Below are 101,147 nucleotides of genomic sequence, written 5' to 3'. Positions count from 1 at the left end.
GATAAGGAAAAGCCAGGGAACCTGACATCGGTGGTGGGCAGGTTATTGGAGTGAAACCCGAGAGACAGGATTTACACATATTTGGAAAGGCAAGGACTGATTAGGGATAGTCGGCATAGCTTTATGCATGGGAAATCATGTCTCCCAAACTTGATTGAGTGCTTTGAAGAAGTAACAAAGAAGATTGATGAGGGCAGAGCAATGGACGTGATCTATATGGACTTCAGTAAGGTGTTTGACAAGGTTCCCCAAGGGAGACTGGTTAGCAAGGTTAGATCTTATGGAATGCAGAGAGAACTAACCATTTGGATACAGAACTGGCTCAAAAGGTAGAAGGTAGTGGTGGAGAGTTGTTTTTCAGTTGCCTTGTGGCACTCCACTGGCTTATGACCAGTGGAGTGCCACAAGGATCAGTGCAAGGTCCACTACTTTCTGTATTTTTTATGCAAATGACTTGGATGTGAACATAAATGTATAGTTAGTAGGTTTGCTGATGACACCAAAATTGGAGGTGTAGTGAACAACGAGGAAGGTTACCTCAGATTACAATGGGATCTTGATCAGATGTGCCAATGGGCTGAAGGGTGGCAGATGGAGTTTAATTTCGATGAATGCAAGGTGCTACATTTTGGAAAAACAAATCCGAGCAGCACATCTACACTTAATGGTAAGGTTCTAGGGAGTGTTGTTGAACAAAGAGACCTTGGAGTGCAGGTTCACAGTTCCTTGAAAGTGGAGTTGCAGATAGATAGGATAGTGAAGGTGGTGTTTGGTATACTTTCCTTTATTGGTCAGAGTATTGAGTATAGGATTTGAGAGGTCATGTTGTGGCTGTACAGGAGAATGTTTAGGACCCTTTTGGAATAAGTGTACAATTCCGGCATCCTTCCTCTTGGAAGGATGTTGTGAAACTTGAAAGGGTTCAGAAAAGATTTACAAGGATGTTGCCAGGGTTGGAGGATTTGAGCTATAGGGAGAGGTTGACTAGGCTGAGGCTGTTCTCCCTGGAGTGGAGGCAGCTGAGGGGTGACCTGAGAGGTTTATAAAATCATGAAAATCACGGATAGGGCGAACAGCCAAGGTCTTTTACCCCCCCCCCGAAATGGAGGAGTCCAAAACTAGAAGGTATAAGTTTAAGATGAGAGGGGGAAAGATTTAAAAGGGAACTAAGGGGCAACGTTTTCACGCAGAAGGTAGAGCGGGTGTGGAATGAGCAGCCAGAGGTAGTGGTGGAGGTGGGTACAATTACAATATTTAAAAGGTGTCCAGATGAATAGTTCGGATTTAGAGGAATATGGAGCAAATGCTGGAACTTGGGACTGGGCCAGATTGGAACATCTGGTCGGCATGGATGAGTTGAACTGAAGTGTCTGTTTCTGTGCGGTGTGACTATAAGTCTATAACGGCTATGACCGAAACGAGACCTTTTTACTGATAATCTTCCTGCTGGATTTTTTTCGTGCACCCAGTTTCAGTCGATTTCTAGTGGGGAAAATTGGCATATGTTCTGTATCGTGGAAATTCTGAAAACTAAAAATAAATAATTCTCCCTGTGAATGGTATAATCCACACCCCGTGATGTGAATGGTACAATACTCCCCGCCCCTTTTCCTCCTCCACACCCCTCCACCTTCGAATGATGCAATCGTCTCCCTCTGAATGGTATAATCCTTTACTCCCCCACAGCCATGAAGGGTACAATCCTCCAAAGTCTCAATGGTACGATCCTTTCTACACCACCCCGAATGAATGGTACAATCCTCCCCCTGAGCTGGGATTCCCCAATCCCTTTCTGTTTCACATTTCCGAAGCCTTTCCCATTTTGAGAACAGTCTCTGTTTCTGGTCTTCCCACCAAAGTGCATAACCTCAGACTTTACCACATTGTATTGCATCTGCCCCTTCTCTGACCATTCTCCTGGCCTGTCTAAGCATTCTCAGCATGGACCCCTTTGGAACTCCAAAGACCCCTTTATGCCAACTCTCTGCCTTCTGCCAGTCAGCCAATCCTCTATCCGTGCCAGTACTTGCTCCTACACCAGGGACTCTTATCTTATTTAGCAGCCTCCTGCACAGCCCCTTGTCAAAGGCCTTCTGGAAATCCAAATCGCTCACGTCCACTGGCTCTCCCTTTGTCTAACTTACTCATTACCTGCACAAAGAATCCTAATAGATTTGTCAGACATGACCTCCTGTTGTCAAAGCCATGCAGACTCGGTCCTGTTTTACCATGCACCTCCACATACTTCCCACTCTCACCCTCCATAAAACCTGTTAAGTTTACCCATTTTTACCATAAATACGTTGTTCTGCTCTTAATGAATTCAAGTTTAAAGATTTCATATTATGTATGTACACTACCTTTGCCCCTCATAATATTTTATCCTTCTAAAGAAGACCTTCAAAAGAGATTAGCACAAGGTATGAAACTGACTGTGACTGCATCAAGTAAAGGAGTTAGTAAGAATGAGAAAGGAGTGGCTAAATATCTAAACCTACCCATGCAACGATCAAGAAGGCACAACAACACTTTTTCTTCCTCAAGATGCTCAAGAAATTCGGCATGTCCATAATGACACTCACCAACATTTACAGATGCACAACAGAAAGCATTGAATCTGGGTGCATCATGTCCTGCTACGGCAACTGCTCTGCCCAGGACCGGAAGAAACTACAGAAGGTGGTGTGCACAGCACAGTCCATCACGGAAGCCAACCTCCCACTCATGTAATCCATCTGCACTTCTCGTTGTCGTGGAAAGGCTACCAACCTCAAAGACCCCTCCCACCCCGGGAATGATCTCCTGCACCATCTTCTGTCAGGCAGAAGATACAGAAGCTTGAACACATGTACCAACAGGTTCAAGAATAGCTTCTTCCCTGCCATTATTAGACTGCTGAATGGAGCTCTCCAATTTGAAATTTAATGTTGACCTTGCTTCTGCGCACCTCCTGTGCAGCTGTAACCCTGTACGCCTCACTCTGTCTAAGTGCAGTATGACCTGCATGTCCTTGTTTGCTCGGATCTGACTGTACTGCTGATAAAACAACATTTTTGACTCTACTTAGGTACATAGCACAGTACAGGCCCTTCGGCACTCGATGCAGTACCGGCCCTTTATCCTACTCTAAGATCAGACTGACCTACATACCATTTATTGTACTAACTTTCATGTGCTTATCCAAGAGTCGATTAAATGTCCCTAATGTATCTGACTCTACTACCACTGTTGACAGTGCATTTCACACAGCCACCACTATCCGAGTAGAGAACCTACTCTGACATCTCCCCGAAACCTTCCTCCAATTACCTTAAAATTATGCCGAGAGTGTGGTGCTGGAAAACCATAGCAGGTCAGGCAGCAGCCAAGGAGCAGGAGAATTGACGTTTTGGGCATAAGCCCTTCATCAGGACCGAGGCTTGTGGTCGGGGGTGCTGAGAGATAAATGGGAAGAGGGTGGGGTTGGGGGCAAGGTGGCTGAGAATGCCATAGGTAGATGAAGGTAGGTGTGTGTGTGTGTGTTTGTGAGAGGTGGGGGTTGGGGGGGTGGCAAGATGATAGTTCGGAGGGGGTTATGGTGCAGATAGATAGGAAAAAATGATGGACAGGTCAGAAGGGACAGCGCCAAGTTGGAGGCTTGGGACTGGGATAAAGTGGGGGAGGTGAGGAAACTGTTGAAATCCACATTTGTCCTGTGTGGTTGCAGGGTCGCAAGGCAGAGTATGAGGTGTTCCTCCTCCAGGCATCAGGTAGTAACGGTTTGGCAATGGATAGGTTGGAGAAGTGGGTGGAGCTGATAGATTGAAAAGTTGATGGACAGGTCAAGATGGCGTGCTGAGTTGAAGGCATGGGACTGGGATAAAGTGGGGGGGGGGGGTGGAAAATGATGTCTAGCATCTGCAGTCCTCATTCTCTCCTCAAAATTATAGACATTTATAAGGGGCATGGATAGGGTGAATACCCAAGGTCTTTCCCCAAAGTCCAGTACTAAAGGGGCATAGGTTGAAGGTGAGTGGGGAAAGGGACCTGAGGGGCAACATTTTCACACAGAGGGTGGTGCGTGTATGGAATGAACTGCCAGAAGTGGTAGAGGCTGGTACAATTACAACACTTAAAAGGCATCTGGATGGGGATACGAATAGGAAGGGTACAGATGAACATAGGCCAAATGCTGGCAAATGGGTCACCAGATTCATTTAAGGTATGGACTGAACGGTTTGTTTCAGGCTCTACAACTCTATAACTATGTCTACATAGTTGGAAACCAATTTCACAAAATGAGGAATAGGTCATTCACCCCTTACAGCCTGTCCTGAGCTGTGGCCTAACTGCACATATTCCAGTGCAAGTTTCAGAAAGATTTCAGCAGCTCTTTTAAAAAATTGAAATGCGTTTAGACTTCAATGATGTTTCTGAATATATCATTTTAGCTAATCTCAATTTTAAAGATAAGAGTCTCGAGTGAACACAGCCCACACCTCCCAGTGCAGCCAGTAACCTTTACAATGTTGATGAAACGATGCAGTACCTGTACTCCTTAAACATTTACAATTTCTAACGATACTGGCTACTCATTCACTGCTCCATCTGATACACGACATTAGAAACTTAGTGCAGGAGGCTGGAAGAAATGAGCAGCTTTAAAACTAAAAAACCATCTGGAGCTCAAAGCTTTCAATGAGAGTCTGAGTCCAGCAGTAAGTTCAGGTAATCTTTATTGTGACCCAGCTTTGTTACAGCTTCAGATCCCCCCCAGCAAAAAGATGTAGAGAAAGTAGCTGCTTTTTAAACAGCTCAAGGTCAAAGCGCACACACTCCCCCTCCCCACCTCACTTTCTTTACTATCGGTCAGCACAGAGTTGTCCCTTTGTAATTGGATCCTTGGTACAGCCTTAACCCGTGGGGCCGGGAACGGGGGCAGTGTGGAGTGAAACAGACTGCTGTGGGTCTGGAGTCACGTGTAGGCCAAACCGGGTAAAGGATGCAGCTGGGACGACTGAGTGAATCCTTTCCCACAATGGCAGTTTCCTTCCCGAAAAAGGGCGTGAGTGAATCAGACTGGGGTTTTCTCTCTCCCCGCCCCCCCAGAAAATGGTTTCATCGTTAGATTCTGACCATATTCCAATTCCGCTATCTGCCGCGGTGGTATTCAAACCCAACAGATCCCAGAACTGGGTTAATAGTCCAGTCGATAACTGCACTCGGCAGTCGCTTTGTCAGTCCCCCTGCGATAGCACGTGAAGTCGCTGGTGGCTCTGGAGGTGGGAGGAGCGGGTGAAAGCCTTCCCACACTCAGGGCAGCTGAAGGGCCTCTCCCCTGTGTGGACTCGCCGGTGGGTCAGCAGGGAGGAGGAATCGCTGAAGGCCTTCCCACATTCGGAACATTTGAAGGGCTTCTCCCCCGTGTGGACCCGCTGGTGTCTCAGCAGGGAGTAGGAATAGCTGAAGGCCTTCCCACACTTGGGACAGCAGAAGGGCCTCTCCCCCGTGTGGACCTGCTGGTGGGTCAGCAAATTGGAGGAACGGCTGAAGGCCTTCCCGCACTCGGGGCAGCTGAAGGGGGTCTCCCCCGTGTGGACCCGCTGGTGCCTCAGCAGGGTGGAGGAATCGCTGAAGGTCTTCCCACACTCGGGACAGCTGAAGGGCCTCTCCCCCGTATGGACTCGCCGGTGGGTCAGTAGGGAGGATGAATCGCTGAAGGCCTTCCCACACTCGGGACAGCTGAAGGGCCTCTCCCCCATGTGGATCCGCTGGTGCCTAAGCAGGGCAGAGACCTGGGTAAAGCCCTTCCCACACTTGGGACAGGAAAACGGCCTCTCCCCGGTGTGGATGCGCCGATGAATCTCCAGGTCAGACGGAGTACGGAAGCCTTTCCCACAGTTACCACACTTCCACGGTTTCTCCATGTCCGAAGCTTCGGCCACAAGCAAATGCATGTTCTGCCCCTCACTGCTGTGAATTCCTCTTTCCAGGCTGTATAAGAGTTTCAGGCTCCACACTCAGTGCGCAGCAACAGTAGGGTCTCTCATCCAGTCCCACTGATAATGAAAATGTACTGAAATAGGAACCAAAAAGCTTTGCTCCTTCTCACAGAATTGTAATAAAAAATCGTGGCTGTCCCAATCGATTGAGAGACTGTCAGATATTGACGTGAAAGTGAGGACCGCAGATGGGGGAGAGTCAGTGTTGAAAAGTGCGGCGCTGGAAAAGCACAGTAGGTCATGCAGCATCCAAGGAGCAGGAGAGTCAACATTTCGGGCATAAGCCCTTCATCTGTTCATTTTGAAACTTCTGTCTTCGGATCTTCAAATACTCTGGAAAAAGAGATTACAAAAGTCATCGCTGTCAGTGCAGGGTAGAAATTCAGAACAAGCTATTCTACTTTCTGTGCAGCATTCTTTTCTTTTGTTATTCCACAAAATTGAAAGCAACTTCCTTCTCTCTCTCTCTCTCTCTCTCCCCCTCACCCCTCTGTTCTCACTCCGCTCTAAGTAATTCTCCTGAAGGTGCTGATTCAGGATCAGAACAGCAAAAACGTCAAGACTTACATATTGGATAACTCCACCTGAAAGTTAATATCTTTCACAACATTGGGATACTGAGAGTGAGCAGGTCTGATTTTGGGAAGCAAAACAAAATGTGTCAATTCAGGATGAATCAGGAATACAGCTTGAGGAATAACCAGACACGTCAAGGTATTAACACAGACACCAGAGAGAAACTGAACAGAAGAGACGTGGCAAACTTTAGTAGAAAGCCAGAGTCGTTAAGATATACCGCACAGTAACAGACCTTCTGGTCCAATTCGTCTATGCTGACCAGATATTGTAAATCAATTTAGTCCCATTTGTCAGCACTTGGCCCATATCCCTTGGCCAATCCACCCTACTTTGCACATCCTGGACACTATGTGTAAGTTAGCATGGCTAACCCACACAAACCTGCACCTCCTTGGGCACGATGGGTACTTTAACACGGCCAATCCACCCTCACCTGCACATCCCTGGGCACTATGCATAATTTAGCATGATCAATCCACCCTAACCTGGGCAAAGTTAAAAATTACACAAACGCGCGTTATAGTCCAACAGGTTTATTTGGAAGAACAATCGTTCGGAGCACTGCTCCTTCATCAGGTGGTTGTGGAGAATAAGACCATAAGGCACAGAATTTATGGAAAGACATTTGTGGCCTGCCATGGAAATGATATATTGAACAAATCTGGATTGTTAAGTCTTTCATCTTTTAGAATGGATTGCAGGGATCATTAATATGTAAATCCCAGAATTTCCTGCAAGGCACCCTCTCAAGATAACATAAGGCTTTACAACAAAAGGTGGCATCTCAGCTCAGACAATGCACTAAAGGTATGAGGTCAGAGTTTGCCTGTATCTCAGTCTTGAGTCAGACTGTTTCTATTTCCAAAGCAGGAATTTATAAAATATTATCTGGATTGACTGCCTGCATGAACTGCCGAGTCTCATCCACCAGCTGAAATGACTGGATAGGAAGGGCTTGATCCCCACAGTGCAATGAATTCCCACTTTCCACCAAAATCCCAAATGTCCACGCTCACTCAGTTGCTCTCTCACAAATCAAATATTTCATTGTAACTTCTTCTGCTCCCAGTAAGGGCAAAAAAATCTTTGAAAGTTGCTCTGAAAGTCCAGTCTTCACAACCACACTTCTGCTTTCACCGAAGACAATTAGTCATACAGCACGGAAACAGACCCTTTGGTCAAATTCGTCTGTGCCAAACAGATATCCGAAATTAATCTAGTCCCATTTGCCAGCATGTGGCTCTTATGGTTCTAAACCATTCCTATTCATGTACCCAGCCAGATGCATTTTAAAGATAATTGTACCAGCCTCACCACTTCCTCTGGCAGCTCGTTCCATACATGCACAACCCTCTGCGTGAAAAAGTTGCCCCTCAGGGCCCTTTTAAATCATTCCCCTCTCACCTCAAACATATGCCCTCTAGTTTTGGACTCTCCTACCTTGGGGAAAAGACCTTGGATATTCACCCTATCCATGCTCGTTATAAACCTCTATATGGCTGCCCCTCAGCCTCCGATTCTCCAGGGTACTTCAAACCCTCCAAGTCTAGCAACATCCTCGCAAATCTTTTCCGAACCCTCTCAAAGTTTCACAAGTTATTTCCGAAAGCAGGGAGACCAGCACTGGATGCACTATTCCAAAAGTCGCCTTACCAATGTACAGCCACAACATGATCTCCCAATGCCTATACTCAATACGCTGACCAATAAAGGAAAGCATACCAAACACCACCACCACTATCCTGTCTACCTGCGACTCCACTTTCAAGGAGCTATGAACCTGCACTCCAAGGTCTCTTTGTTCTGCAACACTCCCCTTCACTGTGCCAGTCCTGCCTGGATTGCTTGACCAAAATGCAAAACCTAATTTCTCTAAATTAAACTCCATCTGCCACTCCTTGGCCCATTGGACCATCTGATCAATTCTAATTTATAGTGAATTCTGCTTCCTCTCATTCTCTCGAAGCTGAAAATCTCCATCCCACACACTCTCCCTCCCTTCTCACTTTGTAGAACCTAATCCCTGCTGTATCTCATCCTGAAGGGTCTGGTTCATGCTGTTTAACAGGCCCACACTCAGGGGAGATCTAATTGAAACATACAGAATACTGAACGGCCTGGACAGAGTGGATGTTGGGAAGATCTTTCCATTGGGAGGAGAGACTCGGGCTCGAGGCACAGTCTTAGAGTAAAGGGAAGACCCTTTACATTGGAGGTAAGGAGAAACGTCTTCAGCCAGAGAGTAATGAATCTATGGAATTAACTGCCACAGAAGGCTGTGGAGGCCAGGTCACTGAGGATATGTAAGACTGAGATAGATAGGTTCTTGAGTATCAAGGGGATCGAGGGTTACGGGGAAAAAGCAGGAGAACGCGGATAAGAAACTTAACAGCCACGATTGAATGGTATGAGCAAACCCAATGGGCTGAATGGCCTAATTGCTGTTCCTATATCTGATGGTCTCTTGCTGTCCTGGACACAAACTGTATGAATCCAAGTAAGATTCTGTTAATCCATTTTTTAAGATTAGAATCAGTCTAACCGTTGTGGTACAGACAGCCTCACACAGGGAAACTCACACCTTCAATACGTTATCTGGGACAACATGATACCAATTGGGAATGTAACTTTTAAAAAAGGTTTTGCTATTTACATATGAAAGAACTAAAACCAACATGGTTATTCTAAAAGAGGAGAGACTTAACAACAATCCAGGTCTTTTTCAATATATAATTTCAGTTACATCCCACTGTAAACTTTTGCTATAAATTCAGTGTCTTACAATGGTATTCTTCACAACCACCCGATGAAGGAGCAGCAATCTGAAAGCTAGTGCTTCCAAATAAACCTGTTGGACCATAATCCTGTGTTTTTGATTTTTAACTTTGGACACAGAGCGTGAGAATTGGGAGCAGGAGTTGGTCATTTGGTCTTTGGAGCCTGAACCAGCATTGAACAGACCATAACTGGATATGAATCTTCCTACATCTCGGTGGATAGGCTGGGACTTTCTTCACTGGAGCACAGGAGGTTGAGAAGTGACCTTATAGAGGTTTATAAAATCATGAGAAGTATACATGAGGTGAATGGCAGGTGTCATTTCCCTCAGGTGGGGGTTTCAGGATTAGGCAGCAAATTTTGAAAGGAGAGAGGAGAAAGGTTTTGAAAAGACTTGAGGCAGTTTTTTTTTTTAAATACAGTAGTTCACGTGTGGAATGAATGTCCAGAGGAAGTGATGTTACTTTCAAAAGACATTTGGTTAATTACATGAATAGGAAAGGTTCGGAGGGATATGGGCCAAACACAGGTAGGTGGGACTAGATTAGTTTGTGAATATATTCAACGTGGTCTAGTTGGACTGAATGGTCTGTTTTTTTTGCTGTATGACTGTAACTGTTCTGTACTTGTCTTAAAAACATTTTCTTGCTTTCTCCCATAAACATCCACTTTATTGTTGCTCAAAACTCAGATGAACTCAGCCTTGAATATATTCAATGACCACTAACTGCAGGAAGGCATCCACAATTCTGAACACAATTCCTCTTGCTAATATACCACTTGCCTTGCTGATTGCTTGCTGCACCTGTCTGACAACTGGCAGTGACTGGTGTAGAAAGACACTGAGCCCCCTTTCTACATCCACATATCATTCCCTATTCCCTTGTGCCTGAAACATCGACTGTCCTGCCCCTCAGATGCTGTCTGACCTGCTGTGCTTTTCCAGCGCCACACTTACTGACTCTAATCACCAGTATCTGCAGATCTCACTTTCTCCACATCTCAGTATATCACCATTTAAATAATACACTTCCTTTCTGCTCTTTTTCACAACTTCACATTGTTGTACTCTTTTTCTCATGTTTTCCAATTGTGGTCTTCTCTACATTGCGGAGACTGAGGATAAACTTGGGAACGGTTTGCTGAGCATCGCAGGCAGGTCCACAGTCACTGCCCACTTTAATTTCCCTTCCCCCTCCCTTTCTGAAAAGATTATCTTAGGCTTTCTCCATTACCACAATGAACCAAACAGCAAATTGGAGGAACAACACCTCATCTTCCGCCTGGGCAGCCTATAGCCTAGAGGACTCAACATTGAGTACTCCAATCTCAAATAACCTCACTTCCCATTCTCCCCCCCCCCCCCCCAAACGACTCCCTTCTCAGCTCCTCCCCCTCATCACTCATGAACCAGATTTATTCCTCCCATTCACCAACCAGGTCAGACCTTTCACCTATCCCCAATTCACCACCCTGCCCCAAGGACACTCTTTATCTGCACCTATCCCCAATCCTGAAGAAGGGTTACCCCTGAAACGTCGACTTCTCCACCTCCTGATGCTACCTGGCTTGTTCTTCCAGTCTCCTGCCTGTCTATTTTGCCAATTGCGACACAGACGTGGAGCAACGTTTCCAGAGTCTGTCCACCCCGATTCACTGCCTTTCCTTTCAGTTGCTGCAAGTCAACAACTGAAGCCCTGAATGAAAAAAAAAGAAATGGAAAAGGTGGTGAGAGAAGAGAGTGCCGTACTCACAGATGTTGGACAGAGGAAGGAGATTGCAGTCTGGGGTGAAGCTCAATCTTCATTCAGAGAAACAGGAGCAGCAGCAGCAGCTTCAGAAACTCAGGGTCCAACTTCCGCATTCAGACAATGGGGTGGCTCTGATTGGCAGGAGGACTAGACTCTTTCCGGTCCTCCTGTACTTCCTATTGGTCAATCAAAAGAAGATCGCGCGCCTTTTTGTGCGGACTGCGATGATCATACCCAGTGTTTTTGCTGACACCCGGCGAGCATGCGCATGACGTTGCTGACACCGGCAAACATGCGCTGTATGCTCTATCGGGATGCTGGTGTTCCTGACAGATTTTAAGTGTCCAAATGCCAATAGGAAAAAAAGGGGTCGAGCCACAATATGTTTTCCCCGTGGTTCTACATTTTATTGCTTTTGCATTTTGTCTCGCTGCTCAACCTTTGTACGTCTTTTCCCCTTGTTGAGAGAGTCTCCCCGTGAGCTGACTGTGGGCAGCGCTTTAACCAGTTACACAGACTGAAGAAACATTACACTATTCGCAGGAGGGAGTGACTGTACACGTTTCCTGAGTGTGATCACACTTTCAATTGTTCATCGGAAACACAGAGCCAAAAAGTCACCAGAACTGCGGAGAAGTTGTGGAAATGTGGGGACTGAGGGAAGGGATTCCATTCCCTGTGGGCACTGGAGATTCATCAGCTCAGTTGCAGTACGGAGAGGCCGTTCTTCAAAAAATTATTACAACATTATTTCCCATTGACAAAAACACATTCAGGCTGCCTGATTACCTTGAACTTATACAAGTGCCCTGTCATAATATCTTTGATAATAGCTTTGAACATTTTCCCCATTACATATGTTAAGTTAAATGGTCTGCAGTTTCCTGTTCTCGGTCTCCCTTTTTGAAGAAAGGATTTTTCCAATCTAAAGAAACCATCCCTGAAACTAATGAGGTTTGGAAAATTAAAACCAATACATTAACTATTACGGGGAGAATGCGGGTAAGTAGAGTTGAAATGCCCATCAGCCATGATTGAATGGCAGAGTGGACTCGATGGGCTGAATGGCCTTACTTCCACTCCTATGTCTTATGGTCTTATTTCACTCGCTAATTTCTCTTTAAGAGTCCAGGATGAATTCCTTCAAATACCCGGGACTTATCAGCTCGTAGTTCCAACAGTTTACTCAGTACTAATTCCTTGGTGATTGTAATTTTCTTCAGTTCCTCCCTCCCTTTCAATTCCTGATTTACAGCTAGTTCCAGGGTGTTACTTGTATCCTCTCTAGTGAAGTCAGATTCAAACTCTTTTCAATTCATGTGCCATCTCTTTATCCTCCGTTACTGAATCCCCAGACTCATTTTTGTTAACTTTTTTTTAAGAAAAGCTGACAAAACTTTCCAACCTGTTTTTATAATTTGTTTAGCTAACTTTCTAACCGTAATTGCCGTGCTACTGCCTGCATTATTTCTGATATTTTGCCACAGCTCCCAACTCTAGCATCAACTTGTCTGCGTATTCTATTGAACTGACCTTGATCAAGTGTTGCAAAACACACAAGGGCAAATCTTTCCTCTCCAGAAAGTCTTAGTACTTAACATGATAACATTCACTTTGAAATATTGTTCATCCAAATTTTACCAAGCACATACTACAGATTCAACATCCCACAATGACACCCAGTTTTGTTATGATCTTTAATTCTGAAGAGAAATTTGAATACCCAATGATTAACTGGAAGAACTCTTCATTAAGTTTTCACATTTTTAAACAAATAAAAATTACCAATTAACTGGAGTCTTGATAGTTCATTCACTTTCTGGGAATAGTCCAAGGATGCAACATCTCTCTAGGATTCACTTGAATCCTTCTCAGGAATACAAGTATTCCTGGTAATTGTATGTGGGAAAAGATCTGCCACCCTGGCAACCCACAATAGGCCCACAAAAGCAAAATTGGCCAAACTGTACCAAAACACCCAGAATGTCTTAGCAGGGACCAAGCAGGCTGACAAGTGAAACTAGACAGCACTTGCAGACAAGGGAATACCTGTACAGCTCAAGTACCCACTAACAATGACAGAGTACCACAGCTATCACAAGGCCCTGAGGGCAGTTTCACAACCCAGCAAGACCAAAGCCACACAAAGAACAGGTCAGACAGAGAGGCACCAGCAAGAGCATTGCTCCCAGGACAGGACAATGGAAGCACCTCACCGCTTCAGAGGAGACATTAGCACCTACCTGCGAAGACGAATGGAAGCTCCTGATCCATCGATACTGTCAGAATGTTGCTTTGTGTAGAGAATTAGGACATTCCTCTGATAACTGTTTTGCGATTAGCATCATTGTAACTAGATTACTCCATTTCCAGCAGCAACATTTCACTGCCACCCAGAGAATTGGCTATGAGGTTGCTTTACTATCCAAAGCCATCATGTCCCTACAATGTGCCCCTGCCCTAAACCCCACCACCCTGCTTCCACTCACTCTGACCACTATTACGGATGAACACAACTGTTTAGACCTTGTCCAGCAGGTCGCTGCCCCATGCCCTGACCTCTCTGAAACACCTCTAGACAACTCTGACCTCATATTCTACACATATGGCTCATCCTTCAGACCCTCAGACCACTGCACACTGGCAGGATATGCCCTCGGCACTCCTTTCATAGTTCTAGAGTCAGCTGCACTGCCAAATGGCACATCTGCACAAGCTGCAGAGCTGTTTGCACTCACTAGGGCTTGTGTCATTGCTAAAGGACACACAGCAAACATTTATCCTGACTCCAGATATGCCTTCGGAGTCATCCACGATTTTGGCACATTCTGGAAACAGAGAGGCTTCATCACGTCAGCAGGGAGGCCACTACAACACGCTACGCTGATTTCTAATCTCCTGGAAGCAGCCCTGTTACCCTCAGCCCCAGCAATTATCAAATCCCGTGCCCATACCTCAGCCACTGACCCGGTCACCCTCGGGAATGCCTCAGCTGACACAGCAGCCCAGAGGTTGCACTGCACCCCACCATCTACATCCTGCAGGCTCCCATATTCCCTGACCCCATGGAGGCTGTGCAAGCTACCCAAGAAACTGCTCCACAGCAGGAAAAGGACAGTTGGGCCTGCACTGGGGCCACACAATCTCCTTCCCTCAACCTGCTAATACACCCTGATGGCCACATCATTTGCCCAAGTGCCCACCTACACACACTGGCCCTAGCAGCCCACAGCATTGGCCATACAGGCAAGAGGGGCATGATACACACTGTAACGCAGTCCTGGTATGGACCAGGATTCACTGCCGCTGCCCAAGTCCTGCTGTCACAGTGCCTCATCTGCCTGCAGAACAATGCAGGGAAGCCAGTTGTCAAGTACCTGCCAGTTCCTGAGGGGCCTTTCAGCCTCTTACAGATTGACTTCACACACAAATACAGGGTTACAAGTACATCCTGGTCATCAGAGACATGTTCTCCGAGTGGATGGAAGCATTTCCCACAAGAAAGGATGATGCATGTATGGTAGTAAAATGCCTCCTAAAGGATGTCATCCCAGATTTGGAGTTCCCAGCAGCATAGAGACGGAGAGGGGGACTCACTCACGGCTTAGCTCGTGACCGGCATTAGCGAGGCACAAGGGATACCACAGCGACACCCCATCCCCAACCAACGCGTCGTCAGGCATAGTCGAGCAGATGAATGGCATCCTGAAGACCACACTAACTAAAACCACCCAGAAAACAGGACTGACCTGGTCAGACACCTTGCCACTTGCCCTCTATGCTACACATACGCAGCCAAACTGAACAGCTGTGCTCACCGCTTTTCAAGTACTTATGGGGCAGCCTATGCCCACTGCCACCAGACCCCTGACACTCACCACAGACACAGCCCTGCTTCTGACACAAGAGGCCCCACTAGAGTATGTCCAGGCCCTTAGCAGGAGCATTAGTGTTCACACAACCAGGTCAGGGCTGCATTGCCCACACCCCAATCATTGCCCATTCATCTGTTCTGACCTGGGGACTATGTCATGATCAAATCACGAGAAAAAGATTCTCTCTCCCCTCGGTGGAAAGGTCTGTACCTGATCCTGATGACAATCCGGACTGCTGTGAAACCGGAAGGATGGCTCGAATGGACACATACCACCCGCTCCAAGAGGGCTCCACAACCTCTGAACAGGGACCACACAGAGGAAGGCACCACTCCGAACACAGAGGATGAATCCAGCTGCTCGCGGCAGCCATCACCATCTGATCTGTCTGACCATCACACTGTGGCTTGCTGGTAAACAGGCCCAAGGGGCAGCACATTTCATAATCCACTGTGATTTGCAGGCCAACACCTTCCTCAAAATGGCTCATGGGTATGCGATTTAATCAAACCCGCTGCTGGGTCTGCACTAGGTCCCTGTCCACTCTCACGGGGGGTATTTCCTTAGCCTCAATCCCCTTAAATATCTCTGACATGGCGGAATGGTGCCTGGAGCCAGACAGGTCCCCTGAAGTTACCACACTCAAAATACCACCATCAATGACCAAATATGGGGGTAACAGTCCAGCCCGCTGGAGGTCTGCAGGTTACCACGTGGAAAAATATAAAGGGTGCTTTTACCCGGCCTACAACCTCTCCCATGAGCCCCCAGCCCTGACCATTGCTGACACTAACACACACGGGCCACCTGCAGGTTCCATCTGTTTGAAACACACACAGCCATCTGGATGGGAGGCTGACTAGAGCCGGTGCACTGACTCCCTGCTCCTAACTCCCGCAGCACGCCGATCCACTGCAGAAGGCAGCATTTTAAACCGACAGGTCCTCAACAAGATCACCCAGAATACCACCTTCCTCACCAGCTGGACAGGGACCCAGACACTCCATCTCCAGACCAACAATGGCACCTATTTTATCTGTGGCCACAAAGCCTACTGCTGTCCTGGACAGGGAGCTACAATGTTGGGTATGCGGTACCATTAATTTATCACTCCCAGTCCCCTCCCTTCCCAAAGCCCATGCCAGGCAGCAGACGACCCCTCGCTGCCATTGAAGCAGCTCTCTACCTGATGTCACCCCACTCTGCAACTTTACAGTTACAGGTAGAAGCCCACAAACTCGCTGTCACAGTACAGGAGGTGGCAAACTCCACAGCAGACGTATTCGCCCAGCTGAATGTGGAGGCTGTTGCCATCTGTACTGTGACTCTGCAGAACACGATAGCCCTGGACTACCTACTCGCTGTGAAAGAGGGCACGCGCAGAGCCTGACTGCAGGGACTGATAGCCCTCATCACTATCATTGCCAGGCTTAGAGTGCTAGCCATGGCTATCCGACTGTGCTGTTCACGCCTACGTACAATTCTGTTACCCTCTGTCCCCCTCACCACTCAGCTAGCACAGATCCACTGGGAGAACATCCCTGCCCCTAAAATAGCCTCTCCTGGACCAGACTCGGACACAGAGAGCTATCTGTCTGATACTGAGACCCCCACCTGACAATCCCCCTGGCTCCGGCTACATTGCCCCTTCTCATCCCTCCCCTGAGCAAAACAAAAAGAAAAGGGGGGGAAATTGTGGAAAAAGATCTGCCACTCTGCCAACCCACAATAGGCCCACAAAAGCAAAATTGGCCAAACTGTACCTAAAATACCCAGAATGCCCATGCAGGCTCGCAAGCCAAACCTGACAGCACACGGACAAAGGAATGCACTTCAACCTCACTACAATGACAGAGCACCACAGGTATCTCAAAGCCCCAAGGACAGTTTCACAACCCAACAATACCAAAGCCACACAAAGAGCAGGTCAGACAGAGAGGCACCAGCAAGGACTTGCTTCCAGAACAAGAAATGGAAGCACCTCACCACTTCAGAGGAGAAGTTAACACCTACCTGTGAAGAGGAATGGAACCATCGATAGTCAGGATGTTACACTGTGTGAAGGAACAGGACATTCATCTGATAACTGTTTTCCAATTAGCATCCTTGTAACTAGATTACTCCATTTCCAGATACATTGTATATTCCCCATTTCTTAATCAGCCTTATCGTACAGCATTATTATAAAAACTGGTCTCATCCTCAGCTCTTAGAAGAGAAATTCTGATCTACCTGTACAGACTGTCAATTCTGTGTCAGCCTAGTCAGGTTCTCTTCCAGTGACATTGCTTGTAATAAAGTGTTTGTCAATTTCACTTTGAACCGCGCTTTGTGATCTCTAACTTATTGGGCAAATTTCTCCGACATGCTATAACAGGGCGACCAGAACTGTACTCAGTACTCTGAAAGTGGTCTTACCAACATGATGTTCCAACTCCGATACACAACGCTGTAAACAATGAAGGCAAGTGTAATGAACGCCTCTTAACCACCCTGTCTACCAATGATGCAACTTTCATAGAACAATGTACCTGAAACCCACCATGTCTCTGTTCTACAACGCAACCCAGGGCCCTATCATTAACTATACAAATCCTGCCCTTCCTTGTTTTAGCAAAATGCAACCCCTCGCTTTTATCCATACCTCTCTCATACACATGCTCTCTCTGAGACACTCACACTCTCTCACAGGCTTCTCCTCCATCACACTCACGCTTCAAGCATGCACACACGCAAACAGACACACGCGCTCTCATGCACACACACTCTCTCATGCACACACAGGTCTATGGGGTGAATTTGCATTTGCAGATACATTCAATTTTGATCAAAAAGCAAACAACCTGCAGGCAGTTGATACATGTAATATTTGTAAATTCCTACTTTGGAAATAGAACCAGTCTGATTCAAGATTGGGATACAGACAGACTCAAACCTCACACATTTCATTATTGTCTGAACTGAGATGAAACCTATTTATATAAAACCATAAGTAATCTCGAGAATCTGACTTCAAAGACTTTCTGGAATTTACACATTAATGAACTAAAATTTGCAATCTATTCTAAAAGACAAAAGACTTCACAATAATCTAGGTTTGTTCAATATATCCGATCATTTGCACTATACTGTGATCTTTTGCTATAAACTCTGCCTTATGATCCTGTTCCACAGCTTTCTGATGACGGAGCAGCGCTCCGAAAGCTAGTGGTTCCAAATAAAGCACTATAGCCTGATGTGTGATTTTTTTTTTAACTTGATCCAACCCAGTCCATCTCTGGCTCCTCCACATCATTTCTAGTGAAGGCAGCCCACACCTCCTGGTACTGCCAGTAAACCTTACAATGCTGATGAAATGACGCAGTACCTGCACACATGAAAAATTTACAATTTTTAATGATACTAGCTACTCATTCACTGCTCCATCTGATACATGACATTGGAAACTTAGCGCAGGAGGCTGAAAGAAATGAGCAGCTTTAAAACAAAAACCTCTTGGAGCTCAAAGCTTTCAATGAAAGTCTGAACCCGGCAGTAAGTTCAGGTAACCTTTATCAAGACCCAACTTTGTTCCCACTTCAGATCCCCCCAGCAAAAAGGCGTAGAAAAAGTAGCTTATTTTTTTAAAAACAGCTCAAGGTCAAAGAGTACACAGTCCCCCCACCCTCCACTTTCTTTACTATTAGTCACCACCAAGTTGTCCCTTTGTAATTGGATCCTTGGTACAGCCTTAACCCATAGGAAGTATTGCCTCACTCAGCAATTTCAACCCAGACCCTGCAGCCAAGTAAGTTTCTCCCTGTTCATTTCTGCAGGTGGGGGAGTCAACCACACTGCTCTGGGTCTGGAGTCACATGTAGGCCACCCGGGTAAAGGATGCAGCTGGGACAACTGAGTGAATCCTTTCCTGCAACGGCTGTTTCCTTTCCTAAAAAGGGCATGAGTGATTCAGATGGGGGATCTCACGCCCCCGCCCCCACCCCCAAAAATGGTTTCATCGTTAGATTCCGAACTCCAGACTTCTGACCGAATTCCAATTCCGCCATCTGCCACAACGGGATTCAAACCCAGGAGTCCAGTCGATAATGGGACTCTGCCATTGCTCTTTCAATCCCCCTGCCATGGAATGTGAACTCGCTGGTGCCTCTGCAGGTGGGAAGAGCGGGTGAATCCCTTCCCACACTGAGAGCAGGTGAATGGCCACTCCCCAGTGTGGACCCGCTGGTGGGCCAGCAGGGTGGAGGCCTGTGTAAAGCCCTTCCCACACTCAGGGCAGCTGAAGGGTCTCTCCCCAGTGTGGACCCGCTGGTGCTTCAGTCCGTCGGATGAATTGCTGAAGGCTTTCCCGCACTCGGGGCAGGTGAAGGGCCTCTCCCCGGTGTGGACCCGCCGGTGGGTCAGCAAGGTGGAGGCATGGGTAATGCCCTTCCCGCATTTGGGGCAGCTGAAGGGCTTCTCTCCAGTGTGGACCCGCTGGTGCTTCAGTCTGTCGGAGGAATTGCTAAATACCTTCCCACACTCAGGGCAGCTGAAGGGCCTCTCCCCCGTGTGGCCCCGCTGATGCCTTAGCAGGCCTGAGGAATTGCTAAAGGCCTTCCTGCACTTGGTGCAAAGGAACGGCCTCTCCCCGGTGTGGACCTGTCGGTGGGTCAGCAGACTGGAGGCCTGGGTAAAGCCCTTCCTGCATTTGGGACAGCTGAAGGGCCTCTCCCCCGTGTGGACCCGTTGGTGCTTCAACAGGTCAGAGGAATTGCTGAAGGCCTTACCGCACTCTGTGCAGGGGAACGGCCTCTCCCCGGTGTGAGTGCGCCGTTGAGTCTCCAGGGCAGACGGGAAATGGAAACTTTTCCCACAGTCACCACCCTTACATGGTTTCTCTACGGGGCGGGATCGCTCAGGTTTTCCCATGGCCAAACCTACGCACAAAAATGTGTAGAGCCCCTCCCTGCCGTGAATCCCTCTTTCCAGGCTGTATAACTATTTCTGGGTCCACACTCAGTGCACTGCAACAGTACGGTCTCTCATCCAGTCCCACTGATTCTGAAAACATACAGAAACAGGAACTAAAAAGCTTTGCTCCTTCTCACAGAATCACAGTCGAAAATTGTTGCGTTCCCAATGGATTGAGTGACTGTCAGACATTGACATCAAAGTGAGGACTGCAGACACTGGACACTCAGTGTCGAAAAGTGCGGTGCTGGAAAAGCGCAGCAGGTCAGGCAGCATCCGAGGAGCAGGAGAGTCGATGTTTCAAGCATAAGCCCTTCATCTGTTGATTTTGAAACTTCTGTCTTCAGATCTTCAAAAAGTCTGTGAAAAGAGATTACAAAAATCATCACTGTCAGTGCAGGGTAGAAATTCAGAACAAGCAACTCTACTTTCTGCAGAACGTTCTTTTCTTTTGTTACTCCACAAAATTGAAAGCATCATCCCACTCTCTCTCTTCTCTCCCCCTCTGTTCTCACTCCGCGCTAATTCTCCTGAAGGTGCTGATTCAGGATCTTACAGGGGCAGAAAAGCAAAAATGTCAAGTCTGACATCTCTCTGAATTTTGGATAACTCCACCTGAAAGTTAATATCTTTCCCAACATTGGAATACTGCTGAGACTGAACAGGTCTGATTTTGGGAAACAAATACTGTGTCAATTCAGGGTGAACCTGCAATGCAGCTTCTTGACGAACAATGAGACATGAAATGGTTAACATCCCCAGGAAGGGGGAGAAAAGGAGACATCAAGGTATTGACACCGACACCAGAGAGAAAGTTAACATGCCGATCAGGTATCCAGAAACAATCTAGGCCCGTTTGCCAGCACTTGGCCCATTTTCCTTTCACCCCTTCCTATTCATATACCCATCCAGATCCCTTTTAAATGTTGTGATTGTACCAGCCTCCACCATTTCCTCTGGCAGCTCATTCCTTACACACACCGCCCTCTGAATGAAAAAGTTGCCCCTTACGTCCCTTTTAAACCTTCCCTTCCCCACCCCACCTGCCCACCCTGAACCTATTACCCTTACATTCTCGAGTATCCCATCTCAAGGAAAAGACCTTGACTATTTACCCCATCCATGCCTCTCATGACTTTATCAACTTCATCCTCCAGCGCGCAAGGGGAAACAGCCCCAGTCTGCTTGGCCTCTCCCTTTCACTCAAACCCTCCAACCCTGGCAACATCCTTGTAAATCTTTTCTGAAGCCTTTCAAGTTTCACAACATCCTTCTGATAGGAGGGAGACCAGAACTGCACACAACCTTCCAAAAGTGGCTATGGTTCTGCCTAACAATGGCAATTTAATTCCAAAATATTAATTTCTTCATGAGAAGGGAATAATTGGCAATGTAGCTGTAAGAGGCCTCTTGCGGAAGAGTGAAGAACTGAGTGAGAGAACTTTCCATTAAAATGGAGAGGAACAGAGGTGATTCTGAGACTGGGGACTTAAATCTAAAGCAAGGAAATTACAATGGCAGCGGCACAAACAGGCCACAACAAATGAAGGAACATTTTTGAAAGAAATGACAAACATTTAAAGAGCACCTGGAGGAACTGCAACAGTTGTCCATTCCTGTCTGAAAAAAATAAAACACAGAAGGTGACATAGCCACGGCTCACAAGGGACATGATGGATAGGACTAGATCCAAAGGAGTGGCGTACAAATTGGCTAAAAATAAAGTAGCAGATCTGAAGACTGGGAGCAGTTCAGGTTTCAACAAAAGGATTGGTCAAAAGGGGAAAATGGGGTATGTGAAGAGGAAAATAAAATTAGAGAAAACAATAACAATGAGAACAGGCAAAGTTCTCATGTGGAACAAAGAGATGGCAGACCAATTAACCACATATGTTGCTTCTATCAAAACACAGGTAACATCCCATGTTGGGGAACACATGGTCCAATGAGAGCAGAACTGAAGGAAATGAGCAGTTGTGGGGAAGTGGTGTTGGGGAAACTGATGGGATTAAAAGTTTACAAATCCCTGTGCTGGTAACCCACACCCCAAACTATGGTCTGAGGTCATGCAATTGGAAAATCTTGGGCTGATCTTAGCAGAACTGTTTAATGGTAAGGTCCTATGGAGTGTTACTGAACAAAGTGACCTTGGAGTGCAGGTTCATCGCTCCTTGAAAGTAGAGTCAAAGATAGATAGGATAGTGAAGAAGGTGTTTGGTATGCTTTCCTTCATCGGTCAGAGTATTGAATACAGGAGTTGGGAGGTCACGTTGCAGCTGTACAGGACATTGGTTAGGTCACTTTTGAAATACTGTATGCAATTCTGGTCTCCTTCCTATCAGAAGGATGTATGAACCTTGAAAGGATTCAGAAAAGATTTACAAAGATGATGCCAGGGTTGAGAGATTTGAGCTATAGGGAGAAGTTAAACATGCTGGCGGTTTTCCGTGGAGAGTCGGACGCTGAGGGGTGACCTTATAAAGGTTTATAAAATGATGAGATGCACGGATAGAATAAATAGACAAAGTCTTCTTGCTGGATTGGGGTAGTTGATAACTCTAGAACATAGGTTTTGGGTGAGAGGGGAAAGATTTAAAGGAGATGTAAGCGGCAATTTTTCATGCAGAGAGTGGTAAGTGTATGGAATGAGCTGCTGGAGGAAGTGGAGGAGGCGAGTGCAATTGCAACATTTAAAAGGCATCTGGATGGGTATATGAATAGGAAGGGTTCGGAGGGATATGGGCTGGGTGCTGGCTCAAGTTATCCCTCCTCCTGCATTGAATTTCAAATCCATCTTCATCATGTCTTTCCTCCACTCCTGGCGTTCTCTTTTCTCCTGTCCACAAACTGAAAACAACATCAACACATCAATGCTCTCCTGGTCACTGCGATCTTGGAAGTACCCAGATCCTGTTCCAGCTCCACAAATGATCAGATTCATTCACCTCAAATTCACAGTCCGCCTTCGTGTCATTCTAGATCTCTCTCTCTCTCCCTCCCACTCCCTTTTCCTGTTTTAAGGCCACACAGACCAAGCTCAGGGCCAGGTCTCTCAGAGTGAAATGAGGAAATTCTAGTTGAATGACACCAACTGTCACTTCTCTCCCGGAAATGACAGCTGATGGTGCCCTCACCAAGATGGCCGCCCGCGCTCCCCGCCCCAAGTCAACATGCGCCTTATCCTTACAAAGATGGCGCCCTGTTACCCGGGCAACACGAGAGCTCCTTCGGTGGTGAAGTGGGCCTGGGGAGGTTTTATTCACGGCCTCAGGCCTCAGGCCTCCCCCTAGGAGTTTATAAACTCCCCAGTCTCCCTCCTCCCGCGGTTCCCAATCCTACCCTGTCTCACTGTCTCCTCTCCCCGGGATGTTTCTGAAACCTGGTCCTGTTCTGAAGAAGGATCACCGGACCCGAAATGCCTCCTCGATTTCTCTGGACAGGCGCTGCCGGACCTGCTCAGCTTTTCCAGCGGTTTCTGTTCCTGTTCCGACAGCCGCCGGCGCCATTCCTCTCCCACACTCAGTAACTTTGCCTCACCGCACGCATGCGCACAGCCAGGGCCCTATAGGGAGGTTTCTCGATCGCATGGGATCGTGGGAACTGAAGGCGCCATTAATGTCATGAAATCCAGTATCCCATATGCCTTCTTAACTGTCCTATTCACGTGTTAATGAAGTTAATGAAGAAGGGCTCATACCCGAAACGTCGATTCTCCTGCTCCTTCGATGCTGCCTGACCTGCTGCGCTTTTCCAGCAACACATTTTCAGCTCTGATCTCCAGCATCTGCAGTCCTCACTTTCTCCTCCTTAATGAAGTACACGTCGGGGTAAATCATTCATCGATTTTAGATTTATACATTGAGTGGAACACTACACGTGTTTAACTCTAAACTCTAGTTCCAATTCAGTGTCAGTATAATCGCTTTTTAACTGCTCTTAAATAAGCACCGAATCAATGCACTCCATCTGAACCTTCTTAACGTTGATTTTCTTTAGTTTGCAGATTCCAACACTGTTTCAATAATTTATTAAAATCTACTTCTAGTACATGGGCGTCACTGGTTGGCCAGCATTTGGTTCTCCTTGAGAATGTGGTGGTGAGCTGCCTTCTTGAATCGTTGCAGTCCAAACCCTGTACGGTGACCCACAGCAGCTTGAGGGAAGGAATTCCAGGATTTGGACCAGTGACACTGAAGAAACATTTCCAAGTGAAGATGGTGAGTGGCTTGGAGGGGTACTTGCAAGAGGTTGTGTTCCCAGGTATCTGTTTTCCTGGTCCTTCCAGATGGAAGTGGTTGTTAGTTTGAAAGGCAATTTGTAAGGTGCTTTGGTAAATCTTTGCAGTGCATCTTGTAGGTACTACACACTACTGCTTCTGAACAGTGGATATGGTACCAATCAAGCAGGCAACATTGACCTGGATGGTATGAAGCGTTTCAAATACAGTTGAAGCTGCAACCCCATCCAAGCTAGTGGGGAGTATTCCATTACACTGCTGACTTGTGGCATGTAGAAGTTGGAACAGGTTTTGGAGAGTCAGGAGGTGAGTTACTCACTACAGTATTTCTGGCCTCTGACCTGCTTTTGTAGCCACTGTGTATATATGGTTCATCTAGTTGAGTTTCTGTTCAATGGTAAACCCCAAGGATGTTGATCGTGGGGTATTTAGTGACAGTAACATTGTTGATATCACAGGTCAGTGGTCAGATTATCTCTTTTGGGGATGAGTCATTCTGTGACATTTGCATGGCATTCATGTTACTTGCCACTCATCAGCCCATTGGATATGGTTAAGATCTTGTAGCATTTCAAACTGAACTGCTTCAGTTTGTGGGGAGTTGTTTATAGTGCTGAACAGCTGCAATTATTGCGACATCTCCACTTCTGAACTTATGATGGAGGAAGGTCATTGATGAAGATGGTTCGGCCTATGAACTCCTGCAGAGTTGTCCTGAAGTCGAGATGACTGACCTCCACAAATCATAGCCATCTTTCCATGTGCTAGGTATGACTTAACAATTAAGACATATAAACTAATTGAAGGAATAGGTATGAGACAACCCTCTTCAGGGTGTCTCCAGTGCAGGTTTTTCTGTTCTCGAAACAATCTGATAAATGTTGACATTCATCAGCCTTTTGATCTTGGTAGTTTCCTTTCTCTCCAACATTTGTTTCACGTTAGCAAGTTGAATTCTTCTGCATTTTTCAGGAAAATGTTTTACAGAAGGTAACATTCTTAATATCTGTGTAATATTCCGTGGGAAAACTGTCTATAGTCCACCAGTTGGAGAAAATTTCTCTGAAAAGGTTTGTCAAATGCCCTGCTTCCACAAGACCCAGTGTTCCCAAAGTTGAAGTACTTTTAACAGCCCCTTTATATTTTCCAGAATTCCCATGATAGGAGACATGTGCCACTTGTACCCACCACAAATCTCCTGAAACTGGGTGCGCTACAAAAGTCAAGCAGGAAGATTATCAGTAAAAAGGTCTGGTTTCAATCACAGAGTTATAGACATCTGGAGACACACTGCACGGAAACAGATCCTTTGGTTCAACTCATCCATGCTGACCAGATGTCCCAAGCTGATCCAGTCCCAAGTTCCAGCCTTTGGCCCATATCCCTCCCAGATGCCTTTTAAATATTGTAATTGTACCCATCTCCACCACTTCCCTGGCAGCTTGTTCCACACACACACACACACACCACCCTCTGCATAAAAAAAATTGTCCTTGAGGTCACTTATTCCTTTCTTGCTACCCACAGCACCTCTTCTCTGTTCCCCACCACCCTCAGCATCCCCTGTCCATCCACAGCGCCTCCTGTCCATTCCCACCTTGCCACCCACAGTGCCCCATGTCCATTTCCCTCTCCCCACCCTCTGCCCACCCATCCATCCTCCCTCTCTCCCCTCACCCTCCACCTCTCTGTTCCCTGTCTATTTTCTCTCTCCACCAATTCTCTGCTGCCCATTCTTCCACTGCCCCCACCCTCTCCTTGCCACTCATTCTCTCTCTCCACCCACCCTCTGTCCCCGTCCATTCTCTGTCTCCCCTCACATTCTGCACCCCACACCATTCTCTCTTCTGCCGCCCCCCCCCCCCCCCCCAACACTCTACTCCCACATTCTCCCTCTCAGACCCTTCCCCCCCATTCTCTGGGTCCCCCACGCTCAGCCCCGCAGGCCTTTCTCTCCCCCCCAAGTCCTTCTCCTCTCCCTCACCCTCTGCTACCCTGTCCATTCTCTCTCTCTCTGTTCTCCACAGCTCCACCCAGCCTCCGTCCATTCTCTCTCTATTCTCCCCAGCCTCCGTCCATTCTCTTTCTGTTCTTCCAAGCCCCACCCTAGAGCCCCCATCAATGAGAGGAAGGTGGCAGGGAGGAGGAGGAGCTAGAAAGATTGGGAGCTTATTTGAAATTGAGTTCCCCAATGTTGAGTCCTCCCAACTCTACGCAGCCCGGGCGGAAGATGGGATGTTGTTCCTCCAATTTGCAGTTTGATTCATTGTGGAAAGGGAGGAGGCCAAAGATAGTTATGTCAAAAAGGGAGTGGGAAGGGGAATTAAAATGGCTGGTGACTGGGAGGTCCGGTCAGCCTCTGCAGGCCCAGGTACGATGCTTGGTGAACTGTTCCCCAAGTCTCCCCGATGTAGAGAAGTTCACAATTGGCAAACACATGGCAAATGCAGTACCACAATGTAAAATTATAGCTTCTGCTGTGAAAACAAAAGCAGAAAGGAGGTGTATTGTTTAAATGGTGATGTATTGGGATGTGGAGCAAGTGAGGACTGCAGATGCTGGAGATCAGAGTCGAAAAGTGTGGCACTGGAAAAGCACAGCAGGTCAGACAGCATCCAAGGAGTAGGAGAGTTGACGTTTTGGGCATGAGCCCTTCATCAGGAATGATGTGTGAATGTACAAAGGGGGCTCAGCATCATTCCACACCAGTCAGTACCAGTTGTCAGACAGGTGCAGCAAGCAATCAGCAAGGCAAGTGGTTTGTTAACAAGAGGAATTGAGTTCAGAAGTGGGGATTTCTTCCTGCAGTTAGGGTGTCATTGAATGTATTCAAGGCTGAGTTCGTCTGATTTTTGAACAACAAAGAAGTGGATGTTTATGGGGGAAGGCAAGGAAATGGTTTTAGAACAGTTTCAGTCCAACTAGTCCATGCTGACTATGTTCTCAAACTAAATTAGTCCCAGCTGCCTGTGTTTGGCCCATATCCCTCCAAACATTTCCTATTCATGTACTTGGCCAAATTTCTTTGAAACGTTGTTACGTTTCCTGCATCCTTCCTCTGGACATCTATTCCACACACAAACCACACTCTGTGTTTTTTTTAAAAAACTGGTGCCCCTCATGTCTTTTTAAAATCTTTCTCCACTCACCGTCAAATTTTGCTCCCAATCTTGAAACCACCCCAGAGAAAGAAGACCCGCCGTTCACTTCATCTATATCTTTCATGATTTTATAAACCTCTATATGGTCACCTCGCAACCTGCTGTGCTCCAGTGAAAAAGTCCCAGCCTATCCACTTAGATGTAGTTAGATTCATATCCAGTTATGATCTGTTCAATGCTGGTGCAGGCTCCAAAGACCAAATGGCTGACCTCTGTTCCCAGTTCTCTTACTGTGTCCAGGACAGCAAAAGACTATAAGACATAGGAGCAGAAAGTAGGCCATTCAGCCCATCAAGTCTGCTCATACCATTCAATTGTGACTCATAGGTTTCTCAATCCCATTGTCTTGCTTTCTCTCCATAACCCTCGATCCCCTTGGTACTCAAGAACATGTGTCTCAGTCTTAAATATACTCAGTGACCTAGGCTCTGCAACCTTCTGTGGCAATGAATTCCATAGATTCATCACTATCTGGCTGAAGAGGTTGATGTTTATCTATGTTCTAAAAGGCCTTCTCTTTACTCTGAGGCTGTGTCCTCAGGTCGGAGTCTCTCCTACCAACGGAAACATCTTCCCAACGTCCGCTGTGTCCAGGCCATTCAGTATTCTGTGTGTTTCAATTAGATCTCTCCTGAGTGTGGGCCTGTTAGTCAGCATGAAGCAGAACCTTCAGGATGAGGTACAACAGGGATTAGGTTTGGCAAATGGAAAGAGAGTATGTGGGATGGAGATTTTCAGCTTCTAGGGAATAAGAGAGGAAAGAGAGTTCATTATAAATTAGAATTGTTCAGGTGGGCCAATGGGCCAAGGAGTGGCAGATGGAGATAATTTAGAGAAATGAGAGGTGTTGCATTTTGCAACTGTATAAGACATTGTTTAGGCCACTTTTGGAATACTGTGTTCAGTTCTGGTCTCCCTGCTATAGCAAAGAGGTTGTGAAACTTTGGAAGTGGTTGGAGAAGATTTACAAGGCTGTTGCCATGCTTGTGACCTACAGTGAGAGGCTGAAGTGGCCAGGGATATTTTCCCTGGAGAATTGGAGGCTATGGGGATGATCTTATAGATGTTTATGAGGGGCATGGATAGGGTAAATATCCAAGCACTTTTTGCCAGGGTAGGGGAGTCTAAAACTAGAGGGCATATGTTTGAGGTGAGAGGGGAATGATTTAAAAGGGACGTGACCGGCAAGGTTTTCATGCAGAGGATGGTACATGTGTGTAACAAACTACCAGATAATGACAACATTTAAAAGGCATCTGGATAGGTACATGAATAGGAAGGATTTAGAGGGATATGGGCCAAATGCGACGAGGTTAATTTAGGATATTTGGTTGGCATGAGAAGCTGGGCCGAAAGGTCTGTTTCCATGCTTCAAAACTCTAATCAGCTTTGCTGAAAGCAGAAGAGTCAGAGCACTTTCAGAGCAGCTTTCAAAGATGTTTTGCCCTTACTGGGAGCAATAGACAATAGGTGCAGGAGTAGGTCATTCTGCCCTTCGAGCCTGCACCACCATTCAATATGATCATGGCTGATCATCCTTAATCAGTATCCTGTTCCTGCCTTATCTCCATAACCCTTGATTCCATTATCCTTGAGAGATCTATCCAACTCTTTCTTAAATGAATCCAGAGACTGGGCCTCCACTGCCCTCTGGGGCAGAGCATTCCACACAGCCACCACTCTCTGGGTGAAGATGTTTCTCCTCATCGCTGTCCTAAATGGTCTACCCCGTATCTTTAAGCTGTGTCCTCTGGTTCGGCACTCACCCATCAGCGGAAACATGTTTCCTGCCTCCAGAGTGTCCAATCCTTTAATAATCTTATATGTCTCAATCAGATCCCCTCTCAGTCTTCTAAACTCAAGGGTATACAAGCCCAGTCGCTCCAGTCTTTCAGCGTAAGGTAGTCCCGCCATTCCAGGAATTGACCTCGTGAACCTACACAGCACTCCCTCAATAGCCAGAATGTCTTTCCTCAAATTTGGAGACCAGAACTGCACACAATACTCCAGGTGTGGTCTCACCAGGGGCCTGTACAGCTGCAGAAGAACCTCTTTGCTTCTATACTCAATCCCTCTTGTTATGAAGGCCAGCATGCTATTAGCCTTCTTCACTACCTCCTGTACCTGCATGCTTGCCTTCATTGACTGGTGAACAAGAACACCCAGATCTCTTTGTACTGCCCATTTACCTAAATTGACTGCATTTAAGTAGTAATATGCCTTCCTGTTCTTTCTACCAAAGTGGATAACCATACATTTATCCACATTAAACTGCATCTGCCCACACACGTCACCTGTTCAGGTCACCCTGTAATCTCCTAACATCCTCCTCACATTTCACCCTGCCACCCAGCTTAGTATCATCAGCAAATTTGCTAATGTTATTACTAATACCATCTTCTATATCATTAATATATATTGTAAAAAGCTGCGGTCCCAGCACTGATCCCTGCGGTACTCCACTGGTCACTGCCTGCCATTCCGAAATGGAGCCGTTTATCATGACTCTTTGTTTCCTATCAGCCAACCAACTTTCAATCCAAGTTAGTACTTTGCCCCGAATACCATGCACCCTAATTTTGCTCACTAACCTCCTATGTAGGACCTTATCAAAAGCTTTTTGAAAGTCCAGGTACACTACATCTACTGGATCTCCCTCATCCATCTTCAGAGTTACATCCTCAAAAAATTCCAGAAGATTAGTCAAGCATGATTTCCCCTTCATAAATCCATGCTGACTCTGACCTATCCTGTTACTACTATCCAGATGTGTCGTAATTTCATTCTTTATAATAGACTCCAGCATCTTTCCCACTACTGAGGTCAGACTAACTGGTCTATAATTTACTGCTTTCTCTCTCCCACCTTTCTTAAATAATGGTACAACATTAGCCACCCTCCAATCCGCAGGAAATGATCCCGAATCTATCGAACTGTGGAAAATAATCACCAACGCATCCACGATTTCTCGAGCCACCTCCTTCACCATCAGGCGCCGGGGACTTATCAATCTTCAGACCTAACAGTCTCTCCAACACCAAATTATGGCAAATATAAATTCCCTTAAGTTCAGGTCCTTCAGCCACTGTTACCTCAGGGAGACTGCTTGTGTCTTCACCAGTGAACACAGATCTGAAGTACCGATTCAATTCTTCTGCCATTTTTTTGTTCCCCGTAATATATTCCCCTGTTTCTGTCTTCAAGGGCCCAATTTTAGTCTTAACCATTTTTTTGCCTTTCACATATCTAAAAAAGCTTTTACTATCCTCCTTTATGTTTTTGACCAGTTTTCCTTCGTACCTCATTTTTTCTCTGTGTATTTCCTTCTTAGTTATCCTCTGTTGTTCTTTAAAAGCTTCCCAGTCCTCCATTTTCCCACTTATCTTTGCTATGTTATACTTTTTCTCTTTTAACTTTATATGTTTCTTAACTTCCCTCGTCAGCCATGGCCACCCTTGCCTCCTCCTAGGATCTGTCTTCCTTTTTGGAATGAACTGATCCTGCATCTTCTGCATTATACACAGAAATATCTGCCATTGTTCCTCCACTGTCATCCCTGCTAAGGTATTGCACCATTGAACTTTGGCCAGCTCCTCCCTCATAGCTCCATAGTTCCCTGTATTCAACAGAAATATTATCACTTCCGATTGTACCCTCTCCTTCTCAAATTGCAGATTGAAGCTTATTGTATTATGGTCACTACTTCCCAATGGCTCCTTCACTTCGAGGTCCCTGATCAATTCTGGTTCATTGCACAGAACAAGTTAAAGTGAAATCTTTAATTTGTGGGACAGCAACTGAGTGAATGAGTATATCCAGAATTTTAGTGGAAAGTGGGAATTCATTGCACTGTGGGGATGAAGTGCTTTAAGGTTTACCGGCAGTAAGTACAGGTGTGCTGAGTGAATGGTTAGGTGGGTTCTTGTTTTAAACTGCTCATTTCTTTCAGCCTCCAGCATTGTATTTCCACTGCTGTACATCAGAAGAAGTGAATCAGTCACTGTTATCATTAGAAACCTTACGGTTTTCAATACCTCATTGTTTCCTGAGCATTTTAAAGTTTACTGACAGCAGCGGGGTTTGGGCCGTATTCAATGGAAACGATTAAGCAAACAGATAACACACATACGAGAGGGCAGGGTGGGACTTGTCTTTTGATTTGGTGGAAGGTGGGAGGTTCTGTGCGCTGTGATCCGGGGCAAACACGACTGCAGTAAATCATTCAATCTCTACAGTGTGGAAGTAGGCCATTCAACCCCTCTGAAGAGCATGCCATCCCGACCCACGCCCACCAGCTCCCTGCCCTGTCTAGTAGTTCCTGCTGGGGGATGAGACTCGGCCATAAAATTAGGGGGATCAGAGCTGGAAGCATCTCCAGCATCTGCAGCCCTCACTTTCTCCTCATAAAATTAGGGGGAGTAGACTTAAGGTAGAGATGAGGAGGAGCTGTTTTTCCCGGAGAGTAGTCAATTAGATTGAATTAGATTACCTACAGTGTGGAAACAGGCCCTTCGGCCCAACAAGTCCATACTGACCCGCCGAAGCGTAACCCACCCAGACCCATTCTCCTACATTTACCCCTTACCTAACACTACGGGCAATTTAGCGTGGCCAATTCACCTAACCTGCACATTTTTGGATTGTGGGAGGAAACGGGAGCACCCGGAGGAAACCCACACAGACACGGGGAGAATGTGCAAACTCCACACAGTCAGTCGCCTGAGGCGGCAATTGAACCCGGGTCTCTGGCGCTGTGAGGCTGCAGTGCTAACCACTGTGCCACCGTGCCGCCCACTAATCTGTGAAGGGTGAGGGTGGATTGGCCATGCTAAATTGCCCCACATGGTCCAGGGATGTACAGATTAGGGTGGATTCGCCATGCTAAATTACCCATAGTGCCCAGGTATGTGCAGGTGAGGTCTATTCGGGGGGTAAATATCGGGCAGGAGGGGAAAGGGGAATGGATGTGGGTGGGTTACCCTTCGGAGGGTCGGTGTGGTCCCATTGGGCCGGGTGACCTGCTTCTACATTGTGCGGATTCTCCGAAGGGAAAGGATTTTTGCAAACTGCGCAGGGCAGTGCGGGCCGTCAATCCGGAGCAGGCGCAGTGCGGAGCCGCCATTCGCCCCGCCCCTTCGTCTCGTCACGCCCCGTCTCGCAGGCCGTCACTCGACACTTGCTCCTCCCACTGTCCCGGCCGCACTCCGCCTCTGTACCCGCCTCTCGCTCCACCCAGTCGCTCCGCCCCTGACCCCGATCGTCCCACCGCCCCTGACCCCGATCGTCCCTCCGCCCCCTCCCCTTCCTGTCTCTCCCTCCGCCGCCTCGACCCATCGATGACGTCACAACGCGGAAGTGACTCTGCTCGGTTCAGAGTAAAACCCTTTCGCTGGGCAACTCTTCAATCTGAGAGGGAGAAAATCTGTTCACTGGTAGCAACTGGAGTGACTCCAGGGAAGGCGCAGAGTCTGCAAACTCAGGTATGTGTCTTAATTGCCCGGGTGAGGAGGGACGGAAGGATAGGTTGGGGCTGTTTCCCCAGCCCGCGCCAGAATCTTAGGGGTAACCTTATAGACTTTTATAAAATCATAAGGAGCATGGATAGGGTAAATAGACATGGTCTTTTCCTTGGGGTGGGGGAGTCCAGAACTAGAGGGTGATTGGTTTAGGGTGAGGGCGGCGGGGGAGGGGGCGTGGAGATTTAAAAGAGACCTAAGGAGGCAACTATTTCACGAGGTTTGGGCGGGTGTGAATGTGTGTACGGAATGACCTGCCAGAGAAAGTAGTGGAGGCTGGGACAATCACAGCATTTAAAAGGCATTTGGACGGGTGTATCAATACGAACGGTTCAGAGGGACAGGGAGCACGTGCTGGCAAATGTGACTAGATTAATTTAGGCTATCTGGTCAGCTCGGAAGAGTTTGACTGAAGTGCCTGTGCCTGTTTCTGTGTGTATATGACTCTGGCTTTCCACTAACGTTTGCCACGTCTGTATGTTCAGTTTCTCTCTCTGGTGTCTGTGTTAATACCTGGGTGTCACATTATGCTCCCCTTCCCGGGGACATTAACCATCTCTTGAGGTTGTTCCTCAAGAAGGTGCATTGCAGGTTCATCCTGAACTGGCACACTTTATTTTGTTTTCCAAATCAGACCTGCTCACTCTCAGCATTATGCCAATGACGTGAAAGATATTAACTTTCAGGTGGAGTTTCAGAGAGATAAGTCTTGACGTTTTTGCTTTTCTGCTCCAATAAGATCCTGAATCAGCACCTTCAGGAGAATTAGTTAAAGTGGAGTGAGAACAGAAGGGGAGAGAGAAAATGGGATGGCACTTTCAATTTTGTGGAATAATAAAAGAAAAGAGTGTTCTCCAGAAAGCAGAATTGCTTGTTCTGAATTTCTCCCCTGGACTGACAGTGATGACTTTTACATTCTCTTTTTACAGCGTTTGAAGATCTGAAGACAGAAGTTTCAAAATCAACTGTAACGTCAACTCTCCTGCTCCTCGATGCTACTTGATGTGCTGTGAATTTTCAAGTGCCGTGCTTTTTGACAGTGACTCTCCAGAGTCAGCAGTCCTCACTTTGGTGTCAATGTCTGACGGTCACTCAATCCATCAGGACCACAACGATTTTTGACTGCAATTCTGTGAGAAGGAGCAAAGCTTTTTGGTTCCTGTTCGAGGACATTTCCAGTATCAGTGGGACTGGATGAGAGACCTACTGTTGCAGTGCACTGAGTGTGGAGCGTGTAACAGCCTGTTAAGAGGAAATCACGGTGTGAAGGGGCTCTACATGCGTTTGTGTGCGGCTGAAGCTTCGGCCATGGAAAAACCTGAGGAATCCCGCCCTGTGGAGAAACCATGGAAGTGTGGTGACTGCGGGAAAGGCTTCTATGTCCCATCTGCCCTGGAAACTCATCTGCGCAGTCACACCAGAGAGAGGCCCTTCAGCTGCCCTGAGTGTGGGAAGGGCTTTACCCAGGCCTCTGCCCTGCGGACTCACCAGCGGGTCCACACAGGGGAGAGGCCGTTCCCGTGTCCCGAGTGCGGGAAAGCCTTCAGCAATTCCTTCAACCTCCAGACACACAGGCGACTCCACACTGGTGAGAGGCCGTTTTCTTGCTCCGAGTGCAAGAAGGCATTCAGACATTCCTCTGACCTGCTGACCCACTGGCGGGTCCACACGGGGGAGAGGGCCTACAGCTGCCCCGAGTGTGGGAAGGCCTTCAGGAATTCCTCCCATCTGCTGACTCACCAGCGGGTCCACACGGGGGAGAGGCCGTTCACCTGCCCCAAGTGTGGGAAGAGATTTAGTCAGGTGAGCAACTTGTGGAAGCACCAGCGTCTCCACACTGGGGAGAAGCCCTTCAGCTGCCCCGAGTGCAGGAAGGCCTTCAGCAGTTCCACCACTCTGCTGACCCACCAGCGGATCCATATGGGGGAGAGGCCATTCCCCTGCACAGAGTGCGGGAAGGCCTTCAGTAATTCCTCCATCCTGCTGAGACACCAGAGGGTTCACACAGGAGAGTGGCCCTTCAGCTGCCCTGAGTGCAGGAAGGGGTTCAGCGATTCCTCCAATCTCCAGACCCACCAGCGGATCCACACTGGGGAGAAGCCCTTCGGCTGCACAGAGTGTGGGAAGGCCTTCATCCGCTCCTCCCACCTGCGGAGGCACCAACGAGTTCATGTGCCATCGCAGGATGATTGAAGGAGTAACAACCGAGTGCCATTAGGGACTGGACTATCAACCCAGTTCCTGGGACTCCTGAGTTTGAATCCAGCCGCAGCAGATCACGGAATTGGAATTCGGTCAGAAATCTGGATTTCAGAATCTGATGATGAAACCGTTTTTAGGGTGGGGTGAAATTGCTGAGTGAGGCAATACTTCCTCCAGGTTACGGCTGTACCAAGGATCCAACTGCAAAGGACAACTTGGTGATGACCAACAGTAGAGAAAGTGAGGTAGGATGGGGGGGGGGTGAGAAGTATGTGCGCTTTGACCTTGAGCTGTCAAAAAGCAGCTACTTTTTCTACACCTTTTTGCTGGGGGGATCTGAAGCTTTAACAAAGTTGAGTCACAATAAAGATTACCTGAACTTACCGCGGGCTCAGACTCTCATTGAAAGCTTTGAGCTCCAAGAGGTTTTTTGTTTTAAAGCTGTTCATTTCTTTCAGCCTCCTGCACTAAGTTTTCAATGTTGTGTATCGGGTGGAGCAGTGAATGGGTAGCTAGTATCATTAGAAATTGTAAATTGTTCAGGAGTGCAGGTACTGTGTTTCATTGGCATTGTAAAGTTTACTGGCAGCACTGGGAGGAATGGGCTGTGTTCACTAGAAACGATGTGGCGGTGCCAGTATTGGACTGGGGTGGATAAAGTTAAAAATCACACAAGACCAGGTTATAGTCCAACAGATTTATTCGGAAGCACGAGCTTTCGGAGCGCCGCTCCTTCCACAGGTAGCTGTGGAGCAGGATCATAAGAAACACATCTTATAGCAAAATTCATAGTGTCATGCAACTGATGCCTTTTAGAATGGGTTGCAGGTTTCGGTTCATTAATATGTAAATCCAAGAACAACATCTAAGTCATGTTCTTGAGATGACTTTTGGTTTTATATTTTTTTAAAAAGTGACATCTCAGCTCACACAATACATTAAAGTTGTGAGGTTCGAGTCTGTCAGTATCCCAATCTTGAATCAGACTAGTTCTGTTTTTAAAGTAGGAATATATAAAATATTACATGGATCGACTGCCTGTAGATTGTGTGCTTTGTGAGCAAAATTGAAAGTATCTGCAAATATAATTCTGCCAATACAAATTCACTCCATAGAGTTGTGTGTGTGTGCATGTGAGTTTGTGTGTGAGAGTGCATGTAAGAGTGTGTGCATGCTTGGTAAAGTGTGAGTGTGATGGAGTATAAGTCTGTAAGTGTGTGAGCATGTTAGGGTGTGCGTATATGAGAGAGGTATGAATAAAAGCAAGGGATTGCATTTTACTAAAACGAGGAAGGACAGGACATGTATCGTTAAAACAGAGACCTGGGAGGGTTCAGATACATAGTTATGCAACCTGCAAAGAACTGGTAGATTGGATGGTTAAGAAGGCATTTAGCACCATTGCCACCCAGACCCACCCCCTTACTTCATATTTCTCATAGCTAATCCACCCTACCTTGCATATCCTGAACAATAAGGGTCATTTCGCATGGCCAATCCAGCCTAACCTACACCCTAATCTAAAAACTACCTTCTCAGGAATGTAATTTAAATGCACAACATTTCTAAGAAAAATGTCCGTCTGACTCAACCCTGGGACCCAGACAGAATTCACACCTATTGTTAGAAAAGCTGTGCATTTGAATGACTTTCTTGAGAAGGTAATTAAAAACAAGTTCTGGAATTAACATGCCAAAGAGCAGAAACCCATTCTAAAAGATGAAAGATTTAATCTAAAATTGTTTAATATATCACATCTCCATGACACTGGACTCCTTTGGCTATAAATGCCATGATCATGATCTCATTCTCCACAACCAACCTGATAAAAGAGCGGTGCTCCAAACGTTAGTGTTTCCAAATAAATCTGTTGATTTATAACCTGGTGTTGTGAGATTTTTAACTTTGTCCAAGGAAACACGTGTTGTGGGACTGGTAACAGTTGTTATTTTGTGATCTGTTCCTCCTGAAATTTCTCCTCTGCGCAGGCACGGGTGAACAGTCTGTTTTTGTGCTTTGTGCGAGATCAGGCTAGCAGCTTTTAAATCCTTAAAAGAAAACTGTAGGTTAGTAATCGTATTTTGAGAATGGTACTTCCAGCTCTGGTAGTCCTGTTGGGTCACCAGAGAGAGAGGGAGAGAAGATGTCACATCTAAAAAGCAAACTGAAAAGTTGTTTTGTTTGTTCCGTCAGTTGAGTTGGTTCTGCACTCCGATGAGACTGGATACTGATTTTAATGGATCAGAATTGAACCCTACAATGGAACCCCTTAAATTTCAAGAACGTTGAAAGGGCAAATCAAACTGTAACCTTGAAGAGATATGCTTCCATTTCTAACCTTGGGTGATCCAAATGAGACATTGTTACTGATCACTCCATTTCAGAGTGCTGCTCTTTCATCAGCTGGTCGTGGACAGTAAGATCATGATCACAGAATTTATAGCCAAAGGAGTCCACGGTCATGGAGATGTCCTTCACTAAACAATTTTAGATTAAATCTTTCATATTTTAGAATGGGCTTCTGTTCTTTGGTACGTTAATCCCAGAACTTGTTTCAAATTACCTTCAAGAATGTCATTTAAATGCAGAGCTTTTCGAACAACAATGTCAGTCTGACTCGATATTGGGACACACAGAATTCACACCTATTGTTAGAAAAGCTCTACGTTTAAATGACATTCTGAAATGGCTGATCTTTAACATTGAGAATAGTTACATTGATATATTCAGAAACATTGTTAAAGTTTGAAAGCATGTTCACTTTTTGAAAAGAGCTGCTGAAATCTTTCTGAAACTTGCATTGAAACGTGCGTAGTTAGGCCACAGCCCAAGACAGGCTGTAAAGGATGAATGGCCTAATCCTAGTTTTGTGAAATTGATTCTGACTATGTAGAAATAGTCATAGAGTTGTAGAGCACAGAAGCAAACCCTTCAGTCCAGACAACCAAATATCCTAAATTAATCTAGTGACCCATTTGCCAGCATTTGGTGCATAGCCCTCTGATTCTTTTCTATTCATGTCTCCAACCAGATGCATTTTTTTTCTTCTTCAGTTAATTGAAGCTGGAGAAGCCTGAAATCTTTAAAGGATTTCCTGAAAAAAACTTTTATTCAAGATTTGGCTCAGTGGAGGATTTTCTAAAGCTTTGCTATTGTAGTTTTCAATTTGTCAAAACAACTTTTCAGTTGTTATTGTCCAAGGCAGAGTAAATATTCATTTAAGATATAATTGAGATATATACATTCTTTACAATGTTTTTCCATCATTACCAGTGATTGTCCATCATTTGGTACATTGAGCATCATCTTTTTGTGATTCAACAGATATGATTTGAAGTGAATTCTGCAAGATACTTTTGTATTTTATCTAACTTTGCTTTGTATTAAAAATTTCCTTTGTGACCTTTTAATTAAAATATCTCAATGTATAATAATGAAACAGCTAATTTATTCTGAAATTATTTCAATTAGTTGGTCGGTTGCCAAATAATAGCTGCATAACTGTTGTAAATATTGACACCCAGGAAAGCTATTTTGTTTAATATATTTCCTTTGTAAAGATTTTATAAAATGATTGTATTTTCATATGAAATAAAATTTGCAGTATTTTATTGAATGGTTGAAAGTAACTAATTGCTCCATTTGGGTTCAAACATAGATTATTTTTATCAAAATCATATTCACAATTTATGGTGAGTGCATTAACAAACAAATATTGCCATTGAATTGCCTCAAACACAATTTGAAATTCTTGAATGAGTTGATTAAGGGGTACACTGTGAATATTTATTGCGCATTTCTGAAATTCTCTGCACTGCCATTGCATTTGGTTAAACAAGATATGTAACCCTCCTCATAACTTTGTATTTCTTTGATATTTCATTTGCTATTGCCCAAATAACTTCATCAAATGCCAAAACATTTTTTAAGCTGTGAATTTTCAGTCTGGTAATGTCATTCAGTTGTGAACAATCTGAAGATTAATTTAAATACATATAAGAATGTCAAAGAGATTGTGATAATAGAAAGTCAACATGTAGAATTGTCAGTGAAATGTAAACCCTGGCTGCTTTTAATTTGGTACAGACTAAATATTAATTGAAATGATAAGAATAAGTAGACATAATGGCATTGTGCACAAACTGTGTGTAGTGTGAGTTCAGAATTTTTCTGATCATTTAATTCTGACACATGCAGTGTACAGCAGAACCAGTATTTTTCATCATCCCCTCTTTCCCTTGAAAACTTGACTACTAAGCACCGATATGAATATTGGGTGAGGACACAATGAGGTTGAGTTGCAAGGCCTACTGTGGCATAACAAATTGTACTGGCTTACACTGCACCCTGACAAGACAGATTTTTGGGAGGAGAACAAAAATTGGAATTCCGACTTAAATATTGATGCTCCCATTTATATCTGTTTGCTCCATAAATTTGTAATTGCTCTTTTGTTGAATTATTTTCCTGCATCCGCATATATCTGGAATCATTTTCTTTTTCAAGAATTTTGTATTAACGTTTGCCACGTACTGCTGCCATCACCCCTTCAACATCATTCCAAATCGTAATAACTTGCTTATTTTCTTAAAAATTAAATCTTACCCCCCGCCCCAGCCCAAATCCCTTTTCTTATAAAGTGGCTGCACTATTTCGAACATGGTCATGCTTTGTAAATATTACCATGTACTTTTAATTATGACCAAGTCTTTTTAGATTTCAATGTGTCTTTTTAAATATAAAAATGCCCCTTCACATGTAGTTATTTCCTTTAAATGTGTTGTGTTCCTTTAAGTGCAATCTTGTCCCTCTACAGTGTATCTTTACCCCTTTAGATACGTCTCTTCGAAATGTAGATTCATTTAGATATGACTGCGTCATTTTGCATATTAAGATATCCCTTTGAATGTGCCTACATCCCTTTGAAATGTAATTTTGTCCATTTCAATCTATTTGCAGAAATGGCCCGTTAAATGTCTATGTCCCTTTTAAAATGCAGATTTCCCGCTTCAGGTAGCAGTAGTTGTAGCGCGAGGTGGCTGTTGCTTGGTGACGGTGAGGCTCCCCGGCCCCGCCCATCCCCCTGAGCTGACGTCACGCGGGGGCGAAGGCGGTTGGGAGGAGAAGTCGCTCGAGCGGGGAAGCGGCGGGAGGGCGGCCGTTAGGAAAATGGCGCCGTGCGGCCCGGGGCAGACACCCGTCGCTGGGCACCGCCGCCTTCCTGGCGCAGCTGCTGTGTCACGGCCACACCGGCCGGCTGTACAGCAGGCAGGAGCCGGGGAGCATTCTGAAGGCGGAGGTTCCTCAGTCATTGAAAGGGCAGGACCTGTTGAGAATGGTTAGTGAAGTGTGTGGTGTACTGAGCCTTATTAACATGGATATAGTTTATAATTTGTCAAAGTATACATTTTTATTATTTAGAATGGTAGAGATGTACTGCACGGAAACAGACCCTTCGGTCCAACCCGTCCATGCCAACCAGATATCCTAAATTAATCCGGTCCCACTTGCCAGCACTTGGCTCATGCCTCTAAGCCCTTCCTATACGTATACCCATCCAGAGACCTTTTAAGTGCTTTAATTGTAGCAGCCTCCACCACTTCCTCGGGCAGCTCATTCCATTCACGCACCACCCTCTGCATGGAAACGTTGCCTCTTAGATAACTTTTATATCTTTCTGCTCTCACCCTGAACCTAGGCCCTCTAGTGCAGACCTTCACCCCTCCACTAGGGAAAAGACATTAGAAAGTTGAGCAGCCAGACAAGATGCAGAAGCTACAAAATATCGATTCAGATGGGGAAAAAAAGTTGTGGTTCTACCTTCTTTTTCTCCTATTGGCATTTGGAGACTTCAAAATCTGTCAATAATACCAGCATCGCCACTGAACATATTGCATACGTTCCTCTGTGTCAACAAGCATTGCACATGTTCCTTGCTTTGGGTGTCACCCTTGTTCAGGACTGGGGGTGGGTGTTGAAAGAGCTGCAGAACAAGGGTGTGCTGGGAGCAGGGTGGTGAATTGGGGATAGGTGGAGACAAGTAGAGGGTACAAACTGTTGGTCACTGGGAGGAAGGAATCGGGTTGGGGGCAGGGAGGGGTGGGTGTGGGGAAGGAGGTTATTTGAAATTGGAGAACTCAGTGTTGAGTCCTCCAGGCTGTAGGCTGCCCAGGTGGAAGATGTTGTGGTGTTCCTCCAATTTGTGGTTTGGTTTGTTGTGGCAATGGAGGCGGCCTAAGATGGTCATGTCAGAAAGGGAGTGGGAAGGGGAATTAAAATGGGTGGTGATTGGGAGGTCCGGTCGGCCTCTGCAGACTCAGCTGTGACGCTCGGCGAACTGTTTCCCACGTTTACCCTCTGTCTCCCGAAGACCACAATTGGCAAACACATGGCAAATACAGTACCCCAATGTGAAGTTAGAGCCTTTGCGGTGTTTAAAAGAAAAACAGAAAAGAGGTGCATTGTTTAAATGGTAATATATTGAGAATGAGAAAGTGAGGACAGCAGATGCTGGAGATCAGAGTCGAAAGGTGTGGTGCTGGAAATGCTCAGTCAACATTTGATGAGCAGGAGAGTTGACGCTTCAGGCACGGGCCCTTCATCAGGAATGACGTGTGCATGTACAAAAGGACCTCAGCGTCATTCTACAACAGTCAATGTCAGGTGCAGCGAGCAATGCAAGTGGCATATTAGCAAGTGGAAATGAGTTCAGAAGTGGGGATGCCTGCCTGCAGTTAGGGGATCATTGAATATATTCAAGGCTGAGTTCATCTGATTTTTGAACAACAAAGAGGAGGATGTTTATGGGGGAAGGTGAGAAAATGGCTTTTAAGACCAGTACAGAACAGTTACAGAGTCATACAGCATAGAAACAGACCCTTCAGTCCAACTAATCCATGCTGACTATGTTCTCAAACTGAACTAGTCATACCTGCCTGTGTTTGACCCATATCCCTCTGAACCTTTCCTATTCATGTACTTATCCAAACGTCTTTTAAATGTTGTTACTGTACCTGCATCCACCACTGTCGGGATGTTCATTCCACACGCAAACCACTCTTTAAAAAAATAATGCTGCCCCTCAAGTCTTTTTAAAAATCTTTCTCCTCTCACCTTCAAAGTTTGCTCTCTTCTCTTAAAATCCCCACCCGTGGGGAATGACACCCACTATTCACCTCATCTACCACCCTCATGATTTTATAAATCTCTAAGGTTACCTCTCAACCTCCTGTGCTCCAGTGAGAAAAGTCCCAGCCTATCCACCGATATGTCGGTGGATTAATATCCAGTTACGTATGGGACTTTGGTGGAAAGTGGGAATTCACTGCACTGTAGGGATGAAACCCTACCCTATCCAGATATTTCTACTGGTGGATGAGACTAGGCCACATAATTTGGAGGACTGGATTTCGGACAGAGATGAGGAGGAACTATTTTTCCTGGATAGTAGTCAATCTATGGAATTCTCTGCCCGAGGAAGCAGTAGAGACAGCCTCATTAAGTATATTGAAGACACAGTTGGTTAGGTTTTTGCATGGTAGGTTAATTAAGGATAGTTGGGATAATGCAGGGAGGAGGAGCTGAGACGATAGGCAGTTTTACCATTATTTTAATGAATGGCGGAGCAGGCTGGATGGGCCAAATGGCCTACTCCTGCTTCTATTACTATGAAACTATAACCCTGCATTTCCCATGGCTAGCCCACCTAACCTGCACATCCCTGGACATGATGAGCAATTTTGCCTGGTCAATCCAAATCAAGGCTGGTGAGCAATGTAGTGATGTGGGAAATTAACATCAGAGAATGATAGAAAGGGACAAGGAGAGTAAATATACCAGCAATCAAAACTGGATTCTGAATGATCACAAAAATGGAAACAAAAAGTGGTGTTTCTGCATGTGTGCTGCACTTTAACAAAAGTAAATGAATTGTCTGCACGAGAATAATTATGATCTGAGGCTCCTTACAGAAACATGGCTTCAGGATGACAAGGATTGGATCCTGAGTATCGAGGGGGTAGTCAAATGGGAAGCGAGGTAAAGGTAGAGGGTTGCCACTGCTAATCAAAGCACTGACCACAGGGTAGTCTGGTGTCCGCTCTGATTTCAGGTCCTCATTTCTCTGTCCTCTGATCTCCCTGTTCCCAAAGAATAAGATGTCAGTCTGTTCTCAGCTCTAATGGATTTCTGCTGAAGCTTTGACCCCCACCCCCTCTTTTTTTTTCACCTTCTGGAACAATAAAATATTCAGTCAGTCAATCAAAGCCCAATGCACAATCTCCCAGTCTCTCAACCAACCAGACACAAAAGTGTAGTCATAGCAGGGAATCAAACAAGAAAAATGAAACAACATGAGAAACAAATAGGTGCGAGTGCTTAATGTCTGTTCATTAGGAAGCAAACCAGAAATAGGACTCTCCCAGGATTCTGATTGTGCCCAACATGAGGATCCTCTCTCCCTTACATCGAACTGTTAGTACCCAGCTATGATTTACAATATTTACACCAGAAATGAAGCATCTTATCAAATAGAGATAGACACGTACAGCACGGAAGTAGACTTTCTCTCTCTCACGTGCGCGTACACACAAGTCCATGGGGGTGAATTTTTATTTGCAGATACATTCTATTTTGCTTAAAGATGCACAATCTGCAGACAGTCAATATATATAATATTTTGTAAATTTGACTTTGGAAATAGAACAAGGTTTGGACTCTGACCTCACACATTTAATGCTTTGTCTGAGCTGAGATGTCATCTTTGTTACAAAACCTTTCGTTATGTTGAGAAGTGCCTTACAGGAAGTTGGAGATTTACATATTAATGAGGCCTGCAACCCATTTGAAAAGATGGAAGACTTAACAATCCAGGTTTATTCAATATATAATTTCAGTGGCAGGACACTGCAATGTTTTTCCATAAATTCTGTCCCTTATGATCTTATTCTCCACAACCACCTGATGAAAGAGTTTCGTGCCGAAAGCCAGTGCTTCCAAATAGCTTGGTGTTATGTGATTTTTTTTTACTCCGTTTTTTTTTAAAACCCCCACACTACCGCCTCACCGCGGGGTAGTGCTTATTTTTTTCCCCCAGCACCCATGGTGTGTGTGTGTGCAGGTGTGAGACACAGTGAAAGACACAAAGTGAACGAATCTTTATCCAATTTCCACCACCAGGAAGATAGGAAAACACCCGAGTGGCCAGTGACAAGCAGTGCCCTTCACATCAAAGGGCAGCGCTGTGTGATCAAAACAGTGAAGGGGAGGGTAGGGACTAAATCAAAATAGAGTTGGAGGGGGAAATAATGCACTCCACTCCCTGCGGCGCCCACCTCTCCCTGAACAACTCCAGGGTGTTGGTGGACACCGCGTGCTCCTTCTCCAAGAACACCCGGGCTCTAACGTAACCGCGGAAGAGGGGCAGGCAGTCGGCCGTAAAGACCCCCTCCACAGCCTGGACCTGTTGATGGCCAGTTTGGCCAGGCCCAGGAGCAGACCCACGAGGAGGTCTTCAGACCTGTCCTCCCTCCTCCGTACCGGGTGCCCGAAGATGAGGAGCGTGGGACTGAAATGCAACCAAAAGCAGAGGAGGAGGTTTTTAAGAAAATCAAAAAGGGAGTGCAAACGCCCACACCCAATATATTATGTGATTTTTAACTTTGTCCAGGTTAGGGTGGATTGGCCATGCTCAAATTACCCATAGTGCCCAGGGATGTCCAGGTTAGGTGCATTAGTCAGGGGTGAATGTAGAGAAATGGGGGTAGGGGAGTTACTTTCTGGAGGGTCGGGTGGACTTGTTGGGTCGAGTAACCTGCTTCCACACTGTGGGGATTCTCTGGAGAGAAGAGATTTCTGCAAACTATGCAGGGCAGCACAGGTGTCTCCATTTGAGTTTGTGCGTGAGTGTGTTTTTGCATGCGTGCTTGCTTGGTGAAGTGAGTGTCATGGTGTATCAGCCTGTGCGAGGGTGAGTATTGGGGATGTGTGTGTGTCAGAGAGTATTTGCGTGTGTCAGAGAGTATGTGCACAAGAGAGGTGTGGATAAAAGCCAGGGGTTGCATTTTGCTAAAACAAGGAAGGGCAAGAGGGTCTGCAGAGGCTGCCAGATGTCCCAGTCACCACCCATTTTAATTCCTCTTCCCTCTCCCTTTCTGACATGACCAGCTTTGGCCTCCTTCATTGCCACAATGATCCAATCCACAAATTGGAGGAACAACACCTCATCTTCCACCTGGAGTTGTCTAATTTCTCCCCTCCCATCCCCCAACTCCCTTCACGGCCTCTGCCCCTCCCATTCACTCTTCCCTGCCACCAACCAGATTCCTTCCTCCCATCGACCATCAGGTTGTACCTCTGTCTTCACCAATCCCCACTTCAACACCTTGCCCACGGCACCCCTTTATCTGCATCTTGTTCTACACCCATCCCCCATCCGGAAGAAGGATTACACCTGAAACGTCGACTTCTCCACCTCATGATGCTGCCTGGCTTGCTGTGTTCTTCCCGCCTCCTTAATGTCTATATTGTCAATCGAGACACAGACCTGGACCAACTGTTCCAGAGTCTGTCCCCTCCCTGGATTCACTCCCTTTCCATTCAGTTACTGCAAGTCAACAATTGAACCCCAGAATGAAAAAATAAATTGAAAAAGTGGGTGAGAAAAGAGAGTATTTTACTCACAGATGTTGGACAGAGGAAAATAGTTGCAGTCTGGGGTGAAGCTCAATCTTCATTCAGAGAGAGGAACAGCATCTGTAATCAAATAGACAGAGTCATAGATGTACAGCATAGAAACAGACCCTTCACTCGAACCTGTCCATGCGGAGCAGATATCCTAACCCAATCTCGTCCCACTTGCCAGCACCTGACCCATATCCCTCCAAACCCTTCCTATTCATAAACCCATCCAGATGCCTTTTAAATGTTGCAATTGTACGAGTGTCCACCACTTCCTATGGCAGCTTATTCCTTTAATGCACCACACTCTGCGTGGGAACGTTGCCCCTCAGAACTCATATCTTTCCCCTCACTGAAAACCTATGTCTCTAGTTTCCCCCCCCCACTGACTCCAGGGAAACGACCTTGTCTATTTATCCTCAGCCTCTGACCCTCCAGAGAAAATATCCCTGGCTTACTCAGCCTCTCCTTGTAGCTGAAACACTCCAACTCTGGCAGCAGCCTTGTAAATCTTTTCTGATCCTTTTCAAAGTTTCACAACATCTTTCCGATAGAAAGGAGACAAGAGGTGGATGCAGCATTCCAAATGTGGCTTAACCAATGTCCTGCACAGCTACAACGTGACCTCCCATACTCAATGCTGTGACCAATAATGGAAAGCATACCAAACACTGCCTTCACTATTCTGTCTACCCGAGACTCCATTTTCAATGAAGTATGAACCTGCACTCCAAGGTCTCTTTATTCTGCAACACTCCCCAGTCAGTCCTGCCTGGATTGCTTGACCGAAATGTATTTCTCGAAATTAAACTCCATCTCCCATTGGCCCATCTGATCAATTCTAATTTTCGTGAACTCTTTTTCTCTCATTCTGCAGAAGCTGAACGTCTCCATTCCTTCATACCCTCCCTTGATGCTGCCTGACCTGTTGGGCTTTTCCAACACCACACTCTCGACTCTGATCTTCAGCATCTGCAGTAGTCATTTCTCCAACATTTCCAGAGTCTTCCCTCCCACCCCCCGATTCACTCTCTTCCGTTTCAGTTGCTGCAAGTCAACAACTGAAGCCCCGAATGAAAAATAAATGGAAAAAGAGGGTGAGAAAAGAGTGCCATACTCACAGATGTTGGACAAAGGAAGGAAGTTAGTCTGGGGTGAAGCTCAATCTTCATTTAGAGAGAGAGGAACAGCAACAGCTTCAGAAGGACATGGTCCACCTTCCACATTCAGACAGTAGGGGGGCTCTGATTGGCAGAAGGATAAGTTTCCTTCCAGTCCGCCAATGCTCTCCATTGGTCCATGAAGGTCGCGAACCGTTTCCGGGGACAGCGATGAGCATGCAGTTTTTGCTGACACCGGCTAACCCGCACAGACCTTGCTGACACCGAGGAGCATGTGCAGTATGCTCTGCAGATGCTGCTGTTACTGACAGATTTTAATTGGTCAAATGCTAAGAGGAAAAAAAAAAGAGTAGAGCCACAATTTTGTTCTCCTGTAGATTGACGTAACCGTACATGCTTGTCGCTATTTTTGCTATTTGTCTTACCGACACCACTCATGATTTTCTAAGTCTCAATAAGGTCACCCCTCAACCTGCTGCACTCCACTGAAAAAAGTCCCAGTCTCTCCTTATAACTCAATCCCTCCAGTCCTGGCAACATCCTGGAAAATGTTTTCCAAACCCCCTCCAATAGTATTCTTCCTATTACAGGGCAACCAGAATTGTACTCAGTACTCAAAGTGGCTTCACCAACATCCTGGACATCCTCAACATGATGTCCCAACTCCTATCTCAACGGTGTGAACAATGAAGGCAATGCTGCTAAATGCCGCCTTAACCATCCTGTGTCCCAGCAATGCACCTTTCAAGAACAATGTACCTGAAAGCCACCATGTCTCTCTGTTCTACAACACGACCCAGTGCCCTACCATTACCTGTACAAGTCCTGCCCTTGCTTTAGCAAAATGCAACCCCTCGCTTTTATCCACAACTCTGTCATAAACATGCTGTCTCTCAGACACACACACATATGCACCACTCACCCCAACCAAAATACTCACCCTCTTACAGACTTCTACTCCAATCACACTCACACTTTACCAAGCACGCACACACACACACACACACACACACACACACAGATAATAGTCTATGGGGTGAATTTGCATTTGCAGATACATTCAATTTTGCTCAAAAAGTGCACAAACTGCAGGCAGTTAATCCATGTAATATTTTATAAATTCCTACTTTGGAAATAGAACCAGTCTGATTCAAGCAAGAATGGGATACAGACAGACTTGAACCTCAGACCTTTCATGCATTATATGAGCTGAGATGTCACCTATTTTTATAAAACCTTTATAAAACATTTGAGAATGGGGACTTAAAAGTAGTTCTGGGGTTTACATATGAATGAATGGAAACCTGCAACCCATTCTAAAAGATGAAAGACTTACTATCATTCTAGGTTTGTTCAATATATCCCATCAGTTGCATGACACTGTGATCTTTTGCTATAAATTGTGTCTTATGATCCTGTTCTACAGCTACCCGATGAAGGAGCATCGCTCTGAAAGCTAGTGCTTCCAAATAAACCTAGTGGACTATAACTGGTGTTGTGTTTTTAACTTTGTTTACCCCAGTCTAACACTGGCTCCTCCACATCATTTCTAGTGGAGACAGCCCATACCTCCCGGTGCTGTCTATAAACATTACGATGCCGATGAAATGACGCAGTAACCGCACTCCTGAAAAATTTACAATTTCAAATTATATTAGCTCGTCATTCATTGCTCCATCTGATACATGACATTGGAAACATAGTGCAGCCTCTCCCCGGTGTGAATGCGCCGATGAGTCTCCAACACAGACGGGAAACAGAAGCCTTTTCCGCAGTTGCCACACTTCCACGGTTTCTCCACAGGGCAGGATTCCTCGGGTTTCTTCATGGCTAAAGCTTCAACTGCACACAAAATTGTGTTCAGGCCCTCCCTGCTGTGAATTCCACTTTCCAGGCCCGTATATCTCTTTCAGGCTGCACACTCAGTGCGCTGCAACAGTAGGGTCTCTCATCCAGTCCCACTGATACTGAAAACGCACTCAAGCAGGAACCAAAAGCTTTGCTCCTTCTCATAGATCCATAGTTGAAAATTGTTGCGGTCTCAATGGATTGAATGACTGTCAGACATTGACATCAAAGTGAGGATTGAAGACACTGGATAGTCAGAGTCGGAAAGTGCGGCACTGGCAAAACACAGCAGGTCAGGCAGCATCTGAGAAGCAGCAAAGTCTGTTTCGGGCATAAGCCCTTCATCTGCTGATGTTGAAACTTCGGTCTTCAGATCTTCAAATACTCTGTTAAAAGAGATTACAAAAGTCGTCACTGTCAGTCCAGGGTAGAAATTCAGAACAAGGAATTTTACTTGCTGTTGAACATTCTTTTCTTTTGTTATTTCATAAATTTGAAAGCACCATCCCACTCTCTCTCCCCCTCTGTTCTCCCTCTGCTCTAACTAATTATCCTGAAGGTGCTGATTCAGCATCTTACAGGGGCAGAAAAGCAAAAACGTCAGGACTGACATCACTGAATTTTGGATAACTCCACCTGAAAGTTAATATCTTTCACAACAACATTGGGATATTGCCGAGAGTGAGCAGGTCTGATTTTGGGGAGTAAAACAAGTGCAAATTCAGGTTGAACTTGCAATACAGCTTCTTGAGAAAAAAAACAGACACAAAATGGTTAACATCCCGGGAAGTGGGAGTGGAATGAGATATTAAGGCTTTGACACCGACACCAGAGAGAGACTGAACATACAGACGTGGCAAATGTCTAGTGGAAAGCCAGAGTCAGAGATATACAGCACAGAAACTCTCAGTCCAACTTGTCCATGCCGACCAGATATCCCAAATTAATATCGCCCCGTTTGCTGGCACGTGGCTTCTATTCCTCTGTACCCTTCCAATTCAAATACCCATCCAATTCAAATACCCATCCAGATGCCTTTTAAATGCTGTAATTGTACCAGCCTCCACCACTTTCTCTGGTAGCTCATTTATTGCAAGCACCACGCTTTGAATGAAAAAGATGCCCGAGGTCCCTTTTAAATCTGCACCCCATCCCACAGCCCTCACCCTGAACCTGTTACCCTCTAGCTCCGGACTCTCCCATCCCAAGAAAAAGGCCTTGTCTATTTACCTTATCCATGCCTCTCATGCTTTTATAAACGTCTATAAGGTCACCTCTCAGCCTCCGGCGTGCAAGGGGAAATAGCCCCAGTCTGTTTGGCCTCTCGCTATCACTCAAACCCCCTGGCTACATCATTGTAAATCTTTTCTGAACCCTTTCCAGCTTCACAACATCTTTCCAATAGGAGGGAGACGCAAATTGCACACAATCTCCCCAAAATTACAATGGTTCTGTTGGCTAATGGCAATTTAATTCCAAAATGTTAATTCCTTCATGAGAAGGGAATAATTGGCAATGTAGCTGTGAGAGGTCCCTTGCGGAGGAGTGAAGAACTGAATGAGAACTTTCCATTACGATGGAGAGCAACAGAATTGATACTGAGACTGTTGACTTAAATCTAAAGCAAGGAAATTACAGGCACAAACAGGCTGCAACAAATGAGGGAACATTATTGAAATAAATGACAAACATTTAGATAGCACCTGGAGCAACTGCAATAGTTGTTCCATCCTGTCTGAAAAATAAAACACAAAAGGTGGCCCAGCCACTGCGAACAAGGGATATTATGGGCAGGACTGGATCCAAAGAAGTGGCATACAAAATAGCTTAAAAAAAGCAGCTAAACTGAAGACTGGGAGCAGTTCAGGTTTCAACAAAAGGATTGATTAAAAGGGGAAAATGGGGGGGAAAAAAAAGAGGGGAAAAAAAAGGATTGGTGAAAACAATTACAATTAGAAACCGGCAAAGTTCTCATGTGGAACAAAGATGGCAGACCAATTAACCACATATGTTACTGATATAATCACAAAAGGAGGGCACAAGTAACGTCCCCAAAATGTTGGGGCACACATGGTTCATTGAGAGCAGAACTGAAGGAACTGAGTAGTCATAGGGAAATGGTGTTGGAGAAATTGATGGGATTAAAAGTTTACAAATCCCCAACACCTGGTAATCCACACCCCAGACTATGGCCCGAGATGCATCATGCAGTTGTCGAATTTAGGCTGATCTTAGCAGGACTTCAACACATAATGATAAGGTCTTTGGGAGTATTGCTTAACAAAGAGACCTTGGAGTCTAGGTTCATAGCTTCTTAAAAATACATTAGGTGGAGATGGTGGATTCACTAGTTATAATATTCCAAAGTTCTCTAGACGTGAGAAAGATTCATTGAGTTTATTTAAGACTGAGATAGGTAGGTTGTTGATTGTCAAGGTGATCAAAGGTTATGGGGAGAAAGTGGGAGAATGGGGTTGAGAAACCAGTCAACAATGGAGATGGGCTGAATGGCCTCATTTCTACTCCTACATCTATGGTTCCAGTGGATTTGAAAAATACTAATGTAACACCTGTATTCAAAAAGGGAGGGAGGCAATATGTGGGAAATTGCAGACCAGTTAGTTTAACACCTGCTGTTAGAATCAATTATCAAGGAAGCAATATCAGAACGTTTTGAAAGTCAAAACTCCATCCATCAGAGTCAGCATGGTTTTATGAAGGGCAAATCAGATTTGACTAAGTTCTTCAAAGACGTAACAAGCATAATGGATAATGGTGACCCTGTAGATGTAATATATGTGGCCTTTCAGAAGGCATTTGCTGAAGTGCCACACAAAAAGTTAATTCACAGGTGGGATCATATGGGATTAGGGGTAATTTATCAGCTTCAATAGGTGACTGGCTGATCAGCAGAAGACAGACAGTCCGAATCTATGGCTTATTTTCTGGACGGCAAGATGTAACTAGTGAGGTGCCACAGGGTTGGGTCCTTGGACCCCAGCTATTTACAATCCACATTAGTGACTTGGATACCGGGATAAAAGGCTCTTTTGCCAAATTTGTAAATGACACAAAAATAGGCGGGACGGTAAATTGCAATGAGGAAATAAGAACCTTACAAATGGATATAGATAGGTTAGGAGAGTGGGCCCAAATGTGGCAGATGGAGTTTAAGGTGGACAAGTGTGAGATCATGCATTTTGGTCAAAAAAAAGGAAGGTGACCTACTGTCTAAATGGGGAGAGACTTTGGGGTGCTCTGGTGCAGAGGGATCTGGGTATCCTCATTAATGAGTCGCAGAAAATTAGCATGCAGGTACAGGAGATCAGAAAGAAAGTGAATGCAACGTTGGCTTTGATAGCTAAAAGAATAGAATACAAAAGGTAAGGAAATGTTGCTGCAACTATACATGGCATTGCTGAGGCCGGACCTGGAGGATTGTGCCCAGTTTTAGACCCTTTTTTCCCCTTATATGGTTATGGTAGGGGATTTAACTGTCCAAACATAGACCGGGACTGCCATAGGTTTAAGGATTTCGTTGGAGAGGAATTTAAGTGTGTACAAGAAAATTTCTGATTCAGTATGTGGATGTACCTACTAGAGAAGGTGCAAAACCTGACTTACTCTTGGGAAATAAGGCAGGGCAGGTGACAGAGGTGTCAGTGGGAGAGCACATTGGGTCAGCGCCCATAATTCTATTAGTTTTAAAATAGTGATGGAAAAGGATAGACCAGATCTAAAAGTTAAAGTTCTAAATTGGAGGAATCCTAAGTCTGACAGTATTAGGCAAGACCTTTCAAAAGCTAATTGGGGCGGATGTTCGCAGGTAAAGGGATGGCTGGAAAATGGGAAGTCTTCAGAAATGAGATAATGAGGAGACCAGAGATGTTATATTCCTGTTGGGGTGAAAGGAAAGTCTGATAGGTGTCGGGAATGCTGGATGACTAGAGAAATTGAGGGTTTGATTCAAAAAAAAGGAAGCATATGTCAGGTATAGACAGGATAGATCGAGTGAATTCTTAGAAGAGTATAAAAAGGTACAAAGTATAAACAAGTATACTTAAGAGAGAAATCAGGAGGGCAAAAAGGGGACATGAGATAGCTTTGGAAAATAGGGTGAAGGAGAATCAAAAGGGTTTTTACAAATATATTAAGGACAAGAGGATAGCTAGGGAGAGAATGGGACACCTCAAAGATCAGCAAGGTGGATTGTGTGTGGAACCGCAGAAAATGGGGGAGATACTAAATGAGTATTTTGCATCAGTATTTCCTGTGGAAAAGGTTATGGAAGATATAGACTGTAGGGAAATAGATGGTGACATCTTGAAAAATATCCATATTACAGAGGTGGTGGTGCTGGATGTCTCGAAACACAAAGGTGGATAAATACCTGGGACCTTATCAGGTGCCCCTAGAACTCTGTGGGAAGCTAGGGAAGTGATTGCTGGGCCCCTTGCTGAGATATCTGTAACTCAATAGTCACAGGAGAGGTACCAGAGGTTGGTTAACTTCTGAACTCAATTTTTCTTGCTAATGTACCATTGCCTTGCTGATTGCTTGTTGCTCCTGTCTGACAACTGGCATTGATTGGTGTAGGAGGACGCTGAGGCCCCTTTGTACGTCCATTCCTGATGAAAGACCCATGCCCAAAACGGCGACTCTCCTGCTCCTCCGTTGCTGTCTGACCTGCTGTGTTTTTCCAGCACCACATTTTTCGACTCTGATCTCCAGTTCTCACTTGATCCACATCCCAATATATCACCATTTAAATAATGCACCTCCTTTCTGCTTTTTTTTGGCAGCAAATGCTATAACTTCACATTGTGGTACTGTATTTGCCATGTGTTTGTCAACTGTGGACTTCTCTACATCGGGGAGACCAAGAGTAAACTTGAGGAACGGTTCGCCGAACATCGCAGCCGGGTCCGCAGAGACTGACTGGTCCTCCCAGTCACCACCCATTTTAATGCCCCATCTACAGTTCTCCCTGCACTCTCCCCCACCGCCCACTCCGCCACGAAGAAGCTTTACACCCAAAACATCGACTTGTCCACCCCCTTATGCTGCCTGGCTTAGTGTGCTCTTGCAGTCTCCTGCCGATGTATTTTGCCAATTGAGACACAGACCTGGACCAATTTTTCCAGAGTATGTCTCTGTTTGGATTCACTCCTTTTCCTTTCAGTTGCCGCAAGCCAACAACCGAACCCCAGAATGAGAAAAAGTGGGTGAGAAAAGAGACTACCATACACACAGATGTTGGACGGAGAAAGGAGGTTGTAGTCTGGGGTGAAGCTCAATCTACATTCCAAAGAGAGGACCACGAGCAGCAGCTTCAGAAGCTCGTAGTCCAACTTCCGCATTCAGACAATGCAGTGGCTCTGATTGGCAGGAAGACCAATCTCCTACTGGTCCTCCAGGGCTTCCGATTGGTCCATCAAAAACAGGTCGCGCGCCTTTGGTTTGGGCAGCGATGAGCATGCGCACTGCGTTGCTGACAACAGCAAATATTGGCAATATACTCTTGTGGGGATGCTAGTTTTACGGACAGATTTTAAGTGTCCAAATGCAAATAGGAAAACAAAGGTAAAGCAACAATTTTGTTCCCCCGTGGCTCGACATTTTATTGCTTTTGCATTTTGTCTGACTGATCAACTTTTGTATGTCTTTTCCGCATGTTTTGGGGGGGGGGGGGGAGCCCAGAACTGGAGGGCATAGGTTGAGGATTATAGGGGAAAGATTTCTGAGGATCTTAAGGGCCAACCTTTTTGCACAAAGGGTGGTATGTGTATGCAATGAAGTGGTGGATGCTGGTACAGTTACAATATTTAAAATGCATTCTCATAGGGCTATGAATAGGAAGGATTCAGAGGGAAATGGGCCAAATGCTGGCAAATGGGTCATGAGATTAATTTAGTTTGTTTCTGTGCTATACAAATCTATAACTCTATTTTGACATAGGCAGAACCAATTTCATGAGATTAAGAATAGGCCATTCACCCCTTACAGCCTGTCCTGAGCTGTGGCCTAACTGCGCTTATTTCAATGCAAGTTTCAGAAGATTTCAGCAGCTCTTAAAAATTGAACATGCTTTCAGACTTTCATGATGTTTCTGAATGTATCATTTTAGCTATTCTCAGTTTTAAAGATCAGCCGTTTGTCACCCGTCCTGACTCCCAGTTGAGTCATCACCATCTATTCTCTCTCTCTTCTGAAAAGGCCTTGATACAGTGATCAAAGAGGGCTCAAGGCATGAGAAAGGATGGGGAGAAAAGAGAGAGAATGGATGAGGGCAGAGGGTGGTGTGTAGAGAAACAGAAAATGGACAGGAACAGAGGGTGGGGTCTAGAGAAAGATTGGGGGGCAGAGGTTAGTGGGGGGGAAGAGAAAGACCTGCAGGGCAAAGAGTAGGGGGCAAAGTGAGAGAATGGGGCAGTGTTGGACTTTGGCTCAATCTACAAACTTACTTTCTTCTATGTGTGAGCCAAGTCCTGCGTGTTCTTTTAAATGAAGCAATAGGAGAAGATATTCGGTCTCACACTCTTAATTTATTTTACACAGTAAGTGAACAAAGCATTCAGAGCTCTGGGTCTAAACCCCTTTGTCCCTGACAAACTATAAAAGTATGCCAGTTCAAAAAGGAAAGACCTCGTTTTGTCCCTGCCCCAGTCTTTTATACAATAAAAAATGTCATATAAACACTGAGGTAGAATTATCTTCTGATTGGGTGTTAGTCTGACTCCTTTCCCCACCTTCTTACATTCCTAGCTGTCCGACCCCACGTGACCTCCTTTTGCCCGCGAAATGGGGCATCACGTGGCCTCCTTGACCCACTTCCGAAGCGCGAAACGGGACGTCACGTGATCGTCCGCACTTTTCCGGGGCGCGAAACGGGACATCACGTGACCAGTCCGCACTCTTCCGGGTGCGAAACGGGGACGTCACGTAGCCACGCCCCGCACTCTTCCGAGATCAAAATGGGAACGTCACGTGGCCACGCCCCCTGCTTGATTTACAGAGTCACCACAGTTTTAAATACTGAATCCATCCAGAGTCACAGCCAGCCTTCCGTTTTTAAAGTAAGAAATATATTTACAAGTCCCCCTTTTGGTCTCATGAAAATGAGACCAACCAACCAGTTCTATATATCATATTCGCTCTCTGATGCATAGTCCTCTCTCCTTGCTAAAGCCATGGTTTCCGTCTCCATCTGTGACATCTGGTAAGACGGGGGAGCCTTCCCTTCAATTGCTGTAATAATTACCCTGTTTAACAAAGATCTAATACAGGGAATACAACAACATCCGCACAACACTAACACAATAATCATACCCCCGAGGGACATAAACACAGAGGCAATTAATCCCTTCCATTTCCCAAACCATGAATCAAACAGTCCTCCTAGAGGATTGTAAATACCCAAGTGTTCATGCATTTCTTCAGACAAAATTCTTAGCCCTTCCAAGGCTCTAGTGACCGAACCATCAGGTGCCATATTGTTGGGGATAAACGTACAACATTGATCTCCAAACATAGAGCACACTCCCCCTTTTTCCAAAACCTTCTTCGTACAAACATTAAACATTTAGGACCCTTCTACTCGTTTTCTGTTCTTATTTGTTCTAAAGTTCTTGTTGGCGGTTCCGTGGCTGCACACTGGCTCCAATGGTACCAGCTTTCTCCTTTCCCCTGTAGTCTGACCGCATGAGATGTCCTCTCCACCACCTTATAAGGTCCTGTCCACCTCGGCTCCGACCACTTCCGTTTGATCACCTTCAGCAGGACCCAGTCTGTCGTAGATGGCACCTGGCTCTGTAGTTCCCCCTTTTCCGGTCCAACCTGTTTGGTGAAAGCTGACACCAAAGCTGTTAGTTGGTCATAGTAAGGTTTGTACCTTAAAGAGGCTCCTCCTCCCTCTAACATCTGTATTCCAGCTCCTGGTCCCGGGAACTGCTGCCCTGTTGTCAGCTCATATGGGGTGAACCCTGTGATAGAGTTTACTGAGCTTCTAATGGACATTAAAGCTAAGGGTAGGGCATCCACCCAGCTTAACTTTGTTTGTGCACACACTTTTCCTATTTTTCCTTTTATGGACCGATTCATTCTTTCCACTTTTCCTGTCAACACTTCCTCAAATCCCTCACTTGTCTGTCGCACCACTGCATAGGCTGCTTTAAGTCCTTCAGTTGGATGTCTGTAACAGCAACCATCTGTGAACAGCACTTCTTCTGGGTCTACTAATGGAATTGCCTGTAAATCTGCCCTTACTTTAATATCTCTCTGTACCCTTTCCTCACAGATGTATGGCTCTCCTTCTCCCATATTATCAGCCATGTTAATTCCTTCATGTGTAAAAATTATATGTGGTGCATTCAAGATTTTCTCTAACCTAGTTTGCCGCAATGACGTCATTGTAAAGGCTGTTGAGTTCACATAGGCCACTATACTATGTGTCATCAGTACTGTTAATGAATGGCCCATGACTATATGTGCTACCTTTTGGAAAATTTTGCTACCCCTGCTGCATGTCTTGTACATGGCGGGTGTCTGTCCTCCACTGGGTCAAGAGTAACACTTACGTACATCAGCACCTGCCGGCCTCCCCCTTTTTTCTGAAAAAGAACACCATTTATTATGTGTAATTTTTCAGAAATATCGAGGAAAAATGGCTCTTTGTAATCTGGGACCGCTAAATCAGCAGCCCGCGTTAAAGCCTGTTTAAGAGATATGAAACTTTCGTCTGCCTCCGTAGTCCACTGCAAATGGGCCGACAAATTTCTCATACCTTACTCATTTACCATGGCCCTCAGAGGGAAAGTGAGCTTCCCATATGATGCAATAAATTGTCTACTGTATCCTGCCAACCCAAGAAATGAGAGCATGTCTTTTACAGTGACTGGTTTGGTATGATGCAGAATGGAGGATCTATGGGACGGAGACACACCTGTTCCCTTAGCAGAAATAACTCTACCCAGAAAAGACACCGTTTGTCTGCAGCATTGCAATTTAACCCGTGAAACTTTAAAACCGACACTATACAGGTGAAACAGCAACGACTTTGTGGCTTCCAAACAAGAAACATGATCGGGTGCTGCCAAAAGAATGTCATCCACATACTGGATCAATACCACCCCCTTTGGGAGCGTCAGATCCTTCAGCTGCTGTTTCAGTACCTGATTAAACACCCCAGGTGACAAAATAAACCCTTGAGGGACCCTTGTATAACGTAATTGTTGGCCTTTATAGGTAAATGAAAAAATGTCCCTCAAATGATCAGCTAAGGGCAAACAAAAGAACGCGTTGGCGAGATCAATGCACGAGAACCATTTATGGTCAGGGGTCAGCACAGACATTGCAGTGTAGGGGTTTGGAACTGGAACTGTTGGAGTAGAAACGGCACTATTAATCCGTCGAAGATCATGTGCCATCCTATATCTGCCTGTATTCTGCTTCTCTACAGGTAAGATAGGAGTGTCCCAAGCTGACCGGGAGGGTTCTAGCACCCCTGCTGCTAACAATCCTTCGATTGTGTCGGCAATGCCGGCTTCGGCCTCTGGTTTGTGTGAATATTGTCTCTGCCAAATCGGAGTGTGGTCTATTAAATCAAATGTGATCGGTGTGACATGTTTGCAGTACCCAACGTCCGTTGAACTAGCTGAGCACAAGGTATCTGGTAGACAGTCAAGCATCGCCGCAGCCTGTGGATGGTCTGTTTTTTCCCTACCATGAAACCGTTCAATCTGCCTATGTTCCAGCAGTACCTTGTCAGTTGTTCTGTACATAATTCGATAGGCTTCCTCCGATGGTGAATATTGTAAACCGGGTAACTGAGTCCACACCCAGTCCGTTAACCCCATCAAGCGTTTGGACATAGGTCCCAGATCCTTGGCCTGATGTTCAGCATGCACGGCCAATGTGACATGAGGTATAGCTTCTTCAGACATCTCATACCAGTCCAACTGTTCTACAGTTAATTCAACAATACCTGCCACACCTTCGTTTCCAAGCAGAATGCAACTGGAAGAAATATCCCATTGAGTCCCTTCCAAGTGCTGATAGGATGCATGCTGATAAATTTCATTATCATCTCTATCATAATATAAAGTAACATGAAGGGGATCTGCAGGAGGAGCATAGGGATGCAACATCTGAACCCAGGGTCGCCATTGATTGTATAAAGACTGTATGCCGTTGTTTTGCCTGTTTTCGGGTTCGAGAAGTCCCCAATATATATCTGCCCACTGCCCTTCTGCCATTGGTGATGTGTCTGGTGATAACATCATTTGGGATCCAGAGTGAATCATTGTCATAGAACAATTGACGGAATGGCCATTTGGAAAGGTCACTACCAGTGCGTCTGGTCCGCAGAGAACCGAAACCCCGCATCTCACCAACAAGTCACGTCCCATCAAATTCACGGGGCATGCAGGTGATGAAATATACTGGTGACGAAAGGTCTGTCCGGCCACTGATGTAATCAATGGCGATGTCAAAGGCAGATTTTCTGGTTTACCCGAGAACCCTACTAACTGGACGCTAGAGGATGACATGCTTGACCGAGGTATATCACAAGTGATGGTAGAAAATCTTGCACCCGTGTCAACCAAAAAAGACAAAGTCTTGTCCATTACCCTCATTTGCATATAGCGGTCTGCCAACCCCACATGCCCCTGGGTTCTCGGGCCCCGTCAATATTCATACCCCTGCCCTTCCAGCATAGTTTGGGGGTACTGTCCTTTCACCGGGGCTGCAGCTGCATTTGGGACTTGATAAGGCTGAACAGCCTGTTGAGAAGGAGGCTGACTTGCACGGAGATACTGTCCTTGGATCAATCCCTGGCCTCCCCGGGTTCCCCAGAACATGGGACAATCCCTTCTCCAATGCCCGGGTTGGCCACATTCAAAACAGGTGTTAAGTAGCTGACCTCTAAATCCTCCGCGGCCCCTTCCTCTACCACGCATTCCTCCCGGTACACCGATTGGTCTGCCCCCCATATTGGGGATAGGGTGGCATCCAATCAGGTGTTGGAACTAAACTTGGCGGATTGTTTTGTGGCGACGGCCGCTGAACCATCTGATTCGTCGTCTTTTGGGAGGCCTTCTTTGTATCATTAACCTTCCTTCTAGCCTCATCGAGCTGTAACTTCAGCAACTGCGCTTTAGCTGACTCATTACTCTGTTTATCCTCATCCTGTTTTGTCCTGTAACACTTCATGTGATGCGTCAAATGTTTTTCCCACTGTTCTGTAGTACAACCTGGGATGTCAGGATTACTCTCCATTGCCTCTTTTACTTCCTTTGGCATCCCTGCCATAACGGCATTCCTAAATAATGTAGTCTGTAGCTGGCCTGACCCTGGATGGCTCCCCGCAGTATCTGCCCACGTGTCCTTACACCTAGCCAAAAAGACAGACATATCCTCACCCTCCTTCATTGTGAAGGTGAGTGAGTGCATCGCTCCCGGTGGAATCGGAAACCTATCCCTCATTGCCCTTCCCACACTGGTGGCATGCTGCACAAACGGTTCCGAATCAGGTAATAAGGTGGTCCCCGCAGACGCTTCAATCTGCTGTATTTCCCACATATTCAATTGCTTACCCAGCACCGCTCTCCAATCGCCCATGGCTAACTTGTACCCTAGTGTATATTGAGAAAACTTTACCATCCAGGGCCCACCCACCTCCATGGGTGGGGGCATTTTATCCAGGATACAGTTTATATCAGCAAATGTAAAAGGCTGATAGACATTCCCCAGATAAGAGCCTCTGTAAATTAACGGCATTTGGTGGTGCTGATACTTTATAGGTTGTCGTAATGTGTCTCTTTGACGCAAGTCGTAACTCAGTTCAGGGAGGGGCTTCAGTGGAGGGCCATGTTCAGTATGCATTGTGAGTGAGCCTTTCAAGGTGACCGGGTAGGTGTTTGGATCATTGTCTGTCAGGGACTCCTCGTCCTCAATATCTGTACTACTTTTAGACTCCTCATCCACTTTCTCTCTATCCTGTTCTTCCCTCAAATCTCTCCTCCTTCTGTCTGAGAACCCATCATCCAATAACTGACCTGAATCATTTAATCTTCCCCTCTTTTCATTCTCAGCACTACATGGTGTTGAATGAGCATCTGGCTCCTGCACTGGAAAACATCTCCCCTGTTTTAGCTGTTCTTAATTCCTACTGTGCATCATTGTCACCCTATTTGCTTCCTCAACCCTCTGATCAACTTCTAATGTTAATTTTCTACTTTTCTAATGCTTTCTTCTACAGCCTCTGCCAGTCTCTGTTTTACTACATTGTACTCTCTTGTTCCTACTTCTCGCATGTCTAACACCCCTTCTTGAACATACATAAGTGGCATTTGTATTACAGGATATGGAGGCGGTGATTGTACCACAGGCAATTTAGGATATAATGGCGCAGATGGTCCTGCCTTTCCTATCTCCTTTGTCAAATCTGTTGTGAAGGTACCACCTACTCCCTTTTGTAATGTTTCTACCACCATACAGGCTAACGTCATGTTGTGCAGATGAATCCTCCTCTCTTCTTTCTCCCCGCCTTCTTTTGTCCACTTTCTTCTAACTAATATTGACCCTTTCTTTCCCTTCATGTGCTCTTCTACTTCTAATTTAGCTTGTTCTTCTGCTTTTCCTAAAAACAGTGACAATTTCTTCTTCTCCTCATCTCTAGGGACTTTGCCTTGTTTCTGTAATTCCTCCCAAATCTTATCATATTTCTCCATCATTGTTTTTTGTTTATTCTTTGCAAGCCCACTGACTAACTGACTTCTGGCTTTACCCCACTGCTGTTTTATGGGCAACATTAAATCGGAAGAACATCCTCCATATTCTTCACATTCTTTACCAAACTCCCCTTCCATTTTATGTATTTTTATTTTAATCCTCCCGTCCACTAGTCAGTTAGTTTAGATATAAATATAACCAAACAACCAACCCAATCAAAGACAAAGCCGGTGGCTAGTCAGTTTGGATGAAATACACCCAAGCAACTGACCCTTTCAGCGAGATTGATCAGCAGTTTCGTTGTCACCGTTAGGTTTCCACTACCAACTCTCTCTCACTGAAACACCACCGTCTTGGTCTTCAAAACGCTACTGGCTTTTCTTCCACCCTCCGTACATTCCCCAATCTAATTTCTAAAACTTACAAAACATCAAACATACATCAAAATTTGTGAGCGTTACTTTTATGAGATCCTGCTCAATGGACTTTAAACCTCCTCACATTTACGTACCTTGTTGCTTTTATGGGGACTCTAACCCCAAGGGACTTTAAACCTGTACGTATCAAACTTTGTTGCTTTTATGGGGACTCTAACCCCAAGGGACTTTAAACCCGTACGTACCTTGTTGCTTTTATGGGGACTCTAACCCCAAGGGACTTTAAACCTGTACGTACCTTAACAATGCTTTGTCCACTTACTATTACTAGGACACTTGCAGTATAATGACAACAATCAATTTAGTATCTCCAATTGCAGAACTTCGATATCAACAGGCGTCTGCTCACCTTTTTTTTATGCGGCGCCGCTTGTTGTTGTCATCAAACGTCAGTTGTCCGTTGTTTCTATTTTTCTCTCTTTCCGTCACTTCTCCGTCTTCATCACGTCGGGGTCACCAAATTGTTGGACTTTGGCTCAATCTACAAACTTACTTTCTTCTATGTGTGAGCCAAGTCCTGCGTGTTCTTTTAAATGAAGCAATAGGAGAAGATATTCGGTCTCACACTCTTAATTTATTTTACACAGTAAGTGAACAAAGCATTCAGAGCTCTGGGTCTAAACCCCTTTGTCCCTGACAAACTATAAAAGTATGCCAGTTCAAAAAGGAAAGACCTCGTTTTGTCCCTGCCCCAGTCTTTTATACAATAAAAAACGTCATATAAACACTGATGTAGAATTATCTTCTGATTGGGTGTTAGTCTGACTCCTTTCCCCACCTTCTTACATTCCTAGCTGTCCGACCCCACGTGACCTCCTTTTGCCCGCGAAATGGGGCATCACGTGGCCTCCTTGACCCACTTCCGAGGCGCGAAACGGGACGTCACGTGATCGTCCGCACTTTTCCGGGGCGCGAAACGGGACATCACGTGACCAGTCCGCACTCTTCCGGGTGCGAGACGGGGACGTCACGTAGCCACGCCCCGCACTCTTCCGAGTTCAAAATGGGAACGTCACGTGGCCACGCCCCCTGCTTGATTTACAGAGTCACCACAGTTTTAAATACTGAATCCATCCAGAGTTACAGCCAGCCTTCCGTTTTTAAAGTAAGAAATATATTTACAGCAGCAATAAATGGTGGAGGGGGACAAGAGAGAATGGGGTACAGAGCATTGTGGGAGAGAGAAAGAGTGGAGTGCAGAGTGTGAGGGGAGAGAGAATAGATGGGAGTCAGTGGATGGCAGGAGAATGGACAGAGGGCAGAACGTGGGTGGAGAAAGAGAATATATGGGGGAACAGAGGGATGGAGAGCAGAGGATTTGGGGAGAGAGAAAATGCATGGGGAGTCAGAAGATGGGAAGGGGACTGGACAGGTGTGCAGAGGGTGGGGGTGAGAGAAAGAAAGAGAGAGAGAATGGACGGTGTGCCGGGAGTGGCGAGGGAATGGACAGGGGTGCCGTAGATGGCACGGGGGAATGGAGAGGGGGGAGCCATGAATGGCGAGGGAGAATGGATGGGAGTGCTGTGGGTGCCACAGGGGAGAATGGGCAGGTCGTGCCATAGTTGGTGGGGGAGAATGGACAGGGTGCTGTGGGTGGCAGGGAGAATGGTCAGGGGATGCTGTGGGTCGCGGGGAGAATGGACAGTGGCACTGTGGTTGGCAGGGGGTAAGGCCGGAGGCACTGTGGTGGTGGAGGAATGGACAGGTGGTGCTGTGGGGATGTTTGGGTCTTGGAGGGAGATGGTGGTGGTGAAAGCATCCCACTCACTTCCAGCATCCTCTTCTCTGCACACATGCGGTGCACATTTTTGTTAGTCTGGATGGGATGCTGTTTGGAGGGTCAGTGTTGACTCGATGGGCCAAATGGCCTGCTCCCACACTGTAGGGATTCTATGATTAGGAGAGCTGTCAAACCAACAACTTCTAATTGGTGAAGTAAAGGACCAGGAGCCAATCTTTAAGCAGTTTTCCATTTATTCACTCAAACTGCCCTTTCAATTGAATTCCTTGAATTTAATGTGTTCTGTTGTAGTTTAATTATGATCCATGAAAAGCAACATCCAGTCACATCTGAGGGCAGAACCAACTCAACTGACTGAACAAGTGTAACAACTCTTCTGTATGCATTTTAGATGTGACATGCTCTCCCTCTCTCTCTGTTGACCCAACGGGATTACCAGGGCTAGAATTACCACTCTCAAAATACAATTGCTGATCTACTGTTTGCTTCTGCTGCTTAACATAAGGATTTAAAAGCTGCTAGCCTGATCTCGCAGAAAGCACAAAAACAGACTGTTCACTTGTGCCTGCGCAGAGATAAAATTTCATTTGGAATAGATCACAAAATAACAACAGGTGCCAATCCCACAACTCTGTGTTACACATGGAGGGAGGGGAGGGGAAGTAAAGTGTTTTACTCTCAGACATTAGAGGGGAGGGCAAAGTTTCAGCCAGTGGGAATTAAACCCTGTGCTGTTTTCTGTTATAAAAACTCAAATCACATGGATTTGGGGGAAATAAAGAATGAAGGAAAGGGAGCTTGCAAAGTTTCCAAGCCCCCACAACACACACACACAATTCCCACTGCTCAGCCGGAGACAGTGCTGCCCCCCCTCTGTTTAGGAGTAAACTCTGGAAAGGTGGTGGTATTGATAGTGAGGAGGATGGTCTCCGGCTACACTTTAATACCAATCAGCTGGTAAATGGGGCAGAGGGATGGAATTTAATCTCCAGGCATTCTGGGAAATGTAATAATGGAAGAAAGTAATCAATAAATAGAAGGTCCCTACAGAGTGCTGAGGAACAAAGGAACCTTGCTGTCCATGTCCAGAGATCCCGAAGGTATCAGTACAGATAAAACGAGCGAGTGAGGAAGGCATAGATTTGTATTTTTTTCATACAGAGGGTGGTATGTGTGTGGAATGGGCTGCCAGAGGAAGTGATGGAAGCTGGTACCATTATAACATTTAAAAGGCATCTGGTTGGATATATGTATTGGAAGGGTTGAGAGAGATATGGGTCAAATACTGGCAAATGGGTCACGAGATTAGTTTAGGATATCCAGTCAGCATGGGTGAGCTGGACTGCAGAGTCTGTTTCTGTGCTGTATGACTCTACCCGCCGAGTTCAATGCAAGTTTCAGAAACATGTCTGCAGCTTTATGCCTTTAGACATTAACAATGTTTCTGAATATATAATTTCAGCTGTTCTCAATTTTAAAGATCAGCCATTTCTTGTGCACCCCTGTCTTCCTGGTTGAGACATCACCATTCATTCTCTCTCTTTCCCGAGAAGGGCTTGATACAGCAATCAAAGAGGGCTCGAGGTACGAGAAAAGATGGGGGGAAGGTAGAAGGGAGAGAGAATGGACAGGGGTGCAGAGGGTGGGGGGGAAAGAGGGGGAGAGAGAGAGAGAATGGATAGGGGAGCAGAGGGTAGGGGGAGAGCGCGAGAAAATGGACAGGAGACAGAGTGTGGAGGGGAGGAGAAAGACTTGGGGACAGAGAATGGGGGGCAGAAAATGAGGGGGAGAGAGAGAGAGAAAATGGCTGGGCACAGACATTTGGTGAGTGCAGACTGTAAGGAGAGAGAGAATGCATGGGGACAGTGGGCTGGGGAAGTGACAGCTCAAATCCCACCTTACCCAGGAATGGTGTCAGTGTTCCATGAACTGGAACCCACTCCATCCACAGCAGACTTGGGAGCAGTCGTTTCTCAATAGACACATGGCTAAGACGGTAGATTCATATAGTCCCTATGGGCCATTCGGCCCGTAAAACTCAGACCGACCTTCCAAACAGCATCCCCACCCATTTTCTCTGCAGTTCCCCATAGTTAACCCACGCTAGGTTGCAGATCCGTGGACACTTCAGCATAGCCAATCCACCCTAAACTTCAGATGGTTAGACTGTCGGAGGAAACTGGAGCACCCAGAGTTCACCCACGCAGACACAAAGGTGAGAACATGCCAAAGTCCACACAGAGAGCTACATGAGAGTGGAATTGAACCCAAGTCCGTGGTACTGTGAGGCAGTGGTGCTAACCACTGAGCCACCGTGCCACCCAGAGCTTTGAAGTTCTGCTTTGTCTTTGTAGCTTCTGACTTCTCATGAGCCTTCAGCAGAGGCTCTCTCCTCCTGACATTGTTAGACCACGCCCGCTGCAACTTCCCTTTTCCATTTCTCCAGCCCTGAGCACACCGGTTCCCAAATCCTGGCGCCAGGCAGACACTGATGCAACCTGGTCTTCTGCTGCCAACTGCAGAGAATGGTGACAATCTCTGCCACTATTCTCTCCCTGACCACCACTGCCCCCCCCAACATTGTTCGTACTCCAACCACACAGCCAGTTAGCTCCTCGCTCGTGCAGAGCTCTCTCATTTCCCCTTTATTAGATTAGATTAGATTACTTACAGTGTGGAAACAGGCCCTTCGGCCCAACAAGTCCACACCGCCCCGCCGAAGCGCAACCCACCCATACATCTACCCCTTACCTAACACTACGGGCAATTTAGCATGGCTAATACACCTGACCTGCACATCTTTAGACTGTGGGAGGAAACCGGAGCACCCGGAGGAAACCCACACAGACACGGGGAGAATGTGCAAACTCCATACAGTCAGTCGCCTGAGGTGGGAATTGAACCCGGGTCTCTGGTGCTGTGAGGCAGCAGTGCTAACCACTGTGCCACCGTGCTGTCTGACTTGGGCTGACATCCTCCTGACCCTGTCCACTGACCCAGTCAGAAGGCTTTGTCCGTAGAGGAAAGACCATCTCCCAGAACTTTCCCCTTTTCCCCCAACGTGTCTGCAGCCCGACTTCCAGCTGCATCTTTCTGAGCCGAAGGTCCACCAGCCTGTGTTTGCCCTGGATCACAGTATCCAGAGCGTCTCAACTTCCGCAAATCGAAAGACAAGGCCCACCCTGCCCTCTCCAATGTGTGTTGTGTAACTGCTTAATCGTTTCTGGTGGCTGAGCAGAGGCTGTTAGCCAAATTTGGAACCCCATGAGGGTGGTCTCAACTGGGATTTTGGGTTCATGTCACACTGCAGGTGACCCCACTACACTATACACTCTCTCTCTCTCACTCTCACACTCATGCTCGCACTCAGACACACACACATGCACACACCCTCTCACAGGCTTATACTCCATTACTCACACACTTTACCAAGCACGCACATACACAAACACACACATCAGTCTATGGTGTGAATTTGCAATTGCAGGATTTTAATTGCAAGTACATTCTATTTTGCTCAAAAAACGCACAATCTTCGACAGTCTATCCATGTAATATGTTATAAATTCTACGATGGAAATAGAACCAGTCTGACTCAAAATTGGGATACAGACAGACTCTGACATCAGTGAATCTCATGGGATATTTTTTCCCCAGAAAATGGTTTCATCATTAGATTCTGAACTCCAGATTTCTGACTGAATTCGAATTCTGCCATCTGCCACAGTGTGATTCGAACCCAGGAGTCCCCAAAGCTGGGTTGATAGTCCAGTCGATAATGGCACTCGGCTGTCATTCCTTAAATCAACCTGCAATGGCCTCCATAGGTGGGAGGAGGGGGTAAAGCCCTTCCCACACTGACAGCAGGTGAGCAGACTGTCTCCAGTGTGGACCCGCTGGTGCGTCTGCAGGCTGGAAGAATCAATGAATTTCTTCCTGCATTCGGAGCAGGTGATTGGCCGCTCCCTGTTGTGGACCTGCTGGTGAGCTTCTAAAATCTCAAAACAAATAATCAAGAAAGAACCCACTCTATTCACTACCGCAGACTTACAGCAAGGCTACACATTAAAAACTATGCACTTTTCTGTTCCTGTGCTGTGAGCTCTCCCACACAGATTCCACCAAGACCAGTTGTGAATTTTGTGTTTGTTAATTTTTCCTAGACGCACTCCAATGTTCAGAGATACATGATTTCAAACAACAAAGGCAGTAACTACATAGATTCACTGCTGTGTCAGCTAGCAGTGTAGGATTTTCTCTATCTCTCTCTCTTTCAGACCATGTGCTCGCTGCCTTTAGCTGTCTTTCTCTCTTTTAAAAGTGCTGTTGACTTGATTTTTTTACTCCAAAGTTCCAAAACAATGCAACAGTATATAAAACAGTAAGTGCTGCTCCTGGAATTCAAGGAAATCGCCTCCAACACTGAAAATATCTTTAAAAAAGAGCAGCTCTTACAGCCACAAATTTTCCGGTCCTCCATCTTGGATTAGTTCTTGGTGAACATTCCCATCTCCCAGGTTACAGTTATTCAAATAATCTGCTTTTCTATTTTTGCTACCAAAGTGGATAACCTCACATTTATCCACACTAAACTGCACCTGCCATACATTTACCCACTCACTCAGCCTGTCCAAATAACGCTGCATCCTCCTCACAGCTCACCCTTCCACCCAGCTTTGTGTCATCTGCAATTTGTGATACATTCCAATTAGTTTTCTCATCTAAATCACTGACATATACTGTGAATACCTGAGGTCCTAGTCCCAATCCCTGCAGTTCCCCAATCATGAATCATTTTTCAACATCAATCTGACGGATCCTCCCTGACTGACCATACAAAATAGCAGATGTTAGCCTGATGTTCATAACTGACGGAGACCTGATAAGCAATTATGATCCACTGAAATACTAAATCACAGAAGCAGGCCATTCAGCCCATGTGTCCATGCAATTCTCTAAATGAACTTTCTGACCTTGTGCCATTTTCCTGACATTTCCTTGGAAACTGGTACATTGCTTGTCATCAAATAATTGTCCAATGCCCTAAATTGAACCTGCTTCAACCACTTCTCCATGCAATGTCTTCCAGATCTATTTACTTACTGTGTGAAATTTCTTTCTCACATCACATTTTCTTTCTTGTCATCAATTTCAAATTTGCGTTCTTATTCTCAATGCTTTTACCATGGTGAACAGTTTTTCACTGTCTTTTCTGGGTATGATTTTCGTCATAATTTTCAAACCTTCTTTTAAATCTGGCTTCAGAGAGCAGTCCATGAGGCCAAGCCCATCAACAATTCCAGCCTCGGGCGACTGTCTGTGTGGAGTTTGCACATTCTCCCCGTGTCTGCGTGGGTTTCCTCCAGGTGCTCCGGTTTCCTCCCACAGTCCAAAGATGTGCAGGTCAGGTGAATTGGCCATGTTAAAATGCCCATTGTGCTAGGTGCTTAGTCAGAGGGCAATGGGTCTGGATGGGTTACTCTTCAGAGAGTCAGTGTGGACTTGTTGGGCTGAAGGGCCTGTTTCTACACTGTAGGGAATCTAATCTAATAAAACAATACAGAAACAACCGAGCATCTAAAAGGACGGCCCCTCAATCATCACTGTGAGCCCCACAGCAACCATTGTTACCTGGTCGGTAATATTGGCCCACAGTTTGGAAAACTGTGATTTTCGTTACGACTACAAATATTGAATGTTTTTTTTTCAGGCAGTTGTTGCTGAGAAGTTTAATCCTTTCTGTCCAGTAGGAAGTCAATGATGTATTTGGGTTTGAATGACATGTGGAGCATACCGCTCCCTGGTATGCATGAGAGCATTACATTCCAGATTAAGCAGGGAATTGGATCTCTTCCTACAGCCCATACATACCTCTGGTAACTTCCCAGGGGACTGTGCTTGTGTGGCACAGGTCAGATCATTGGCTGGCTTAGAATGTTTTAGAATGTTACAGTACATAAGGAGGCCATTCAGACTATGATGTCAATAATAGTTCCTGAAACACCCACCCACTCTCCATCTCTATCTCCACCATCTTGCAACTGTCCAGCATCCTCGGTAGTATAGTGGTTAGTATCCCCACCTGTGACTCAGGAGACTGGAGGATTTGATATTTTATGGATGTCTTGTAGCGCAGAGGTAGTGACCCTAACTCTAGATCGGGTTCAAGTCCTGGCTGCTCCAGAGTTCAAAAGTTCACAAATATAAGAGCAGAATTAGGTCATTTAGCCCATCAAGTCTGCTCCGCCATTCAATCAAGACTGCTCATCAACCCCTTTTCCTGCTTTTTCCCCAAACCCTTGAAAGGGTTCAGAAAAGATTTACATGGATGTTTCCAGGGTTGGAGAATTTGGGAGAGGCTTAATGGTCCAGGACTGTTTTTCCTGGAGCTTCAGAGGGTAAGGGGTGACTGTATGAAGGTTTATAAAAAAATGAGGGGCATGGATAGGATAAACACAAAAGGTGTTCAAAGTCTGTGAGAAGATTTGTAGCTCAGGTGCTCGTTGTTGTGGTTCTGTTTGCCGAGCTGGGAATTTGTGTTGCAGACGTTTCGTCCCCTGTCTAGGTGACATCCTCAGTGCTTGGGAGCCTCCTGTGAAGCGCTTCTGTGATCTTTCCTCCAGCATTTGTAGTGGTTTGAATCTGCCGCTTCCGGTTGTCAGTTCCAGCTGTCCGTTGCAGTGGTCAGTATATTGGGTCCAGGTTGATGTGCTTATTGATTGAATCTGTGGATGAGTGCCATGCCTTTAGGAATTCCCTGGCTGTTCTCTGTTTTGGCTTGTCCTATAATAGTAGTAACAGTCTTAAATAAACTCAATGAATCTTTTCCATGTTCAGAGATCTTCAGAATATTGTAACTAATGAATTCACTATCTCCGCTGCCACTTCCTTCAGGACCCTAGGATGTCGGCCATCAGGCCCAGGGGACCTGTCTGTCCTCAATCCTACTAGTTTGCTGTGTACCTTTTCCCTATCGATGTTAGTTGTTTAAGTTCTCCCCTTTCTATAGCCTCTGACTTGTCCATTTCAATAGAAATTGTTCTGTTGTCCTCCAACGTGAAAACTGAGGACAAGTATTGATTTAGCATCTCTGCCATTTCAGTATTCCCCCATTAACTCACCGTGTTCATTTTCCAAGGTATCAATACTTACCTTAACGACTCTGTTCCCTTTACCGTACCAACAGAAGCTTTTGCTGTTCTCTTTGATTTTTTTGTAATTTATCTCATCTATTTTAATTAATTTTTTTTAGTATCCCTTTGTTTATGTTTGAAAGTTCAATGTTTCACCCATCCAGAGGTCTGGAATACTACTTCTGAGCAGGCTGAAACGATTTTTAAAAAGTTAAAACTTTTTTCAAACCCCTTCATGTGGCTGGGCGCCAGAAAAACGATCGTCCCGCACCCATCGTCTCCGATTGGTTGGTGGACTCCTCCAACCACGCCCCCTCCGGTGAAGACGTCATGCACCGGAACCCCGCCCCTTGAGAGCTGGCACATGCGCAGAGTATGTCCTGCAGCGAGACAAAGGCAGTGTTCCTGTTTGTGGGAGAGGAATGGCGCTGGCGGCTTAAGGAACAAGAACAGAGACCGCTGGAAAAGCTGAGCATCCCTGGCTGCATGTGTGGGGAGAAATCCGAGGAGCCGTTTCGGGTCCGGTGATCCTTCTTCAGAACAGGACCAGGTTTCAGGAACATCCCCGGGAGGTCGCCAGGCCCGAGCGCCATGACCTGGCTCCTTCCCCCGGGGAGAGGAGACAGTGAGACAGGGTAGGATTGGGAACCGCGGGAGGAGGGAGAGTGGGGAGTTTATAAACTCCTAGGGGGAGGCCTGAGGCCTCGAATAAAATCCTCACAGGCCCAGTGTTTACTTCACTAGGGAAGGACCTCGCGGGTTGCCCGGCAACGGCCGCCATCTTTGTGAGGGTCAGGCGCCTGTTGTCTTGGGGCGGGGAGCGTGGGCGGCCATCTTGGTGAGGGCACCATCAACTGTTATTTCTGGGAAAGACTTCCGGCCTTGTGGCAGCCCTGGCCTTGGCTGAGCTTAATTCCCCACACTGTCCAGCGATGTGCAGGTTAGGGTGGATCGGCCGTGCTAAATTACTGCTAATGCCCAAGGATGTTCTGGTTAGTGTTTATCGGCCATACTAACTTACCCTGATGAAGGGCTCCTGCCCGAAACGTCAATTTTCCTGCTCCTCGGATGCTGCCTGACCTGCTGCGCTTTTCCAGCAACACTTTTTCAGTTCTTTCCGTCTGTTTTCGGGTTCCGCTGTCGGACTAGCTCCGCCCATTATGACGTCACAACACGGAAGTGGCCCTATCAGTTTCAATGTGAAACACCCTCTGGGCAACTCCCCATCCTGGGAGGGAGAGAGGGAAGGGGGAATCAACTGGAGTGAATCTAGGGAGGGAACAGCCTCTGCAAACTCGGGTATCTGGCTTAATTACCCGGGCGAGGAGGGACGGATGATAGCGATTCCCGCAAATAAATGCATCGGGTACAAGTACAGCGCATGCAATAATCCACATTGCAGCTTCAAGCCAGCTGCAATAGTTTTACATCCTCTGTTCTTCCTCTGTCTTGGCTCCTGCATTTCGGCTTCCTTCCCCCATTCCCACCCTGGACCCGAGACATTGGTGCTTCCAAGCTGACACTCATAAGTTCGGGTTGTCCCTCCATTCTTTCTCAATTTTCAAAACCCACAAAAGACAACTTTCCCAATCTTCTGAGCATTGGAGATGGGAGGTTACATTGAGACTGGTTAGGCCGCTTTTGGAATATTGTGTGCAGTTCTGGTCACCCTCCTATCGGAAGGATGTTGTGAAAAAAGATGACAAGGATGCTGCCGGAATTGGAGCGTTTGAGCTTAATTGGTTGGTGCTGTTTTCACGAGTGTGCCGAAGGCATTTGTACACATTTATAAAATCATGTAAGGCATGGATTGGTTAAATAGACAAGGTCTTTTCCCTGGGTTTGCGGGAGTCCAGAACTAAAGGGTAATAGCTTTAGGGTGAGGTGGATGAGCCAAGAATTAAAAGAAATCTAAGGGCAACTTTTTAATTCACAGTGTAGTGAATGTAAAGAATGAGCTGCCAGAGGAAATAGTGGAGGCTGGTACAATTACAATATGTGGAAGTCCTTGCGAGATCAAGAATTTATCAATCTCTGCCTTGAAGACATTTAACATCCTGGCCTCCACTGTCCTCTGTGGCAATGAATTCCACAGGCCCACACTCTATGGCTGAAGAAATGTCTCCTCATTTTTGTTCTAAGTTGACCCCCTCTAATGCTCAGGTTGTGCCCATGGGTCCTAGTCTCCCTGCCTAATGGAAACACCTTCCCAGCATCCACCCTTTCTAAGCCATGCATTATCTTATAAGTTTCTATTAGATCTCCCCTCAACCTTCTAAACTCTAATGAATACAATCCCAGGATCCTCAGCCATTCATCGTATGTTAGACGTACCATTCAATGATTCTTCTACCCTGCTGGCCCACCGGGGGCTCCACTCTGGGGAGAGGTCCTTCAGCTGCCCAAAGTGAGGGAAGGCCTTCAGCAATTCCTCTGTCCTACTGAGGCACCAGCGGATCCACACGGGCGAGAGGCCCTTCAGCTGCCCTGAGTGCGGGAAGTGCTTTACCCAGGCTTCCCACCTGCTGACTCACCAGCGGGTTCACATGGGTGAACGGCTGTTTACCCGCTCTGAGTGCGGGAAGGCCATCGGTGACTCGTCAGACCTGAGGAGGCACCAATGTGTCCACACCAGAGAGAGGCCGTTCCCCTGCCCTGAGTGCAGGCAGAGGTTCACGTTGTCCTGCAACTTGCAGGGGCACCAATTCTCCCAACAATCGGATTCTGCCAGCGATGCTGCTGTGGATCACCACTAGTCTTGATTCCTCGGCATTATGATCTGCCTTCAAATTGGTCAATTGGTTCACTCAGCTGTTATTGGTATGATGTGAATTCAGTCCTGAGATTGAGTCAACTTTACAGTGGTCTCCTAAAAAGCTGGAAATAAATTTCTAGGACCTTTGCAGTTGTAGAGTCATTGAGTCCAACAGCAAGGAAACAGACCTTTCGGTCCAACCAGTCTATGCTCAACATAAGCTGAAAATGTGTTGCTGGAAGAAGGATTCCTGAAGAAGGGCTTATGTCCGAAATGTCGATTCTCCTGTTCCCTGGATGCTGCCTGATCTGCTGCGGCTTTTCCAGCAACACATTTTCAGCTCTGATCTCCAGCATCTGCAGACCTCACTTTCTCCTATGCTGAACATAACCCAAACTGAACTCGTCCCACCTGCCTGCTCCCAGCCCATATCCCTCTAAGCCTTTTTTATTCATGTACTTATCCAAATCATTACAAATACCAAAGGAATTCACTCCTCTTAATCCTTTATTTCCAAAAGCAATTTGGAGTCTAACTGCTTCCTCCCCCACCTCACCCTAAGCCTTTGCCCTCTAGTTCTGGACTCTCCCAACCCAGGGAAAAGACCTTGTCTCTTTATCCTTTCAACGTCCCACATGATTTGATAAACCTCTATAAGGTCACCCCTCAGTCTCCAATGTTCCAGGAAAAACAGCCCCAGCCTATTCAGACCCTCCCTGTAGCTCAAACCCTGGCAACCTCCTTGTGAATCTTGAAACAGTTCAGAAAAGATCTACAACATCCCTTCTATAGCAAGGAGATTGGTTAGACCACTTTTGGAATACTGTGTGTGTAACATGACCTCCTAAGTCCAATACTCGATGCTCTGACCAATAAAGGAGAGCGTGCCAAACGCCGCCTTCACTATTCTACCTACAACTCAATTTTCAAAGAACTATGAACCTGCGCCCCAAGATCTTTGTTCAGCAATACTCCCCAGGATCTTACCATTAAGTGTACAAGTCCTGCCCTGATTTGGCTTTCCCAAAATGCAACACTTAAGTAAACTACATCTGCAGAAAAAAACACATGGTCTTTTAAAGGGATCACGCAATGCTTTCCCCATTTTGCAATTTTACACATACCACCAAATTCGAAATTCTTGCCACCCAACCTACAATTACAGAGGAACCACGATTATCCAAACGAGATGGGCGGGCACTATTTCATTCAGATAACTGATTGTTTGGTTAATTGATTCAATGCCTGTCCTGTGGGGCTCAGTTTTCTGAAGTTTCCTTCTTCCTCGCTCTGCCTGCCTTGCTCCCTCTGTCTGTCTCAGGGTTTGTTTCTGAGCAGACACACACTTTTATGTGTAAGGGACCTGCAGCATTTCTGAAGCCCCAGGCGCCCCCCATCCCCCCGCCCCCATCATCTCCCATGAGTATCCCGCCGGCCCCCTATCCCCTCTCTGGGGCAGCCGGACTGGACACCAACAGTAAGAATGCTGCTGCCCTTGGGGATGTTTTGGTGGGGGGGGGGGGGGCGGGCTAAGTCTCAAATAGTGCACACACTACTTTTATTTGCAACAGGTTCCACCTTTGCCCTGTACAGGATAATGCAAGCGGGCATCAGAGCCGCCCTGCTTTTGCCACGGGACTATGCCTACATCAGGAAACTATAAGAATTCATTTTGTGTTTTAAACAGCAGTCGCAGCTTTAAACCCACAGAACTCAGCAGCTGCCGGTCCGCCCACGTGAGCGGGAGATGGGAGACAGAGGACAGATAAAATCCACACTATACCAACACTACCCATGACTCATAGACCAAAACTCCGGAATTAATTAATATGGAAACCCATCTCCTAATCACATCAAGAGACTGACTGACTGAAACACACCCATACCCATCGATACGGAACCACCCTGACACAAAGGACAGGCATCCACCAGACAGGAACGGACAGACCAATACACACCAACACCCCAAGGGAACAAAGGGGGCTGCTAGCCCCTGCCCTCACAGAGAGAGACAAGCAGATAATACCCAGACCCGTTTTACATAAACCAATTATCACCATATTGTGTGTGCCCTGCAACTCTCCTGGGATGGCAGGAAACATTCTATTTGCACCTACTCCAGTGATGATGGGGAACTATCATCCCATTTATCCTCAAATTCCACACATCCTGACAACTAAAAGTATATAATATGTAGCAGCGTGCAGGAACAGGAGAGCGGCTGAGATTCGGACCTCGGTTGGTCTCCGCCGGCGTTACTGTAGCAATAAACGTTACCGATTGTTGAACCGCACTCTGGGCTCGGACTGATATCATTTCATCCGCGCTAACAATAATATTGGAGAGATTATCTGGGAAAGGGAAGTTGAGGGTACTCGCCTGTATAGAACTTCAGGGGAAGTGTGGGAGAGAGAGAAGCCAAGCAGTCAGTCATTGGGAGATGGTGCCTGGGCTCCCATAGATATCCAGGATTGTTGACAGCATTTCAGTAAGCTGAGTGCATTTTTAATCATTATAAACAAAAGGCGCAATCAGTATTGAAACACCTCTTTGATGTAATGTTTCTATCGGGACCTTGAGATCTTCTTCGGATAATCCAATATTCAGATAATTGAGTTTCCTCTGTACTCTATCCAACTTCACAACACATCACTTCTGGAAGATGACATTTCAAATCTGCTATTAAATTAAGAAAGAGAGGGTTTAGGGTCCTTTCTCAAAATCTTTAGAAGGGGCTGGGCATGGGTCTGGTCTGGTCCATAACAGCTGTCAGTAACTTGTTACCCACCAGCACTGCCATCAACTTATAGTACCCAATAGCTGCCAATTATGGCCACATTGATGTGGTTTCTTGGCTCAAACACCACAGAGTAGGATATGGTCTGAATACTTCCCTGCAACACAGACCTTTATGGATCAGACAAGAACCCCTCAAAAAATGTGAAGAATGTAGGCCACACCCTAACTTGTTAATTTATTTTTTTAGGCAATTTCACAAAATTTATTTAGTGAAGTGGATATTCCAGGACTGATGCAGCTGGTCAAACCACTCAGTTTCAGTCAAAACAATTTATTTACACACTACAGATGAAACACAAACAAAAGAAAATAGAATTGAGAATAACTTATATGAAAACTCAACTGACTATTGCAACTTAACAAAGCTGTTCCAATTTCGCAACATCCTGTGAACACACCTCTTGGCAAAAGGTAAATTTGAACACAGGTTCTTACAGGCAGGAGAGATTTCAGAGAGTGGAGTCAGGCAAAATAATGTCTATTAAAGCAAGTTTCATTGTAGCTGCTTGTCTAGGTCCCCAGTAATTTTCTGACTCTGCTAAAACCAAACCAAACTGGGAAAAAAAAGCTGAGCTGGGAGAACTGGCCACTCCCCTTTCATTGTGTAACTGTGTTTAAAAAATCTCTAAAGGCTTCCTCTGGTTGTTGATTCAGGCAGTGTCTGTTAGCCTTTTCCACACCACTGCTTTTACAACCCTTCTTGAACAAAACCAAGGACAGTATAACCTTGTTTAAGGGGCAGAATGGTCCCATCACCATGTAATATGGGTTCTTGTGGAGGCAGATGTCTTGAAGTTTATTAAAAACACTCATTATTTGCACCATTACAAGATCTCAAGCTGAGACACAGACTGGGTCCTGGGCTCATTGATGCACCACATGACTAGAACACGACTTGTGGCTGACTGAGTGACCACATATTGCATTGTGACTACTGAGGTGAGGGAACAGACTTTGTTGTGGAATGCCACATTGTGAGGTGATCTAACTGCGTGTAATGTGCATGGTCTTTCTGCAATCCATGCAAAGCTACACGAGACGTCATCCTCTCATCTTCAAAAAGGAAGATGCCGGAACTTCAGTTTTAATCCTAGGTTCTAAAATGGCCACTGCAGACTGCAGGATATTTCTCTCTTCGTGGAAGCAGGGATAAAAAATCCCCAGGACCTAATCAGGTGTACCCGAGAACTCTGTGGGAAGCTAAAGAAGTGATTGCTGGGTCTCTTGCTGTGATATTTGTATCATTGATAGTCACAGGTGATGTGCTGGATACTGGAGGTTGGCAAACGTGGTGCCACTGTTTAGGAAGGGTGGCAAGGACAAGCCAGGGAGCCATAGACCAGTGAGCCTGACCTCGGTGGTGGGTAAGTTGTTGGAGGGAATCCTGAAGGACAGGATATATGTGTATTTGGAAAGATAAGGACTGATTAGGGATAGTCAACGTGGCTTTGTGCTTGGGAAATCATGTCTCACAAACTTGAGTTTTTTATAGAAGTAACAAAGGATTGATGAGGGTGGAGCGGTAGATGCGATCTACATGGACTTCAGTAAGGTATTCGACAAGGTTCCCCATGGGAGACTGATTAGCAAGGTTGGGTCTCATGGAATACAGCGAGAACTAGCCATTTGGATACAGAACTGGCTCAAAGGTAGAAGACAGAGGGTGGTGGTGGAGGGTTGTTTTTCAGACTGGAGGCCTATGACCAGTGGAGTGCCACAAGGATTGGTGCTGGGTCCTCTACTTTTTGTCTTTTACATAAATGATTTGGATGTGAACATAAGAGGTACAGTTAGTAAGTTTGCAGATGACACCAAAATTGGAGGTGTAGTGGACAGCAAAGAGGGTTTGATTTTAGCAGAGTCAGAAAACTACTAGGGACCTAAACAATAGGATCTTGACTAGATGGGCCAATGGGCTGAGAAGTGGCAGATGGAGTTTAATTTAGATAAATGTGAGGTGCTGCATTTTGGGAAAGCAAATCTTAGCAGGACTTATACACTTAATGGTAAGGTCCTAGAGAGTGCTGCTGAACAAAGAGACCTTGGAGTGCAGGTTCATAGCTCCTTGAAAGTTGAGTCGCAGGTAGATAGGATAGTGAAAAAGGCGTTTGGTATGCTTTCCTTTATTGGTCAAAGTAGTGAGTACATGAGTTGGGAGGTCATGTTGCGACTGTACAGGACATTGGTTAGACCACTGTTGGAATATTGCGTGCAATTCTGGTCTCCTTCCTACGGAATGATGTTGTGAAACTTGAAAGGGTTCAGAAAAGATTTACAAGGATGTTGCCAGGGTTGGAGGATTTGAGATATAGGGAGAGGCTGAACAGGCTGGGACTGTTTTCCCTGGAATGTTGGAGGCTGAGAGGTGACCTAATAGAGGTTTACAAAATTATGAGGGGCATGGTTAGGGTAAATAGGCAAAGTCTTTTCCCTGGGGTTGGGAGTCCAGAACTAGAGGGCATAGGTTTAGAGTGAGAGGAGAAAGATATAAAAGAGACCGAACGGGCAACTTTTTCACACAGAGGGTGTTTCGGGTATGGAATGAGTTGCCAGAGGAAGTGGTGGAGGCTGGTACAATTGCAATATTTAAGAGGCATTTGGATGGGTATATGAATAGGTAGAGTTTGGAGGGATATGGGCCGGGTGCTGCCAGGTGGGACTAGATTGGGTTGGGGTATCTGGTCGGCATGGACGGGTTGGACCGAAGGGTCTGTTTCCATGCTGTACTCTCTGTGACTCTATGAATGTAGAGGCTGCTTGGTTTAACATTAGTCACAGGGAGAAATGCTGCAATCAGTTAATAAGGAAAATAAATTGTGACATTTATAATCTTGTTGCAATCAGGCAGAGTTAACAAAGGATTATGAAAGGGACTCACTCATTGGGACATCTATTTTAAGAAAGTAACAAGCAATGTGGATCATTCAGTTTGATTTGCTTTGCTTTATTATTGTCGCATGTACCTAAGTACAGTGAAAGGTTTTGTTTTGTGTGCAGATTATACCACACAAGGTGCATCAGAGTAACAGAACAGAGCGAGGAATGCAATGTAACGGCTGCAGAGAAGGTGCACAAAGAGTGAAATCAACATTAAATTTGAAATTTGAAGTGTCCAGTCAACGGTCTAAACCAGGGTCGGAGGGGTCTTTGATGTTGGCTGAGTTCCTGAGGCAGCAGGAAGTACACATGGAGTCAATGGTTGGAAGGTTGTCTTGTGTGATGTACTGGGCTATGTTTGCAACTGTATGTAGTTTCTTTCGGTCGTAGGCACAGCAGTTGCCGTACCAAGCCGCAATGCATCCAGAAAGAATGCTTTCAATGGTGCAGCCATAAACATCGCTAAGAGTCTTTACAGATATGCTGAATTGCCTTAGCTTCCTGATATATGTTAAGTGAGTGCACAAAAGTTTGGCAATTGGAGTAAAATGTTAATAAATGTGAAGTCATCCATTTTGGTTGGCATAACAGTAAAAAGGATTATTACTTGAATGGTTAAAATAATTGCAATATGCTGCTGCGCAGAGGGACCTGGGTGTCCTTGTGCATGAATTACAGAAGGTTGGTCTGCAGGTACAGTAGGTATTTAAGAAGGCAAATGGAATTTTGTCTTTCATCACTAAAGGGATCGAGTTTAAAAGCAGGAAGGTTATGTTGCAGCTGTTTCGGGTGCTGGTGAGGCTACACCTGGAGTACTGTCTGCAGTAATATGCTCCTCATTTAAGAAAGGATGTACTGGCACTGGAGTGTGTGCACAGGAGGTTCACTAGGTTAATTCCAGAGGTGAGGATATTGGCTTATGAGGAGAAACTGAGTAAGCTGGGATTATGTTATTGGAATTTAGACAAATGAGGTGGAATCTTATAGAAACATGTAAAATTATGAAAGGAATAGATAAGACAGACTTAGAGAGGATGTTTCCACTGGCAGGTGAAACCAGGATAAGAAGGCAGAGCCGCAAAATTAGGGGGGAGCCGATTTAGGACTGAGTTGAGCAGCACTTTCTTCACACAGAAGTGGCTGTGAACTTGTGGAATTCCCTGCCCAGTGAAGTAGTTGAGGCTACTTCAGTAAATGTTTTTAAAGCTAAGATAAATAATGTTTTGAGCAGTGAAGGAATTAAGGGATACGGTGAGAGGGTGGGTACGTGGAGCTGAGGCCACGAAAAGATCAGCCATGATGTTACTGAATGTTGAAGTGGACTCGAAGGGCCAGTTGGCTGACTTCTGCTCCTACTTCTTATGAAGTAGAGGAACCCATGGATGTACTGATATTCCAGAAGTCTTTTGGTACGGTGCCACATCGAAAGTCATTATTCAAAATAAGAGCTCATCTTGTCCAGGTCATTTAACAGCGTGGATAGAGCATTGGTGAGTGAACAGGCAACAGTCATCAAAATGTTTCGGGTTGTCAAGGGGTGATGAGTGGAACACAGTGCAAGGGCTTCCATTTTTTTCACAGTGTCTTTTCACAGCTTTGATGATGGAAGTATCTGCAAAGGTGTTCAGTTTGGTGATGGCCCAAACCTAGGTAGCAAACTCATGTACAAACAGGGAATAAGACAACTGTAAAGTGTGGTTGACAGGTTGGGACCAGGCAAGGTTGGGGTTTAATGCAGGAAAACCTGTCCAACTTAAATGAAATGTTCTCATTTCTGGTAAGGGGGTAGAATATAAAGTCAGGGTGTTTTGCTCCATTTGTCGGTGGGTATTGGGAAGACCACCATATTTGGTTTCTTTACTTAGTAAATACATTCAAAGCAGTTCATAACTGAATTTACTCAACTTATAATCAGAGTCAAGGGGTTGTCGGGTTGCGATGTTATCAGTTAGAGCTTATAAAAATCAGATGATCTGATGGAGATGTATAACATCCTGTGAGGACTTAACAATGTGAATGGATGAATGCCATTGTGCCAGACACTAGAAATGAGTGGACCCAGTTAACAAATAGGTGGCCACTCATTTAAGAGAGGAGAGTTATGTTTTTCTCTGAAGGCTTCCTGAGTCTTTAAAATTCACTTCTTTCGAGAGCAGAATGAGATAGAACAGAGGTTAGCACCGCTACCTCACAGCATCAGGGACCTGAGTTTGATTCCACCCTTGGACGACTGTCTGGGCTGAGTTTGCACATTCTCCCCCGGTGTCTGTTTGGATCTCCTCTGGGTGCTTCAGCTTCCTTCTTCCAGGAGGGAGAACAGCATGGGATTACAATCGGAATAAAGCTTCCTCTACTCTTAAATTGAAAGTGAAGCTACCGCGACACTGTTCCAAACAAATACTGCCATGACAGGCACAGCATTGGCTTGGATACAGAGTAAAACTCCCTCTACGCTTTCCTATTTAAACACTCCCAGGACAATGACAGCAGAGGATTAAATAAACAGTAGAACTTCTTCCATTCTGACTGACACTTGGTATGTTCTACACCAATCCTCAAGGATAATTCAGAAGTGAGACTATTATCTGGCACTGAATTCACACTTCCTAATGGGAAATGACCAGGTCCAGAAAATCACCTAGTGAAACATAGATAAAGCACACACAATGCACAACAGAACCAGAATTTTATTGGGATCAAAGACTTTTAAATGAGAGGAGACACGGTCCTTGCAACAATCCAAATGTGAGCTGGACAATTTTCTCACTCTCATCAGATTCTCTGGGGATGCAGTGTCCACCTCACTGCTGTCTGGTCAGTTCATCTGTTCTCATTCAGAGTGAGTTGTGGCTGACCACATGGTGGCCTGGGGTCAAGAGGTGAGAGGATAAAGGTCAACTTGGATAGAGGGGATCTTGTGTCATGCTAGTGAGGTCGGGTGTTGCTGATTTACTCAACTTATAATAATCAGGGACAAGGGAATGTCAGACTGGGCTTGTATCAGTTCAAGCTTAGAAGAACCAGATGATCTGATAGAGGTGTATGACATCTGAAGAGGACTTTACATTCACATTGTTATGTCCACTCATTTCTAGCCAGACACTAGCCTCTCATTTAAGATAAGAGAGTTTTGTTTTTCTCTCAAAGATTCCCGAATCTTTGAAATTCACTTTTTTAGGGAAACATGGAGTGGTGGTACAGTGGTTAGCACTGCTGCCTCACGGCATCAGTGACCCTAGTGTGGTTCTACCCTCGGACCAACTGTCTGCGTGGAGTTTGCACATTCTGCCCCTGTGTCTGCCTGGGTTTCCTCTGGTGCTCTGGCCTCCTCCCACAAGATGTGAAGGTGAGGGTGGATTGGCCATGGGAAATGCACAGTTCCCGGGATAGGATAGCAGAGTGGGTCTGGGTGGGATAGTCAGTGCTGATTCGATGGGATGAATGGCCTGCTTGCACACTAAGGATTCTAGAATCGCCTGGAGCCTGTAACTGACCAGATGACACGTGGACACTTTTCTTACACTGCTTTTATTCAAGCCTGCAGAGCCATTTCCACAAGATGGCAACAAACTCCCCAAATACTAAAATACATCCGTTTTATATACTGTTGTGTTATTTTAAGAGCAGTTTACATATACCAAATCAATAGTATACAGTTGTTTTATGGTTATCGTTATCCAGTTACAATTAGTGGTTCTGGTTATTTCATCTGCCTTACCTTATTGTATTCAACCAACTACAGCATCTTGGCACTTGCCGAATTTCAAAATCCAATGTTCGCACAGTATTTTTCTTTTTGTCGTGACCGTTACCTTGAATACTGACTTGTGACCTCCTTATTGCTCTCAAAGTTCCTCATTTGTCCATACATTGTCAAGGTTTTACTTTAGTCGAATGTGTTCCTGGCTTTTTGCAGTTAGCACCCGATCTTCTGCCCTGGTCAACGTTTTCCCTTTCCAGGTCTATACTGAGGATTTCATGAGAAACCTCAGAATGTGGTGAGACTGTGGAACTCACTACCATCGCAACAGGTTGGCATGAAAAGCATTACAACCAAGGGTAAGCCAGCCAATACAAATGAGTGTCACTGTCACCAGATTCACAACACAATGAAATTAAAACATGCAAAGTCCCTCAAAATTTCTCAACTGTTCCTAACCAGACTTGATGAACAGATCTTGCACACCAAAATTATAATTTAAACAAAAACCAACAATTATAAATACTGAAACTTTGCTAGGGCAAAGTTAAACACGATAATCTAATTAATAGCAATGATCATTTCCCTACCATCTCAGAAACAGAGACTGAAGAAAGAAAATTTTAAAATTACCAATTCAAAAATGGAGTGCCAAGCATTTGTGCAATCCTTAGACAATGTATTGTTCACAGGCACGTAACTGTAAATCTAAATTCAAAGTCACTGCTGAATACGAATGGACACCCCAAAGTATTTAGCTATTTATTGTAGACTCGTTCCCAGAAAGAGCCAACAAATCTTTATGTGGGCAGAAAAAACTAGAAAGAACACTCCCGGGCACAATGAGCAGCAATGCCCACTGGAAGCAAAGTTGGGGATGGGGGTGGGGGGGGCACGCTGACTCTCCCACTGCACTCACTGTCAGAATGGGAAGGATTCAGTCCTGGGAGTGACCCACAGCAGTGTCACCGGCAGAATCAGATTGTTGAGAGCACTGGTGCTTCCGCAAGTTGCAGGATGATGAGAACCTCCGCCCACACTAGGGACAGGACAACGGCCTGTCCCCAGTGTGGATCCGCTGGTGCCTCAGCAGGTTGGAGGAATTGCTGAAGGCTTTCCCGCACTTGGGGCAGGGGAAGGGCCTCTCCCCCGTGTGGACCCGCTGATGGGCCAGTAGGTGGGATGTCTGGGTAAAGCCCTTCCCACACTCGGGGCAGGAAAATGCCCTCTCCCTGGTGTGGACCTGCTGGTGCCTCAGCCAGGCAGAGGTATCCTTGAAGGCCTTCCTGCACTTGGGGCAAGTGAAGGGCTTCTCCCCTGTGTGGACCCCCTGGTGCCTCTTCAGGTGGGAGGAACTGCTGAAAGTCTTCCCGCACTCTGGGCAGGCAAACGGCTTATCTCCAGTGTGGACTCGCTGGTGCCTCTGCAGGTGGGAGCTATTACTGAAGGCATTCCCGCACTCGGGGCAGCTGAAAGGCCTCTCTCCGGTGTGGATCCGCTGGTGCATCAGCCGGGCAGAGGAATTGCTGAAGCCCTTCCCGCACTCGGGGCAGCTGAAGGGCCTCTCCCCTGTGTGGACCCGGTGGTGCCTCAGCCGGGCGGAGGAATTGCTGAATGTCTTCCCGCATTCAGGACAGCTGAAGGGTTTCTCCCCCGTGTGGACCCGCAGGTGCCTCAGCTGGTTGGAGGAATTGCTGAATGTCTTCCCGCATTCAGGGCAGCTGAAGGGTTTCTCCCCCGTGTGGACCCGGTGGTGGGTCAGGAAGGCAGAGGAATAGCTGAAGGCCTTCCTGCTCTCAGGGCAAGTGAATGGCTTATCAGCTGTGTGGACCAGCTGGTGCCTTTGCAGGTGGGAGGAACTGCTAAAGGTCTTCCCACAGTCGGGGCAGCTGTAGGGTCTCTCCCCTGTGTGGACCTGCCGGTGCCTCAGCAGGTGGGAGGAATTGCTAAAGCCTTTTCCGCACTCATGACAGGAGAACGGCCTCTCCCCGGTGTGACTGCGCCGATGAGTGTCTAGGTCAGACGGGAAATGGAAGCCTTTCCCACAGTTGTCACACTTCCACGGTTTCTCCACAGGGCGGGATTCCTTGGGTTTCTCCATGACCGAAGCTTCATCCGCACACAAAAGCACGTACAGCTCTTCCTAGGCGTGAATTCCTCTTCCAAGGCCGTATAACTTTTTCAGGCTCCACACTCAGAGCGATGCAATAATAGGGTCTCTCATCTCGTCCCACTGATACTGAAAACGTATTGAAACAGGAACGAAAAAGCTTGGTTCCTTCTCACAGAATCATAGTCGAAAATTGTTGCAGTCCTGATGAATTGAGTGACTGTCAGTCATTGACATGAAAGTGAGGACTGCAAATGCTGAAGAGTCAGAGTTGAAAAGTGCGATGCTGGAAAAAGCACAGCAGGTCAGGCAGCATCCGAGGAGCAGTAGAGTTGATGTTTTGGGCATAAGCCCTTGATCTGTTGATTTTGAAACTTCTGTCTTCAGATCTTCAAATACTCTTAAAAAAAATTACAAAAATCATCACTATCAGTCCAGGGTAGAAATTCAGAACAAGCAACTCTCCTCTCTGCAGAACATTCTTTTCTTTTTCCACAAAATTGAAAGCACCATCTCTCTCTCTCTCTTTTTCTCGAGTTTTATCTTTCACGATGTTGGGATACTGCTGAGAGTGAGCAGGTCTGATTTGGGAAGCAAAAAGTGTCAATTCAGGATGAACCTACAGCTTCTGGAGAAATAACCAGACACAAAATGGTTAATGTCCGGGGAGGTGGTGAAGAAGAAATGAGACATCAAGGCATTGGCACCAACACCAGAGAAAAACTGAACATACAGACGTAGTAAATATTAGTGGCAAGCTAGAGTCATAGGGATATACAGCACAGAAACAGGTCCTTTGGTCCAACTCGTCCATGCTGACCAGATATCCTAAACTAATCTAGTCCCATTTGATAGCACTTGACTCATATCCCTCTAAACCCGTCCTATTCATATAACCATTCAGATGCCTTTTAAAATGTTGTAATCACACCAGCCTCCACCACTTCCTCTGGCAGCCCATTCCTTGCACGCACCACCTTCTGCATGAAAAAGTTGCACGATGGGTCCCCTTTAAATCTCCCCTATCCTCACTCTAACCCTATTATCCTCTAATTCTAGACTCCCCCAATTCCCTACCTTGTCATCTATCATACCCTATCTATGCCCTTCATGATTTTATAAATGTGTCTCAGGTCACACCTCAGCCTCCCTTGGGTAAACCTTACCCTTGGGTAAACAACCCCAGCCTATTCAGCTCAAACCCTGGCAACATTCTTGTAAATATTTTCTGAACCCTTTCAGGTTTCACAACATCCTTCCGATAGGAGGGAGACCAGAATTGCACACAATATTCCAAAAGTGGCCTAACCAATGTCCTATACATCCACAACATTACTGCCCAACTCCTCTACTCAGAGGATTGGGAATATTTTCAAAATGCACAAAAACACGACCAGGAAAGAATGCAGGGACAAACTGAACTTTTGATGGTCAGCTTGGAAGCACCAATGCCTCAGGGCAAAGATCCTTTTGTTACACAATGATTGTTCAATTTTGTGACCAAAATGATTGGATTTGTAATTACTTATATCAGATATTGTCATCATCTCAGGCAAGAACACAACCAATTTTTTTCAGACAGTACATTTACATGATTCGATACAATTCCCTATTCCTTACTTTACCAGAACATTATCAGGAATGGAGGGTTTGAATTATAAGGAGAGGCGAGATAGGCTAGAACGTTTTTCCGCTGGAGCATAGAAAGTTGAGAGGTGACGTTGTAGAGGTTTAGAAAATCGTAAGAGTATAGATAAGGTGTCTTTTCCCTCGGGTTGGCAGAAAAGAAGCTCATAAAGTCAGTACCGTATGGAAACAAGCCCTGCAGCCCAACAAGTCCACACCGAGTCCGGAAGAGTAACCCACCTAGACATATTACCCAACATTTACCCCCTGACCAATGCACCTGACCTGCACATACACCCTCACCCCCACGCTGTATTTCTTACCAGGTGCCACCTCCATGTTGCCTCCTCCTCCAGGCCCCGCCCCCACGCTGTATTCCATACCAGGCACCGTCACCACCTCCTCCAGGCCACGCCCCCACGCTGTATTCCATACCAGGTGCCACCTCCATGTCTTCTTCAAAGACCACCAGGGATATATTTCCCTCCCCTCCCGTTTCAGCATTCCGAAAAGACCACTCCCTCCGTGACTCACTCGTCAGGTCCACACCCCCCACGAACCCAACCTCCACTCCCGACACCTTCCCCTGCAACCGCAAGAAATGCAAAACTTGCGCCCACACCTCCCCCCTTACTTCCCTCCAAGGCCCCAAGGTATCCTTCCATATCCACCACAAATTCACCTGCACTTCCACACACATCATTTATTGCATACGCTGCACCCAATTGGGAGACAGGCCGTCTACTTGCGGAACGTTTCAGAGAACACGTCTGGGACACCCGGACCAACCAACCCAACCACCCCGTGGCTCAACACTTCAACTCCCCCTCCCACTCCACCAAGGACATGCAGATCCTTGGACTCCTCCATCGCCAGACCATAGCAACATGACGGTTAGAGGAAGAGCGCCTCATCTTCTGCCAAGGAACCCTCCAACCACGAGGGATGAACTCAGATTTCTCCAGTTTCCTCATTTCCCTTCCACCCACCTTGTCTCAGTCAAATCCCTCGAACTCAGCACCACCTTCCTAACCTGCAATCTTCTTCCTGACCTCTCCGCCCCCACCCCCATTCCAGCCTATCACCCTCACCCTGACCTCCTTCCACCTATCGCATTTTCAACGCCCCTCCCCCAAGTCCCTCCTCCCTGCCTTTTATCTTAGCCTGCTGGACACACTTTCCTCATTCCTGAAAAAGGGCTATGCCCGAAAGGTTGGTTGTCCTGCTCCTTGGATGCTGCCTGACCTGCTGCGCTTTTCCAGCAACACATTTTCAGCCACCTTCATGTTGCCGCCTCCTCCTCCAGGCCCCGCCCCCACGCTGCCACCGTCTCCCAGGCCCCGCCCCCACGCTGCGTTCTATCCCAGGCCCCGACCACACTGCTGTGTTGCCCACGTGGAGACTCGAGCTGAAAATGTGGCTTCTTCAGGGCTCATCCCCGAAACGTCGATTCTCCTGCTCCTTGGATGCTGCCTGACCTGCTGCTCCTTTCCAGCATCGCATTTTCAGCTCTGATCTCCAGCATCTGCAGTCCTCACTTTCTCCACGTGGAGACTCTATCCAGCACCGGGCCTCTCCAGTCCAATGTGAGTTCCGGGTCGGTACCCAGGCCATCGCGACCGCCCCAGTACTCACCCGCAACCTCGGTCTCCGGTAACGCTGCCCCGGAATCTGCCGATAACAAAACTCGGACCGATCTCGACTTCATTTCAGCTTCTGACTCAAAGTAGACAGACAGGAGGCTGAAAGAACACAGCGAGCCAGGCAGCAGCAGGAGGGGAAGAAGTCGACGTTTCTGGTGTAACTCTTCCTCAGGTTTGGGGGTGGGTGTCGGGGGAGCTGCAGAGAAAGGGGGTTGTGGGGGCAGGGTGGCGGAGTGGGGATTGGTGTAGACAGGTAGAGGGTTTGACGTGGTTGGCCAATTGGAGAAACGAATCCGGTTGGTGGCCGGCGGGGGGTTGGGGGGAGGGGAGGAGAGGGACGGTATTTGAAATTGGAGAACTCAATGGTGAGTCCTCCAGGCTGAAGGCTGCCCAAGCGGAAGTTGAGGTGTGGTTTGTCATGGCAATAGAGGAGGCCGAGGATGGTCATGTTGGAAAGGGAATTAAAATTGGCGGATCTGGGAGGTCCTGTCGGCCCGGCTGAGATGGTTGGTGAACTTTCCCTCAGTTTATGTTTTGTCTCCCCGATGTAAAAAAGACCACATCAGGCGCATCTGAGATGTAAAACTAGGTTGGAAGAGGTGCAGGTTAACCTCTGTCTCAGCTGGAAGGACTAGTTGGGGCTCTGGATTGAGGTGAGGGGGTGGTACCTGCTTGGAGCATTTCTATCTATACACTGTATCACCTTTCATAGAACAAACAATCCTAAGGAGCACCATAAAACATAAGATCACTATTAGATTAGATTACTTACAGTGTGGAAACAGGCCCTTCGGCCCACTATCTTGGTCATAGAATCATACAGCATGGAAACAGACCCTTCGGTCCAACTAGTCCATGCTGACCCTGTTCCCAAACTAAACTAGTCCCCCTGCCTGTGTTTGGCTCATATCCCTTCAAACCTTTCCTATTCATGTAGCTATCCAAATGGAGATTTGGCCGAGCAGGGGAGTGCAGCTACATCATATACCCTAGACCGGCGGAGCAATTCTCTTCTAGGGGGTCATCCTCCGCGACAGAGCGTTGAGCTTCAGGAGGGACGCACATGGAACTGTGAGGGAAGAGGGACAACCACCTACCCAGCCAGATCAGCCAAATCAACCCTGAAAATCAATGGGGTGACAGATGTCGTACCCAGATCGCACCATGGGTTGGGGGAGTCCAGAACTATAGGGCATATGTTTAGGGTTGTGGGGGGTGATATTTAGAGGAGATCGAAGGGGCAACTTTTTCACATAGAGGGTGGTACGTGTTGAGTTGCCAGAGGGAGTGGTGGAGGATAGTACAATTGCAACCATTAAAAGCCATCTGGATGGGTACATGAATAGGAAGGGTTTGGAGGGATAGGAGCTGGGTGCTGGCAAGTGGAACTAGATTGGGTTGGGATATCTGGTCAGCATGGAGAGTTGGACCAAAGGGTCTGTTTCTGTGCTGTTCATCGCTTTGGCTCTATGACGTTTAAACATTCAGCACTTCCTCTAACAGTTCACTTCACACACAAACCTCCCTGTGTAAAAACAGTTGCCCCTCTAGTCCTTTTTCAGTCTTTTTCCTCTCACTTTAAAAATATATGCCCTAGTTTTGAACTCCCCTACCCTTAGAGAAAAGACATTTGCTATTCACCTTATCTTTGCCCCTCATGACTTTATAAACCTCCATAAGGTGGCCCCCCTATCTCCTACACTCCAGTGAAAAAACATCCCAGCCTATCCAGTCTATAAATCATTCCAGCAACATCCTGGTCAAAAAGGGTGAGTTTTAACAATTGACCATAAGGGCAATGAAGACTCAACCAGCTTACAGTGGGTTTGGAATCACATGTAGGCCAGACCAGGTTCAGACAGCAGAAAACCAGATGAGTTTTTTTTAAAAAAAAGATTAGAGTAGATTCCTTACAGATTCTTTACAGTGTGGAAACCGGGCCTTCGGCCCAACCAGTCTACACCAACCCTCCAAAAAGTAACCCACCAAACCCAATTCCCTCTGACTAATGCACCTAACACAATGGGCAATTTAGCATGGCTAATTCACCTAACCTGCACATCTTTGGACTGTGGGAGGAAACCGAAGCACCCGGAGGTAACCCACGCAGACACAGGGAGAATGTGCAAACTCCACACAGTCGCCCAAGGTTAAACACTGAGCCACCGTGCCGCCCATTTTTACAACAATACACAACAGTTTTGTAATTAGACTCTTCATTCCAGATTTATATTGAATTTACATTCCACCATCTGTCTTAGTAGGTTTTGAACCCAGGGAATGTTTACCTCTGTCACCATTGCAAAGAATGTCAAACATGACCTTGACAAGAACTGTTTCAGGGGCAGAAACCAGACTCGAGGACTTTAAATGTGGAAGTCTGGAAAAGATGGGAATGGCTATTTCAACGTTACATCCAAACCAACACTTCCATTGATGCAATAGTAACAGGAACTTTTATTTTAGTTAGAAGATTTTCAGCAACACTGAGTAAGAAGGAACAAAATTGATATAAGAAACACAGCAATTGCTACAATGTGCCCACTCCCAATATAAGGTCATCTGGTATTCAATTAACTGTCTACAAGAGGCAATATTGGAAAGGAATGACCCAGTTCAAGGATATAAGAGGGGAGACACAGACAAAGGGACAGGAGTAGGCCACTCGGCCCTTCGAGCCTGCTGCAACATTCAATAAGATCATGGCTGATCTGAATACAACCTCAGCTCTACATTCCTCCACATCCCCGACAATCTGTCACCCACTTGGTTAGCAAGAACCTATCTATCTCTGCCTTAAAGATACTGAATCCACTGCCTTTTGTGGAAGACACACAACCCTCAGAGAGAAAAGAAATCTCATTTCTGTCTTAAATGTGCAACCTCACACTTTTAACATATGACTCCCTAGTTCCAGATGTTAAGATAGGGATACAAGCTGCAATCAAATAACATCTGTGGTATAGTCAACTGCCTCAAAGTGCTTCATGTGAAAATAAGAAGAATTATTTTCTAAAATTACAATACCGGAGCACAGATAACGACAGGTGTCGAAAGACTTGGTCAAAGGGGCAGGTTTAGGGCAGCTCTTTAAACAGGTTCATTTCCCAAACATCAGAGGCCAAAGACAGAAACAGTAAATGCAAAATAGTAAAGTACAGGAAACAACAGCGTAGTCGTAATGTCACTGGGTGAGTAATCCAGGGACATCGGATCAAATCCCATCACAGCAAGTGGTGAAATTTGAATAAACCAACTAATAAATGTGGAAAACAAAGTTAGTCTCAGCATGGTGTCGATGGCACTGATGTCAATCGTCATAAAAAACCATGTCCTTTCAGGAAGGAAACTGCCATCTTTACCTGGTCTGGCTTACATGTGATTGCAGACCCACAGCAATGTGGATGACTCTTAAACTGCTCTCTGAAATGGCACAAGCAAGACACCTTGCAATTAAGGATGGGCAACAAACATCAACGTTGTGAAAGAGTCAAAAACAGAAATTGCTGGAGAAACTCAGCCAGCCAGTCAGGCAACACTGGTGGAGTGAGAAAGAAACTGAGTCAATATCCTGTCCTAAGTCCAGAACAGCTGTGAAGAAGGGTCAAAATGCACTCAAAATGCTAACTCTGATTCTTTCTCAATACGTGCTGCTAATCCTGCTGAGTTTCTCCAGCAATTTCTGCCTTTGTGTATTTCAGATCTCCAGTATCTGCAGTTCTTCATTACACTGACTTAGGGAAGCTCAAATCCCATAAAAGGGGAAAGCAGAAGGGCTGGAATTACTCAGCAAGTCTGGCAGCAGCTATGGAGATAAAAACAGTTAGCTCTTCAAGTCATTGAATGATCTTACATCAGGGACATATTTTTGGGGAAGTTGTAACTGCAACATCTGGGTGAACTCTCTCAGCCATGGGTCAGACTGACTCAGCATTCTGGCCCAAATTACCATCCTGCTCATTACCTGTTACCTGCTCAATTTGTTGCTCGTTATATTTCTACGGTTGCCACATTCCTATGTTTTAAAATGACATTGCAATCAAATATGAATTTTCAGATGTAAGTAAGCAGAGGGTTTGGAATATAAGTGTAACTTTTAAACAAAAAGTATTTATTCGTTCTTGGGGTGTAGGCATCGCTGGCAATGCCAGCATTTTTACCCATCCTTAACCATCCTGTGGTTGGTTGGAAAAGAGAATGAAGGTGTCTGAGATGATCTTGATCAGCAGAGCAAAGCCCAAGACGGGTGTGTTCAAGTAAAAGTACCCTCCACTCCCACAGCCAAGTCTGCATTCATTGCAATTACAGAGGTCTTCATGACAGATAGGACAGCTCTCTCCATCAGCACTCTGTCCCATCTAAAACTCCCAGGACAGGGACAGCATAGGAATACAATCAGGATACAGCCTCCTCTACTCTTTTCAGTTGAAAGTGAAGCAACCATGACACTGTCCCAAACAAACAGTGCCAAGACAGACACATCATTGGGTTAGATACAGAGTAAAACTCCCTCTAACGTTCCCATTCAAACACTCCCAGGACGGAGACAGCAGAGGGTTAAATAAAGAGTACAGCTCCTTCCATTCTGACCGACACTTGGTATGTTCTACACCAATCCTCAATGATAATTCAGAAGTGAGACTATTATCTGGTACTGAATTCACACTTCCTAATAGGAATGACAGGAACAGAAAATCGAGTGAAACACAGATTGATAAAACACACAAAGTGCAACAGAACCAGAACTTTATTGGGATCAAAGACTTTTAAATGACAGGAGATATTGTCCCTGCAACAATCCGAATGTGAGCTGAACAACTTTCACACTCGAATAGGTTTCTCTGGGGATGCAGTGTCCACCTCACCGCTGTCTGGTCAGTTCATCTGTTCCCGTCAGAGCTGAGTTGTAGCTGACCACATGCTGGCCTGGGGTCAAGATGTTAGAAGGTAAAGGTCAACTTGGATTGAAGGCATCCTGTGTCATGTCAGTGAGGTCAAGGGTCGCTGCATTACTTAGCTTCTCGGGGTCAAGGGGATATTGGGCTAGGCTTGTATCAGTTTGAGCTTCGAAGAATTAGATGATCTGATGGAGATGTATAATATCCTGAGAGGACTTAATGTGAATGTATGAATCCCTTTGTGGCAGAGACTAGAAATGAGTGGACATAGTTAACAAATAAGTGGCCTCTCATTTAAGATGGAAAAGTTTTGCTTTTCTCTCAAAGGTTCCCGAGTCTTTGAAATTCACTCCCTCAGAGCTGCACAGGGTGGTGGCTCAATGGTTAGCACTGCTGCCTCACAGCATCAGGGCCCCAGGTTTGATTCCACCCTCAGCCAACTGTTTGTGTGGTGTTTGCACATTCTCCCTGTGTCTGTGTGGGCTTCCTCCCACAGTCCAAATGATATCCGGATTAGGGTGGATTGGCCATGGGAAATGAAGGGTTACCAGATTAGGGTAGTTGAAATAGATGGTCAGTGTCAACTTGATGGGCTCAACGGCCTATTGCACGCTGGTCGGGATTCTAGAACTGCCTGGAGCCTGTAACTTACCAGATGATACGTGGACACTTTTCGTACACTGCTTTTATTCAAGCCTGCAGAGCCACTTCCATAAGTTGGCAACAAACCCCCCAGATGATCAAGTACATCTGTTTGATATACTGTTCAATTATTTTAAGAGCAGCTTACCTATACCAAATCAACAGGATACACTTGTCTTAGGGAAATCCACAGTCGATAAATGTCATGCTGGAAAAACACAGCAGGCCAGGCAGCATCCAAGGAGCAGGAGAATCGACGTTTCAGGCATAAGCCCTTCTTCAGGAAGGGCTTAAGCCCTTCTCCTGCTCCTCGGATGCTGCCTGGTCTGCTGTGTTTTTCCAGCATGACATTTTTCGACTCTGGTACTCCAGCATCTGCAGTCCTCACTTTCTCCGTAGGGAAATCCACATCCAATTACGATTAGTAGTTCTGGTTATTTTATTTGTCTTACCTTATTGGATTTAACCAACGACAGCATCTCGACATTTGCCTAATTACAATATCCAATGTCTATAGAGTACATTTTTTTGTCATGACTGTTACCTTGAACACTGACTTGTGATCTCTGCATTGTTGTCAAAGTTCCTTATTTGTCTCTTCATTGTCAAAGTTTTACTTTGCCGAATTCTTCCTGGCTTTTTGCAGATAGCACCTTATATTCTGCTCGTCAACATTTTCCTTTCCAAGTCTGTACTGAGGATTTCATGAGAAACTTCAAGATTGTGGTGAGACTGTGGAACTCACTACCACAGTGAGTAGTTAGGGTGAAGGCAAGGGTAAGCAAGCCAATACAAACGATTGTCATTATCACCAGATTCACAGCACAATTAAATTAAAACACACAATGTCCCTCAGAATTTCTCAGCTCTTCCTAGTCAGACTTGAAGAACAGATTTTGCACACCAAAACTATAATTTAAATAAAAATTAACAATTATAAATACTGCAACTTTACTCAGGCAAATTTAAACAAGATAATTTAATTAATAGCAATGATCATGCCCCCACCATCTCACAGACAGAGACTTAAGGGGTAAATTAAAAAAGAAAATAAAGAAATTACCAATTCAACCAGTTTCCAACAATTGATTTCCAAGCTTTTGTGCAATTTTTGGACGATGAGTCGTTCACACGCACATAACCGTATATCTAATTTCAAAGTCACTGCTGAATGTGAATGGTTGTCCCGATGCATTCAACTACTTCTTACAGACTGCGACTCATTCCCAGAAAAAGCCAACAGTTCTTTAACTGGACAGAAAAAAAAAAAAGAGTAGCTTCTGGGCTCAACATGCTGCAGCTCCCACTGGAAGCAAAGTTGGATGGAGGGAAGTCCAGCAGGAAACAAAAATAGCTCACTGACTCTCCACTTCCAGAACAGGCGGGAGTTTCAGTCCTGGTGGTGACCCACAACAGCTTCACCGGTGTAATCCGATTGGTTGGGAGCACTGGTGCCCCCGCAAGTTGCAGGTCAACAAAAACCTCCACCCACACTAGGGGCTGGCAAATGGCCTCTCAACATTGTGGATCCGCCAGTGCCTCAGCAGATGGGAAGAATTGCTGAAGGCCTTCCTGCACTCGGGGCAGGGGAAGGGCCTCTCCCCGTGTGGACCCACCGGTGTGTCAGATTGGAGGAATGGCTGAAGCCCTTCCCGCACTCAGGACAGCTAAAGGGCCTCTCCCCCGTGTGGACTTGTTGGTGGATCTGAAGGGTGGAGGCCTGTGTGGATGCACCGATGGGTCTCCAAGGCAGAGGGGACACAGAAACCTTTCCCGCAGTCGCCACACCTCCACAGTTTCTCCACAGGGCAGGATTCCCCGGGTTTCTCCATGGCCGAAGCTTCAGCCGCACACAAATGTGTGTAGAGCTTCTACCCGCCGTGATATCCTCTTTCCAAGCCGTATTATTGTTTCAGGCTCCAGAGTCCACTGCAACAGTACAGTAGCTCATCCAGTCCCACTGCTGCTGAAAACGTACTGAAACAACAATGAAAATACTTTGCTCCTTTTCACAGAATCATAGTTGAAAATCATTGTGGTCCAGATGGACTGAGTGACTGTCAGACATTGACGTCAAAGTGAGGACTGCAGACACTGGAGAGTCAGTGTCGGAAAGTGCAGCGCTGGAAAAGCACAGGTCAGGCAGCATCTGAGGAGCAGGAGAGTCAATATTTCAGGCACGAGCCCTTCATCTGTTGATTTTGAAACTTCCGTCTTCAGATCTCCAATATTCTAAAAAGAGATCACAAACATCAATGTCAGTCCAGGGTAGAATTGGTTGTTCTGAATTTCTACTCTGTGGAATATTCTTTTCTTTTGTTATTCCACAAAATTGAAAGCACTATCCCACTCTCTCTCCCCCTCTGTTCTCACTCCACTCTAATTCTCCTGAAGGTGCTGATTCAGGATCTCACAGGGCAGAAAAGCAAAAACGTCAGGACTGACATCCCTCTGAATTTTGGATACCTCCACCTGAGTTAATATCTATCACAATATTGGGATAGTGCCGAGAGTGAGCAGGTCTGATTTTGGGAAGAATTTTTTTAAAAAGTGCCTCAATTCAGGGTGAACCTGCAAAGCAGCTTCTTGAGGAACAGCCTGACACAAAATGGTTAACGTACCCAGGAACGGGGGAGAAAGTGAGGCATCAAGGTATTAAGACCAACACCAGAGAGAAACCAAACAAAGACGTGGCAAATGTTTGTGGAAAGTCAGATTCACAGAGATATACAGCACAGAAACAGATACTTAGAGCAAACTCTTCCGTGCTGATCAGACATTCTAAATTAAGGTAGTCACATTTGCCAGCACTTGGCCCACATCCATCTGAACCCTTCCTATTCATATACCATCCAAATGCCTTTTCAATGTTACAATTGTACCAGCCTGCATCACTTCCTCTGGCACCTCATTCCATACACGCACCACCCTCTGCGTGAAAACAATACCCCTTAGGTCTCTAAAATCTTCACCACTGCCATCCCCGTCCTCAGCCTAAACTTATTAACCTCCAGTTCTGGACTCCCCCATCCCAAGGAAACCACCTTGTCTATTTACTCTATCCCCGCCCCTCGATTTTATAAGTAATCTTTCTGGTTGACCCGCCCTCCAGTCTCTGGCACGCTGGGGAAAACAGCACCTCCCACCCTCCATCCGGCTCTCCTCACCTTGAATTTGCAGTATCTGCTCCCTCCCTGGGTTCACTCCAGTTGCTACAAATGAACAGATCCCCTCCAGAATGAAGAGTTGCTTAGAGGGAGGAAGTGAGTTTCACTCTGAAACGGACATGGCCACTTCCGTGTTGTGACGTCACCAGTGCCGCACTGCGCTTGCTCCGGATGGCGGCCGCCTGGATCGCACTGCCCTACGCAGTTTGCAAAATTCCTTCCTTTCAGAGAATACCCAGAGTGTGGAAGCAGGTCATTCGGCCCAAGGAGTCCACACCGACCCTGCGAATGGTAACCCACCCACACCCATTTCCCAAACCCTATTGCTTTACATTGAACCCTTACTAATGCACTTAACCTGCCCATCCCTAAACACCATGGCTAATCCACCCTAACCTGCACATCCCTGAACCTGACGGAACAATTTAACATGGCTAATCCACCCTAACCTAGACAGATGCCGGCCAGAGATCCTAAATTAATGTAGTTCCACTTGCCAGCATTTGGCCCATATCCCTCTAAACCCATGCTATTCATGTACCCAGATGTCTTTTAAATTGTGTCATTTTTCCTCCGGCAGCAGGTTCCAAACATCCGCCAACCTCTTCGTGAAAAAGTTTCACCTCACGTCCCTTTCTCCATTCACCTTAAACCTAAACTCCTCTAGTTCTGGCCCCCCCCCCCCCTACCATGGGGAAAAGACCTTGGGTATTCACCCTATCCATGCCCTTATAAACTTCTGTGAAGTCAGCCTTCAGCCTCTGATACTCCAGGGAAAATATACCGGAGGTATTCAGCCTCTCCCTGTAGCTCAAACCCTCCAACTCTGACATCAGCCTTATAAATCTTTTCCACCCCTTTCAAAGTTTCACAACATGGTCTCTTTGTTCTGCAACACTCCCCTTAACTGTGCCAGTCCTGCATCGATTGCTTGACCAAAATGCAAACCACACATTTCTCTAAATTAAACACCATCTGCCATTCCTCAGCACATCTGATCAATTCTAATTTATATTTATTTCCTCTTATTCCAGAGAAGCTGAAAATCTCCAATCCACACACTCTCCCTCCATTCCCACTTTGCTGAATCTAATCCCTGCTATATCTCATCCTAAAGGGTCTGATTCATGCTGATTAACAGGCCCACACTCAGAGGTGATCCAATTGAAACATACAGAGTACTGAACGGCCTGGACAGAGTGGATGTTGGGAAGCTGTTTCCAATGGCAGGAGAGACTGGATCCAGAGGGCACAGTCTTAAAGAAAAGAGAAGACCTTTTAGAACGGATTCAAGGAGAAACATCTTCAGCCAGAGAGCAGTGAATCTATGGAATTCCTTGACACACAAGGCTGTGGAGGCCAAGTCAATGAGGATATTTAAGACTGAGACAAATAGATTCTGGAGTATCAAGGGGTCCCGGGAGAAAGTGGGAGAATAGGGTTAACAAACTTATCAGACACATTTGAATGGTAACAGCAGACCTGATGGGCTGACTGACCTAATTTCTGCTCCTGTCTTCCAGTTTCTTACTGTCCTGGACACAGAATTGGGGGCAGGAGTATGCCATTTGGTCTTTCAAACCTGCACCAGCATCGAACAGATCATAACTGGATATGGATCTACCTACATCTAGGTGGATAAGTTGGGAATTTTTCACTGGAGCACAGGAGGTTGAGAGGTGACCTTTTTAGAGGATTATAAAATCATGAGGGGTATAGATGAGTTGAATGGCAAGTGTCGTTTCAAAATGAGGAGCAAATTTTTAAGGTGAGTGGAGAAAGATTTTAAAAAGACATGAGGAAAACCTTTTTCTTTTAAGAGAGTGGTTTGTGTGTGGAATGAAGAAATGGTGGATGCAGGTAGAGTAACAACATTTAAAAGACATTTTGATAAGTACATGAATAGGAAAAGTTTGGAGGAATATGGATGAAACCAGGTGGGACTAGTTTAGTTTGTGAATGTAGTCAGCATGGACTCATTGGACTCAAGGGTCTGTTTCTGTGCTGTTTGACTCTAACTGTTCTGTACTGGTCTTAAACCATTTTATTTCCTTCCCCCACAACCATCCACTTCTTTGTTGTTCAAAAGTCAGATAAACTCAGCTTTGAATATATTTAATGACCTCCTATCTGCACAAAGACATCCCCACTTCTGAACTGAATTCCTCTTGCTGATATACCACTTGCCTTGCTGATTGCTTACTACACCTGTCTGACAACTGGCATTGACTGGCGTAGAAGGATGCTGATGCCCCTTTGTACATCCACACATCATTCCTGACGAAAGACTCGTACCCATAAAATCGACTCTCCTGCTCCTTGGAAGCTGCCTGGCCTGCTGTGCTTTTCCAGTGTCACTTTTTGATTCTGATCTTCAACACCTGCAGTCCTCACCTTCATCCACATCCCAATATCACCATTTAAACAATGCCCCTTCTTTGTTTTTTTCTTCCCCCACAGCAAAGGATATAACTTCACATTGAAGTATTGGATTTGCCATGTGTTTGCCAATTCAGACAGTCCTGGACCAACATTTCCTGAGTCTGCTCCTTCCTGGATTCAATCTGTTTCCTTTCATTTGCTACAAGTCAGCAATTTAAGCCCACAATGAAGAAAAGGGCATGAGAAAAGTGGACAGAGGAAGGAAGTTGCAGTCTGGGGTGAAACTTAATCTTCATTCAGAGAGAGAGGTGCAGGACAACTTCCACATTCAGACAATAGGGGATGTTCTGATTGGCAGGATGACTACCAAGCTTCTGGTCCTCCAGGAATGCCCCAATGGCTAAAAGTCGCGCCCCATTTCAGCGGAAACTAGGAGCATGCGCATTTTTTAGCTGACAAAAATAACAAGCGCCGTTCTTGCTGACACCGAGGAGCCTGTGCAGTATGCTCTGTGAAAATGCTGCTATTACTGACAAATTTTAAGGGTCCAAATGCCAATAGATAAAAAAAAGGGTAGACCCACAATTTATTTTCCTCCGTGGCTCCTCATTATTTTTGCTAGTTACCGTACCTATACCCCTCATGATTTTACAAGTTTCAATAAGGTCACCCCTCAACCTCCTATGCTCCAGTGAAAAACGTCCCTGGCTCTCCTAACTCAAACCATCCAGTCCTGACAACGTCCTGGTACATCTTTTCCAAACCCTATCTAACAGTGTTCTTCCTATAACAGGGCGAACAGAACTGTACTCAGCATTCTAAAAGTTGCCTCACCAATATCCTATACAACCTCAACGTGATATCCCAACTCCAATATTCAATGGTGTGAACAGTGAAGGCAAGTGTGCTAAATGCCTTAACCACCCTGTCTACTAGTGATGCAACTTTCAAAGAATTATGTACTTAAACCACGCCCCCATGTCTCTGTTCTACAACATGATCCAGGGTCCTACCAGTAACTGTACAAGTCCTGCCCTTTGTTTTTGTAGCAAAATGCACTCCTCGCTTTTATCTATACCTCTCTCATACGCATGATCTCTCTCAGAGACACACTCCCACCACCCAATATTCACACCTTCACAAGCTTATACTCCACCACACTCTTGCATTACCAAACATGCACACAGGCAAACGCTCTTATGCAAACTTTCAGACACACACACACACTCGTCTATGGGATAAATTTGCATTTGCTGATACATTCAATTTTGATCAAAAAGCACAATCTGTAGGTAGTCAATATTTTAATAATTTTAAAAATTGTAATATTTTAAAACTTCCTACTTTGGAATTGGAACCAGTCTGATTGGGATACAGACAATCTTCAGACTCTAATCTCACACCATTCATGTACTGAGCTGTGATGTCACCGATTTTTATAAAACCTTAAGTCATCTCGAGAACCTGACTTAAAAGTACTTCTGGGCTTTACATATTAATGAACCAAAACCCATTCTAAAAGATTAAAGACTAAACCTCAATCTAGGGTTGTTCAATATAGCCCGGTTGTATGACACTGATCTTTTCTATAAAAGATGTGTCTTATGATCCTGCTCCACAGCTACCTGAAGGAGCAGCACTCCAAAATCTAGTGCTTCCCAATAAACCTGTTAGACTATAACCTGGTTTTGTGTGATTTTTAACTGTATCCACCCCAGTCCAACATCGACTCCTCCACATTGTTTCCAGTGAACACAGCCCACACCTGGTGCGGTCTATAAACCTTACAATGCTGACGACATAACGCAGTACCTGCACTCCTGGAAAAT

General features: G+C 45.8%; 2 protein-coding genes and 1 long non-coding RNA gene across 3 annotated transcripts; 2 read left to right on the top strand and 1 right to left on the bottom strand.

Moving 5' to 3' along the window:
• Positions 1-5,216: 5,216 nt before the first annotated feature.
• LOC148142793 (uncharacterized) lies at positions 5,217-84,951 on the bottom strand. Its single transcript, XM_087975750.1, has 5 exons — positions 83,906-84,951; positions 57,847-58,762; positions 57,210-57,285; positions 19,078-19,880; positions 5,217-5,990 (listed from the first exon to the last, which is right to left on the bottom strand). The coding sequence occupies exons 1-5, from the start codon at positions 84,949-84,951 to the stop codon at positions 5,217-5,219; spliced, it is 3,615 nt and encodes a 1,204-aa protein (XP_087831876.1).
• Positions 32,691-38,537, top strand: LOC148142795 (uncharacterized). Its single transcript, XM_087973850.1, has 2 exons — positions 32,691-32,792; positions 33,758-38,537. The coding sequence occupies exon 2, from the start codon at positions 34,023-34,025 to the stop codon at positions 35,019-35,021; it is 999 nt and encodes a 332-aa protein (XP_087829976.1). The 5' UTR covers positions 32,691-32,792; positions 33,758-34,022; the 3' UTR covers positions 35,022-38,537.
• On the top strand, positions 71,170-79,721 carry LOC148142794 (uncharacterized). Its single transcript, XR_015751029.1, has 2 exons — positions 71,170-71,354; positions 79,271-79,721. It is a non-coding gene; the product is annotated as an uncharacterized LOC148142794 (long non-coding RNA).
• Positions 84,952-101,147: the final 16,196 nt, after the last annotated feature.

The sequence above is a fragment of the Chiloscyllium plagiosum genome, unplaced genomic scaffold (assembly GCF_037043375.1).
Source record: "Chiloscyllium plagiosum isolate Xiang-an unplaced genomic scaffold, Cpla_swu_hap1 HiC_scaffold_27, whole genome shotgun sequence".
NCBI classification, from domain to species: Eukaryota; Metazoa; Chordata; class Chondrichthyes; order Orectolobiformes; family Hemiscylliidae; genus Chiloscyllium; species Chiloscyllium plagiosum.
This window is presented reverse-complemented; position numbering and strand designations above follow the sequence as displayed.

Excerpts from the sequence above, each read along its gene's own strand:
- LOC148142795 (XM_087973850.1), top strand. The coding sequence starts at position 34,023 with ATGAGAGACCTACTGTTGCAGTGCACTGAGTGTGGAGCGTGTAACAGC.
- LOC148142793 (XM_087975750.1), bottom strand. The coding sequence starts at position 84,951 with ATGGAGAAACCCAAGGAATCCCGCCCTGTGGAGAAACCGTGGAAGTGT. Across the intron at positions 57,286-57,846 it reads CACCTGGGGTGTTTAATCAG|AAAAAAGGGGGAGGCCGGCA; the intron begins GTACTGAAACAG and ends GTTCTTTTTCAG. Across the intron at positions 5,991-19,077 it reads TTCACATTCCATGGCAGGGG|CTGAAACTCTTATACAGCCT; the intron begins GATTGAAAGAGC and ends TGAGTGTGGAGC.